The sequence below is a fragment of the Adiantum capillus-veneris genome, chromosome 26 (genome assembly GCF_014529385.1).
Source record: "Adiantum capillus-veneris isolate H3 chromosome 26, ASM1452938v2, whole genome shotgun sequence".
Taxonomy (NCBI): Eukaryota; Viridiplantae; Streptophyta; class Polypodiopsida; order Polypodiales; family Pteridaceae; genus Adiantum; species Adiantum capillus-veneris.
This window is the reverse complement of record NC_140956.1, coordinates 27,953,846-28,098,024: the sequence shown is the minus strand read 5'-3', so window position 1 is coordinate 28,098,024 and position 144,179 is coordinate 27,953,846. Positions and strand designations below refer to the sequence as shown.

The 144,179-nt window shown below is 41.0% G+C and overlaps 1 protein-coding gene and 1 pseudogene across 1 annotated transcript; one reads left to right on the top strand and one right to left on the bottom strand.

Moving 5' to 3' along the window:
* Nucleotides 1-24,339: 24,339 nt before the first annotated feature.
* Nucleotides 24,340-25,467, bottom strand: LOC147423174 (uncharacterized). The gene has a single exon (XM_086501378.1). The coding sequence runs from the start codon at nt 25,463-25,465 to the stop codon at nt 24,866-24,868; it is 600 nt and encodes a 199-aa protein (XP_086357504.1). The 5' UTR covers nt 25,466-25,467; the 3' UTR covers nt 24,340-24,865.
* A 34,509-nt stretch (nt 25,468-59,976) lies between these two features.
* LOC147423173 (uncharacterized) lies at nt 59,977-126,634 on the top strand (annotated as a pseudogene).
* The last annotated feature ends 17,545 nt before the right edge of the window (nt 126,635-144,179 follow it).

Below are 144,179 nucleotides of genomic sequence, written 5' to 3'. Positions count from 1 at the left end.
TCCTCTTCCTTTGTTGTTAAAGAGCACCTACACAAAATTATTTCTGCTTGCATAGAGGGGTCTTCTTCAATTTCCTTCTCTTCCATAATTAGTAAGGACACCAAATCTATAAACCAAAGGTGAGAATATTTTCTCAAAGATGGATATTAGTCTTAAATTGTTTGTCTTTTGGACCCAAATCTCGTAGATATACTTTCAATTTGCCATCGTCCTCAATTGTAATACTAGTTGATTCAAGAGACTCACATATGTTCTTTATCTTCAATGAATAGTCATTCATAGGCAGGTTTTTCTTCTACATTATATTTAGGTCGGTCTTCAGTTGCAATTTTCTTCTTTTGTGTTGGTAAGATGCAATGAATGTAAAGTGACCCAAGCCTCCTTAGGGGTGTGGGTATCTTGTACGTTCCCAATCATAGTGTCCTACACACTCACAAAAAGTAATTACATGACCTTTTGATCTCCTTGGTTCCAATCTTTGATCATTATATGTGTAGTAGTTGCACGTTCCTCTGGTAACATTGGTGCTATGTCATGCTCTCCATCAATATACTCCCATTAACTTTTATACATACGAAATTGGTCATTTTGAACTTCCAAGCATGTAAGTTATTCTTGTCTAACGTCTCGCTAACAATGCCCATCATTGTTGAACAACATGTTTCCAACACTTCGTTAAGTCTCTAAGTATCCTGCTAAAAATAGTTAGTTATCACCTATAACCACAATATGCATATATACAACTATTTCACAAAACAATATTTGTGAGCACTGCAGCCTAAACAAAACTCTCAACACCACCAAAATGTAGATCTTTAGAATCTCAAACCTTAGCATTTTTGCATGCAAAACACACTCTAACTCCAAAATAAGGGACGAAACACATCTTCACTTACTCAAGATAAGAGGTCTAGAAAACTTAAAAGGAAATTTAATATAAAATAAGGGGATGCTAGTGAGTGAATTGGGTGAGTAAGAGTGTTATCACTCCCGGTAGGTAGACCATTCGGTCTAGTCCAACTATAATATCATTGGTGAAGATATGTGTATCATCCAAGACCCACGAGTGATGACGACTATTGATGGTAGTCATCCAGGAGTAGTACATGTTGAGCTTCACATCTCAAAATTCCCACATAGAAGGCCAACCTCGTCCGCCCTTTATGTTGAGGCGTTCTATGGCGGGCAACAAGAAGAGCAGCCTCTAGACACCCTTCATAGCTTTTGAACAAGCACGCACGAGATAGAGGAGAGAGAGACGACACCACAATTGCAAACCCCAAAGTGTGTAGAATACTCACACAGATGATGTATATATAGAGGGGACCCAAGTGCTATATATGGAGCTCGTGCTATATATAGAGCTCAACACCCCCACTCAAATAAGGGTCCCTAACTGTGGATGAAAAAACCCTTGGGGGACTCAAGGGAAAAACCCACAGCTCTATATAGACCCACCGTTATATTAAAAATATCATTGAATTTACAAAGAATGCTTATAAGGAGCTACATAACTCCTAACAAGTACAGCAATGGCCTTAAAAGGCTCAAGAGAGAGATATCTTTGTGTAGACTGCCGACATCTGCTCACCAAAAATGTCTTCATAAACTTTTTTATTCTGCCATAATCTCTTCACCAAAAAAATTTTTGATAAACTTTAACTTTTGGTGATACCTGCAAATATCATAAACTCAAGAAATACAATCGAGAAAATCTTAGCAATGTTAATGAAAATAATCACAGTCAAAATATCATAAGAGACGGTTTGCAATGTGGCCCTTTTGATAACATAACAATGGATAGTACATAAATACATGACATGAAATTATGTCCATACAATATTCAAGAAAATGGCCATAACAATGATGACATGACGATAAGATGGCACATATGCATGTATAACAAAACAGGAGTATATGTGTGCACATATGTATATATAACGAGATGATCCCCATACGATATTCAAGACAATGGCCACAACAATGATGACATGATGATTGATAATGTCCGCGACGATATTCATAACAATGACCATAGTAATGATGACATGAGGATGACGATGTCCGAGATTATATTGAAGGCAATGGCCATAACAATGATGGCATGATGATCAGATAGCACATATGTATGTATAAAAAAATAAGAATGTATGTGTGCACATAAATACATGACACAAGATGATGTCCGAGCAGGTATTCATAACAATGACCTTAGTAATGACGACATGTTGATGACGATGTCCAAGACGATATTCATAACAATGGCCATAACAATGATGGCATGCCGATTGATAATGTCCACGACGATATTCAAGAAAATGGCCACAACAATGACCATAGTAATGACGGCATGACGATGACGATGTCCGAGACAATATTCATAACAATGGCCATTACAATGATGGCATGACGATTGATAATGTCTGTGACGCTATTCATAATAGTGACCATAGTAATGATGACATGAGGACGACGATGTCGGAGATGATATTCAAGACAATGGCCATAACAATGATGGCGTGACGATCAGATAGCACATATGTATGTATAACAAAATAAGAATGTATGTGTGCACATAAATAAATGACAGAAGATGATGTCCGAGAAGATATTCATAACAATCACCATAGTAATGATGGCATGCCGATGATGATGTTTGAGACGATATTCATAACAATGGGCACAACAATGATGGCATGACGATGACGATGTTCGAGATGATATTCATAAGTGATTTCCATGAAAATAAGTTTTCAAGTGGCAAGATGACGCATTCAACTCTATAGAATGATCATCAAGGCACAAAATCGAGTAAATTACTCCATCAAGAATTTTAGTAATAATTCATTGTAAATTATATGAATTTCTTTATGAGTGATAGAGCATCAAACTCTCCAATATTGGTCATGTCACTACATGAGCATCATAAAATTGAAGTTAAAATATTCAACACAATGTCTAGTAGACCATCATACAAAGCACTAATGCTCAAATCCTTGGAGCATCATAAATTGAAGTTAAAATATTCAACACATCATCTAGCAATTCATGATATGAAGCACTAATATTAAAATCCATGGGCATTCCATGGGATCAAAGTCAGTTGGTATAAAATTCGTCTCTGTTGAATGAATTCAGTAATTAAATATGACACGAAGTCTACTTAAAAACATAAGCCTCACGTACGCCAGAAGAGCTCTAAGAACATAACCCGGTCCAACAATTTTGTCCACATGATTTTTAAGGGCCTATTTAGTCAATCTAATTCTACAATGTCAATCAAAGATATGATTAAAGAAAATCTATGGTTTACAAATTCATAAAGTCTAGCTAGAAACATAAGCCTCACATATGACACAAGAGCTTTAAGAACGTAACCCCCACAATTTTCTGTCTACATGATTTTCAAGGGCCTGTTCAATCAATCTCAGTCTATAATCTCAATCAAAATATAATGAAAGAAACTATATGATTTGCAAATTGCAACCTCTTCTTACAAACTAATCGCAGAGCCTACAGTCAGCACCAAGACCAACTTACTCATGAATAAACCAAATATGACATTCCTCGTCACCATTGAAGTCAAAGCCATGGAAGCTAGAGGTTACTCTCGTGAGAGTAGAGACCAACTTACTCAATAAACCATGGGCTGAAATCACCTAAACAGACACTAACATCGTGCAAACATGCTCTTTGATTATCCATATACACAATGCTACCACCATAGATCATGCATCACATCACTCAAAGACCACATTGGTCAATGTCCTAGATGCCTTTGGGTCTCTAATCTTATATTGATCTTAGTCCCCATCAAGACCTTAGACATAAACTATCCGCAATGATGTCTTCAGCCATCACATCCAGGCTACGACCTAATGAGTCAAGGACCTCTAATGAGTCAAGGACCTTACATAAAATAGTGTATACTTGAGAGTGTCTGCATGTAAATACTGTAGCACAAATTGAAACTCATAAAACGAAGCAAATTTCTAGGACCCTGTCCATAAGACACAACTCTACAATCCATACCTTAGTAAGGTCCTTCGTGGTTTTTGTTTTTCTAGTGCCTGCAGGCCCTTGAGGTGCACGTCCAAGGTTCAAATGAATTGCACCCATCAATGTTCTATAACACCTATTTGTCAAGGGAACGATATGGTTCTACCTCAATATGGATGCCTTGCTTGCAGATACGCACAAGCATATCCATAAAAGTCCACTCGATCATCAACACTAGTTACAATAATGTGATGTTTCTTTTAATAAAGCATGCAAGTTAAAACAGATCATGATAAAAATAGCATTCCTCACCCCATTGTTGATTGGGGCCGGTGGATGTAGCCCTTTGGAGGCACTTGTTAAGCCGGGACTTGGAGATCTTAGAGAAGGTCATAGCCATCGTGAGGCACTGCCAAAGCTGCGATGGTTGACAGTGTAAAAATTTCCTGGTTGACAGTGCGCTTTCTTGAGAGAGTTTGCATGGCAGAAAACAGTACACAACAAGCCAATCGTGGCAGTCATGGGCAGTAGCCATAAGACGTTAAATAAAGCAAGGTGTTGGCTCCTTGTTGCTAAAAACTCAGCGCGATGCCAACAGAAACTGACTTCGTTAGCATGGGAGGTGGAAGAGAAACTTCGTCAGCATGCCCTCGGTAGTATATAACGACAGGGCGAGGTCGATTGTGTATGAAGGAAATGATGGCTTGATAGCTTGAACTATAAACTAAGCTTCATGAGGAGCCGCGAGGTCTGCATATTAGTGCTAGCGCAGATTAAAACAGAAGCCTGTCTCTCAACAAAAGGTTGCGATGTCTGCACATTAGTGCTATTCTGTGCTGACCCAATGCTCCCCATCATTAAAATAGCACCACAGCTAAAAAGCACTAGCCTTGACATAGAGAGAGCTCAAACATGCCGCCTCTCTCAAGCAGACCAATCAAGCCCGAAGTAGCTCAGCTTAAGTAACAAAATTAGGCTCTGAAGGCCAAATACGAACTTGCCTGGTGTGTGTTTAATCTTCCTCTCTCAGGCAGACCAATCAAGCCCGAAGTAGCTCAGCTTAAGTAACAAAATTAGGCTCTAAAGGCCAAATATGAACTTGCTTGGTGTGTGTTTAATCTGCGCCCGGCTTGTGTTTAATCTGCGCTAACTTGTAGTTTTATAATTACCAACATATACTGAGAGCGCTAAATCTAGCTAGAAAGCATTCTATTTTTAAACATGCAAACTAATAAATAGTGCTGTATAGCGTGGTTGCAGACCCATCGTGTTACCAATTGCAGTGATATAGTTGCGCTTGAATCCGCTGCCATCAACGCTAAGCATTGCTGCTAGTAGACATCACATCACATCACCTCTTCCTCTAAATTTGGTCATCCTTTAAAATTTAGAAGAAAAACTAAAGGTAAAAAAATGAATAGTCTTTAAAAAAAATTAAAACTTAATGTAACTCTGATCATGGATCATTAGTTCTTTTTGGGACTGAACTGATTCTTGAAAGGAGGTAGAAAGGTGAATCTTTGGGTCGGTATCTCTACATTTGGGATGGACTAATCTCATGTTTGGTTCACCGTTATATTTGCTCAATTGATTGCTATATTGATTAGAACTTCTATCATGGGTCATTAGTTCTTTTTTGGACTGAACTGATTCTTGAAAAGAGATAGAAAGGTGAATCTTTGGGTCGATATATATCTCTACTTTTGGGATGGACTGATCACATGTTTGATTCACCGTTGTATTTTCTTGCTATTCCGATTAGAGCTCCAATCATGGGTCATTAGTTCTTTTTTGGACTGGACTGATTCATGAAAGGAGGTAGAAAGGTGAATCTTTGGGTCGATATCTCTACTTTTGGGATGGACTGATCACATGTTTGATTCACTGCCGTATTTGCTTGCTATTCCGATTAGAGCTCCAATCATGGGTCATTAGTTCTTTTTTGGATTGGACTAATTCATGAAAGGAGGTAGGAAGGTGAATCTTTGGGTCGATATCTCTACTTTTGGGATGGATTGATCACATGTTTGATTCACCGCTGTATTTGCTTGCTATTTCGATTAGAGCTCCAATCATGGGTCATTAGTTCTTTTTTGGACTGGACTGATTCATGAAAGGGGTACGAAGGTGAATCTTTGGGTCGATATCTCTACTTTTGGGATGGACTGATCACATATTTGATTCACCGTTGTATTTGCTTGCTCATGTTTGAGTAGATTGAGGTTTATTCCCTTCAGGCTTCACTACTACGCTTGTGTGTGATATTGATTATAACACTAATGTTTGGTTTGAATAATACTTGAAAGAAGAGATAGCATATTGAGCTATGTTTATTGGTATTGCAGGCATCCAATAAGTATGTCTTCCACCGAGAATGTGAGCGGTGATGTTGGTGTCTCAAGCCTGGCTTCCTTGAGGAGACCTCCTACCTCGATGCCAGGTCCTGCTTTGCAGGGCACCACTTCGCAGGGCAAGCGAAAGGCAAGTGGAAAAAGTCCAGGACCCGAGTGGAATTTTGCCACAAATTTAAATAAGTATCAAGATTGGAAATGTAACTTTTGTGGCGAAGAGAAATCTGGAGGAGCACCAAGAATAAGGGATCATTTGCTAGGTGGCAATACCAGAATCCAAGGAGGAAAGTGCAAGGGCTTAGGTGCAGAAGAAGCAGCTATGCACTTAAAAGATTTAATTGGTAAGCTAATTTCCAAGAGCAAAAGATCAAAACTCTCTACTTTCGACCATCACACCCCAGTATCGATAAGATCAAACCAGTATGAGGGATCATTGGGTGTAACGCCCACCAATGGAAGCACGGAACCAACTTCTCATATCGATGGAACTACACCCCCAAACCATGGATCTCCTGACTTTCAGGTAGGATTGTCAAAAAGTAGATAGGTTAGCTTACAGACGAGCTTCAAAACGCTTGCCTTAGAAGAAGCACAACTTGCACTAGCTAAAGCCGTCTATTTCACTGGGGGATCATTGGCCATTGTCACCTGTGATGCATGGAAGTCAGCTTGGAAACGCATTGGGGAGTATGGTGCTGGATTTACCCCTCCAACATATCACCATATGAGAAACCATCTGTTGGATAAATGTTACACAAGCACACAACAGGATATTCAAAGGGTAATATTAAATGTAACAGAACAATCTGGATACACCGTAGTTAGTGATGGTTGGTCCAATGTTCAAAGGCGGCCATTGATCAACATCATGCTTGTATGTCCTCGTGGTGAATGTTTTATCAAAGCTGTGGATAGCTCTGGTAAAATAAAGTCTGGCAGTTTTATAGCTGACATCATTGGCGACGCAGTTGAGGAACTTGGAAAAGAAAATGTTGTCCAAGTAATCATGGACAATGCCAAAAATTGCAGGGCTGCAGGTAGGATAATTGAAAGTCGCTTCTCTCACGTATATAGTGTTGGTTGCAGTACACACAGCTTGAACTTGGTATTGCAAGATTGGTACAAGAGGGAGGACACAGAGTGGTTCAAATGGATAGTAGATAATGCTCGCTTAATAGTCAAGTTTGTTTTGAAGCGTCAGAGGGTTCTTGGCATGTACCGTCGGAGGATGTCTACTATGTTAAAACTATCGTGCGAAACTAGATTTTGCACCAACTACTATACGGTAGAATCACTAATAAAAAATAAGAATGCTGTGATGGAGACATTTGTTTGTGCCACTTTTTCAGAATGGGAGGCCACTCAAAGGGAGAAGATAAAAAGAAAAATAGGGGTGATCAGAGATCTACTAGCTGATCACCACTTCTGGGATGATGTGGTGGATGTGCACAATGTCATGATGCCAATTATGCTCGCATTACGCCAACTGGATTCTGCCTTGCCTAACATAGGTAAGGTGTGGATGGCTTGGTGGACTGTTCAAGAAAGCCTTGCAAATCCAGAGGAGTCCCAGGAGCCAATTTTGAAGCCTTGGAAGACACCATTCACTCAAAAGAGGAGAGAAATTTTGAGAAAGTATGTACATGGTCGATGGGTTGGAGCACATAGTCCACTACACAGCGTAGCTTTCTTATTGGATCCAGATTATTGGGCAATGGAAATAGACAAACTTGATGAGGAGGTGCTGGAAGACTTTTATGATGTGATAGGCAGGTTTTATGATGATCCTGATGAGCATGCATTAGCTGTTACTGATCTTACGAAGTTTAAACTCAAAGAGGGTAAGTTTGGTACAGAATTTGTGCAGAAACTTGCCACGGAGCAACCAGCGTGGAATTGGTGGAGATGAATGGTGGTAGTGCACCCACCCTTAAACGCCTAGCTGTTAGAATCCTAGCCCAATGTGCATCCAATTCAAGTTCTGAGAGAAATTGGAGTACATATAAATATGTACATTCCACCATCAGAAACCGCCTTCTAAATTCCCGGTCAATCCTAGTGTTCACCTCTTTCCATTGTGTACCCACTGGGTTGGCCCACTGGGAGCAACGAGCTGCAATTCGAGCGGTGTCGTTCACTCCACCGCCTTGACACATGGATCTGAGACGCTCAAAAGCGCGCTTAGCCCTTTGATTATCATTATCCATATCCTGATTAAACACTATACTTCAGTTACGGCATAAAAACTTAATGATAATCAATTGCTATAAAAATAACCACCATTTTACGACAATCAATTGCTATAATTTTAACCACCATTTTACGACAATCAATTGATATTAGAATAACCACCATCTTGCGACAATCAATTGATATAAGAGTAACCACCATTTTTTAAATCAATGAATGACAATCAGTGATTCCACGTGGCTTATTTCTTGAAACTTAAGAGAAAAAACAAAACTCATAGAAAATTTGTTGTCTATTGAGATATAACAAAGTGTTTTTATTACTCAAACATCATCCATGGCACATAAAACCCAATTTTTAAAAGTGCTTTTATAAGTCAAAAGTCTCAGAAAACCCTGCTTCATAAAGTACATCATATATCCATCAAAAAAAGGCTACACTCATTTCAGAGGGAGGGCGTAAGCATCGTTCTGGCTGGGCTTCAAATCTTTCTAATTCTTCGTCCAAAAGTGCCAAGGTATTTCTGTCTGTGGATTTCTTCCTCACCCAACCTTCCACAACAATCCTAGATATGGCTTGTACCTCCACTGAAACCTTATGTTTGAACCAATCTGTGCTGTAGTAGTCAGAGAACTCTCCACAAAACTTACAAAATTGCCATATCACCCATCCTATGGCGTACACATCTGTGGCCTTGGTCCATGGGCACCGGTGATTGTCATCTAGTAACTCAGGAGCTCGCCAAGGATGAAGCTTTTGCCAGTTTTCATCGGTATTGTTGGCCTTTTGTGTCTCTAAGCCAACACGCAGAGCCAATCTCCAATCAATTATTCCAATACGGGGAGTGAGATCCTTGGTAAAGTCCAACATGATGTTGCATGGATGGAGATCATTGTGGATCACTCCCTCGTCATGTGCGAATCGCAATGCCTTCACCAAGGCATGGATCAATGAGGGAGCATGATTTCACAGGCTCTTGATACGTGTTTTCTGGTCTTCAGAGGGCTGCTCCCATTTAAAGTCTTCAGGGATCTTTCCTTTCCCCTCTTGATGCGCTACAAGCGTCGTGAAAGATCCATGTGGAAGGGGCACTGTCTCCATAAGATCACCTAAAGTTCCCCCATTGAATTAGGGGAATATCAGAAACCATGGCAACGTTACAGAGTGGGAAATACTCCTCACAATCCCTCTATGGTTGAGATCTACCCCACTTTCTGATGCAAAGCTTTTCCACTGATGCTTGGCCTATCCTTTGAACTCCTTGGCACAATAAGTATTCATTGCAGGAAGGAAAGTGATCCCTTTGATGTGAACTTGCCACCCTGTGCCATAAGCCCCTGACCCAAGTTTCTTGATCTTCTTAATGGACTTATTTGGAATGCCCAGAGTCATACTACATTCAGAATTGTATATACTGCTCTCCAGCTGACGGGCAGAAGCAGTAGAACCCGATGTTCCATCAATGACAGCCTCCTCAATAAAGGGTTCTCCAACTTGGCTGCTCCCCATAACTCTGGTGATAGCCATTCTCATTTTCTTGCTTAGGCCAAACTATGTGTCTATGTGGGATACTCGCCTTGAACTCTCCTTTTCAGCTCGCCATCTAGTGTTCCAATGCTCTAACTTACCCTTGTCTACTTCTTGAGGGCATTCCTCTTTCAAATCAGAGGCCACCTTGGGCAAATTGCCCACCCAACTGCTCAGTAATGAGATTATTGATTCGGTTGTTTTGTCTGGATATAACAACAACATTTTGCGGGAAATCTCATTGTATAATGATTGCAATCTAGACTCATCTGCAACAATCTACTCTATATCGTCGGGATCTAGTGCACTGACGATTGTAATCAACAATTGTCTAATTTTCTTTTTGAACTCTATCATTGAAGTAGCAGAAGGATCCATTTTGCCTGCAATGGTATTATTGCAAACAACACATTGTGAAATATAACTATGTGCCACTACATTTGGATCTTTTCTACGTGAAAGAAAAAGTACAGTATAGACCATAGATCTCGTACGCTTTTGCAGTGACACACCTAATCGCAATTGCAACCATGTGCCAATGCCTCACCGTACGACAACTTACAAACAAATGCTCCTGTCATTCTAGCAGCAACACACCTAGTCGCAATTGCAACCATGTGCTGAAGCATGAATGACTGGGAGCAACATAAAACATAGTCACCCTACGCTTTTGCAATGACACACCTAGCCACAATTGCAACCATGTGACAGTGCATCCACGCACGTTGACTTCTTTCAAACAGATGCTCCTATCATTCTAGTAGCAACACACCTAGTTGCAATTGCAACCATGTGCCGAAGCATGCATGACTGGGAGCAACATAAAACATAGTCACCCTACGCTTTTGCAATGACACACCTAGCCGCAATTGCAACCATGTGCCAGTGCATCCACACACGGTGACTTCTTTCAAACAGATACTCCTGTCATTCTAGCAGCAACACACCTAGTCGCAATTGCAACCATGTGCCGAAGCATGAATGACTGGGAGCAACATAAAACATAGTCACCCTACGCTTTTGCAATGACACACCTAGCCGCAATTGCAACCATGTGCCAGTGCATCCACACACGGTGACTTCTTTCAAACAGATGCTCCTGTCATTCTAGCAGCAACACACTTAGTCACAATTGCAACCATGTGCGAAAGCATGAATGACTGGGAGCAACATAAAACATAGTCATCCTACGCTTTTGCAATGACACACCTAGTCGCAATTACAACCATGTGCCAGTGCATCCACGCACGATGTCTTCTTTCAAGATTCAAGCATATGAAGCATTATGAAATTATTTGAGCACACATTCATGCATTAGATGCTACCGTCAATCTAGCAGCAACACACCTAGTCGCAATTGCAACCATGTGCTGAAGCATGAATGACGGGAAGCAACATAAAACATAGTCATCTTGCATTTTTGCAATGACACACCTAGCTGCAATTGCAACCACGTGCCAGTGCATCCACGCACGTTGACTTCTTTCAAACATATGCTCCTGTCATTCTAGCAGCAACACACCTAGTCGCAATTGCAACCATGTACCGAAGCACGAATGACTGGGAGCAACATAAAATATAATCACCCTAAGCTTTTGCAATGACACACCTAGCCACAATTGCAACCATGTGCCAATGCATTCACACACGGTTACTTCTTTCAAACAAATGCTCCTGTCATTCTAGCAACAACACACCTAGTCGCAATTGCAACCATGTGCCGAAGCATGAATGACTGGGAGCAATATAAAACATAATCATCATACGCTTTTGCAATGACACACCTAGCCACAATTGCAACCATGTGCCAGTGCATCCACGTACTATGATTTGATAAAAGAAATTTTATACCTTTAAGTTTTAACGCAAAAAACTCAAAAAAACATCAATAAAATAAGGAAGGGTTTAAAAAATTATTGCTACACTGCTTTGAGAATGTGGAAACGTTGCTGGATCATTTGTCAAACCAAATGGCATGACTCTAAAAGCATAACAACCCCAAGGGGTGATGAAAGTTGTTTTTAATTGATCCCCCAATGCAATACCTATTTGAAAGCATCCAGAGAAGCCATCCCATACCGTGTACTTTTCTTTACCTGCTACCTCATTAAGAATCTCATCTTGAAATGGGAGGTGAAAGTGATCCCTTTTTGTTGCCTCGTTGACTGGACGATAATTGACACACGCCTGTCAAAGATTTGAGGTGATGTGTATGCCGCAATTTCTCGTTTGAGCTTGTGAGATTAAGTGTTTTGGGTGCTTTTTATTGCCTAATACTAGTTCATTGTAAGAGGTTCGAGTGGTGAGAGGTCTCCCACAACCTAAGACGATGAGTGTGTTGGCAAAGTATTGAGCACGTGTTGGTGTAGTCTCCATGCAGGCTCTTTGATAGTGTAGTAAGGTGTTCTTTCACCTCTCAAATTGCAAGGCAATTGTTTGAGCAACCTCACTCTCCATCTCTCTCCGTTCTCTCAATGGCTCCTTCTCTCTTCCTTCTATAGAAAATTGTTGCTTGTTTGTGTGTGTTTTGCGTGTCTCTCTTAAGTCTGAGGACACTCTCTTCCGTCCTAGTTGGCATCCATAACTAGGTGGTGCCCTTTTCAAGTTGGGTTTGGCTAGGGTTTTTTCTTGGTTGTGTTTGTGTTGTGTCCTAGCTTCATTGAGCAGCACGGGAGCCATGAAGGGTGTCTAGAGGCCGCTCTTCTTGTTTTCCACCCTCGACCGCCTCAATTTGGTGGCCCCACTGAGGATGAGTGATTATGTTATCATATACAGGTTAAGTCTCCAAAATCTAGTTGTTTTTACATGAACAATCCGCCACCTCCTAATCCTTCTCATGCAATTCAATTTCATCAGTTTCATTGGGTGCAAGGGATTAGGATAAATGTTCGCATTGATAGGAAAATCTTTTTTCAACAACGTATTGTATTCCTCTTTGGTGTTGAAGCATTAGGAGATATTCTACAATCCTCAAATCCTATTATACTCCCAATTGTAGACTATGATGTCTCTTTTGATGTGCATGTTTTTATCTTGTTTTAGCTAGGTTAATGAATCAAAAGGATTTGTATCGTACATTCATTCCTTTGGCTAGACAAGACGTGCATGTAATAGTTGGCACAAAGCTACAATTTCAACGTGTTTTCCGTCGTATGTTTGAACCTAGGCAAGTAGCAGCTATCAATGCCTCAGTCAATTCGTTCATTTTGCCATTGATTTGCTACGATCTAAGCTTTGATGTTTACATTTTCATTCTACTTTGAAATTTGATTTTGCAAAAGAAAAAAAATAAAAAAAGAATTTTTTTTGAGTAAAACCAGCAACATGGATACAACTAGGCAAATGAGTGGCTACTCCTTGTTCTTTGGAGAGCCTAGGGAGGATGCAGAATTACTCTTAGCAAATTTCAAAATTTCTTGCCGCCATCAAGAGGATAGTAACTGATCAAGAACGTGTAGAAATGTTTGAGGTAGTCCTTGGGAAAGATGCTAGCACTTGGTTTGACTCTTTGCCTGAGGAAGTTAAGGGAAATTATACGAAAGTTGTGACTTTCAAGGGATACTTCTTTGATCCACAAAACACTCAAAAAGTATGGCAAGACATTGTCTCTCATAAACAAAAATACTTAGATGACTACTACTTGTATAAGCAAGAATTTCTATATCTTTGGGCTTTATGGGTACGAAATGTTGCTAACCTAGGTGATGGTGCATATTTTATAAAGAAGGAAAGGTTCATAGCTAGTCGCTTCCCTGATCTTCAGGTAAAGGTGGAGGCGGGTGCGCCCGCTACCTATGATGCAGCTGAAACCAGAGCTTCCAAGAAGTATACGAAACTCAAGTGCCTATGGGGAGAGGTTCCAATAGAGGGCCTTAGACCCAAAGGTAAGTTACAAAAATCAATGTCTAGGGAGCTTCCTGAGGTAACAGCTGAAGTCATCGAGAAGTTAAATGAATCTTTGTGCAACCTTTCAATTCACCTTGCACAAGTTGTAGGTCCAAAGGGACAAGCAAAGAAGCAAGAAGAGCGAGAGCCACGACCTAGGACAGTCTTGCAATGTTGGAATTTTGGAAAGTCTGGGATGTATAATTGTCCTTGGCCTTAGGGGGAGCCAGGGAGACCTAACTTGAATTACCCAGTGATGAATGCAGGTGAAGGCACTAGTCAACGACCGGTGCTTTTGCAGAGACCAAATGCTACTCGACCTCCACAACGGCAAGTAGAGGGAATACCACCTTTGCCTAATCCAAATGTCAATGCTGTAGAAGTCACAAAATCCAAAGAGGGTGACATTGAAGCAAATGGCATCAAACGTGGTTGGGGAAAAGGTAAGGAAAAGGAAGGAGTAACATCATATAGTGACCATGGACGAGGAAAGAAAGCAAAGGAAACCAAGGAAGCCAAGAGGACCCGGCACCGCATCAACCTTCAAGACTTCCCTCTTGGACATGGTATGGCTTCCTACAACCTCATGGAGGACATGAGAGGTAAGGGTCCAAGCATATCATCGCCTCAATTTATTGCATTGTGCCCACAAGTTAGAAGGGAGCTAACAAAGGCAGTTAGCATTAGGAGAAGGACGAAAGAAAATGTTCCTGTTGTTAAAATTGCACATGCCCAAATGAATGAGCATATTACACCTGTGCTAGATTGCTATATCAAGGGAAAACTAGTTAGGAATGTTAGGGTCGAGGCTATGGGGGATGCCGCCTGAGCATAGCCATGGCGAGGAGGTCCAATGCAGCAGACGAGGAAGAGAGAGAGAGAGAGAGAGAGAGGACAAAAATTGCACGCTATTCTTTTATTGATTGTTAAAAAAATCTTAGAATGTATATAAAGCCATAAAAAAGCCATGCAAACTTAACTTGCAACTAGACTATCTTGCATGTTTGTGCCCACGAGCTAGACAAACCTGGGCTTGCATACCCAACAACCCCCCCCCCCCCCCCCCCCCCCCCCCCCCCCCTCAAGCCCAAACCACTGACAATGGACTTGAGAAAGACCATGGCAGAGTTCATTCACCTGAAACCATGAGTAGAAGTCCCCCCCCCCCCCCCCCCCCCCCCCCCCTCAAGCCCAAACCACTGACAATGGACTTGAGAAAGACCATGGCAGAGTTCATTCACCTGAAACCATGAGTAGAAGTCCCCCCCCCCCCCTTGACAATAGCATAGGTGTGTGTGTGTACTTCCCTCAAACAACCATCAGCGTGAGACATACCAGAACCCGATCAAACAACAAAGGGTGGTCTTACCACTTTTTATGTGGCAGTGTCTATAACCCGTACAATTTGGACATGATGACAACTGACAAGCATGACTGACAACAAATACTGTAAAAGGAGGCTTTGACTGAAAGTTTATGATGGCTTTGACAATAGACAAAAACTGACAAAATTATGACACTAAACTGGCAAAAATAGTTGGTGAAAAACTTGTATTGTAGGCTCAAAGCAGATGCTTCTTTGTTCTTGCAATTGTTGATGTTTTTGAGCATGTCGTAAAGCTTATTTAGCACTTGGAACATGCCTATGCACCGCATGTATTGCAACTGCAGGTCTACACCTATCATACGTAACTTTCTTATTACGTGAGTTATGGTGTTGTATGAGTGTTGTTTCTCTTCTCCGGCATTACTTTTATTAGGCATAATTACCATCGTCGAGCCGATGACAGTGCCACAAGATGCTTTCACTTCCAAAATACGTCCGGCTCTGTGAGATGATGCTAATATGGTCACCAGAACACCGTTCTCTTAAAACCAAATCTTTTAAAGAGAAGCTACAGTCTTGAGATGTCGTAAAAACCTTGGTCGAGTCACACACTGACTTGAGAAGCCCGGCAAGACTATGTGTTGATGAAGCCTAGCTATGGCGGGTTATGCCGGTGTGACAGTGTGAATGGGCTCTCACTTAAATCCAAAGACTTTAAATAAGGTAGACAGTTTAATAAGCAGAAAATAATAAAAAACCAGAAATGGAAAATTATCTGTAGCAGCAAATAGCGCCGATGAAAGATGCGGTTGCAATAGGCTACGAGGGCGAGTTGGGAGTCGCTCAAGAGACGGGATCGCATCAGCAAGACAGGGTGAATCTACTGATGCTGAGTTTGCTCGCTTTAATGCAGTTCGACAGGCGTCCTTCCTCTCTGCAGGCGACTGCTCCCATGAGAAATCGAGCCGAAAGCCTTGTTTAGGCGGCCCACCTGGGCTCTGATACCATCTGCTAGGGTCGAGGCTATGGGGGATGCCGCTTGAGCATAGCCATGGCGAGGAGGTCCAGTGCAGCATACGAGGAAGAGAGAGAGAGGACAAAAATTGCACGCTATTCTTTTATTGATTGTTAAAAAAACCTTACAATGTATATAAATCCATAAAAAATCCATGCAAAGTTAACTTGCAATTGGACTATCCTGCATGCTTTAGGAGACTGTGCCCAAGAGCTAGATAAACCTGGGCTTGCATACCCAACAAGGAAAGGTCTAGTGGATGGGGGCGCACAAATTTGCATCATGACAGAGGACTTTATGCAGAGACTATGCATGCACATTCATGAGACGCCTGAAATCAAAGTGAAAATGGCAAATAATAGCAAGGCTAGGTGTTTGGGAGTTTGTAAGAATGTTTCTGTGGAAGCTTTCGGCATTAAGAAGGCTGTTGATTTCTATGTTATGTCTACAAGGGGAAATGGCTATCCATTTATCCTAGGTAGACCGTGGCTAATGAGAATGCAAGCTTTGCAAGATTGAGAAAGTGTAAAGTTGATTTGCAGGAATGACAATCACAAGAAGGTTGTCTTTGACATGAAGGAGCAATGTCAAGAGGAGCTCCATGAGGAATCTTCTCAAAGTGAAAGCGGGGATCATTGGACCGATGACACCTCGGAAGAAGAAAGCAGTGGTAGCACTACGGAGGAGGAGTCATCCATTAAAGTCATGGGTGTAAGTTTTAGGCCAAACTAACAAAGAGACATCTTGCCAAGGTTTAGAAGAGGTAGGGCCCCAGGAGAACCGAAGTTTGCATGATGAAGAAATGCTAGATGGTATGTTGTCAAAGACTCTTACTTGGGAGGAAGGAGAGGAGTTCAAAAGTGTGCTAAGAAAGTTTCCTAGGATTTTTGCTAAAGATACACAGATGTACGTGGAGTGGATGCCATTCAACACAAGATCGAGCTAAAGCCAGAAGCCAAACCTAAAGCACAAAAGCTACAAAGGTTAGGAGTCATCAAAGAGCAAGCACTACTCAAAGAGGTCCAGATAGAATATGAATTGGAGACAAAATCACACCTTTGGAGCACCCAGACCTCAAATTTATGGATGACTGTAAGGATAGGTACAATGGTGTCTTGAGATGTGAAACTCTCACACTCTCTCACTTGAAAAATATAGCATCAATGCTATAGCGCACTAAAGTGTGAATCTCACACTATAGTGTCTACAACCAAGTCTCTCCTCACGCCTCTAGTGCTAGAAGGCTATCTATGTGTGTTTACAATGAAGGGAAGGGGTCTATTTATAGGGTGGAGATCACTTAGTTGGATTATTGCTAATTTGAATTACAAGCTAGCAAATTAAGCTTAGCATTTTTTGCATTTTCAAAATGGACTGGGCCTTTCTTATCTCCTTGAGTCACATGCATGTGGGCTCAAGAGAGAGAGCATTATTGATGATGGTGAATGAAAAAGGAGAGGAAAAAAACAAGGGAGAAAGAGAGTTCTACCACTACTTATCCTTTTGTCATTAGGGTTAGTGTTAGTAGGTTAGTGATTATGATTACAATGAGGTGCACACAAGGTGCATGACAATGGTAAAATTCCTTAAGAAGGTATTGAAAATTAGGGGGATAGATGGAATCGGAGAGGAAATTCACCTAGTGACACCGGTGGATGAAGCGTCAATGTGACAGAGTCGCGGTTGATGGTGACGTTGCGTCGATTTAAAGACTTCAAGGTCCTCTTGCTGAAAATCCTTCATTGGCAGAGATAAATCATATCCAATTTTCTTTTTTTTTGTAATTTTCATGATGGTGAAGAGGGAATGTGAATATGGGAGTAGGTGTAGAGATATATGAGAGTATGTGTGTATATCATGGAAGCTATGGTGAAGAGAGGGAATGAGGATGGTGAAGAAGGTGATAAGAGTCATGGAATGTACAGGTTTGGGTGTGGACAGGAGAGGGAGGAGTGTGTAAGAGTGAGTAGGTGTGTGGAAGGGTGAGAAAAAATAGGAATACTTTTGGGTGTATGAGGTGGCAGTTTTGAAGTCGGTCATAAAATTTATGTAAAATCTCCCTTGACTCCAAAAATTTTGAAAAGATTATGAAAAATACTTCAGCTTACGAGCTACATTTTCTCTTGTAGACATGTCCTCAGATTCGGAGCAGAAGAGGGCGCCAAAATTCGAACAAAAAGCTGTCCCTACAACACCTCATAAGGCTTGAAGTGGGCCACTACTTGATTCTTTTTCTTTTGTAGCTTCCAACTGAGCCCCCCATACATCAACCATGACCTAATATTGGCAAGGATCTTGCACACATGTATGGTATAAGATAAGTATCAAATATGATATATACCTGTGGGTCGAGAAGATAGGTTAGCTAATCATGGATCTTATGAAGAAATGGACACATGGGATGCATGGTGGCAACTAAAAATATATATGTGAAAAAATAAAAGAAGGAGAATCATGAGGGAAGCTCAATTATTATCTAGTTTGAGTGATTTATGGAATTTATTTGAAGATGAAACCTATGTACTTGTGAATATTTATCTGGGAGGAATGGAAAAAATATGACGGAGCCGATAATATGATTGGTGAATTTTTACGGTGAAGTCACACAAAGTTTCTTCAAAGCTTGTGTGAGTAGAGCTTAAGGGATAGAATGATAGTAAAACATGTATAAGGAATGTTACGCGATGGAAGCTAGCATACTTAAGCCTGATAACGCACACCTAGGAATATATATTTGAGTCCTATCCCTGAGTGAAAGAAGAAGTAACACTTCCAATGAGTTATTTTTAACAAAGAACTTGAAAAGTTTTGAAACATGATAGTATTCGGGAGTTGTGGGTTGCTTGTTGGATGTGTGTGTGAGTGTGTGTTTGAGAGAGAGAGAGAGAGAGAGAGAGAGAGAGAGAGAGAGAGAGAGAGTTGTGAGTGTGCGAATGCAGTGCACGTGCGGAGAGTGAGAAGGGGGGAGAGAGAGAGAGAGAGAGTACAGAGGATGTTGGCGGAGCTCCTAAATCTCACTGTATGAGCACAATGTGAGAATGAGTGTGAGCCCCTTATTCTTTGTCTATATAAAGAATAAGGAGATAAATGTGGGCGCGGTCATGGACACTGGTCGGTAGACACGCACAAAGCACGGTGAGGCACACTATCTTTACCTAACATTCTCCCACTAAAGTCTGTGTGCCGATAAATGGCAAGAAGATTAGCCTACAACTAGTATATACAAGAGGTGAGAGAAGACAGCTCTCAACCTATGTCCACTGGCTCACTGTGCAATCGCTCTAGTATAGATGCAACATGCATACCACTAGGGCTAGAGCTACGATGACACCCCTGCTAAGAATGACTGCAAAATCGAAAGATCAGCACCACTGCAATCACACACAGCTGCCTGAAGGACATTGTCGCCCTCAAACGTATCAGACCCATCATAGAACAATGCATCAGTCTTTGGCTCAACTGATGTCACCTAAACTGATGACTGACAAAGTTGTGCATCCCAAGGGATACCACTGTATGTGTGAACGTCACCACAAGACAAATGCACAACCTGCTCTCCATGCAACACATCTGCAAAAGAGACACGCCTCGTCTCTCGCTCCAAGTATGGCTGCAAATACACATAGACTACACTGCCTCGTGTGTCAGAAATATACAAAAGGTATACCAGATCACTCCTAGCACATCTGGCTATCACCAGTGATCCCCTATGCATCTAAAATGATCGCTCTCCAAGCAGTACACAATGTCCACTACTCTACAACTGACGCACTGAAATGAGACTTTGGTTGAGTTCTGGTACATAACGTACATCTCGTAGCGTAAGCAATATACCGTAATTAGGTAAAGACATGCATACATCTCCAACACCCTCTGTATCATATGTTGAACCATCAACAAACTGCACACAACCAAGTCTCCCACTAGAGAAAGAGTAAAACAAATCACGACATGGTGTCACGTGAAAAACTACATGCTTGTCTAGTAGAAAACGCATAGACAATGTGTTATCCCAAGACACAAAGTAGTCTTAAGGCAAGCTCGACTCAAAAGCGACATGTCCGTCACATGCATACTCTCTAGCATCTGTCCTCGTAGTAGCTCCATGCATCTACCTCATACGCCTGAAGCAACAATATCTAATGTGCCATGTGTGACCACAATGCCAATAACGCAAGTATCGGCAAGAACGAGATCGTCGTCCCTCAAAAGTCATTGTAGTGGACTAACGATCACACATACCTGCAACCATAAGTGGATGGCCTAAGAACCAAAGTATGGCGAGAAAACCTGTAACTAGTGACTAGCAAAGTCTGTAGCCACACAAGCATACGTAATCCTCACTCCTATGAAAGTGGGTACAAGAACACCAAATTGTGTCCAAACTGACAAAACCTGTCAATGTGAGAGCCAAGCTCGATCACAAACTATGGCAAAAGCTCAAGACAGCTGATGTGTCGAAATCGGTATGCAAGCCAAAACGCTGCAGAAGATGTCCTCAACTGCAAATGGCAACACCTGTGGGAGTACTAGACTCAACATGTAGCCGGGAGTCAAAACTGGAAGCTGCAAATGGCCAAGCATTCACAGCTCAAGACCAAAAATGCAGAGTGAAACACGCTTGCGATGCAACATCCAAAAGAGAAAACATTGCATGCAAATCCTGAGTGCTACAAGCAATCATAATCTCAATCATACCAACGATGCACATAAAACTGGTATGCAAGCCAAAACGCTGCAGAAGATGTCGAAACCGGTATGCAAGACAAAACGCTGCAGAAGATGTCCTCAACTGCAAATGGCAACACCTGTGGGAGTACTAGACTCAACCTGTAGCCGGGAGTCAAAACTGGAAGCTCCAAATGGCCAAGCATTCACAGCTCAAGACCAAAAATGCAGAGTGAAACACGCTTGCGATGCAACACCCAAAAGAGAAAACATTGCATGCAAATCCTGAGTGCTACAAGCAATCATAATCTCGATCGTACCAACGATGCGCATAAAACTACTGAGAAAATTTCGCCAGAGTTTCATCAGCAAAACGACTACAAAACCAGTAACCAAAGTGACTACACGCTCAAAACCATGAGCAACCAAAGAGCATCAAACCGCACTCCAAATGCATGCACCAATCTCCACACTTTGCATACATTATTGCAAATACCTATGCAAATCTAGTACACAAATACTTGCTCTACTTGTGACTGTAAAAAAAGATGCTCGAGACATACATTGCCGAGCTCAAACTGCAATTACATGAGTCTCCCTGAGTATCAAACCACATAAGGCATACATCGTATCCTCAACTTTTCGAACACCCTATAGTCGGTCAGTCCATATCTTCCAAACCGTTCAAAATTTGCAGAAACTTCCTTCTATAAAGTTGTAGACCATGCAAAGACGGTGTAGTGAGAAGGAAATGGACCTAAATTTTGTTTTTTTTATAAGTCAAAACAGATGTGCAAAAATTTGCAGTTGTGTATCTTAAACGTGTAGGCACTCTAAGTGACGTATCTCAAAATTGGTAAAGATTTTGAGAAAACTTTCTTTTGCAAAGTTGAAGAGGACATAAAACCAATCATAAGTAGAGGAAATCGGCTTGAATGAAAGCGTTTTGATAGGCCAAAACCGACCTACAAAAAACGTGCTGCAGTTTTTACTGCTTCTCCGCCTGCTTCCCCGTTGAGCTCCAATGGTGCTCCCAATCCCTAACTGTGATACCAATTGTGAGTGCGTGAATGTGGTGCATGTCCAGAGAGAGGGAGAGAGTACATAGGATGTGAGTAGAGCTCCCAAAATCTCACTGTATGAGCACAATGTGAGAATGAGTGAGAGCTCCTTACTCTTTGTATGTATAAAGAATAAGGAGATAAATGTGGACGGCCGAACACTAGCCAACACAAACGAGCAAAGCACAATGAGGCACACCGCCTTTACCTAACAAGAGTTGTCTCAGAGTTGCAAATAAACGCCATTATTTTTTATGCTAGCTCCTCTAAGATATGGATCAACAAAAGGGTAAACCAAAAGATCATTTGAATCTTTCAAGCTTCTACAAAGTTTTCAAAGATAAAAACAAGAGGAGAGCAACTTGCACAAAAACAAGTAGTTCAGGTGATAGAAGATATATTTGGAGATTGGCCTACAATAGTCCAAGATGACGATGACGACATCCAAGAAAATCAAGAGGCAATGAGTTGAAAATCAATTTCTAAAGGGAAGAAGCAAAGAAGATGCAGGCCGGCATAAAAGTATGATCATAAATGGGTGTATCATATGGAGATTGAAGGAAAGCTAAGAATAACATGTGACTAATGCATTAATGCCAAACGTCAAAATAAGCATGTGCCCACAATGCAAATTCATGCTTTGAACGAGCATAAAATGTCATCCTTAAAGTGGGCCAACAAGATTAGCAAAGCGTGCATCCGGCTTTAAGATTATGTAACCACTTGTGAGGATAGAGAAAAATGTGAGTAATCACAGTTAGCGGCATATGTATTTTTTAGTGTGGTGTGGTGGGCCTATGGAGCCCTTTGAGAAGCTTTGTCTTCATCAAATCGAGCAAGGGTTGCCCAATATGCCCATTCATGGCTCATGTGGATTATGGAACGTATTTAAATAGGAAGTTCGGTATGGAATTTGTTCGTTATGGAGCCAAACTCATGTAAGTTACTTGCGATGCTTATTTGAACTACTTCATTCCATGTCAATAGAGGTATTTTTAATTAGACCAAGCGTAGAAGGTGGTTCAGGTGGTTCTTGCTGATAAAAAAGTAACATTTGCTTTAATTGGGAGAAGGGATATTTTCACTTCCTTCATAGAAGCAAGCAAATTAGGGGGACACTAGCAAATTAGGAGGCACTAGTTGGTGATTTTTGCCTTGCACAACGAAGGGCAAAGTGTATGATGGCCCTTCCTCCGAAGGCCAACTAAGGGAATTTCCTTTCCTTGGGAAGGACAAGGGCACCCTTCAGTTTCCGAGCCTAAGGAATTTTTACAAAAACATGTGAGGAACAAGCACCCTACAAACTACCTATATTCTTTTTTCATTTCAAATATCTTATTAAGGCTTTTAACTGTATTTGTTGTTGTCGGATAGCAACATAGTGAGCAAGAATAAGTAGCATAAATAATACCAAATCATTTATTTACAACATCTTCAGACACAACTGTGACGTTTGTAAGTTGCACAGCTACTCCATATTTGAAACAACAGAGGTAAATTGACAAAATTTGAAGGTTTTTAAATTACACTAAATTTTTCAAAATTTTGTAGGTTTTCTCACCTTCAAATATAAAATTTAGAGGTAAATTTCAAAATTTGTAGGTGGGATTACACTAAACCTAGGTTTTTTTCGAGCACTAGAAAGGGCCACCTCTCTCATTAGATAGGCCCTTAAGGTCTCATGGGATTGTTCCTGTGAATCTGTTTAAAAAAACCTTCTTCTCTATCTGTAATCAATAGCAAATCACTCGTGTCTTTTCAAAATGTGCAGCACTCTGCCTTTTCCTTGGACCGGGGTAAAATCTCCTTTTTTTTTTTTTTTGAGAAAACTGATTAGATTAAAGGAAAAAAAAAAGGAAGGTACAAATGCCCCTAAGGAAGGATAGGGGCTATCCTGGCCATAAGTAGAATGACCTGAGTGCATGGGAATTTTCCAAGGTGGCTCACATTTTACTGTGAAATACGGGCAAAATACCAAAAAAGGGGGTAAAATGCCCATCAGAAATCAACCCTGAAATTGGGAAACGCATTATAAGACTACATGACATTTATCTTTCACAAAAAGCCAAGAGTAGACTATGATTGCTACTGCAACGGCGTCATAAATGCATATAAATGCACCATCTCAACCATTACATGTCATTTTCGACACAATTGCACTAAGAAATAGACATACTCGTCAATACAAACTCATTGGAAGGTGTAAAGATCATAAACAGACATTGCACTAGACATGCTGGTCAATACAATTGCATTACAAGGTGTAAGGAAAGACAATCATCACTTCTTACAGACAGACTTTCAATGCACATAATCATCAATAGACTACTTTTCTCATTTCATATTACGCTTGTCAGTTGCTGAATTGCTACCCACAAATATGCTAGGAAGATTTCTGAATGTCGTATGTTAGTGCTTGATAGTGGCAAAGTGCGCCGCACATTAACTGGCTCAACCTCAAAATAAAGCAGGGCAAAGTTTGCATCTTTACACACTCTTACAGAGTTGCACATGACAAAAGTCTTTTTCTAGCTAGGATACTCTGTGAAGGTTGCAGAAGATGAGTTTTCGTTCCAACCAGGGGTCCAGACGGAAAAACCAGGACAACCCACCATATAAACCTATGAATATCTGACCTTCACGTTTTCACAGCAGCAGTACATAAAGCACCCAAAATCTTGTCCACAGCACATAATACAGGATATCAATTGCTGGTCAATTGCGACGTTTCTTCCAACCTCATCTTCTTCGCTCACACTACAGAGTTTGATTAACCCATCCCAAAAAGGTTGCCTCAAAACTGAGAGATTAAAAACTTCTTCAAAGCAATATGCCTTACCTCTTATGGAGATGCACCATGCGTTGACATGCAAATTCCTCGAATGGGTCCATTGCATTTTGGGCATGTGTCACGGTTGATAGCACGATGCCGGAGCAAACACTCAGAGCAGTATTCCAAGTGCATGCAAGGAATGACGACAGCATCCCTAGGCCTTTTGTTGCAAGCAGGGCAGAACACCTGCTGTCTCTCCTTCTCAATCTGCTTTACATGCTTCTCAAGTAATGCTTTCCACGACTCTTTCTCCTGCCTGTGAGAAATTTCGAGGGCCTCTTTTTCTCTCTCAAACAAAGCACTCTGTTTGGAGCTCTGAACTGTTGCTTGTCTCAAGAGAGATGCTTGCCTTTCAGATTCTGCAAGTGCACGTTTTCGATGATTTGCAAGCTTCTTCTTGAGCTTCCTGCATTTGACATGTTCTTTAGCAAGCTTGTCTCGAGCCTGCTGCATTTCCATCTGCTTTTCCTCAAGTTCCTGCTTTTGCATGTCGTGTTCATTATCAATAGCAGCCTCTATATGCTCCAGGAGGGTCATGGTGGCCTTGCGAAACTGTCGAAGCTCGGGGTGGGTGGGTCTACGCGCATGGATAGGATTGAGGGAGAGCATGCGGACAGAGAATTGAATGTTTGTGAGGGCTCTAGAGAGCCATGAGGAGTGGCATGCATGCGAGGTACTGCTGGGGCTCTTCTATACTCTTCAGAACGGAGTCCGAGCACTGAAAGCTTCTCTTTCTCTCCTCTGTAGAGAACTGTAGGCAAAGATCAGCGGAGATGGCGCTGGCAATGGCCTGGTGGAAGCAGCAGTCAATGTTACGCAGAGCATCTTCGTCGTCAAGAGGAGAGTCCTGACTATATTCGTCTGTGCTGCTCTCTTCTTCATTATGCTCCTCTGGTTTGAAGCTGGGGTCATTGATGCGGTCGTCGAAGGCTTCTGTCGAGTCTGCTTCTTCTTCCTCTTCTTGGTCCTCCAGCTCGACAAGATGCCTTGGCCTCTTGCTGCTTTCTTTCTGCCACATTCTCCTGTAAGCTGTACCAAAAAAGAATACATTGAAAGCAGAATTATCCGTTTCATCGAGGCAAATACAATGCAGTCACGGCCGATATCACACATGTGGACAGTGGAATCGTGGATTGATGTCTAGGGGTCACCAGGGCTAGAAAAATACATTTTTCCTAACCTATCAAAATAAGGGGAAACTTGAAATTCTCCCGGTTTTTAGGTCAAAATTTGAAGGTTTTGCCGGTAATTACACTAAAAGTTGTGTAAATTTTCCGGTTTTCTTAAAGGCACGCTCAAAATCTAACCGGGATTTTTTAATTTCAGCCGGTTAAAATACACTAGACCCCGGTTTTTTTCTAACACTGGGGTCACCTCAAATTCCTCATTAATCAATAATTAAGTAAGTTCATTAAAGGCCTAAGTACAGCTTAGAGGAGTTCCACACCCTTTGCCTTGCACGCATTGCCCACAACCCCCCTCATGACTCCATGGCACTAAGTGCCACACAAAAAGGGGGGGGGGGGGGGGGGGGGGGGGGGGGGTTTAAGGGGATCGACGGCTAGGAAGTGGACGAGGGAAGGTCGAGGAGGATTAAACCCAAACGCGCGAGAATCAAGGCAAAACGAGGACAGGCCAGCGCGAAAAAATGGGCCGATCGTCGACCCAATTAGAACCCAAGGCCTTGCTGCCCAGATTGAGATGCATGGGCTAACCATCTCACCCGCGCGCACATGCTATTATCTTGGGCCGTTTTTATTGGGTTTTATTATTAAAACATAGGCACTGCCCAGGTTTAATATGTGGTCGGGTTTAATTCGTGGCCGGGTTTAGTTTTCAAGTTTATATCTACGGCTGCGATCTCCCTGATTTCTGCGCGCGAACTTCTCTCTCCCCGATCCCCTTAACCCCCCCTCTTTAATGCTATGTGTTACTTAGTCCTGAGGCTCATGACTAAATGGCACGGGGCTTTTAATGAAGACTTCATCACGGGATCAACGGCGAACAGTTCAGCGTGTGGATCTCCAAGAGAGATCCGACGACAAACAAAAAATTGGCAGCGAGTCCCCGCCCCCCCAAGTTTCGAACTCGCACAGGTATTGTGCCAACCCAATGCTAACCGGGCGCGCACGTGTATTTCGTTGAAAAGTGGGTGTGTTTACATTTACTTGTGCTTGTTTAAGTTTACTCTCTGGATGTCCGATTTTACAAATTTTTGTCCGAGTTTACTTTTCCCAAATCGGACAAAGCTGCATGTCTTTGCTTTTGTGCCTAGACTTCTGTTTCGTGGATCCCATCACCGGGGGTCATTTAAGACCCCGTGTTCTTTGGTCCTTAGGCACAACCGCCCATCACCTCCGCCAATTTTGGCAAGTTTGTGATATCTCCCTTTCCTCAAGAATTAAATAAGCACAGTGCACACTACAAGAAGCACTTCTAACTTACGACGGTAACAAGAACGCATGAACACGGGCAATAATTTCCCAAACGTTGCATATTCAATGAAAAATTTGTCAATAGATGAAGATTCTATCTTGAAATGTTAAGGGGGTATCATGCCCCACCAAATCTAAAAAAATCAAGTAGTGGATGCTAGGCAACCCGGTGGACATCTATGCCCTGCAAGAAATCAAAGTTGAGGGAGATGATCTCGCTAGGAGGCCGAAGGAAGTTAACCCTGAGTTTGTATGGATCACCTCTTCCCATGCTAGAGGTTCAGGTGACACAGCCATTGGTCTCAAGAAAGAACTCTAGCATGGGAAGAGGTGATCCATACAAACTCAGGGTATGGAAGTAAAGAAGTCTTAAAAACAATTTCTCATCAAAACCAGAAAAGTAGTCACCTTAGCAAGAAAGAAGAGGAAGGACCAAATGTACTCTGTGCATGCTAGAATCTTCCCCTACATTGGATACATAAATACAAAGCAAAATCTCAATCCTAAGATTGCAATTGAGGGCTGAAGAAGATGTTTTCCTTTAACACTCTATCCTCTTTTTCAAGGAACGGTGGGCTGGCAAAGCAGATAGACCATCCAAGGAAATGTTGAGAAGTTTAAGGAAGAAAAACACCAGAGAGCTAGTCATTATGAAAAATATGAACCCTCTAGGGGCCCTTTGGGATTAAAGTTAATTAGAGGCCAGCCAATAGGAAGAGGGTGGTGGACATACCTTATACCCTCAAAAAAGTAGGGGGACAAGCCTTGTACCTCTTTATGGCCTTTTACCTAGTGAGAAGGTAAGGGAGGTGGCTAGGGGAAACGGGGGGGGACCACTTTGACCTTTTTTCCCCCACTTTTTGGTCCGGATTTAAAAATACACTAAAAAATTCAACTTTTCAAAAAAATTCAAATTTCAAAATTTCCCTCTTTAAAAGGTCCCCAAACTTATTTCATGGTCAAAAAAGTATTTTTGACCTCCAAAAGTAAAAAACGTGCACTAAAAAATACAAAAATTTGATTTTTTTCAAAAAAGTTCAAAACATCATTTTCCACCCTCCAAAGTCTTTCCAAACCTATTCTATAGCTAAAAAGTGATTTTCTCTCTCTACAAACTCTTTTCTAAGCTCTCCATTGCTGCAACAACCACATGCACCCCCTATAGTGTAACACTATCTCTCTACTAGCTTTCTTCCACCTCCATTGTAGCACCAAGCAAGCTCCTCCCCCATCTCTTCCCCTTGGCCACCACATAGTTTCACACCAATCTAGCTCCTCTTCCTTCTCTCACCTCCATTACACCATGAAACAAGATTCTACTCCTTCTAATTTTATTCACTCACACTACATGGAAACCTCTACTCCCGAAGATGGAAAAAATATGAGCTCACATGACTTGAATACCACAACAATAGGAGGTGTGAATAGTGTGTGGGCTTTGCAAAGGTTCATCTCCAACATAAAGATAAAATGGTAAGAAAACTACCCTTGTAGCTTACATGCAGATCTTAACATCATCTCCATCTTTATGCTTATCATGCTGGAGAGAATAAACCTCTTTATGGATTTCAATGTTTAAGCTTCATACCTCATAACACTGGGTGGTGCTATTTTGTTGATGGCTTTGGCGCGCCATCTATAGTTGTGTAGCATGTGATTGAGTTTCACAATGCAAGTAAGTTGTGTTATCTATGGAGAGTCATCAAAGATTTTTCTTATAATTTATTCTTTGTATAGTTGTCATTAGATTATCATTTTCTACTTTATAACTTTGTGCTCACATAATATGTTGTTTACTTACAGAGTCAACTTCTTTTCAGAGGACATGAGCAAGCAAACATGTGCAGAGATGGAAATCACTCTATTTTTGTTCCATGAGGAACCTTCACTACGATGTTAAAGGATTTTGATAAGAATAGTAGAATTTGTAGAATCTTGAACCAATAGGTACTCTCTAGGAGCTCTTAGAAAAGCCATCCATATAATACTACTATCTTCCCTAGTGTCATAGACACACAAATACTCAAGTGTATATGAATCTCTAGATGAGGAAGAAAAATACTTGTAAGAGAAGCCTGATAACAACAACATTGTCTCCGTTTGTAATTATTTTCATGAGGCTGGATTCTTCTGTAGATGCAATATAAATGTGTTTTTTTGTTAAATGGTGTCGCATTGAGTGAGAGTATTTAATTTAGATTACTGGAGTTTCATACAGATTTGAGAATTATTGTTGAACTTTATGGATATTTTTATTTGTCTGTAAGATGTTTCAAAGTCTCAAGTCTTAATAAAAAATTCAAGCAATATTTTGATTTCAATTTAATCATTAATGGTTATTCTTATTAAAGTGGATCATAACCTTTGTCAAGATGTCCTCATTTGGGGATGCTGAATATATATCATTAACAACGTTTCACAAGTTGAGAAAGCTAAATTCTTGTTTCCCAACATGTTATTGTTTCCAAACTATGCCTATGCCAAGCTTGACTTAGAGAAATGACAACTTGAGATGAAAGTGTCTATGTATAAGGGTGACTTATTATTGACTCATATTTCATCATACATATATTGTAAAGCCTTTGATTTTCCACCTTTTTGAGTAGCGTTGACAAGTTTTTGGTATCAAATCTTCTTAAATATCCCTATTCATGAGCTATTGGTAGCTATTTCTTTGGTATTGCTAAAGATGATACCAATAGTTATTACCTTGTGAACTTAAGTGTTAAATTGTGGATTTGATTTTTACTATGTAGCTCATTTGGATAGAGAAAGTGTAACATAAATTATATTAACATAGAAGATATGTACCAATCGAGCCTATGTAAAGTGCTAATCAAGAAACCTTTGGTTGGATACTATAACAATAGGGGTCACATGTGGTTTCAAATACCAAAGAAATGGCTTAACCGAAACATTTCCAAGAACACGAGGTGGACACAAGGAAGTAAAAATTGGCTCCTTGTTTGGTCAATTTCTAGTGTGAATGTTTAGTGCACAGGATTTGTGAGGCCTTTGACCTGAGGAGTTCACTAAAGTATATGTAACATAGCACACGTGTTTAACATAAGGAATTTTGTATTCTTGTAAAGTTACAGAAACATGTGTAGATAAGGTCTATAAGGGGTACTTTTAATCCATTCTGGTGAACGCACATGATATAGGAAAATTTTACATAGTGAATGTTCCAGACCTTTGAACACATAGAAAAAGGGACCGGGGGGGGGGGGGGGGGGGGGGGCGGGGGGGTTGCTCTGATTACATCAAATGCTACACCTCTAACTCATGTCCATGCATTAAAAAAGCCTTTATTTGTCATTATAAGACCCCAAGGGGGGAGCTCTTGCTCTCTGTGCGTCTATCTTACATCCTTTTCTCATACTTATACACAATAGTGTTACAAAATTTTCCCATGTAAAGACTCCCAGGGCCCTCAACAAGAGTGGCCACAAGGGCGCGCAAAATGGCCATTTCACGCGCCCTTGCGGCCACTTTTTTTTTTTTTTTTGAACTTGTAGATTTGATGCAAAAAAAGACATACCTTGCTCGGATTCTCTAAAAAACAACGTGCAAGTTGGCAATCTCTTAAAAACTAATGTAAAACATACATTTCTTACTTTTTCCTTAATCTGCGGGCTCCAACAAGCATTAAAACCATGGAATCTAAAAATACTCAAAGAACTAATGTTTTTTATTGTGTTAAGGACTGTATTTTCACATACAATACTTTCCCAAAATCTTGCTCTAACACCTTCAAAGGCCCCAGGGGGTGAGCTCTTGCTCTTTGTACATCTAACTTATAGCTTTATCTCAGACTTATACACAATAATTTTATAAATTTTTGCCATGTAAAAGCTTCCAGGGCCCTCAACAAGAGTGGCCACAAGGGCGCACAAAATGGCCACCCAAAAGTCTCAGATGGCCATTTCGTGCGCCCTTGCAGCCACGTTTTTTTTTTCTTTTTTTTTTAGTGTTGAACTTGTAGACTTTGATGCAAAAAAAAACATATCTTGCTCGGATTCTCTAAAAAACAACGTGCAAGTTGGCAATCTCTTAAAAACTAATGTAAAACAGACATTTCTTACTTTTTCCTTAATCTGCGGGCTCCAATGAGCATTAAAACCATGGAATCTAAAAATACTCAAACAACCAATGTTTCTTATTGTGTTAAGGACTGTATTTCCTACATACAAAACTTTCCCAAAATCCCGTCCTAACACCTTCAAAAGTGGCTTCCAAGGACTGCCCTCGGTCAAAATTTGAAACTGAAGGAAAATAATCATAATGAACTCCTAAACTCTATACAAACTTTAAAATAACCAAAATTTCTTTCAAAAAAAGTTATTACTAAAAATTTGAAATAGACTTCCCTTGAACTTCCCACGACGATAGAAATCAAAGGGTTTAAGGAGAGATGTGGCATCGAGGTTTATTCCGTCAAGATCTCTTCTACTTTATCATGTCTCCTCATGTACAATCTTACCAAACAAAAACAAATTTACACTTTAAATGACTACAAATCTTATTTAACTTATCAAACAATCTAAAATATAGTAGACCTAGAGTGCACTTTCACATTAACAAACAAAAAAGTCCAAATTTCTTCTCATTAACTTTGATAAACTGTAAGATCCCCGTCCTAAAAGATCGGGGCGACTTGGAAGATAGCCTTCTTTATCCTCTAAATCCGTTGACGACACCCTACTCCAATAATGTGAAGCAAGGGTACGAGCAACGAAAGAGAAGAAGACTTCCTCCAGATGTGTTCGTATTTACAGGACCTACACCACAAGCCAGGTCGATAAGAATAAAGGTTCTATGGACTCTAGATCCTACATTATAAGAGAAGAAAATCCCCTTCACATATTAAGGATTCAAAAACAACGCCTTTTTCCCCGCTTTTAAGAGGCACGGCCGCCATCCTTAAATCTGAAATATGACAAGAGATAAATCTCTAACTAACGAAGACAAAGTGAAAAGTACTCGACTAATCGAGTCCACCCATCCTTGACTGGTAACCTGAGCAAATCCCCACTTTCCACACCGCACTCACCCGTTCTTTTAATGTTATCTAATTACTACCACGACATATACAACAATGTTCCTTAATTAATTCTTAATACAAGTTCTTTAGTACAATCCCTTTAAACATCATCAAACAATTCTTTCATAACCAGAGTTAAAGAATTCTATAATCCTCAAAAAAAGTCTTTAGTTTCTATACAACTTTTGCCGCTAACCACGACTTTCTCTGTCTAACCGACAGAGCCTTTGCAAAGGTTTTTCCTAATCGCTAACCGCGAGATGCGCATACTTCCCTTTTGCTAACTGCAAGGGATATCTTGCTACCCGCAAGGCATCTTGCTAACCGCAAGGTAAAAAAAGAAAGTTGATGACCTCAACTTTAATTTCTGCTAACCGCGGATTCCTCTCGATAACCGCGAGTTCCATCTGGAAACAAGATTTTCTTTCAGTATTTCATATTCTAAATGTTTCTTTCAACAAGATCAATCAAAATCATATTCTCAAACCATAATTACTTATCAACAATATTTCTTTATCAAACAATAACAGTTTATAAAAACAATACTTTTACTACTTTATGAAACATATGCTTGTTTCATGTGATTGAACAATCACGTTTCCGGTCGGGTTAAGGTAAGGTTAAGTCTAAGTTCATCTTACCGGTCAACATGAATACTATGCATAATTATAAATTTGTTTTACCGGATTTGGAGCGCGTGCGGCTAACTCCTGTGCTGGTAGTTGGACGGCTTCAACTTCTTCATCGATTGATGCTTCCGCATGAGGTATGTTCGGAGTTGACATCCTTCTTCCCACCTTCCTTGGTGGTGCAACGGCAGGGGCGTCCTTGGAACTTCGCGTTACACGCTTCGGAGCCATAGCTTCGGAATGGAGAAAAGAAAAGTGCGTTGATGGAGAGAGAGAGAGAGAGAGAGAGAGAGAGAGAGAGAGAGAGAGAGTGTTCGCAAATCGGGAGACAACACGTCGAAGATTGGAGATGGAGATGGCTTGAAGGTGAGAGGTTAAGGTAGAGAGGCTTCCTCCGGCGCATCATTGCGAGAGAGCTTCCGCTTTTGTAGATGTGTGTGTTCAAAGTGAGAGGAGAAGGGTCCTTTATATAGGCCTTAGGGAGGTGCTAAAAATACTGAGAGGTTTCAAGAATAGGAGAAGGAAAAGCTCGCAAGTCGTCGCGGCTCGTTTTTTTTTTTTTTAATTAAAGCGTTCGCAAATCCTATGCGCGATTTTAAAAAGCTCTATACTTACAAGTTCCCATTCTATTTTGAAAGAGATAAGAAAGAAGTATCCTAATTTTGACTCACCTCTCTTTCTCTCCTAAAAATACTATCTCTAAGCTTTTTCTTCACACATAGGTTGGGTTCCCACATAAACCTATCGTTCCACATAAAGAAAGATCATAAATAAATGGATTCTGAACCCGATTTTCAATCCGATTGCTCTGATAAACTCATGATGACTCACAAAATTGAGAATCTCAATTGTTTTGCAAAATAACTGAACTGGCTTATATGAATAAATGTTGGGTATATTACAATCTCCCCAACTTAGGGATTCGAGATGTCCTCATCTCGAGAAAAAGTGAGGATAATCCTTCTCTAAGGTAGCTTCATCTTTCCATGTTGCATCTTCTTCAGGGTAGTCCTGTCATTGAACAAGGTGTTCTCTGACGATTCTATTCCAAAGAATCTTCTCTCGGGACTCCAGAATCCTGGATGGTTGGAGTTCTAAGATACTTTGGTTAGGCATGACAATCTGTTCATCATTTAGGAGTTGATCATCACAGGGGATATAGGGCTTCAATAAGCTCACATGAAATACGTCATGAACTTTAATATGTTCTGGTAACTTCAACTTGTAAGCTTGAGTACCAATACACTTTATCACTTCATAAGGACCACAATAACGTGGGCTAAGCTTCTTGTACTTTCCAAGCGATAAAGTACTTCTCTTTGGATGAATCCGAAGAAAAACCTTGTCGCCTTCTTTGAATCTTTGCTCGGACCTCTTTCCATCTGCATACTGTTTATGGCGATCTTGAGCCACTTGAATATCCCTCCAAATGGCTTTCGTTTGGCTTTCCATTTCTTCAAGCATCTTCTTAGACGCTTCTACTCTTATGGTAGGATCTGAAAAATTAAGCGGAGAGATACAATCCTGCCCATATAAGGCACAAAATGGGGTCATACCAATGCTTTGGTGATAAGAAGCATTGTAGGCATACTCCACTAGAGGTAAAAATTGAATCCATCGCTTAGGTTCCCTACTGCAATAAGCTCTGAGAATATCTTCAATGACTTGGTTGACTCGCTCGGTTTGTCCATCTGATTAAGGATGGTATGCGGTACTAAAGTTCAATTCTGTCCCAATTGCCTTGAAGAGCGAAGTCCAAAAATTTGAAGTAAACTTTGCATCTTGATCGCTTACAATTCGCTTGGGTAATCCATGCAATCTGAAAACCTCTTTAACAAATAGTTGTGCAATATCAGAGGCGGTAAATGTTGTCTTGACTGGGATGAGGTGTGTAACCTTCGTGAGTAGATCAACGACCGCCATAAGTGAGTTGTACCCACTTTGTACCGTAGGTAATCCTGTGACAAAGTCCATGCTTATACATTCCCACTTCATTTGTGGAATGTCCAGAGGTTGAAGTTTATCGGGAAGTTTAACCCTTTTAGCCTTAATCCTTTGGCATGATAAGCACTGGCGAACATAGCGTAGTACATCTACCTTCTGTCCAATCCAATAGAAGCTTTTACGTACTGCATTGAGAGTCTTTGCATAACCTGGGTGTCCTGAAGTAGGGCTATCGTGGGCCTTGAACAAAATAGCCTTCTTTAAGTTAGGGTCCCTCGGTACACATAACCTATCTCTGTGGTAGAGACAAAGTCTATCTTCTGAGAAGTGTATCATTGAAGGTATAGTCTTTGACTCTCCATATCGAACAAGGTTAAGCTGCCTTTGATACTCTGGATCAGATGATGCAACTTCCTTATCCTTTTAATGATCGGGTTGTTAGGTATGGATATGAGTCCCACAAAAGGTTTCCGACTCAACGAATCTGCAACCGTGTTTTCTTTCCCAGGGCGGTAGAGAATATCAAAGTCATACTCCTGTAAAAGTTCCACCCATCGCCTTTGTCGCATATTCAAGGTTGCTTGGGTAAAGATCCACTTTAAGCTCTTATGGTCGGCGAAACTTTCTTCCCAATAAATAGTGTCTCCATAGCTTTAAAGCATGAATGACTGCCAACAGTTCGAGATCATGGGTCGGATAGTTCTTTTCATGAACCTTAAGCTTACGTGAGGTGAAAGCTATTGGTTTGCCTTCTTGAGTTAACACTCCTCCAACCGCTATTCCACTAGCATCAGTGACAACTTCAAAGGCTTGATTGAAATCTGGTAGCTTTAGACATGGGGCCGTAATCACATATTGCTTAAGTTGGTCGAACCTTTCTTGATGTACTGGTTCCCAATTGATCCTTGCTCCTTTCTTCAAGAGGTATGTTAAGGGTGCGGTGATCACCGCATAATTCTTTATAAAGATTCTGTACCAGCCTGTGATTCCCAAGAATCCTCTAAGCTCACTTACATTAGTTGGCCAAGGCCATTCAACAATGTCTTGAACTTTAGCGGGGTCTACTGAAATTCCTTCTTGCGAAACAATAAATCCCAAGTATTCAATCCTTGGAGAGAAAAATGAACACTTGCTCATATTTTCATATAGCCTATGCTGGCGAAGAATGTCTAACACCTTCCTTAGGTGAGCTTCATGTTCTTGTTCATCTTTTGAGTAGATTAGAATATCATCAAAGAAGACAAGGACAAAATCGTCTAGGTAAGGCCTGAAGATATCCTGCATCAATCTATTGAATGTAGCTGGAGCATTGGTTAGACCAAATGACATTACTATAAATTCAAAATGGCCATAACGGGTGTTGAAAGCTGTTTTTGGAATATCTGATTCCTTTATTCTGATTTGATAGTAACCAGATCTTAGATCTATCTCTGAGAAGACCTTAGAACCATGTAGCCTGTCCAGCAATTCATCGATTCGGGGTATAGGATACTTGTTCTTAATTGCTACCTGGTTTAGTCCTCTATAATCAATGCAGAGTCTTAAAGTCCCATCTTTTTGTTTCTGAAAAAGTACCGGTGCTCTCCAACTAGATTTGTTTGGTCTAATAAATCCCTATTCGAGAAGTTGACGAAGCTGCTCCTTCAGTTCAATTGCCTCCCGTAAGGCCATTTTGTAAGGTCTCTTTGACATGGGTTCACTTCCTGGGAGAATCTCTATCTCATGGTCAATTTCTCGAGTTGGAGGAAGGGAGGTAAGGTCTTCAGGAAAAATATCTGAATATTCATGAAGCCACGAGGGTTTTGTATCACTTAAATTTGGATCGATCTTATTCAACTTGACCACAAATACCTGTTGACCAGCTCTCATACCAATTGTAAGGTCCCCGTCCTAAAAGATCGGGGCGACTTGGAAGATAGCCTTCTTTATCCTCTAAATCCGTTGACAACACCCTACTTCGATAATGCGAAGCAAGGGTACGAGCAACGAAAGAGAAGAAGACTTCCTCCAGATGTGTTCGTAGTTACAGGACCTACGCCACAAGCCAGGTCGATAAGAATAAAGGTTCTATGGACTCTAAATCCTACATTATAAGCGAATAAAATCCCCTTTACATATTAAGGATTCAAAAACAACGCCTTTTTCCCCGCTTTTAAGAGGCACGGCCGCCATCCTTAAATCCGAAATATGACAAGAGATAAATCTCTAACTAACGAAGACAAAGTGAAAAGTACTCGACTAATCGAGTCCACCCATACTTGACTGGCAACCTGAGCCAGTCCCCACTTTCCACACCGCACTCACCCGTTCTTTTAATGTTATCTAATTACTACCACGACATATACAACAATGTTCCTTAATTAATTCTTAATACAAGTTCTTTAGTACAATCCCTTCAAACATCATCAAATAATTCTTTCATAACAAGAGTTAAAGAATTCTATAATCCGCAAAAAAAAAGTCTTTAGTTTCTATACAAGTTTTTCTGCTAACCACGGACTTTCTCTGTCTAACCGACAGAGCCTTTGCAAAGGTTTTTCCTAATCGCTAACCGCGAGATGCGCATACTTCCCTTTTGCTAACTGCAAGGGACATCTTGCTACTCGCAAGGCATCTTGCTAACCGCAAGGTAAACAAAAGAAAGTTGATGACCTCAACTTTAATTTCCGCTAACCGCGGATTCCTCCCGCTAACCGCGAGTTCCATCTGGAAACAAGATTTTCTTTCAGTATTTCATATTCTAAATGTTTCTTTCAACAAGATCAATCAAAATCATATTCTCAAACCATAATTACTTATCAACAATATTTCTTTATCAAACAATAACAGTTTATAAAAACAATACTTTTACTACTTTATGAAACATATGCTTGTTTCATGTGATTGAACAATCACGTTTCCGGTCGGGTTAAGGTAAGGTTAAGTCTAAGTTCATCTTACCGGTCAACATGAATACTATGCATAATTATAAATTTGTTTTACCGGATTTGGAGCGTGTGTGGCTAACTCCTGTGCTGGCGGTTGGACGGCTTCGACTTCTTCATCGATTGATGCTTCTGCATGAGGTATGTTCGGAGTTGACATCCTTCTTCCCACCTTCCTTGGTGGTGCAATGGCAGGGGCGTCCTTGGAACTTCGCGTTACACGCTTCGGAGCCATAGCTTCGGAATGGAGAAAAGAAAAGTGCGTTGATGGAGAGAGAGAGAGAGAGAGAGAGAGAGAGAGAGAGTGTTCGCAAATCGGGAGACGGCATGTCGACGATTGGAGATGGAGATGGCTTGAAGGTGAGAGGTTAAGGGAGAGAGGATTCCTCCGGCGCGTCGTTGCGAGAGAGCTTCCGCTTTTGTAGATGTATGTGTTCAAAGTGAGAGGAGAAGGGTCCTTTATATAGGCCTTAGGGGGGTGCTAAAAATACTGAGAGGTTTCAAGAATAGAAGAAGGAAAAGCTCGCGCGTCGTCGCGGCTCTATTTTTTTTTTTTTTAAAGCGTTCGCGAATCCTATGCGCGATTTTAAAAAGCTCTATACTTACAAGTTCCCATTCTATTTTGAAAGAGATAAGAAAGAAGTATCCTAATTTTGACTCACCTCTCTTTCTCTCCTAAAAATACTATCTCTAAGCTTTTTCTTCACACATAAGTTAGGTTCCCACATAAAGCTATCGTTGCACATAAAGAAAGATCATAAATAAATGGATTCTGAACCCGATTTTCAATCCGATTGCTCTGATAAACTCATGATCAGTCACAAAATTGAGAATCTCAATTGTTTTGCAAAATAACTGAACTGGCTTATATGAATAAATGTTGGGTACATTACATAAACATACATTTGTGAACAACTTCCAAGGAGTAGTGCGGTCATAGTTCTTACATCCATTCCATGATATGGCATGGTATGGGGTGACCTATCATATAAAAATATATTTGGTAGGAGTGCCCTCATGTTAGGAAAGGGTGTGTTGCTGCTGATGAAAAGATGTTGCATTGTCCTACTAGGGATCTCTTCATGTTAGCATAATGATTTTTGGTGTAGTGGGAGCCACATTGCGGTTGAGGAGAGCTTTGTGCCACCGTAAAAGCTTCATGTTATGCCAGTTTCTTGAGACATTCTTGGAAACAACACCACTCAACTAGCATATTAAGAGGTCACCTTGTAACAAAAACATGTATGAATTCAACATTTGCAAGCTGTATAATAAAGACACTTGTTAAGTATAAGTTGTACAAATGTGCAAGTATTTCCATCCAACTGGGAACAAACAATCCTAAAATATACATTATGATGAGATTACCCACCTCTAATAATCATGGATTTGAAGCACCTACCTGCAAGATGTAATAAAGAAGACTGTTTTAGAGGAAAAGTGGTGACACTTGGCCTCTCTAACCTGCAGCTTTTCCCTATTTGTGAACAAAAGCAACCTTTGTGCCAAGCAAAACAAGTAGAGGCAACACATTATACTTCAAAGTTTATGATAAGAAGAACACAACCAAAAGAAAGAAGTATATTGTTACCTTGCAGAAATATGTGATGGTATTGGCAAGATATTGAAGAACCATCAACATTCATCTCACCGACGGTATGACGTTCTTGGGATGACCTCTGCTCACCCTCAAGTGTGGCCTTCGGTGCAAACGCCACGGACAAGAAAACATGTATGCATACGATTTCTAATGTCCGTGAGCACCATGGAAGCTGTTGCGTGAGGAAGCAAAAGATGAAAAGAGAGAGGGGGGAGGGAGAGGAAGGAACATGGGAGGAGAGAAGGAGGCAGTGGGAAAGAGGGAGGAACATGGGAGGAGAGAAGGGGGCAGTGGGGGAGAGGGGGAGAGAGAGGGGAGGAGGAGGAGAGAAAGGAGCAGGGACGGAGAGGAGAGGGAGAAAGGAGGGAGGAGGAAGAGAGAACAAAGGTTTTTTCTTTTTGGGGGGGCTTTTTTTTTGAAAAATTGGACTTTTAGTGCTTGTAGGTTTTAAAAAAGGTCAAAAAATGATTTTTTGATATGCATATATGTTGGGGGAAAGTTTTAAGTAAAAAAGAAGTAAAAATAATTTTTTTGAAAAAAAATCAAATTTTGGCTCTTAGTGACCCACGTTTTTGCTGATGTGGCCACACCTCTTTACTCCCTTCACTTTCAAAACGCTAGAGAGAGAAGGTGACCTCTTAGGTCCACATCCTACATGTGTCTTAAAAAAAGGCTAGAAAAGCCTACTCAAAACTAGCTTCTTGAATGCCTTTGTCCCCGTAACCCTACACAACATTAGCCTTAATCCCTAAAAATTAGGATTCCTTACGAAGCCCATGCAAGGTCCATATTTCTCAGAATCGTCATAGAATGTGGAACAGCATGTTCTGAAGAACATAACCTCCAGTTTGTCCAACAAAATTTTCAAAAACTCTTCATGACCAAAGAGATCATCACTAAGGAAGTTTCATCAAATAGATCCATCATTTGGGCTTAAGGAAGAAGGTCATCCCAGAGGAAGACACTCCTCTCATAGAATCCCCCATTAGTGAAGCAGACTCTTAAACAACAAAACCCCTAGGTTGGATGGATTGCCCCTAGATTTTTTTCATTGCTTTAAAGATGTTCTAGCCCCCTGTCTGTTGCAAGTCTGGGAGGAAGCAGTTAAGTTCAAAGCCTTGCCTAACCTTATCAACACACGAGTCATTAAATTACTTCATAAAAGAGGACCTAAGGAGGACTTGGGGAATTGGAGGACTTTGGCCATGCTAAACATTGCATACAACATATTTGCCAAAGCATTAGCAAACATGATTTCTATCCACTTGACCAAAAGTATCAATGAAGATCAAAAAGGTTTCAGTAAAGGTAGAAGAAGCTTAGAAGTTGCCATCTCCTTGTGGAAAGGTATGAGTAGGCAATGAAGATCAGAAAGGTTTCAGTAAAGGTAGAAGAAGCTTAGAAGTTGCCATCTCCTTGTGGAAAGGTATGAGTAGGCAATGAAGATCAGAAAGGTTTCAGTAAAGGTAGAAGAAGCTTAGAAGTTGCCATCTCCTTGTGGAAAGGTATTGAGTAGGTTGAATAATCTAACCAGAATTATGTTTTTTTGTGAAAGTGGACTACGACAAATCTTATGACCGATTAGAATGGTCATTCATCCTGGTTAACCTTTCTCACACGAGGAATCCTAATCCTCGAGTGAGGACTTTCGAGCAGACAAAAACCGAGCGAGCACATACAATGAGAAAGATTAGATCAAGATCTCAATAGTTACTCTGTGTAGCAAAGTAAATATGTTGCCCCTCAAATAGTTTCAAACAAAAGAACCATATTCTTACTTTAATATGTACACACACACATTGATACATAAGCACAAACGCATATGCAAGATGTACTAGAAATGAGAGCATTAACACTAAATCCAAGAACCTCTTAATAAAACTAGCTCCAAAAACATATGCTTACACAATTAAACACTTCACGCCACATCGTAGGCCGGCCATAGCTGGCAACAAAATACCTACAATGCAAAACTATTACAACCCAACACACTTAAAGTACTACTATACATGTGGCTGTGCTCCACCCAATGCTTGAAAGAGCTCCACCGTGGTCAAGGGTGCTTGGTGCATGACCTCACGGGCTTGAGAGTCCATATGCTTGCATGACACATATGTTACCCTCTTGGATTGTCTCTCTCTTTTGAAAGTCTTCATAGGTAAATCGTGAAAATCAAACAAAATCACAACGTATGTACTCCGTTTGCCCTTGATCTCTCTATGCCAACATAAAAAACATGTGTCTCATTGCACACAATAATAACCTCTTTAACTAGTCATGTAGCTTCCCAAATCAACTCTTGTCTAAAATTATTTTGTTAGCTTTGATTGCCCTTAACAATCTTTGCATCTCTATATTTTGGCCAAACGGCACTAGAAACTCTTTTTGTTTCTCTAATGCCCCTATTCAAATCTGTACCCCTAGTTCCATGTTGATGAAATCCAAATCCATTAGCTTCAAGCTATTACACCTTAGATTGTAGTAGGTTTTTGCCCTCAATAACCCCCAAACACCTTGTGCAAGCTTATGTGTATATTCTATTTCATTAGTTTTTTTCAAATCTGTACCCCTAGTTCCATGTTGATGAAACCCAAATCCATTAGCTTCAAGCTATTACACCTAGATTGTAGTAGGGTTTTGCCCTCAATAACCCCCAAACACCTTGTGCAAGCTTATGTGTATATTCTATTTCTTTAGTTTTTGGATCACTTGGTCTGTGTGAAAGTGAAGAGTACTTTGAGAGTGGGCAAGGTTTGTGAGAGGGCTTCGTTTTGCGCAAGGCGTAAGGTGCTTCATTTACAGTCACCGCTAAAAAAACCTAGGTTTATTGTAGTCCCACCTACAAATGTTTAGATTTACCTCTAAATTTTAAATGTGAGGGTGAAAAAGCCTACAAATTTGGGAGAAATCTAGTGTAATTTAGAGTACAACCTTCAAATTTAGTCAATTTACCTCTATATGTGCATACAATTTTCAAAACAGCGTGCATTATATTGAATCTGGAAAGATGTTGTCCTTAACATTTGCACTAAACTATTTCAAATGGCAAAATAGAGTTCAAATTCCATACCTTCCGTGTGCCACGTGAGACCAAGAGGAATATTGCCGAGATGCTAACATAGAGGGCATGGTACAATGTGCACCTTCTTTGCTATCACACCTGGCTCATGCTCGAAGCTCTCTTGCCAATTGCCACATAGTGGAATGAGGGGAGAGATTTGTTTTTCTAAAACAAAAAAGGTTGGCCTCTAACGTCCAAGTCAAATGGGAGAGACAATAGTGCAGGAATCACGAGGCATGCATGCCTAAGTTCGAATCTAAGTAGGTATCGTTTTATTGTTGTGCGCCTCTCCCCAAAGATGTAGCCAAGGAATCAGGAAAGATGCCATGTAATAAAATATGAAAGCTATCAGGTATGAGACATTGATGTTCTATTAACTATTCTAACTATGTAATGTAAGAGACGTAAAAAAAAAAGCCAGGCCATGTGAACTTAGAGGACTGCCCAATTCATTTTCTCATAAGTATGTTTTTCAAGGTTTTGGAAAAAGGCTTTTCTTATAGCACTATTTAGAGTGGACTCTTGCGCATGCCGGTGTGTGGTCCTTGATGCAGGAGGAGTCTGACGCCATCCTTGTTGCACAGTTTTAGTGCAAGGAGTTTCATGGCTCAAGTTTCATGGTTCAGAGTTTCACAGGTTTGTTTTGTGCACAACGTAAGATCCCTTCTCTTGTTGAGGGTTGTTTGCATGCCGGTGTGCTTTCCTTTCGGCATGTAGTAAAGTACTCGTTCGCTGCAAAGTTACTCGGGCCGCCATGCCGTCCGTATTCCTCGCTGGAGAGTTTCCCTGTTTTGTTTCAGAGTTACTCTGTGCCCTTTCGCTACCGGCTACATATTTGGAGCTTTATAATTTATCTCAGTAGGTGTGACCCATTTTGAAAAAAATTTGAGAGAAGAATCTTCACAGGATTTCCTTAGCAAGCCGAGGAATGGTGATGCTGCAGGCAGTCTCACTAGGTGTTGGGCATGAGTAGACGACGGGCTCGAAATAAAGAAGGAATAAAATTGAGATGCTCTCTCTCTCTCTCTCTTTCTCTCTCTCCCTTCTATTTACAGATGTGGACGTGTCCCATAGTGATGTTTAAGATCTTTTGGGATAGTTTCCCACGACGTTAAAATACTCTTCTTCTTTTCTCTCTCTCTCTCTCTCTCTCTCTCTCTCTCTCTCGACCAGAAGTCTACGAATTTCTTTTGAGCAATTGCCAAGGAGGCTCTTCGCAAGGGGCTGTTTTCAACAATCTTCTGACGCTGCACCTTCATGCTTTTTTGAGGCAGGGGAGGAGCGTACTCACAGTACGCTCCTGGTAGGGTTCACGCTTGCAAGTGTTTATCAGGCTAGGAAAGGGAAGGGAAATAACTGCTTGTAGGTCTTCTAAAGCGCTGCAGAGAGGAAGCGACATAGGAGAGGGCAAAGCACGGGAGGAGGGTGAGCAAAGGAGGCAAAGCACGGGAGGTGCAGGAGGATGCAAGAGGAGAGGGAAGGAACATCGGCAATAATAGGTGATTTTATTTTTCGGAGAGCGAGTAGGAAAACGGGCTGGGGGTCGACCTCCTCAGAATTGCAGGCAGCTCGGCTCAATACGCGCACGCTGCAACGGGAGAGACTTCTCGACACATGGGAAAACGCCCTCGCGGTCTGCAGACCCGCCATCAACCATCGTCGCCTGCTTCCGTGCGCTGCAGACCCGCCATCGAGCATCCTTACTTACACATGGTGGGCGCCCTAAGGGTGCCCTAAGGTCACCCTAGGGACCTCGTCCCACAAAAATTCCTCGGATGTCGACAATTCTCTTACCTTGGATTGCATGCAAGGTCATAAGGGCAGTGACGGACAATCTTCTCAGCTTGGGTTGCCAGGATTTGCCAAATTTATGTTGTTGCAGCAGAACCACATAAAGGTTTCCATGTTGTGTTTGCATGTCAATTCGACATCGAAATTCAAGGAAATTTGAATGCACAAACTATGTGCCCGACAAGGTCGGGAAGCTACGAGACGAGAATGAGGCATCAAGTGACAAACTTGGGGCAGTTTTAGTAAATATGCTTGCAAACATCCTTCTACCTAAGCCATGGAGCTTGCCCGGAGCAAGACAGGAATGACACGATGTGCAACATTGGGATTTTACTCAAGATGACGGGAGTCACGAATGGTCAACAATAATTGGTATTCGACAGGGCCGACTCTGAGCAATAATTGGTCAGTTATTTAGTTGCAGTATGGCAAGTAATGGTCAAGCTTATGGCTTGTACAATAAATGTATTGGGTAGGGCCGACTTGTTATTACACTTCAAGAAGCCGACAGGCATTTTGAAGTGTCTGCACCCAATATTGCATAACTCAGGTACGCTTTGTTTGTGCAATAGTTTATTGGTGATTTTATGTTTTTAGTATAGTATCCTACTCGACAAGGTCGATTCTAAAAGGGCTATACAACCAAGGTTCCAGGGGCATGGATCCCTTCTCTTTCTGCATTGGATGCATACTCGTTTCCAAGCCATTGCAGCATGCTAGGGAGTAGACAACATAGGTACATGAAGCATAATGGACATCCATAGCTATGAGCTGAATTCCATGTCGACCACCACATGTATTTTCACTACGCCAACTTGTCAAGGAAACATTGCTTTGATCAAGCAGGTTTTGATAATAGTTGATATTTGATAGCTCAGCCGCCGTAGATGAGCATCGGGTAATGTTACGATTCTCAATCCGTAGCAAAATCTGGCAAGGCCATTTTCCTATGAAATTTTGACAAGGTCAATTTTTTTTTGGCTTGGACATATGTGTGTCACCAAGAGTAGCTATTAGCTATGAGCACTCATATTACATTCTTGTCTCATCCATTTGATGAACTTATGTGAAGCAAGGCTCCTATTTATGCATCTTGCATTGCAAATCCCCACGTTCGGCCTATGCTATGAGCATACAAACTTGGGACGGACTTTACAATATGTTGCAGGTTATATGATACAAGGTACGCATCTGTACATACGACAGCTCCCACTCGTGCAGCAAATATGGCTGTGTGCCATTTTTAAGCGAGTTTTCTTCCATGAAATATCGGGCTAAGTGGTTACAGCAATGACTAGGTTAGCCGATTTCACAATCTTCTTATTTTTCCTTGTTCATATCTTTGATTGAAAACTATTGCTTTTGTGCAAAGCAATGTGCTTTGACAATTTTACATAAAGCAAAGCTTCTTCCTTGTGCCAAGGTACTGCCCAATGACTTGGCATCACGGACAGCTGCACACAAGTTTGAAAAACTAGCAAAATAGGGAATATCACCTCACAGAATCCCTACCAGTTTAGACTGTGCAAGGCACTAATGGTTTTGGCTGTCACGTTTGAGGCCATCACTCTCGCCAAGGGCTTAAAAATCTGTATGCAAGGCATGCTAACCAGGTGGCATGAATTCCACCGCTTTAGGGATTACGCTTCCGCTATCACACTCGCAACTCTGTCAAGGACAGACTAAGTGATGGATTGTTTAATATGATTGTTGGTTGCTATCAACACACAACAACACTAAAAGGAACTTAAATCTAGGACTTATTTTACGGGAAAAGTGCCAATGCTAAGTCGTCCTCATACAAGCACGACCCTTGCATGGTAGGTGGGTCGGAATGACTTTTCTGTTTTTTTGTTACCTTTCTCGATGAGATAGTCATACTGAAAAACTGTGGAATGCTTATACGATAAGCTGCAATTTAGGCATAAGATGCGTAAGAGCACACAGCTTGGGTACACACTCTAAAAACTTAAGGAAAGTTCCTCAATCCAGCATGTTCTTATTCTCTCTCTCTCTTTAAGGGAATAATGAAAATCTTCTAAGAAGCTTTTGATACATGTTTTAATCGTGGGTCAGCCTGAGCCAAGGTGCTCTAACTCTCAGCTAACACGTGGCTAAAATGCTACTCAAATTAGTCTTCATCGGTTCGTCCATTGAACACTAATTTGCATAATGGCTATGAGCCACATTGGCAAGATCGAACAAATCTACCCCGAGAAGTACACATCAACGTCATTGGACAAGCAAGAGTCGTCATTACGGATGTCTAGGGTGTCATCTTTGCACTAGTGTTTTCAATTCGACACTCAAGTTGAGTTTTTGATAATCTTCAACTCACAACAGTTGATCTCTACAAGGAAGTATCAATGCAGCAATCAGTTGAGACAGCATGGCTGCCCATAAGAGCTAGGCATTTCACTTTTGTTGATTTCCTGCTCCTTCTATAGCACTAGACGGAGTGTCTATGGACATACTATTTTGGGGTACGATCCGACGGGTGATTGCTAAATCTTCCCATAGGCATTGAGGATCACATTTTGATCTATGCTCGTTATGCTTTCAAGGAAAGAATTCCTCAATTTACCATGTGGTAGCAGGCAAATTCAACTTTTCAAGTTGATTCCAATCATTCTGTACATGGTTGACTATGTTGATGACCGTTACCTGCTAGTTGAACAGTTCCTACAAAGGGTCAGGCCAAGGGGTTTGGCTACAGAGATTCTAACCAACAGGTTTGGATTGCCAAGAGAAATGACACGGTCATATAAGAGCCAAGCCATTTGGGTTCTACTGTCCAAAATTAGTTTGTGCATTGTGCAGTTATAGACCTACTTGTAGGGTTTTATTTGGCACATGTTGTCACATGGGATACAACATGGTCTAGGAACTCAAGGAGTTCGGTTTAGCCAGTGTGGAGTAAGGCTAATGAGGGTCCCTCTCACTCCCGTCGTAGAGTGTTTGCAGTTACCTCCACGCACAAGTACATCTTGTACTTGAAGAATGTTCTTTTTTTAGACATTCTTACATGAGACATATTCCACATGTGGAGGATATGAGTCTCTGGGACTGACACTAGCGCCCACTATTTCAAGTATGTGTCACGACAAAGTCCTTAGGTGCTAGTCCAATCTGTTTTCTAGACCATTTTCAGCACGACATATCAAGAGCAATTTTAGTGGCCAGAAATTGTCGGACACTTAGAATGACTTGTTAAGGTACAAGTGTTGCTAAACAACATTACAGATGGTTGTTTTTACATATAGAAAGGCTATGAGTTGTTAATGAAAAAGTTTCATTGTTTGTACCTAGAAGTGATCATTGTTTCATCTTCTACTATGGTTCAGACGTTTCAGCAAGGCTTGCAAATGATTGCAACTGAAAGTATTTAGTTTCTTTTCAGAACTATCTACATTCCTCTTTAATGTGTGCTAGGTGCATCACATTTGCCATAAGTATTGGCAAGGATCACCAAGGATATACAGGTTCGGATCTGTTTTTTGCTAAATGCATGTACACTAGGTGTTATGGGTCCTAGTGTTTAGCAAAGGATGATTTGCAATGTCATGCGTACTCGTCAAGTTGTTGCTTATGAAGTATTTTGCACTCTATGTGCGGTATCTCTATGAGATTACTTTTGGGTCTACTGATCACCAATAAAGGTCATGGCTCGGTTTGGGTGTTTGTGGATTTTTTTAAAGTTAACCACGATGGTTATTCTGGACATTGATGTTACATGATATTGTGATTCTCATTTACCAGTCATCTAGGAGGACTGTCTATAAACCGAGGGAAACACACCTCGGTACTGTCAGTTATCCAAGGGGATAGGCAGATTACAAAGTGTAATCTTGTGCTAAAGGATATGCAAAGTGCGTACATTAGCACCAAACGATCCAATTAATAAGCATTTATTGCTCTACTTGGTGATTGCTTATCATAAGTTAAAGCATGTTTGCGACTATGTGTGGTCTCTTCATGTATAAATCAAGTTCTCAACCTTGAATGGTGGGGTTGTTTACTGCTGAAATTGGAAAACAAGTCAAGGACTTAAACTTGGCTGATGAATTATGTTAGCAAGTTACTTTCATGGAAAGTGAAAAGAGGTACTCTTTAGGGTACATCTTTGTGTGATAACTCGTAATGTAAGACTAGGGGAACTAGTGCCTTAGAGTCTACCTCCCAACCTCTCACTATATAGCAAGCTCCTAGCCCTTTGCCCTAGTTGGACTCCCTTTCCACACTGCCTAGTCCGGGGCCTTGCCCTTGTCTAGTCCGGCCTTGCCCTTGTCCTGACATTACTCCTCTCTTAAGGAAGAGTTTTTGTCCTAAAAAACAAAAGTGGAAAACTTCTTCTTCAGAACACTAATGTTTTCCCAAGTGGCGCCTTCCTCAGGTCGATCTTTCCACTTGATTAAGGCTTGTTGACGTACATGATGACGCGTACGTAAATCATGATAGTCGAGAATTCGTTTAGGTTCATGCGGTAAGGTAGGAGGTTCAACGAAATTGACCAAAATCTGTTGGTCGATGACGTTGTCGTCCCCATGTAACCGCTTACGTAAACGGCTTACATGAAACACCGGATGAATACGAGAATGTGTAGGTAGTGATAATTTGTAGGCACGATCACTTACTCGCTTGAGTATTTTGAAAGGCCCACAATATCATGGAGATAATTTAGGTGTTGGCCCAATTTTTAGACTTTTTGAATGCTCTGGTATACGTAAAAATACTTCCTCCCGTTCTTCGAATGTAGCTTGCCGACGTCTCTCATCAGCGTACTTCTTATACCGATCTTGCGCTTGTCGGACATTCTGATGAGCGAGTTTCAGCATATCCATATGGTCTTGGAGAAAATCCTTAACCAGTTGGAGTTTTTCGGTTGCCAACCCCACCATAATAGGTGACCTAGGTTGAAAACCATACATGAGCATGAAAGGAGTAAATCCAGTCAGACATGCTTAGCACTATTGTAAGCAAACTCGAGAATAGGTAAATATTCTTCCTAGTCTGACTGTTTCTTGCTAACGTAGGCACGTAGTATATCCTCTAGCACTTGGTTAACTCGTTCAGTCTGACCATCTGTTTCTGGATGATCGGCTGTACTGAGGTTTAGTTGTGTACCCAATCGTTTGAACATAGCCCTCCAAAAATGACTGTTAAACTTGGGATCACGATCACTAACAATGTTACTTGGCAAACCATACAACTTGTATAGGTTGTCCACAAATAACTTGGCTAGTTCTGGAGTCTTAATCATTGATTTGGTTGGAATAAACTTACATAGTTTAGTCAACCGGTCTACGACCACCCATACCGAATCATGACCTCGTACAGTGGTTGGTAAACCCACAATAAAATCCATAGAGATACTTTCCCATTTACCATTGGGAATCTCAAAGGATGTAAGAGTCCTCCTGCTTTCACACCTGGCTCATGCTCGAAGCTCTCTTGCCAGTTGCCACATAGTGGAACGAGCTGAGAGATTTGTTTTTCTAAAATAAAAAAGGTTGGCCTCTAACGTCCAAGTCAAATGGGAGAGACATAGTGCATGAGGAATCACGAGGCATGCATGCCTGAGTTCAAAGCTAAGTAGATATCGTTTTATTGTTGTGCGCCTCTCCCCAAAGATGTAGCCAAGGAATCGGGGATGCCGTGTAATAAAATATGAAAGCTATTAGGTATGAGACATTAATGTTCTATTAACTATTCAAACTATGTAATGTAAGGGACGTAAAAAAAAAAAAGCCAGGCCATGTGAACTTAGAGGACTGCCCAATTCATTTTCTCATAAGTATGTTTTTCAAGGTTTTGGAAAAAGGTTTTTCTTATAGCACTATTTAGAGTGGACTCTTGCGCATGCCGGCGTGCGGCCTTGATGTAGGAGTCGTTTGACGCCATCCTTGTTGCACAGTTTTAGTGCAAGGAGTTTCACGGCTCAAGTTTCATGGTTCAAAGTTTCACAGGTTTGTTTTGTGCACAACTTAAGATCCCTTCTCTTGTTGAGGGTTGTTTGCATGCCGGTGTGCGATCATTTTTGCATGTAGTAAAGTACTCGTTCGCTGCAGAGTTACTCTGGCCACCATGATATCCGTATTCCTTGTTGGAGAGTTTCCCTGTTTTGTTTTAGAGTTACTATGTGCCCTTTCGCTACCGGCTACATATTTGGAGCTTTATAATTTATCTCAGTAGGTGTGGCCCATTTTGAAAAAAAATTCAGAGAAGAATCTTCACCACTATAACATATGCGCGGTATTATCGCTCACATTACCGCAAAAAAACAAACAAATTTGGAATATGAAAATTCCTGTATGCGGAAAAGACTGCGGCAACCTTTGCTGTAATGGTCTAGCGGCAAAGTCCGCGGTAATGTCTACGGCTATATTTCCACGTCCATTACCGCGTCTTTTACAGCAAGAATACTCGCAACAGTTACCGCGTAGATGTTATCGCAAGCATTACCGCGGGCGGGTTTATTATAAAAAAACAGATGTCCGTTTGGATTGTCCTTTGCAGGACCATCCAAAAGGTCATCAATTTTTTCATTTATTTAAGATATTTTAAAAAATTATTATTAATTACAACAAAATATCACAATTGGACAATACATTTTTTCATTTATTTAAGATATTTTAAAAAATTATTATTAATTACAACAAAATATCACAATTGGACAATACATTGAGCCCAAAAAAGATTGATAATTTCATTTCATTTACATAAGTGGAATTACAATTGGGGGAGTTATTGACCCAAAAAATGATAGGTATTGCATTTACATAAAGGGCAAAAAAAGCCCGCGTGTACAAAATAGAGTATGGTTATGTGGGATAGGGCAAACGGGGCCTGCATATACAAAATAGAGGATGCTCATGTGGGAGATGGTGGCATTTCGCGTGGAACTCCTTGACTCTGCAAAACCAGAAAAAGAAACAATTAACACTTTGTTATTTAATATTTGATATAAAATCAACAATTTGATTATTTAAATAAGATTAAACTTACATGTTGCAGACTTTTGCACGCATTTTCGAACTCCTCTCGAGAGATCATTTGATTTCAAACAACCAACACCAAGGTTTGATACTCGGTATGTTCTCTCTATATCTCTGCACATCTCTGGTCGGGCGACTCATGGTAATGTTATACTGACAAAAAATAGCAACCAATTAATTAAATGAAAAACATTAGATTTTTTACAATAAAACAAATATTTTTACTTACATATTTGTCTTTCCAAGCCGTTTTTCCTCTCGAACCATAATACGTAGGAGTCTGATGGGATCTGGCCTTTTGTCCTCTTTCTCGTCCATAGCTGTCTCCCACTCCACATCATGGACATTTCCTGGCCGATAGCTATGCTCTGGAGACTCCATTGTCTTCTTTGCAGCTCTCCTCACACTAGATTTTTTGTTCTTGAGAAATGTTTTGACATGCTCTTGCAACCATTGCCTTGAGAATTGTTGCCCCTCAGGGTTGGGGAAACGCATGTGCATGGTTGTCTCTATATATGTGAGGTTGTAGGGATCTTGCTGATCAAATTTGAGAAAACAATTGATATATGTGGAGTGGATTAATTGGTTGACGTGTGTGCGGAATCTCCTGCCCTGTGCTGTTCCGAGATCCACCATACCTCCTCTATGAACCTGGTAGTATAACCCGCGAGCATCTGGTGAAGGCATGTCATGGTCCTCATCTTCTGCTGGAGCAGGGAGTGGTGACTGTGGAGGAGAATCTGTAGTACTTTCCCCCCTCCCCCCCAAAACAACAACTAGCTCTGCTCCCTCGTCCAGATCGACCGGCGCTAGCACGCGAGCTGCCCTGACGCTGACTGCCAGAAGAGCGCCGATGTGAATCTGGGACAGAAGGTGGGATAGGTGGACGCCCGTGGCGTCGGACCCTGTGGCAGCGTACCCAACGGCGTCGGACCCTGGGGTGTCGTACCCTGTGAAGGAAAAGTTGAACCTGGAGCTGTAGCTGGAAAACTCTACAGGTATGAAGTGCCACCAGTCGGAGTAGAGACCTCTGATAATCTAAAAGCTGCTAGCTGCGCCGTGAATAGCGCTACGTAAGGGTCTGCTGCGAACCTAACCACTCAGCCCGAAGAAGCAATGCCCTCTCCACATCTGGATTGGTCACACAGGTACGACAGCGGACCCACCAAGAGCGTCCTGAAACCAGCCGAACCCTGATGATGATTACTGAGGTGATGGCTGTGAATGATAGGCACAGAGAGCGTCGGGATATGACATCCCGTCTGCCATGAAATACTCAATGCTGCGAAAGTGTGGTGTGGAAGAAGAAGACAGGGTCTGCATTTATTACGACAAAGATTAAACTAGGGTATAAAAATCGAATATATGATTAAAAATTTACACATTCTCTATAGTATCCAATGTTGAAAGAATCCAATGTGGAAAGAATCCAAGGTGTGTCTACAACCTATAAAAGAGTCTTGCAAAGCCTTGAGTGCTAATAAGACATTAGTGTGTGTATTGACTAATAAGAGATTATTGTGTTTATGATTAGTGTGACCGATTGCGCGATCACTTGGACGGCCATTGGGGCCTAATACGTCACCTACGACTTAATCATGGAGGTATGTTTATGTTTTTGTGTTGATTACTGTTTAATTTAACATAATTAGTGTTGGCTTGTGTAATTGGCATGTGCACACACTAATTAGTGTGTGCATTAGATTGTGCACACACTAATTAGTGTGTGTTAACATACACTAATTAGTGTGTGCATTGCCTTGTGTACACACTAATTAGTGTGTGTTAACATACACTAATTAGTGTGTGCATTGGGTTGGGTAATTGGCTTGTGCACACACTAATTAGTGTGTGTTAAAATACACTAATTAGTGTGCGTTAACACAAACTGATTAGTGTGTGCATTGACCAATGCACACACTAATTACACACTAATTAGTGTCATGATTGGCCAATCACATTGGTCAATGCACACACTATTTAGTGTGTGATTAGTGTGTGCATTGGTCCATCCAAATTGGCCAATGCACACACTAATCACACACAAATTAGTGTGTGTTAACACACACTAATTAGTGTGTGCCATTGACCAATGCACACACTAATCCCAAACTAATTAGTGTGTGCATTGACCAATCACATTGGCCAATGCACACACTAATCCCAAACTAATTAGTGTGTGCATTGACCAATCACATTGGCCAATGCACACACTAATCACAAACTAATTAGTGCATGTGTTCTTTACACACACTAATTAGTGTGTGCATTGACCAATCACATTGGCCAATGCACACACTAATCACAAACTAATTAGTGTGTGCATTGACCAATCACATTGGCCAATGCACACACTAATCACACACTAATTAGTGTGTGTTAACACACACTAATTAATGTGTGCATGGACAAACCCAAATTTAACGTATTAGGTTTTACAAGTAATAAATTTAACAAGTTTAAATATTGCAAGTAACTAATAATTAACAAATTTAGGTTTTGGTGTGTCTTTACTTACACTAATTAGTGTGTGCATTAGAATAATGCACACACTAATTAGTGTGTGTAAAGAACACATGCACTAATTAGTGTGTGTGTATGCATGTGTATGCATGTGTGTGCATGCGTGTGTATGAGTGTATGCATGTGTATATGCGTGTGTGTGTGTGTATACATGTGTGTGTATGCATGTGTGTGTATGCGTGTGAAAAAATCAAAAAACATAACAACAAAACTTACATGGAATTGAAGAGCTTGTTGGGAGAGGGTAGGAGAGGGTAGGAGAGTGGAAGAGTAGAGATGGTGGAGAGTAGAAGTGTAGAGATGGAGGTAGAGCTCAAGGTTGTGAGGTTCGCGCTCTCGGCTTCTGTGGAGAAGACGATGAAATTCGAATTTTAGGGCTTTGAACTTCGCGGGGCACGCGGGTGCCCCTATTTATAAAAAAATTTGAAAATTGAATTTCCGCGCATATTACCGCGAGGTCTACCGTCTGCATTACCGCGTTCATTTTCGCAGCTATTACCGCGACGCAATTTCGGGCCATACACACAGATAGCCACGTTCTGACATTATTACTATTGATCCTCAAAATCTATTGGTACTATGTTTTTTATAAAATATATATAAAATGAAAGTATTCTTAGTACTTTGAAAATGATATTTTTACCTAAAAGTTTAATTTTTACTTTTTACTGATATTTTGTGCCCCTATTTTTTGGTAATTTGATTTTAATTAGTGTATGTAATTTATTAATGTAGGTTTCTTGGGATGAGTTTGTCCCGTCCACTGAACTAGATAGATCACGGTGGTTGGCCGAGCGATTACCATGCCCATGCGTGCGGTGCAAATGGGCCATTGCTCGACTTCGACGGATATGCTTGAGCCATGTAGAAGATTATGGACTATGGGACGATCCTCGCAAGCGTGCACGGATGGAAACAAACGATCCGCGAATTGTAGCGGCTATTGACGTTACCCCTCATTGGCGTGTGGTTGGTGGAGGAGGGGAAAGGAGGGTGGAAGAGCGCATGCGCCAGGAATCCATTAGAGAGGGAGGAAGCACATCAAATCAGCCAATTGATGCTCCCTCTATGAGTGACCACATCCCATCTCCTTACGTGGATGCAGAAGACGACCATTTGCATAGAATGGTTGAGGATCTCCTTGCACGAGAGAAGGAGCATGAACCAGAGTGTGCATGCGAAGAAGCTTCCGAAAGAACGAGGAGTGAGCTACTCGATTTGGCACACACCGCACTATATGATAGATGCTCTTACTCCATTTTAAGGGCATCTCTCGAAGTCCTTAACCTTCAGGCAATGTTTGGATGGAGCAATGCTAGTGTCGACGCATTTTTGAGGTATGTATACAGATTGTAAAGGATGCTTGTGGAGTGCATAAATTAGCTTCTAATGTACTTTCTTCTTGTGATAGGTTGCTAGGAAAGATGCTGCCAGCTGGCAATCACATGCCAGAGAATAGACAAAAAGCACGCAATGTGGTGACTGCATTAGGGATGGATTATGATCGCATTCATGCTTGCGTGAACGATTGTGTGCTCTTTCATAATGAGCATGCCGATTGTGACACATGTCCATCGTGCGGGGAGCCTAGGTTCAAAGAAGGAATGCAGAGCAACAGAATTCCACATAAAGTTTTGAGGCATTTTCCACTCATCCCTCGTATCCAACACATGTTTAGATCGAAGGGTACGAGCGAGCTTTTGAGTTGGCATGCAAAAAATCGCTCCACAGATGGTATTATGAGAGTGCCAGCTGACTCACCAGCATGGAAGCACATAGAGGACACATGGCCAGAGTTTAGGGATGAGCCTCGTCACTTGAGGATTGGGTTAGCTAGTGATGGAGTGAATCCATTTGGGCACCGCTCTACTTCATGGAGCACTTGGCCGGTGGTGGTTGTAAACTACAATATTCCTCCTTGGGAGGCAACAAAAAAGGGAAACATTTTACTATCACTTCTCATTCCACGAAAGCATAAGGTAAAAAACATGGATGTATATTTGCAGCCTCTTATTGATGAGCTTCAAGAACTATGGAGAGGCATAGATGTCATTGACATTTCACGGCTACCACGAGACCGCAAAGCCGTCATCAAGTGCATCCTCATGTGACCATGCATGATTACCCAGGATTTAGAGAGGTATCTGGTAAGTATGCACATTTTAATTGTACTCTTTGCTTTAGGTTTATCATCTCATGTGTAACGTTTGTTTACCTCTTGGCAAGATTGGCAACATCTGGACATAGTGCGTGTCCCACTTGTGGCCCTTCCCTTGTGACAGAGAGACCTCCTCTTCTTGGGAAGGTGATCTATCCCAACAACCATCACTTCCTACCTCCTTCACATCATAGATATGCTCCCCCTATCAATGGAGTGTAACCGTTCCATTGGAACATGGCTGATTGGGCGAAGCATTGGGAGGAGCATCGTGGTACCTCACCGCCTCCCAATGGGTTTCCAAAGGGTATGTCGAGGTACTCAATCTTCTTGTCGCTCCCCTATTGGGCTTCGTTGAAAATTCAGCACTTATTGGACCCTATGCATCTATTCAAAAATGTTGGGCAAGCTATATGGGATCACACAATTGGCAAGAAGGATTCATTGGGTGCTAGGGAAGATTTAAGATCCATGAGACGTCTCCCCCCTTCAGCCACGCCCCGCATGGGGGAGCGGGGAAAGATGATTCTCCCAAAAGCACCGTGGATAATGTCAAAGGTAGACCAAGAGCGGACAAAGCAAGTTATTGCATCTATCAAAACTCCAACGGGATATATGCGGTCACTCAAAAGTGCTTTCACAAAAACCAAAAAGGGTGGCTCCGCTCAATTGTATGGATTGAAATCCCATGATTGGCATAAAATCCTTCAGGTAAGAGTAGAACACTTTGTGGTGTCTATGTGTCCTTATATATAGGTTGACATTCACTAAGATGTTTTATTGTTTGTAGTTTGTACTTCCCATAACTATTAGTGGTTATGGGGACACTAAGGTGAAGGCTGCAATATTCAAAGTGGGTGAGATTGTGAGGTAATGGGTTTTTTTCAAGTACTATATCATGTTGTGCATGCATGAACAATGGAATTTTTTTTCATCTACTATATTATTTGTGCACTGTAGATTTGTGAGCTCCAAGGAGATAGAAGTAGAAGCCATACCAGTAGCCCATCAGCTGGCAGTAGAGGCAGTGTGTGATATAGAGGATGCATTCCCACGTACAATCCTTGTTAGCCAAATACACCTATTGCTTCACCTTGTTGAGGAGATTGCCATTTGTGGGGTGGTTCACTCTAGATGGATGTTCTTCTTGGAGAGATTCTTGAAGACTTTAAAGGATTTTGTTAGATTGAGGTCACAACCGGAGGTATGCAAAATCAATACAATATAGATAGCATTTATACGCTATGGAGTTACTAATAAAAATATGTGGTTTTAATGTTTTCAGGCGAGCATGGTAGAAGGTTGGGTGGAGCAAGAGGCATTTGTGTATGTCTCACAGTATCTCATCACAGTGGATCCATCATTGCCTCGTCTATGGAGTGAAGAAGAGGATCCTAGGAAGCACTCAACCATTCCTAGTGGAAAAGGCTCACTCATGGTCATGGATAGAGAGTTTCATGCCATAGTCAACAACTACTCTTTACTCAATGTCACTATCATGACCAAATGGGTCAATATGTACTTGGAAGCCCGCGCAACTAGAGAAAGGGATAGAGATGCATGGAAGAGGTCCCATGGAGGTAGACGTGCACCTCCTTTTCCTAAAGAGCTTGCAAAATATCCTGATTTGATTCAAGTAGAGTGGATCCATAATGCCATGACCAATGCCAAAGCACAAGGAGAACAAATAAGCCCTAAAGAATGGGAGTATGCGCGAGGATGCTTGCGCAAGGTGAGTGTGTATATGTTATGTATGCATGTATGCAAATCACTTAATGAAATGCGATGTAACCTCTTATGCATTGTGATTGTAGGGTCTCATTTTCAACTCCATTTGGTCCGAAGGCCGACATTTTCGCACCCGCAAGATAGATGAGCGTCGAACCACTAATGATTGTGGCGTGATGGGAAACTTTGACACAACAACAAATGAGGTCAGATATTGTGGTACTATAGAGAGAATTATCAAAGTGGATTTCAGATCTTTTCACAAATTCCTCTTTGAGTGCCGATGGTTTGCGGGTGAGGTCAAAAGACATGAAAATGGGCTCATTATGGTGGATTCCACCCAATTCCATCGGGGAAAAACTGACAACTTGGTGTATCCTAGTAGTTGCGAGCAGTTAATTTAGGCTATGTGTAATTAACTTAAATTAAAAATTTAATATATGTATACCAGCTTATTCTTTGTGTGTGACGTACAGGTCTTTTATGTGCCATGTATATATCAAAGAAGACTTTGGTATGTCATTCTAGTCACGCCGCGGGGTAGATCTATCTTTGCGGAGATGGACATTGAGCCAGTAATTGATCCCATCATACCATCACCACAAGATGCAGAGGACGATGTAGTAGAAGTTGAAGAAGGTCAGCCAAGCCTTGCAAATAGTCATCTTGAGGAGGAGGAAGAGGGAGAAAGCGATGATGATTCTACAGGAGGTGATGGAGAGGAGGAAGAATCTCTAAACTTGTTTATTGATTTGAATACTATGGGTCTAAATATGGATCCTAGTGCTTGTAGAGATCTTATACAAGATGAGAATTAATAAAACTCTCCATTCTTTCACTTGGTGTAGTATATAATTAATTTGCAAATGTTTCGTTATGTGCTTATGAATAGTATTTGTAATGGTTTTGTTGTGAGTTCAATGATTTATGTATAGAATTTTTAGAGTGAAAGAGAGATTAAGTGAAGTGAGCAAGCATTCTAGAGAGTGTAGGAGTTGTAGTGTGTAAATATATTTTGAGTTGTATTGGATTTAAATGGAAACCCGCGAAAGAGGGAGGGGGGGGGGGGGGGGGTCTATAGCCGTAATGAACGTTGCAATATTCGCGGAAATGCATGCGGTAATACCTGTGGTAAAATCCCGCTTGAACATCAAAAGGGTTTCTCTCTCCTTATTTTGAATTCCTCTCTCTTGTTTTGCGGTAATGGCCCGCGGTAAACACCACGATCTCTCATAGTGTGCACAGGATTCCCTTAGCAAGCCGGGAATGGTGATGCCGCAGGCAGTCTCACTAGGTGTCGGGCATGAGTAGGAGAGAGGCTGGAAATAAAGAAGGAATAAAATTGAGATGCTCTCTCTCTCTCTCTCTCTCTCTCTTCCTTCTATTTACAGAAGTGGACGTGTCCCGCAGTGATCTTTAAGATCTTTTGGGATAGTTTCCCACGACGTTAAAATACTCTTCTTCTTCTTCTTCTTCTCTCTCTCTCTCTCTCTCTCTCTCTCTCTCTCTCCCAGAAGTTTGCGACTTTCTTTTGAGCAATTGCCAAGGAGGCTCTTCGCAAGGGGCTGTTTTCAACAGTCTTCTGACGCTGCACCTTCATGTTTTGTTGAGGTATGGGAGGAGCAGTACGCTCCTAGTAGGGTTCACGCTTGCAAGTGTTTATGAGGCTAGGAAAGGGAAGGGAAATAACTGCTTGTAGGTCTTCTGAGGCGCTGCAGAGAGGAAGCGACATAGGAGAGGGCAAAGCACGGGAGGAGGGTGAGCAAAGGAGGCAAAGCACAGGAGGATGCAAGGAATATCCGCCAATAATAGGTGATTTTATTTTTTGGAGAGCGAGTAGTAGTAGGAGCAATAGTTAGAAGTTGCCTATTAATCTTGCAATTGCACGCAAACACAATGCAAGTTCTATGAAAGGATATTGCACGTAGCTGGCGCATGCAGGTCCTGAGGTGTTCACAATAGTCTGACAATCACCCATGAACGACCGTCGATCACACTTGTTCGTGCATGACGAATACAAAGCGATAGCGATGCCCTGTCAGTCTTGCTTAGCGTAGTAGAGAGAGAACAGTGCTTACACAATGGCAGAAGAATAAGAATAAGAAGAAGGAAGAGAGAGAGAGAGAGAGAGAGAGAGAGAGAGAGAGAGAGAGAGAGAGAGAGAGAGAGAGAGAGAGAGGTTCAATTTTTTTCGAAGATTTGAGGGTTTTGGCGGGGTTTGACCAATATTTCACATGCCTGTTGTGACTGTTTCATGCCTTTCAACGGCCTCCTCATCTGCTCGAGCCATGGCTACGTCCCTGGCCAACTGCGCTGCAACCTCTCATCTGGCTACCAAAGAGAAACTGGCAAGCTCATCTACAAAGTTGACCTTTTTGGGACTACAGATTCACGGAGATGACCAGAATGTTGTACGCATGGTCAACAAGGTGTCCAAGAGTCATATTGCTGTAGCCACCCCCATAAGAGCTAATGCAGCGGCTACTCCAGTTGAGACTCTAAATCCAGCTGATGGCAAGAAAAACATGATCAATAAAGTCGTATTGTATTACTTCCTCTGGCCTTGGACTTGCACCACAACAAAGTTTTGATAGAGTCAGGGCATGTTATCATGGCCTGCCTAGACTTTTTGAAGGGCAAAAAAGGCTGCCAGATCAGTTGGTCTACCTGAAGGGAGCTACATTGTCATTCATTTGGACTTAGCATCATTGGAGAGTGTGCGTTAGTTTCTCACCAATTTCAGGAACTTTGGCATGCGTTTGGACGTCATTGTTTGCATTGCTGCTATTTAATTTACTTCCCTACTCCAAAGGAGCCTACTTTCTCTGCTGAAGGATTTGAATTAAGCATGGCCACCAACCACCAGGGGAACCAACTACTCAGGCCATCGCAGAGTATTACCATAACAATTAAAAGCGTGGTGTAATGGAGGCTAACTAAGGCTTTGTTTTATTTCAAGTTGTATAAGTAAATAATTTCAATTAGGTACACTACAACATAACATGAAGATATCGACGCATCATATATCGATGGCCATGCCTTTCCACGCGTATATCGATGTAATTAGAGCATGTCGATATATGCGTCGATATACGGGTCGCAATGCGCGTCGATGTATGCGTGGAAAGGCATTATTTGTCATGTGTATATCAACGCAAATTCCCATGAGTATATCAACGTAGTTTGCGACGCAAAAAAAATTGGGAAAAAAAAGGGAAACCCGTGCGCGCAGGGGCCATTTTCGCCTGCTCAAATCTTGGCCGAAACCTGCTGCGCAGGTATTATGTCACACTCCCCCCCCAACCCCTCTCTCTCTCTCTACATCGTGTGTGTGTGTGTGTGTGTAGGAGAGAGAGAGAGAGAGAGAGAGAGAGAGAGAGAGAGAGAGAGAGAGAGAGAGAGAGAGAGAGAGAATTAATGTATGCGTAGAAAATTAAAATTAAAGAAAGAAAAATTAAAGAGAGAAATGAAATGAAATGTTATATTAATGTCTTCGAGAGGCCAAAGTGACCTATGAGACAAGAAAGTTACAATGTGGTGGATCTGATACAAAGTTAGAGTAAAAAGATGACAAAATGACAAAATAAAATATTATGGAATCCTAAATTGCTGGGTGTGGACTAAACGGCTAAAAAAGCTAGCTGGGATAGGTACATCATAGGAGATCCAGCATCTGTCGTTGGCGGATCTCATCAATCTCCTCCATGGTCAGTAGTCTGACCGAGCGTTGTGTATGTCGAGCCAAAGTGACCTGGATCCTCTGATGCAGCCTCTGTCGATGTTGTGTAGTCCTCCACAGTTGTGGGCATCTAGATCTCCCTAGCTCAGTCGCTTGTTTGATCAATAGAGAGAGAGAGAGAGAGAGAGAGAGAGAGAGAGAGAGAGAGAGAGAGGAAAATAGAGAGAGAGAAAGAGAGTTCTATATATATATCTATATATATATATATATATATATATATATATATATATATAGAGAGAGAGAGAGAGAGAGAGAGAGAGAGAGAGAGAGAGAGAGAGAGAGAGAGAGATAGGGAAGTGGAGAGCAATAGAGAGAGAGAGAGATAGGGAAATAGAGAGAGAAAGAGAGAGAGAGAGAGAGAGAGAGAGAGAGAGAGAGAGAGAGAGAGATAGGGTACGTAGACAGAGAGAGAGAAATAGAGAGATAGAGAGTGATATATATATATATATAGAGAGAGAGAGAGACACTACTAGAGATCACTTGAATACCGACGCCAACTTACCGACGTCATTGACGGACGTCGATATGTGCATCGACAATACTGGAGGGAGCTCAGATTTTAAAAAAAAAATCAAATTTCAATTTTCGTCGCGTATACCGACGCAGATACTGACGCGTATACAACAGCGTATATCGACGCGTATACAGCAATGTATGCCGACGCGTATACAACAGCGTATACCGACGCCGACTGGTAAAAACAAAACCGCGGGCTTATTTTCTGCGCGTTTCCAAAAACTCATTCTCTCTCTCTCTTCGCTCAACTCGCGGCCAGATCTGCACCTTTGGACTACTACGGGCTTGGGCAAACACCATCACATCTTCTCTACTTGCTCTGCAGGTAGGCCTTTTGTCCTTGTTTTTTGGTTATTTTTGTGTGTGTGTGTGTGTTCTTTTTTGCAGATGTGGAAGCTACTCCGGAAGCTTTGTGCACACATACGAGTGTATGTGAGTGCACAATCTCATTGCTCTCACACACACACACACATTAATTTTAATTTTGGTTTAATTTTATATTTAAATTTGTTATTTAATTTTAAAATTCAAATTGTTATTGTTATTTAATTTTATATTCAAATTTGTTATTGGTAATTGTATTTTAGGGTTTCTTGAAATTAATTTTAGGATTAAAGTTAATTAGTTTTAGGGTTTTGTATATCCAGAAATAGAATAAAAAAGCTTTAAATACATTAACAAAAAGTTTGCATATCCCTGCATGACCAACGAAAACGTTTGCATCTTATTGTCATCATTCGGCATTCTTAGTGACAGCATGTAAAGCACACACAATATCTCTCTCTCTCTCTCTCTCTCTCTCTCTCTCTTAGTGACAACATATAAAGCACACACAATCTCTCTCTCTCTCTCTCTCTCTCTCTCTCTTTGTGTGTGTGTGTGTGTGCAAAGAACCAGCGGCCCGGGCGAACACACGCCCCTTCGACGCCGCGGCTAGTACGAGAGCATAATAGAAGAAGAAAAGGGGAAGGGAGGAGCGACAAAACACAAAAGGCAAAGATGGTGGCTCATTGCTTGCTCAAAAAACCATCACAGCGCTCCACAGAGCTTCTCTCTCACTCTCCTCTAGCATTTTTAATAACCGGCCGACATGTGACACTCCTGTTGAGCTTCTTTGACTTCATTTGACCAGCTCAAAATACATTCGAAGCTCAACTCTCACCTTTACACATGAAAGTCCTTTACGGAGCAACAACAGCGCCGTCGTTGCTCTTAGAGACAAGCTTCCTCCTCAAAAAAGGTTGGGCAGGGGCATATAACAAGCCGTAGGTCAAACGGATAGAAGAAACGCCCAAAATACAAGCCGTTTTTTAAGTCCGGTTGGGTTTTTCTATGGAAAACGCAAACGGACTTCATAAACAACTTCTACGCCGTAGGTCAAATCTGGTTGCGTTTTTCTATGGAAAAACGCAAACGGACTTCGGAAATGGCTTCTATGCCCACCGAAACCATCCGTAGTCCATTAGGTAGTCTTAAGGTAATGTCAAGAGCGTGTATGGCAAGCTGTAGGTCAAACGGACAGAAGAAACATCAAATACAGAAGCCGTAGGTCAAATCCGGTTGCGTTTTTCTACGAAAAAACGCAGACGGTCTTCGGAAACTGATTCTATGCCTACCTAAACCATCCGTAGTCCATTAGGTAGTCTTTAGGCAATGTCAAGAGCGCATATGGCAAGCCGTAGGTCAAACGGATAGAAGAAACGCCAAATACACAAGCCGTAGGTCAAATCCGATTGCGTTTTTCTACGGAAAAACGCAGATGGACTTTGGAAACTAATTCTACGCCTATCGAAACCATCCGTAGTATATTAAGTAGTCTTAAGGCAATGTCAAGACTGTGTATGGTAAGCCGTAGGTTAAACGGACAGAAGAAACGTCAAATACACAAGCCGTAGATCAAATCTGGTTGAGTTTTTCTACGGAAAAACGCAAACGGACTTCGAAAATGGCTTCTATGCCTACTGAAACCATCCGTAGACTATTAGGTAGTCTTTAGGCAATGTCAAGAGCGCGTATGGCAAGCCGTAGGTCAAACGGATAGAAGAAACGCCAAATACACAAGCCGTAGGTCAATTCCGGTTGCGTTTTTCTACGGAAAAACGCAAACGGACTTCGAAAATGGCTTCTATGCCTACTGAAACTATCCGTAGTCCATTAAGTAGTCTTAAAGAAATTTCAAGAGCGTGTATGGCAAGCCGTAGGTCAATGGGTTTGAATTAACGCCAAATACACAAGCCGTAGATCAAATTCGATTGCGTTTTTCTACGGAAAAACGCAAACGGATTTCGGAAATGACTTCTATGCCTATTGAAACCATCCGTAGTCCATTAGGTAGTCTTAAAGCAATGTCAAGAGCGTGTATGGCAAGCCGTAGGTCAAACGGACAGAAGAAACGTCAAATACACAAGGGATTGATTAGATACGATTATGTTTTTCTGCGAAAACATGCAAATGGACTTCGAAAACTGATTCTACGGTTACCGAAACCATCCGTAGTCGATTAGGTAGTCTTTAGGCAATGTCAAGAGCGCGTATGGCAAGCCGTAGGTCAAACGGACAAAAAAAACGCCAAATACACAAGTCGTAGGTCAAATCCGGATCCCATGATAAAACGAGAACCCTTGAGACCGTTTACATGGATTGTCTGAAGAGCACGTCTGTGTGTGTGTACGTATGTTGCACCCACAAATATAGGCTTTAATTTAACCGTGCACCTCTAGACAAGGTGGAGATTTTAACCCACCCGACATGAAGAGATTGTCTATTTTTCACGAACTGCCGTACAGGATTGATTTGCTTATTAATCATGCTCGACCCAATGCACATTTTTAAGAATGTGGGAGAGATTATATGGAAGAACATTATTGGAAAAAGGGAGAGAAAAGCTCAGAGAGATAACCTACAGGCTGTGGGTCGAATGCCATAGATGTGGCCTCGACTAAAGTCCAATATAGCGTATGCTATTCCAAAAGGTCCATGGGTTTTGAGTCGTGCTAAAGAGCAACAAGTGAAGAAGACCATATCTTCTTTCCAGACTCCTACTGGGTGCATGCGATGTTTGAAAACGGCCTTTACTAGAGATGAAAATCTTAGTGGTCTTAAGTTGCATGATTGGCACAAATTTTTACAGTTTATCTTACCAATTTCCATAAAAGATTGTCTGATAGATGACATCAGATGTACCATTTATAAAATTAGTGAGCTAGTGCATTGGATCTCATCAAAAGAGATAAGAAAAGACAACATAGATGCATCTCACTTGAATGCAATCAAAGCAGTGTATGGTGGAGAAGTATTATCCAATGAACATTCTTACCATCCAAATGCATTTGCTTCTGCTTGTGGTCGATGAAGTTGCGGTTGCTGAAACCGTCAAAACAGCAGATGGATGTTCTTCTTGGAGAGATTCATGAAGACTTTAAAGGGGTTCGTTCGTCAAAGAGCTCCGTCCTGAGGGTAGCATGGCTGAAGGATGGCTTGTTTATGGTTATGTTTAACTTTCTGGTTATGATTATGGTTATTTTTTTGTTTGTGGTTATGGTTATCTGCATTATGGTTTTGATCAATATGGTTACAGCCGGTTATGGTTTTAATTTGGCTATGGTTTTGCACAAATTAAGTTCGTTATGGTTATGGTTATGGTTTTAAGTTGGTACGATCATGGTTTTGCACAAAGTTCATTTCATTTCTTTCATTGGCCTTAAATCTCATGTGAGATCCTACATGGATAGCATGTAGGAGGCGTATACATGATATGGTTTTTTTTGAAAAGTTTATGTAAAAACAAACAAAAGTCTGCCGAAATTTTTGTGCGTGGGAGCACGGTTGATTTTGGTGTTGCTCGCTTTCTTGGGCAGAGGGCAGGATGTCTGATTGTGGCTGTGTCCATCTTTTCACTGGGCACAGGCCAGGCTACCTGCCCTCTTCCCAAGAATTTTTTTTTCTGTTATGGTCGTCGATTTATGCGTCTATATATCCGTCCATATCTGCATCGCTATCTGCGTCTCTAACTGCGTCCATATCTGCGTCGCTATCTGTGTCCATATATGCATCGCAAATAAAGACTTTCCACGCAGATATCGACGCAAATAGTGGCAGTTTTACAGGGACGCAGATATCGACGCAATGCGTCTGCGTCGATGACACCTTTTTTTGTTGTAGTGGTAATTACGAAAAATTGGATTTGTGGTTTAGAGAGTTTGCCTGTATCAAACACACTTCAAAAATTCCTAATAAATGCTTGCAATAGTGAATCTCCAAAATGGTCACACGCAGTGATGTTCAGTTGCATGATCGGCACCTGGAGCTGGAGACCATATCATTAAACGTTGTGAGCGGGATGAAAACACACACAGCGCCTCTATAACGACCCGACACACACTCTTGGAATGATACACACACACACTATGGGGCACCACTCGGCTTAGACAACACACCTGGCCGAGACAGGGAACACACCTCTGGAGTGAGAGGAGAGAGACTATCCACTTGCCCACTCCACACACACACACACACACACACACACACACACACACACACACACCAAAAAAACTCAGCTCAAAAGAGGAGAATTTCTGATGTTTAGATACAATTGAGCTTGGGCCAACACCAATGGGGCAAATAGCTCACACAATATGGGTAAAATAAGCCAGATATAATCACAAACTAGAGCAGAAACTTCGCTCATAGGAGAAACTTACACAAAAAAATAGCAGAAAAAGAGTGAGGAATTTGGCAAAATGGACAGCGCCATTGCGTTCGGAACGGCCCAAAACCCCAGTCTACAATGTCAAAGTGCTCAAATCCGACCTCGGATGAGCAGTTTACGGCCAAAACAAGCTCCAAAATGAGCAAAAACACACCTGCGGCTGTTCCTCCTCTCTTCTCCACGTTTTTTCTGTTCTTCTCTCAGTTTTTTCAGTTCCCACACTTAGCTTTATTAGTTGGGCACCCTTGGCCTTTTAGATGACCTCAAACGGACCCCGAACAGGCCAAAAACTGACCTCGCAGTGCATAGTTGTCACCTTTTTGCATCATCCGCACACCTGGCACTCAGCTTTTTTCCAATAATGCATCTCGCCACCACATGAAGTGGCCCCAAAAAAAGGTCCTCATGATGACCTTTCTGCATAATTCTCACAAGCAAACACCCACGTTGTGTCTGTACTCATCCACGTGCAAATATTGACCCCATTCGGCCTCCTGACGCCACTAGATGCCATCTGACGCACTCGCTTACCTCATGTCGTCGGCCCGCGGATAGCTTCCTCGAGAATTTTTACGTGCTACCAACTCCTCCTTATTGTAGAAAAAATACACTGGTACTGGTAATAGTGAAAATCGATGCACTATGTACATGCTGTCCTACCTGTACACATGTGGGCCCCACGTAACCACCTGGCTCTGGAAAATGGGCAATTCCTTATTTGATGCACCATGCATGTGTATGTACATATGCGCAATCTCTTACTCCAAAAAACTCCTGACAACGTGGAGGACCATTAGAGAGAAACAATGCAACAACAATGCCTGTGAAGCCTAGACCTTGCGCAACATTGAGACAGAGCCACATTGCAAAGTGCAATAACAATGATTGTGAGGCTCACACATTGACAGTTGTGGCATAAGCAACCTCCCTACATAAGGTGTTTGCATCTCCTCCCTAAACAAAAGAAAATAGAGACACACGATGGGTAAACTTGATATTTCTTCCGGTTCATAAGTCAAATATGAAGCATTTGATGGTATTTATACTAAAAAAAATTCATGGTATTTATACTAAAATTTTGAAGCATTTGATGGTACTAAGTTTTTTTAAGTTTTACTGGTTTTCTTCAAGACAAGCTCCAAGCTAGAGATTTCTTTTTCTCATGTTTGTGCAAGGGGCTAGAGACAGCTCTTAGCTCCCCTTTTTTGTCAACATTTCTCTCTCAATCTGTCCATTACTTTAGAGTTTCACCCAACATTGCATTATCGCAGTGTTGCACATAAAACACATAACATGAGATAGCCCAAGTTTTAAATGAAGAGCCCAAGTTCCTAAGTTTAGGTTCTTTTGGCAACACAAATCTAGAGGCCTCTAATATCCTTACAAGTTACTTGCCATATAGTGCCACACTTCATGATCTATCTTATCTTTCCATTGCATACTAAGTAATACACTCTTTGTTGTGTTCCTTGAGCTTCCTTCGTCTTCTCCAAGCTGTGTGTGTTCTCCTGCAACCCTAATTTCAAAAATTGGTATTAGAGCAGGTTGCATCCTCCCAGGCTTAGTCACCAGCAGCTCCGACACACGCCTGCTCACTTTCTCCGATTTCTATGAGCTTTGGCGAGCTTTCTCAAGTCAACAAATATTTAGGGAGAGCTTGAAGATCTCAGTTTGCTCAGATTTTTGATTTGGGATCATTTTAGCCTCTATTTCCACTACAGACAGTATTGTGCAAGCTATTTTATCATTTTGTACAAAATTTTTACCAGTTTTGTTTTTTGCATAACAGGTCCCTTACAGTCTTCTACGGTTTGTGTTATATAGCACGTGATGTTCTCGCTTCCTTTCTCCTCTTTTCGGGCAGTTTTCACATCAGGTGCATGCTTCATCATGGCCGACAACAACACAGATGTGTTCAAGATGTTTACTGCTTTTAGGACAGATTGGATGGAGACAATTACCCTATGTGGGCTTACATGATACAACATGTACTTGTGTCAAAGGGTGTCTAAAATATTGTGCAGGGCATTGATGTACGTCCTGGTTCTGAGGATGTAGGCAATGTTGAGAGTGTTGCAGGTCTTGCTGCAAGGATTGCTGCTGTTATAGTTGTTTTGCCTATGATAGAACAAGCTCGTTGGGATGTAAAAGATGCATAGGCTCATGCATTGATTGCATTGTCTATAAAGTGCACTATTACTCCTCACATTCGTTCAACAAAATCGGCAAAACACGCTTGGGATATTCTAGCTGGTCTTTATGCAAGTCGCAATGAGACAGAAATTGCATTGTTGCGTAAAGAGCTGGAATCAAAGATTATGCATGAGGAAGATGATATAGCACTTTCCTTGCTGGTGTCAAAGATATCAACCAGAAACTTATTTTTGCAAGTGAAGTCATTTTAGACAGTCTATTGTGCAGACTGTTCTCGATGCCTTGCCAGATTCTTACCAGACTTTTTCTAGTACTTCAAGACTTATGACCCAAGGAAATCCTGAAGTTGTCAAGTTTGATGCATTATGCACATTGTTGTTGCAAGAGTTGCTTTCCAGAAAAAACAGGGCTAGACAACATGCCTTTATTCTTGCTCAGAGAAAAGGTGGTAACAGTAATGCAACCACTTCTCAGGTTCTTCTACGAGTGGAAAATTACATGCTCCTAATGCTTTTGTTGGAAACAATTTGTCTGGAAATTCTGGTGAAAAGGGCAAAAAGAAGATACATTACCATTATTGTAAAGCTAATGATCACTTGATCAAGCAGTGTCATAAGTTGAAAACCATTAAAGAGGCTAAAAAGAAAGAGGTTGGTTCCACTACTAATGCTGGTTCCACTACAAATGCAGATATTGTTGAGTCTTCTGTGAAAGGAGGCTGTGATATGATGTTGATGCAAAATGGGCTTTCAGTGGAGAGTGTATGATGCATACATGTCAATTGCTGCAAATTCACATGTGTGGTATTTTCATAATGGTGCTACAAAGCACATTACCTCACATCGTGATTTGTTCACCTCTCTTGAGTCTGTCCCTCATTCAGTTACTTGTGCCAACAAAGCCTCTTATCCGGTTCGGGGAGTTGGAAAGATTGTGCTTACTGCTGCAAGTTCTTTCATGTACTTGTTGATGCACTTTATGTACCTAGGATCAAAAACAATCTTTTGTTTGTATCCGTACTTTCTAGACTTGGTCTTGTAGTCAAATTTGTGGATGACAGATGTAAAGTACATGATCTCAATTTTGGTGATGAAATTGTTGCATCTAGCATTTTATGTCATGGGCTGTATAAGCTCACTTTGTATGACAAGTGTGGGCATAATTTTGCAAATGCAGTTTTGGATTCAAAGGCTATTTCAGATGCAAAACTTTGGCATGCACGTTTTGGTCATCTGAATTTTGCCAGTTTGCTGCGTTTGTAAAAATCTGATATGGTTGCTTCTTTGCCGCCTCTTGAAGCACCTGCCAAACATGTTTGTGAAGGCTGTATTTTGGGTAAGATGCAGTGTTCTAAGTTTCCAAAGGATGGTTCAGTTAGGGCCACATGAAGGTTGCAGCTTGTGCATACTGATGTTTGTGGGCCCATGTAAACTCCATCCTTGGGCAATTACCTTTGCTTTGTGCCTTTAATTGATGATTATACTAGGCATGCATGGGTGTATCCGCTTAAAGCAAAGTCCAAAGTATTTATGTGCTTCAAACAATTTTTGGCTATGGTTGAAAATGTCTCAAAATGTACTATGGACACCCTCCATTCCGATCGAGGGGGGGAGTATATGTCTCATGAATTTAATGCATTTTTGGCTAGTCATGGGATAAAACACCAATGTATAGTGCCTTATACACCTCAGCAAAATGGTGTTGCCGAGGGGAAAAACAGGTCACTTACGAAAATGGCCTGATGTATGGTCAAAAGTCAAGCTTTGCCGCATTCGTTTTGGCTTGATGCCATCATGTGCACCACTTATGTACTTGAAAGGTGTCCTACAAAAGCTTTGCAGTCTATGCCTCCATATGAGCATGGCATGGTAGAAAGCCTTCTATTGAGCACCTGAGTGTTTTTGGTTGTTTGGCATATGCTTTGGTGCCACAAACACAGCACAGAAAATTAGATGATAAGGCTGTCAATTGTATTTTTGTTGGTTATAGTGCTGAAAGCAAAGGTTACAGGTTGTATCATCCACAAAAAAATTGTATTCTGGTTTCACAGGATATTGTGTTTGTGGAAGATTCTATTCTCCCTTACTGTTATGTACTAGAGATAATAATGTAAGCTCAGTGGACATTTATGACAGTTTGTTTCCTCTTTTCAGTGGTGGAAGCTCGAATGTAAGTTTCAATGAGGCAAGTGTACAACCTATGGGGGTTTCTAAAAATGTTACATATCAGCCTATTACTGATGCAGATGTACATGATGTGCTTGATGAGGAAAGGGCTGAAAATGAGGAGCAGGCCAGAGGTATGCCAAAATGGCTGATGCATACATTACGTGACAGTAAATTGGATGCACCTTTGTCTAGTCGTACTCATTCAGGATCTTGCCATGAATCTTATGCATCAGATTGTTATGCTTTGGCTGTGTCTAGATTACATGATGTTGAGGAACCTCTGTCTTTTGATGAAGTACATAATTCAAAAAATTGGATGGCTGCCATGCAATCAAAATATGATGCAGTTATAGAAAATGACACATGGACTTTATGTGATTAGGCACCTGGCGAAAAGCCATTGGTACAAAGTGGGTTTACAAGTTGAAACGCAAGCCGGATGGTGAGATTTATCGTTATAAGACTCGACTTGTTGCAAAGGGTTATGCACAACAAAAAGGCATAGATTATGAAGATACTTTTTCTCCCACTTGTTGTATGACTACTATGAATTTTCTATGTGCATTGGTAGCTCATTTTGATTGGGATGTACATAAAATAATATTGTTACTATTTTTTTGAATCACTACAAGAGGTACTTCACATGAGCGACGCTCGTAGTGCGACACTCAAAAGTGAAAACCCATGGTGTTGCTATGGTCGTCGCTATAGGCGTCGCTAGTTTACTTGTAACTTAACGACGCCCATAGCAACGCCGACAAGGGTAAAAGATAAACCGAAAGTGCTCGAAAACTCAGATCTCAGATCTGAGTTTTTGGCGCTCAAGCAAGCAAAGGTAACCCACACTCTCTTTCTCTCTCTCTTTCTTTTCCACACACACACACACACACACACACACACACACACACACACACACACACACACACACACACACACACACACACACACACACACACACACGAGGAGAGGAAGGAGAGCCAGGTATGCTCCTTCCCTCTCCTCTCTCTCATGTTTCCTTCCCCTCTTTCTCTCTCTCTCTCTCTCTCACACACACACACACACACACACACACACACACACACACACACACACACACACATTGTGTTTTTGAGAGAGAGAGAGAGAGAGAGAGAGAGAGAGAGAGAGAGAGAGAGAAGAGAGAAGAAGAAGAAGAGAGTTTTGACGTCATAGGAGACTATCCCAAGAGACCTTAAAGATCTAGCCGACGAGGAGTTGAACTCAAGACCTGTTATTCAAGAGGGAAATGGCATAAGCAATCTACCACACTTGGGTGATAGAAAGGTTATACCATTTTCCTCTTTTTATTGGCACATACACACACACCCACACACACACACACTCGAGAAGACGAGAGTTTTAACGTCGTAGGAAACTATCCCAAGAGACCTTAAAGATCTAGCCGACGAGGAGATTACATTTAAATTTATGTTTATGCTGAGTTTAAGATTAGGTTAGATTTAGATTTACGTTAGATTAGATATAAGTTTATTTAGGTTAGATTAGATTAGATTTATGTTTATTTTGAGTTAGATTTACGTTAGATTAGATTTAGGTTTATTTACGTTAGAATTAGATTTATGTTAGATTAGATTAAATTTAGGTTTATTTTGAGTTTAAGATTAAATTAGATCTAGATTTATGTTCGATGGACCATGCGGACCAGCAATTCCACCTGCATGTTCAACTGCTAGAGAGAGAGAGAGAGAGAGAGAGAGAGAGAGAGAGAGAGAGAGAGAGAGAGAGAGAGAGAGAGAGAGAGAGCGCACACACGAGAGCAAACAACAAATTTGAAATTTAAAATCGTGTTATGAAGTGAGGCCCCTTCACATCTACGCAGCTAGTAGCCCCATTACTATGTCTTTTACCCTTCAATGGAGCAAATCACCACATGTTCAATTAGGTTAGATTTAAGATTAGATTTTGGATTGAGTTTTTATATTAGATTACGATAAAAAAAAATTAGAGTTAGATGAACAGTGATCCCTCTCTTCCTCTCTACGGATGCGACCTTAAGCTGGAAAGCTTTCAACGGCATGATACTCAAATTGGAGGCCAACATGTAATGTGTTAAGTAATCCTTCGAACAAAGATCTAATGTGAAAAGATGTTACGATGCTGTGAAATGCTACAGCTAGAGAAGAGGCAAAGGGGTTTTATCCACTACATGCACTATCATGTAGACGTGGGCGTGTAGATTTCTTGTACCCACAAATATAGGCATTGACCAATAAAGACGAGATTATAACCCGGTGTTCTGATCACCGTGCACCTCTAGACCGAGGTGTGCGGGGATTGGACATGACTAGAGAATGTGAGGTAGTTTACAGTGTGAATAGAGAGAGAGAGAGAGAGAGAGAGAGAGAGAGAGAGAGAGAGAGAGAGAGAGAGAGAGAGAGAGAGAGAGAGAGAGAGAGGACGGAGAATGCCAATAGAAGATTAAATTTGTTATCTAGGTTATAAGGTTTTTACCCTCATTATGAGTAGTGACGAGGATGTGGGGCCGTCCAACCGAAACACCTATCTCTCAATGAGGATCTTATGTCCTTGTAATCAATGCAAGCATGCTGTGCGACGGACAAGATGCGTTTCTTTGCAGCACGTTCGCGAATTTGGCGAGTTCGATCCATCTATTATAGATCAAGTTGTTGCCAATTATAACTCATCGGACTCTAACATTGGCCAACAGGCAGCAATCTTGCAACCCAATAGACATGTTCGCAGGCGCTTTGGTCAAGCAGCATATGAGAGGCCACAAGATGTAGCCTCTGACAGCTCGGGGGATGATCATGCAGACCACATTCCCAACGAGGCAATGTTTGAACCCGAGATCAATGAAATGATCGAGACGATCATGGATTCAGAATGACTCATCTATGATGATATGAAAAGTGAAGCCGATACACCATTGTATGATGGAGCACGTGTGTCTAGATTGAAGGCGCTCCTAGTTCTTCTCAACATGCAATTTTTTTTTGATGGAGTGACACTAGCATCACAACGCTAGTTAGGTGATCTATTACAATGTGTTTACTTTAATAAAAAACTCTAGATGTATAATGGTATGATAGATTTTTACACAATTGTACCGTATATTTTTCATTGTGTAGATTTCTCAAAGAGCACATACTGCCAGCTGATAATGTGATGCCAGATCCAGAGAGGAAGCAAGAAAGATCTTGTGAAACTTGGAGATGTATTACAATTTGATCCACGCTTGTCCTAACGACTGCATTCTTTTCAGAGGGGAATACATAGACATGGAGAAGTGTCCGAAATGTGATTCCGAGAGATATCGAGTAGATCTCCACGAAATAAAAATTCCACAAAAGGTTTTGCGACATTTTCCTCCTTCCTTGCATCAAGAATTTCTTTGAATGTAAGTCCATGGCCACCCTAGCATCATGGCATGAGGAGAATAAATCTTTGGATGTGTGCTACGGATTCCTGTAGATTGCGCAGCTTGGAAACAATATAGATGAAACATGGCCGGATTTTGCCAGGAAAGCTCAAAATTTGCACCTAGGCCTGGTTATGGATGGTGTAAATCCATTTGGTCAAAGGTCAACATCTTATAGTGTATGGCCCGTTGTCATCGTCAACTACAACATTCCCCCGTGGTTGACTACGAAGAAGAGGCACCTATGGCTAAGCTTGATTATGCCGTGGCGGTATAAAGTGAAGAATATGGATGTGTATGTTCGTTCACTATTGAGCTACAACAATTGTGGATTGTCATAGAAGTGGTGGATATGAGCCGACACACAGGTCGACGGAATGCTTTGATCAGAGGCATTCTAATATGGACCATGCATGACTATCCCGGACTAACAGAATGCTCAGGTGATTTACACTTAAACTCAAACACTGTAAATCTTGTTTTTTCTCAAGCTTATCTATTATCATGTGTATACATGCAGGGCTTCAAACAAGCGGATACAGGGCATGTGTCACATGTGGACCTAGATTGAATGCACGTCGGGCGTCATCATTGAAGAAGCAAATCTACAAAGGTCTGCTCAATATAGATGCTGCTCGTCCCACCGCTAGATCTAGTTGATATGGTGAAAGAGACACTGAGAAGCACTACTACTGCTTCTCAACTTCTCTTTCACCCGATCAATTAGATTTAGTGGTGGGGCAAGCAACTTCTATGAGCAGACCTTCGTGATGCAGCTTCAGTCTGCATCGTACCCAGAGCGCAGTGCTTTTACAAGTTCACAAAAATTCAATGAAATCTCTCTACACAGGAATCCCTCCCCCTTTATGAGTCCCCCCTCTCTCTTCTCTCTCTCTCTCTCTCTCTCTCTCTCTCTCTCTCTCTCTCTCTCTCTCTCTCTCTCTCTACTTGTCCATGTCTTCATCCCCATTCATTCAATATTAAGTTTAACTGTTCGTGTGTTTAATGCAAGTATGGATGATGAGCAGTTTCTTTCTTCTTTGTCACCCGATCAAAGATAGTGGTACGTGGAGTGTCATCGCTCTGGCGCACCATCGCGCATTCCTACTCCTTTAGCGTCTCCCTCTGTTTCGGAGCATTCAGCACACTCCAAAGCTTTGGTCTCGATGAGATGATCTTCACACTCATCTAGGCACCGACGCTCTAGTGGTGGCGGCGGCGGTTGTTGTGGGAATGCCGTCGCCGATGCCTCAACACCGCCTCGTATTCGACGATTCTCTTTACCCTCCCCTTCTTTGCCCGCCCCCACACCAGCCACGACATCGCCATCTACACCAGGTTTTGCACTAGCTACTCCTCCAAGAGTCACTACAGTCGACACTCCCCGCTTCGGGGCCCAGACTCCAGTGAAGACACCTGACGTTTGTACCCTCATCGACACGCCGCTAGAGATCCCTGCCGGGACACCCAGGTTCACGCGTCACCGGCGAGAGGGCTTGCCTCACTCCGTCGACTTCAGCGGCGGCATCATCTTGGATGATGAAGGCAAGAAGGTGATCTTGCGCATGCGTGGTCTTTTCTCTCAGGTGCTTAGACACTACATACTAAATACCTAGAGTGAAGTACCAAGTGATTTAAAAGACAGAGTCATCAGCATGCTGCATGACGAGTTTCCCATTCCAACGCGGGATGACCGCTTCAATGAAGACGTGATGAAGGTTCGAATGCGGGAATACTGCAAGCACAAGCGTTTCGAAGTGCAAAAAGCAATTAAGCATGGGTGGAATAGACCAGATTGGTTGGCCAAAGAAGATTGGAAGAATGCGAAGATCTCCGAAGTCTGCCCCTCATGGGAATTTAGTCACTTGTGCCAACAACGCCTCTTATCCAGTTCAAGGAGTTGGAAAGATTGTGCTCACATCTGCTAATGGCAGTTCCTTCACACTTGTTGATGCACTTTATGTACCTGGGATCAAGAAGAATCTCTTGTCTGTATCCGCACTTGCTAGACTTGGACTTGTAGTCAAATTTGTAAATGACAGATGTACAATTCATGATCTCAGTTTTGGTGATGAAATTGTTGCATCTGGGCTTTTGTGCCGTGGGCTGTATAAGCTCACTTTGTATGACAAGTGTGGACAAAATTTTGCAAATGCTGTTGCAGATTCAAGGGTTATTTCAGATGCAAAACTTTGGCATGCACGTTTTGGTCATCTGAATTTCGCCAGTTTGCTGCGTTTGCAGAAATCTGATATGGTTGTTTCTTTGCCGCCTCTTGAAGCACCCGTCAAACATGTTTGTGAAGGCTGTATTTTGGGTAAGATGCAGCGTTCTAAATTTCCAAAGGATGGTTCGGTTCAGGCCACATGCAGGTTGCAGCTTGTGCATAGTGATGTTTGTGGGCCCATGCAAACTCCGTCCTTGGGCAATTACCTGTACTTCGTGACTTTCATTGATGATTACTCCAGGCATGCATGGGTATTTCTGCTTAAAGAGAAGTCCGAAGTTTTTATGTGCTTCAAACAATTTCTGGCTATGGCTAAAAATGTCTCGAAATGTACTATGGGCACTCTCCTTTCAGATCGAGGGGGGGAGTATATGTCTCATGAATTTAATGCATTTTTGGCTAGTCGTGGGATAAAACACCAATGTACAGCGCCTTATACACCTCAGCAAAATGGTGTTGCTGAGAGGAAAAACAGGTCACTTACGGAAATGACACGATGTATGGTCAAAAGTCAAGCTTTGCCGCATTCTTTTTGGCTTGAGGCCATCATGTGTGCCACTTATGTACTTAAAACAGGTGTCCTACAAAATCTTTGCAGTCTATTACTCCATATGAAGCATGGCATGATAGAAATCCTTCTATTGAGCACATGCGTGTTTTTGGATGGTTGGCATATGCTTTGGTGCCACAAGTGCAACGCAGAAAATTGGATGATAAGGCTGTCAAATGTTTTTTTTTTCCGACACACCATAGGGCCCATAGGGGGAGGTGCTTATCCCTTCCAAATATTAGCCATGTTACATGGTCGGGCAAGGGCCTCGTACCATCGGGCAAGAGCCACGCGTAGGCATCACCATGGCCACCTAATTGATGCACCACATGCTGGGAACGACGGAGAGAACTCGTAGCAACCAGCTAGGAACCTCCTCCTCGGGTGACCCACCCCAGGAGGAGGATGCACTCGAGTGTCCAAGGGCAAGAGCCCTAGCAACGTGAACACCAGGTGAGCACAAGGTATCCTTCTAGAGTGTGAGCCAATGGGGGATTTGAACCCACAACCCATAGGTTGAGAGTCCAAAGCCTTACCGTTAGACCAACTCTTTGGGGACCTGTCAAATGTATTTTTGTTGGTTATAGTGCTGAAAGAAAAGGTTATAGGTTGTATCATCCGCAAACAAAACGTATTCTGGTTTCTCGGGATGTAGTGTTTGTGGAAGATTCTGTTCAGCCCTTGCTGTCATGTACTAGAGACAGTAATGTAAGCTCACAGGACATTTATGACACTTTGTTGCCTCTTTTTAGTGGTGGAAATACGAATGTAATTTCTAATGAGGCAAATGTATAGCCTATGGGGGTTTCTGAAAATGTTCTAGATCAGCCTCATACTAATGCAGATGTACATGATGTACTTGATGAGAAAAGGGTTGAAAATGAGCAGGCTAGAGGTATGCCAAAATGGCTGGTGCACACTTTGCGTGATAGTAAATTGGATGCACCTTTGACTAGTCGTACTCCTTCATGCTCTCGTCATGCATCTTATGCATCAGATTGTTATGCTTTGGCTGTGTCTAGCTTACATGATGTTGAGGAGCCTCTGTCTTTTGATGAAGCACAAAATTCAGAAAATTGGATGGTTGCCATGCAATTAGAATATGATGCACTTATAGAAAATGACACATGGACTTTATGTGATTTTCCTCCTGGCAAAAAGGCCATGGTACGAAGTGGGTTTACAAGTTGAAACGCAAGCCGGATGGTGAGATTGATCACCATAAGGCTCGACTTGTTGCAAAGGGTTATGCATAGCAAAAAGGCATAGATTATGAAGAGACTTTTGCTCCCACTTGTCGTATGACTAATGTGCGTTTTCTATGTGCATTGGCAGCTCATTTTGGTTGGGATGTACATCAATCAGACATTGTTACTTCTTTCTTGAATGGTGACATATTTGAGGAAGTTTATGTAACACAGCCTCGCGGTTTTGTCATAAAAGGACAAGAGGACAAAGTGTGCAGATGTAAGAAGGCTTTGTATGGGTTGAAGCAATCTCCTCGTGCTTCGTATGAGAAAGCTGACACTCATTTGGTTAAACGAGGCTTTCGTAACAGTCCAATAGAAAGCACATTGTATGTAAAGTGTGAGGGTGATGTACTTCTCATTGTGGTTCTTTATGTTGATGATTTGCTGATCACTGGACCAAATGATAGACATATTGCTGAATTTAAGGCTGATTTGAATGCTACTTTCAAGATGAAAGATTTGGGGCTGTTGCATCATTATTTGGGCATACAGTTTAAGTAGTGTGATGGTGGTATTGCCTTGTGTCAGAAAAGTTACATAGAGACATTGCTATGTAAATTTGGACTTGAGGATTGCAAACCTATTGCCACTCCCATGGAAACAAGTTTGAAGTTGAGTCTACATGATGCTGGCGATCCTGCTGATGTCACTCTTTACCAAACTGCTGTTGGCTGCCTCATTTATGTATGCAACACGAGGTCGGATATTCAGTTTGCAGTCTCACATGTCAGCAGATTTATGCATAGCCCAGGGTCTAAGCATTGGCAGGCTGTCAAGAGGATTTTCCGCTACCTTAGTGGCACTTTACATCTTGGCTTGTTTTATCCCAAGGGGGGATCATTGCCGCCAGACTTACATGATTTTTCGGACTCAGATTACGCTGGTTGTTTTGACACGCGAGTGTCCACAAGTGGCTTTTGTTTCATGCTTGGCAGTTCATGTATATCATGGTTGAGCAAGAAGCAACCTACTGTGGCCACTTTGAGTTGTGAGGCTGAGTACAGGGCAGTCTTCACAGCTACGGTTGAGTGTGTATGGCTCAGACGCCTTATGGTTGATTTGGGTGTTGGACAAGACATTGCCAACACTATCTACACTGACAGTCAGAGCGCATTGGCAGTTGCGAGGAACCCAATTTTTCATGCTCGCACAAAGCACAGGCTCTCAGCAGGAGAGATCAGCTTGGCTTATGTGCCAACACAGGACAACCTTGCATATCTTTTCACAAAGGCATTGTCTCGTGAGAAGCTTGAAGCTTTCCGCAAAGCTTTGGGCTTACTCCCCTTTGTGGACTGATCCTGTCCTCAGGGCATGGCACTTCCCTTTACTCAAGTGCCAACTCTCGTTCACCACATCACTCCAGGGGGGATTTGTTACCATATACATGTGGTAGTGATGTGTGTGAACACACTAGGACTGCTGAGGCATTTTTTCCCTCTTTAGGAGGTTTTTCCCCCGTGCATTGTATATACGCCCATCACTCTAGGGCTATCCATCTTTCTATTGCACACTAAGTAACACAGTCTCTATTGTGTGCCTTGAGATTCCTTCGTCTTCTCCAAGCTGTGTGCGTTTCTCTGCAACCCTAATTCCAACAAATAGAAGGTTGGTGCATGGTCCAAGGCAAATAGCTCTTGCAAATGGACCCTTTGAAAAGTGGGGCATTCATGCTATGGGTCTTCTATCTAGAACAAAAATGATAAACTCTACATTCCAATGGATGTAGATTACATGACTAGGTGGGTAGATATTCAAAGTGTGGCAAGGGTAAATGGGAAAACAATGAGCAAGTTTGTCTACACTATTATTTGTGATGTAATCTACATTCTAGTGGATGCAGATTACATGACTAAAGGGGTAGAGGCTCAAAGTGTGGAAAGGGTAAATGGGAAAACAATGAGCAGGTTTGTCTACACTATTATTTGTTGTAGATTTGACACACCTTTGGAGATTGTTTGTGATAATGGTCTAGGGTTCAGAAAGGGTTTATTTATGACATTTTATGAAGAGCTTCACATTCTACATCGTCATAGTAGACCCTACTACACACAGCCAAATGGTTTGGTGGAGAATTCTAATGGTGTCATTGCAAGAATCATTAGAAAGATGGTGCAAACCAAGACAAAGTTGTGGGACGACTTCTTCGATGGGGTATTATGGGCGTATCGAACCACATATAGGGAGGAAACATATTTCACACCATTTCACTTGGTGTATGGTCAAGAGGCTTCGCAGCCTATTGAGCTCAACATTACAACAATGCAGCTTTATAGCAAAGAGGCACAAGATGACCAAGAAACATAGGCAAATTGATTGCGTACTTTAGTCAAACTTGAGTGGAAGAGAGAAGCTTCTTATGAGTGCTATAAGAGGAAAGCTATACAAGCCAAAGAAAAACTCAACAAGAAACTAAAAGACAAGGTCATGAAGGAAGGAGATCTTGTGCTAAGGTATGACAATTGACTTGATAATTGTTTTGATGCCAAGTTTGAGACTAGATGGTAGGGGCCATACATTGTCAAGAAGGCTTTCAATTCAAGTTATTACCATCTCATGGACTTGAATGGTAGAGAGCACTCTAGGAAGGTATGTACCATCATATCCTGGGGGAGGGCTAATGATAGCAGTTTTTTGGCTATAGAGAATTTCCATAGTGAGCTACCTCACCCTACCAAGATCACCCAAACATTGTGGCTATCCATACTTTTCATTGTACACAGGTGTGTGTGAGTTAGGGGACTTTCCCCATATCTCCTTAAAAACCCTCTGCTAGCTAGTCACTAGGCTAGTTGAGCCTAAAAAATAAATAAAAATAAAAATAAAAAATATATTATGGCACATTTGCATGTAAATATTTCATTGTATATAGGGCCTAAATATAGGGGTTTCTTAATTGCAATTATTTTGGTATTTATTTAAATTTTTTTACTTAGGTATGCGTTATTTGTCTAAGTATGCTAAGTACATTGACTCACCCTTACCATGATTTTTCTTTCCGTTGTGAATACTCTTTACTATATTAATACATCATTTCATCAAAGCCTCTCCAAATCTTGGTGTGAACCCACTCCGAATTTTTTTTCACAAAAATACCTTTCACCTAGTTATTGCCTTTTACTAAATTACCATTTTCCTACATGCATTCTTCCTTACTTCTTGTAAATAGTCCTAAATCAATAAATTAAATGAAGGCCCTCTCATTTGATTCTCTATATTTTCATATATTTTGTTTTTTCATTTTATATTTATATACAGCTGACAGTATTTTAGATTCCACGAATTGTTTATATACTAACCTATTTTTTCATCGTATCCATTTATCATATTTGTAAAATAATCCTAATCTATGTATATTTTCAAACCCTTAAGAATCTATTAGGTAATGCTATCATGCAAGGAGGGGCTCACTGTTGGAGGATTATGCAAATTCAACAAAAAGGGGACCACTGAAGACTTTTGTGGGAGGACAAAACAGGCATTTTGGTGGGATTTTTGGCGTCCACCTCTACTCCGAATTTGAGGAAGTGCCAAAAATAAAAAATTTAGCTCACAAGCCTAATAATCGCCTCAAAAGGTTTAATATTTTTTGGAGTTTCCACCGTTGAGATATGATTTTTTTGGTGGACCCTAATCTGCCCACTTTTTCTCACAAGTCACCCTTCACCCTAGTCTTTTCTCACCTCTATTCACTTACACACACACACACACACACACACACACACACACACACACACACACACACACACACACACACACACACACACATACACACACACACACACATATTCCTCTCCACCCCTTACTCAAACCTGCACCTTCCATGGTTTCTCGATCTCACCCTCTTCACCATTAACCTCCCCTCTTACCTCCAAAGCTCTCATATGAACTCTACATGTACATAGATCATCTCTATTCCTCTCTACTACCTTGAAATTACAATTCCTTCTTACGTCTTCTCTATATATAAAATTTAGCATGTAAAACCATGCTTAATCTCTGCTAATTGGGGATTCTCATAAGCCAACATTGGCATTTTTATTGTGGTGATTCAACATTGGTGATGACAACGTAAGAAGAGAAGAACTACAAGAGGTTATGTGCACTTGTGACGCTTTTAGCGAAGGAAATACATTGGGTTTTTTAACTCTCCGATGTCGCTAATATCGTCACTATGGGAACGTCGCTATAAGTGTCGCTATAGGTGTTGCTATATAGCGATGCATATAGCAATGCCTATAGCGACGGTTGCAGTCCTTCTAAAGCGACGCTTATAGCGACGTGAAGAACCTTATATAGAGATGCTTATAGCGACACCCGAGAGTAAAAAATTTTGGGTGGCAGGGCCCTGCTACCCATCAACCATATTGAATGTTTCCAGAATAAATTATACCTAAATGAATCTTAGATAAGCACAGATTCACCTTTTGAAAGAAAGTGCAAGGTATAGACCCAAAGTAGTCACCCACAAGACAATATAACCATTAACTCCATCATGCATAGTATTGTTTGTAGAATAAAGATACAAAACTGACAAAATTAATTGGACAAAATTGAATTGACGAAAGTAAATCAATGACAATTATACATATCATAGGCAAAATCACTTGATTGTTAAGCTTTGCAAATGTAATAGTTAATAGTTACAACACAATTGTCATTATTGAGAAAATACATCGTTTTTCAATAGTTACAAAAAGACGTACACACGCCATCTCATTATACATGCTATGACAAAAGAAAACTAATGCTATCTGGCTACGGCTAGACGACGTCGTCTAATCAGACGTCTCATCGCATCCAAACGGCGTATCTTTCGGATTCTGTAGAAAAAACAATAAGACTTTCTGTAAGTATAAACATATAATTACAAAACAATCTATTTTCTTAGCTTATCATTAAAATACAACAAATGTAAAAGAGTAAAGTGAAATACTAACCATGCCGCCGCGAGAACTGAGAATGTCCATCATGACGTTTAAGCCCTTTCTGCCTACGTACTCACACTCGTACAATGTGGGGTCACGTCCTGCCATTGACCACTGGTTCAAATATATAAAAAGAATACATTATGTTAGAATTTAAAAGTACAAATAGACGTAAATACCAAACCTAAAGAGCAATGCAAAAACACTTACAAAATCGACCTCAAATAATGCCCACCCGCTGCTCCCCAAGTGGTACGAGCTCCCTGCCTATAGTCGCGCTTTGGCTGCCTACTTTTGTTGCTTCCACTTGTTAGGATTCTTGCGCGCTGCTCGCTTTGCATTCTTCCAATCTTCTTTGGCCAGTCAATCTGCTCTGTTCCACCCATGCTTTATTGATTTTTGTACTTCAAAACGCTTGTGCTTACAGTATTCGCGCATTCGAACCTTCATCAGGTCTTCATTGAAGCGCTCATCCTAACTTTACACAAGAAACTCGTCATCTAGCATGCTAATGACTCTATCTTTTAATTCATTTGGTACTTCACTCTAGGTGTTAAGTATGTAGTGTCAAAACACCTGAGAGCAAAGACCGCGCATACGCGAGGTCACCTTCTTGCCTTCGTCATCGAAGATGATGCTGCCACTTATGTCGACTGAGTATGGCAAGCCCTCTCGCCTGTGACGTGTGAAACTGGTTGTCTCTGCAAGGGTCTCGAGTGGTGTCTCGATGGGGGTACGAATGTCAGGTTTCTGCACTGGAGTCTGGGCCCCGAAGCGAAGAGTGTCAAGTGAGGTGACTCTCGGAGGAGTAGCTAGTGCTATGTAGCCAGGAAAGGCCGATAGCCTCACAAAACCTAGCGTAGATGGCAATGCCATGGGTGGTGTGGGGGCGGGCAAAGAAGGGGAAGGTAAGGAGCCTTGTCGAACACGAGGCGGTGTTGAGGCATCAGCGGCGGCATCCCGACAGAAACCACCATCGCCACCACTAGAGCGTCAGTACCTAGAAGAGTGTGAATATCGTCTCGTCAACACCGAAGCTTCGGAGGGCACTGAATGCTCCAAAACAGAGGGAGACGTTGAAGGAGTGGAACGACGTGATGGTGCTCTAGAGCGCTGACGCTCCTTGAACCACCTCCTCTGCTAGGGTGACAAAGAAGAAAGAAACTCATCATCCTCCATACTTGCATTAAACATGCGAACATTTAATCTTAATATTGAACATTTAATCTTAGTATTAAATGGAGAATAATATTAAACTCTACTAGGCTTGGAGTGGAAGCAATGACGATTAAACACAATTTGAATTTCTCAAGTATAGCATATAGACAAGAATGGACAAAAAGCCACGTGAATACAATATATATTATAAAATAGAGCAAAATTATCCAAATACAATGTTTAAGGCTTTAAGAGGTTTCTCTCTCATCCTCACATAGCCCATCATAACTTTCTATGTCTATATAGAGCTCTCCGTTTAGGCAGATGACCTCTGTTTCATTTTGTAGATCCTCTGCATGCACCCCATAGAGAGTAGTAGCTTGATGCTCATTTGCACCACCTCAACGGATTCTGACTGAGCATCCTCTCCGATCTCCACCGTTTATGCCACAGTGATTGGCATATGTTAGCCCTCATACATCCGTGCACTACGAGGGGCTACCTCTATGACGTACCACCAGTTTGATGCAGACTTTGTAGGATGAAATATCACCCGCCAGAGCCACATAACTTACATGAGAGCTTCCAAGCACATAACTTCTAAAATTGGATGTTAACTATTTACATGCTTACTTGTTCACAATGCTCGGGTAGTACGAAAGTGTCTCTTAGGTCGCTCCATTTTTTAGTTGAATCCACCTGAAGGAAACCAGACTCTCGTCTGCGCACAGTAGCATTGCGACCATCCATGTTTATCTTGAACCATTGCACGTCGAACAAGTCGACAAAATATACTCTATAATTGATCTTCAAAATCTCTTGTAGCGTGCCAAAGTAAGTGAGTTCCGCCACCACAGGATATGTATCAGAGGACCGTCGTCGACTAGACTGTTCAAATTTTACCATGATTCCACAATCGTCAGTAAAATGCTTTTTGTCGATTTGTTCCACCCTAAAATATCGACCTTTATACCATGCTGTTGTGTATGACTTATACTACAACCAACATAGATTATGAGTGGCCGTTCAAACATCTAGAAAGTCACTAGTCGTACATTGCAAACTTACCTTGGTCGCGTAACCTCGCGAGTACTCTCACTCCTTCTCAGTCACTTCTTCACCGCACTATTGTGCACTTTTCAGTTGGTTGTGCAACCATCTTAATCTCATGAATGTTGGTAGGCTCTCCAGACCCGCCGGATAATGCATCCGTGGTCATCTTCCCCGTCTCCACTCGATCTGTGCCCTTTGTCGCTCTTGCTTTGAATCCTCGTAATGTGAAATCCACTTTTGCATCACTAGATTGTGAAGAATGCAAAATCAATTGATTTTAGCCTCTAGATCTTCCTTCATCTTCTTCTCAATACCAAGATTGCACATGAAAATCCCATATATGCGCTCATCATCTATGGTTCGCCATAGCGTGTCCCGGACTCTATCAAATCCATCTAGCCACTCTCCAATGTAAACTAGGGACTCTAATACCAGTCAACCTTCTGCCATGCTACCCTCCAGACGTGCCTTCTGACGCACATATCCCTTAAGTGTTTTCATGAAACGTTCTAAAAAGAACATCCATCTGGAATGTACTGTGCCAGCTATTTCCACTTCATCAACTATGTGAAGAAGAAGATAAACCTGAATGGTTAGCATGGTAGCAGGAAAGTGTTTCTCAAACATGCACACAACCTCCGCAGCGTTTAGTTTGGAAAATGGTATGGTGTCTACATTGATCTCCTTTTGTGAGATCCATTGCACCAACTTTGCAAGTTTGTAGATTGTGTTATGAACATCAGGAGACAAATATCCCTCAATGGCCACCGGTAAAATAAGGTGCAAAACACGTCTAGCAATGATATTAAAGTCCACACACAAATTTGTTACACAAATATGTGCATTGGATCGAGCAACTGATTGATCATGAGTCTGGGCCAATATGGTAACTCCTACCATAGAGAGAGTCTCTTCATCCTTGGGGACAAACCGTCATCACACATCTCCTTCTGCTCTCACCATGCTTGTGCAGACATCCTCGGTGGATCTCTTCCCAAAAAGCCATCACATAATACATGATTCTCTGGAAGATACGTTTGATGACCTTCGGGGATTTGCTTCTTCAATGAGGGCGCCCGATGTGCAAAGAAACATGTCTTATTTATCACACAACATGCTTGCATTGATTACAAAGACATAAGATCCTTGTTGGAGAGATAGGTGTTTTGGTTGGATGGCCCCACATCCTCGTCACTACTCATAATGAAGGTAAAAACCTTATAACCTAGACAAAAGTTTAGTCTTCTATTGGCATCCTCTGTCTTATATCTCTTTCTCTCTCTCTTTCTCTCTCTCTCTCTCTATCTCTGTCTCTCTCTCTCTCTCTCTCTCTCTCTCTCTCTCTCTCTTTGTTCACACTATAAACTACCTCACATTCTCTAGTCATGTCCAATCTCCTTTGTGCACAATAGCGTTGCGACCCTCCATGTTTATCTTGAACCATTGCATGTCGAACAAGTCCACAAAAAATCCTCTATAATCGATCCTCAAAATCTCTTGTAGCGTGCTGAAGTAAGTGAGTTCCGCCACCATAGGATCTGCATCAGAGGACCGTCGTTGACTAGACTGTTCAATTTTTCCATGATTCCACAATCTTGTGTAGAACGCTTTTTGTCGACCGTTCCACCCTAAAAGGTCAACCTCTACACCATGCTGCGTATGACTTATACTACAACCAACAAAGATTATGAGTGGCCGTTCAAACATATAGAAAGTCGCGAGTTGTACATTTCTTACCTTGGTCGTGCAACCCCAATAGTACTCCTACTCCTCCTCAGACACTTCTTCACCACACTGTTCTGCGCTTTTCAATTGGTTGTGCAACCATCTTAAGCTCATGAATATTGGTAGGCTCTCTAGACTCGCCGGATAATGCATTGGTGGTTGTCTTCCTTGTCTCCACTCAATCCGTGCCCTTTTTTGCTCTTGCTTTGCATCCTCATATTGTGAAATCCACTTTTGTATCATTGGATTGTGAAGCATGCAAAATCAGTTGATTTTAGCCTCTAGATCTTCTGCCACCTTCTTCTCAACACCGAGATTGCACATGACAATCCCAGATATGTGCTCATCATCTATTGTTCTCCATAGCGTGTCTTGGGCTTTATCAAATCCATCTAGCCACTCTCCAATGTAAAGTAGGGACTCTGATACCAGCCAATCTTCTGCCATGCTACTCTCCGGACGTGCCTTCTGACGCTAGCTATTTCCACCTCATGAAATATGTGAACAAGAAGATGCACTTAAAACGTTAGCATGGTAGTAGGAAAGTGTTTCTCAAACATGCACACAACCTCCACCACGTTTAGTTTGGCGAATGGTACGGAGTCCACATTGATGTCCTTTTGTGAGATCCATTGCACCAACTTTGCAAGTTTGTAGATTATGGTACGGATGTAAGGAGACAAATATCTCTCAACGACCACCAGTAAATAAACTACAAAACACGTCTAGCAATGATATGAAAGTCCACACATAAATTTGTTACAAAATTTCCACTATGATATATTCCACTCCAAACATACCTGACATATTTTATGCTAGTTGTGTGACTTCAAACCAGTAAGCTTCCCTTATTTAGTGAAACACGTTCGGAGTGAGTGCATTACACCAGTGGGGGTCTGAACAGATCAACTGGTCTCTTTTACTTTGCGTCTTGGGCTCATGTTAAAATCCATGGCGCTTAAGGTATTTTTATCGATCCATCGGGTGCTGTCTGCAGCCAATATTGCTCCATACGATCCACATTTCTAAGGTCAACTCTGGCTCCCAAAGTATCTTTCTTGCCGATCAAATGATCCCAGAGCAGATTACTCACATTCTTGAATATGTGCATTGGATCGAGCAAGTGGTGATTGATCATGAGTCTGGGCCAATATGGTAACTTGTACCATAGAGAGAGTCTCTTCATCCCTGGGGGCAAACCATCAACACACACTTCAATATGCTCTAACCATGCTTGTGCAGACATCCTCAGTAGCTCTCTTCCCAAAAAACCATCGCGTAACACATGATTCTTTGGAAGATATGCTTGATGACCTTTGTAGGTTTGCTTCTTCAGTGAGGGCGCCCGACGTGCATTAAGTCTAGGTCCACATGTGACACATGCTTTGTATCTGCTTGTTTGAAGCCCTGCATGTATACACATGACAATAGATAAGCTTGAGAAAAACCAATATTTATAGTGTTTGAGTTTGAGTATAAATCAGCTGAGCATTCTGTTAGTCTAGGATAGTCATGCATGGTCCACATTAGAATGCCTCTGATCAAAGAATTCCATTGATCTGTGTGTTGGATCATATCCACCAATTCTATGCAAATCCACAATTGTTGTAGCTCTTCCAATAGTGAACAAAGATACACATCCATATTCTTCACTTTATACCACCCCGACACATTCAAGCTTAGAAACAGGTGCCCCTTCTTTGTAGGCAACCACGAGGGAATGTTGTAGTTGACGATGACAAGGGGCCATAGACGGTAAGATGTTGACCTCTGACCAAATGGATTTACACCATCCATAGCCAGGCCAATGTGCAAATTTCTAGCTACCCTAGCAAAACCTGCCCATGTATCGTCTATATGTTTCTAGGTTACGCAATCTGCAGGAATCCATAGCACACCATCCGAAGATCTATTCTCCTCGTGCCATGATACTAGGGTGGCCATGGACTTACATTCAAAGAAATGCTTGATGCGAGGAAGTAGAGGAAAATATCGTAAAATCTTTTGTGGGATTTTTTTCCATGAAGATCTACTTGATTTCTCTCGGAATCACATTTTCGGACACTTCTCTCCATGTCTATGTATTCTCCTTTGAAAAGAATGCAGTCGTTAGGAAAAGCGTGAATCGAATTGTAGCCCATCTCCAAATTTTGCAAGATCTTTCTTGCTTCCTCTCTGGAATCTGGCATCACATTATCAGCTGGCAGTATGTGCTCTTTGAGCAATCTACACAGCGAAAAAAATGCGATACACTTGTGTAAGTGATCTATTAGATCATTATACATCTAGAGTTTTTTATTGAAGTACACACATTGTAATAGATCACCTGAAAAGCGTTGTGATGCTAGTGTCGCTCCATCCAAACTTTGCCTGCATGTTGAGATGTTGAGAAGAACTAGGAGCGCCTGAATCTAGACACACATGCTCCATCATACAATGGCATATCGGCTTCACTTTTCATATCATCATAGATAAGCCTTTCTGAATCCATGATCGTCTCGATCATTTCATCGATCGCGGGCTCAAACATAGCCTTGTTGGGAATGTGGTCTGCATGATCATCCTCCGAGCTGCCAGAGGCTACATCTTGTGGCCTCATGTATGCTGCTTGACCAAAGCGCATGCGAACACGTTGTGAGCGGGATGAAAACACACACAGCGCCTCTATAACGACCCGTCACACACTCTTGGGAAGATACACACACACACACTATGGGGCACCACTCGGCTTACACAACACACCTGGCCGAGACAGGGAACACACCTCTGGAGTGAGAGGAGAGAGACTATCCACTTGCCCACTCCACACAGAGACACACACACACACACACACACACACACAAAAACTCAGCTCAAAAGAGAAGAAATTCTGATGTTTAGATACAAATGAGCTTGGGCCAACACCAATGGGGCAAACAGCTCACACAATATGGGTAAAAGATACCAGATACAATCACAAATTGGAGAAGAAGCTTCACTCACCGGAGAAGATTACACAGAAAAACAGCAGAAAAAGAGTGAGGAATTTGGCAAAATGGACAGCGCCATCGCGTCCGGAACGGCCCAAAACCCCAGTCTACAATGTCAAAGTGCTCAAATCCGACCTCGGATGAGCAGTTTACGGCCAAAACAGGCTCCAAAATGAGCAAAAACACACCTGCGGCTGTTCCTCCTCTCTTCTCCACGTTTTTTCTGGTCTTCTCTCTGTTTTTTCAGTTCCCACACTTAGCCTTATTAGTTGGGCACCCTTGGCCTTTTAGATGACCTCAAACGGACCCCGAACAGGCCAAAAACTGACCTCGCAGTGCATAGTTGTCACCTTTTTGCATCATTCGCACACCTGGCACTCAGCTTTTTTCCAATAATGCATCTCGCCACCACGTGAAGTGGCCCCAAAAAAAGGTCCTCATGATGACCTTTCTGCATAATTCTCACAAGCAAACACCCACGTTGTGTCCGTCCTCATCTGCGTGCAAATATTGACCTCGTTCGCCCTCCTGACGCCACTAGATGCCATCTGACGCACCTGCTGACCTCACGTCGTCGGCCCGCGGATAGCTTCCTCGAGAAGTTTTACGCGCTACCAACTCCTCATTATTGTATAAAAAACACACTGGTACTGGTAATAGTGAAAATCGCTGCACTATGTACATGTTGTCCTACCTGTACACATGTGGGCCCCACATAACCACCTAGCTAAGGAAAATGGGCAATCCTTTATTTGATGCACCATGCATGTATATGTACATATGCGCAATCCCTTGCTCCAAAAAACTCCTGACATAATTTGCCCATCCCCTAGCCTGCTAGATCATTCATGATCAGCAGCAGCAAAGAGAGATATGAGACTCGCCGCATCACAGGTCTCCTCATACCTCACCAACACAGCTTGATCCACAGACAGCTCATCTTGCTCCACCATCATCAACCTGGCATGATACAACTTAAGACGCAATCCATTTACCCTTGACGTATGTAGAACACCATCCAGGTTAGCCAGCTGATATGTGCCATTTGGAAAACACTCCACTACCTTGAAAGGGCCTTCCCACTTAATCTGAAACTTCTTTTGGAAGGTGTTGTCCAGCTTACTATTGTAGCGCAAAACCAAGTCATGTTTCTTGATACCCTTACTTTTGACCTTTTCATTTAGCTTTGTCAAAGCCTTATCCTGCCTCTGCCCATAATGCTCCAAAGCGCTCATCCTATCCAACTGGACCTCTTGTAACTGCAAGAGCCTCTCTTTGAATGCATCACTAGGCGGCCCAAGCAACTTCTCTAACATCTTGACCGCAGGCAACTCTACCTCCACAGGCAATAGTGCTTCCTTTCCATACACCAAATGAAATGGAGTAAACCCTGTACCTGTCTTCACCGAAGTACGGTAAGCCCATAATGCACTAGGCAATTCCAAATCCCAATTCTTTCCTTGGTGCTCTGTCACTTTAGAAAGAATTTGTACCAACTCACCATTGAACCTTTTATTTAAGCCATTACACTGCGGGTAATAAGGAGTGGTATGCTGGTGCCTAATCTTCATCTTTGTGCATAAGAAGTCTAGCAGTTTAGCTCTAAAGCCTGGCCCCTTATCTGAAAGTAGCTCTAATGGCACCCCAAACTTGCAACATATTTCATCATACACAAATTTTGCCACATCCTTTGCAGTGATCTGTTTTACTGCTGTAGCCTCTGCCCATCTAGAAAGATAGTCCACTGCCGTCAAGATATAGCTTTTGCCCCTGCTTGTGATAGGTAACGGGCCTATTGCATCAATCCCCCACTTTTCAAACACATCAAACGCCATAATGGTTTTTCGTAGCTCTGGCTTCAACACTCTCTTCCCAAATGCTTGACACCTATTGCAAGACCTACACCAATGGTGAACATCCTTGTGCAAACTAGGCCATACATACCCCTCTTGCAAAATCTTATGCAAGGTGATCTTTAGAGCAAAATGGCCACCACATGCGCCTTCGTGATTCTCTTCCAACACTCTGTAAAGCTCCTCCCGCCAAGGTACACGTCTCAACACGAGATCAGCCCCTTTCATGTATAAGACATCACCAATCAATTTGTACCTGTATGCTCTACGCACAAAGCCATACTTCTTAGACTTCTGAATCTCCTTTGGAATGATTCCTGTTAGCAAAAACTCCTCTTCTTGAGCCAAACTTTCCCGGCCATGATAAAGAGGTAAAGTGGTCCTCAACACAAATAGCTCCCCAATCATGCCTTGAGCTGCTTCATGTGCCTCTCCATTTAGAGCACGTTCAATGTGTCTGATACTCCATGCTTCAAACTTTTTTAACAGGCCTTTAATTCTGAAGCACATTTCCTTCAATGAGGTGTTCTTGCTCTTCCACACACCCAACACTTGCTTCACCACTAACAAGGCATCACCTTTTATGCTCAACCTTCGAACCCCATGCTTCAAACAAATGTGTAATCCGGCTTCCAATGTAGCATATTCAGCCTCATTGTTACTATGAGCATCCAATTTGAACCCTCTCTTGCATACTAGCTTCCCCTCTGGATCATAAAGTGCTATACCCCCTGAAGCTGCATCATGGCTCTTTCTGTATGAACCATCAAAGAACAACACATGTGCATTGCTGATCTGTGGCACTTCTTCAACTACCTTTCTCACCACCTCTTCCTTAACAATAAGGGGATTCTCCTTGTAGGTCAACAAATCAGCTAGGGTAGCCCTTGTACTATCTTCCACTAGAAAAGAGAACTCAAACTCTTGCAGCTCAATTACCCATTTCTTCACCACATTTGACATGTTAATACCATTAATTAACTGTGGCAAAAAGGCATAACTCGTCAAGAAAACAAAAGGCCGTGGTAGCAAGTAATGACGAAATCGTCGACAAGCAAATATTACACTAGCCATCACTAGCTCTACTTCCGATAACTTTCTCTCCGCTACCAACTTCACTCGGCTTGCACAATACACTGGCCTCATATAATGGCTGCCCTTCCCCTTTTGCAATAGCATGGCTCCAATGGCATCATCCCCCACTGATGGATTTACATAAAAAACTTTCTCCCAATCAGGAGCCTGCATGGCTGACAACCCCCCTAACACCTCTTTCACCTCTTGAAACACTTCTTCACACTTGTCATCCCATTGCAATGGATCATGCTTTGCCACTTGCTGTAATGGATAAAGAAGCTGCGAAGACAATGGAATAAACCGTGCCATGTACTTCACTTTGTGTATAAAGGTTGCCAATTGCTTCGTACTCATAGGTGATGGAAGAAGAATAATAGACTTCACCTTATCTGGATCAGCCTCAATGCCATTTTCTGACACCATATGGCCCAATAACTTCACCCTTGGCTGTGCTAGATGACATTTCTTTGGATTTAGTTGTCCTCCACATTCATCATATCGAGCCAATACCATCTGCAGCTTCTCATGGTGTTCAGCCCTACTGCTATAAACACAGAAGTCATCCATAAAAGCCTTAACACAACTACCAATGAATGGTTCCAGCACCCAATTTGCTCTTTCTTGATAGAAAGATGGTCCATTTGACAACCCAAACGGCAACAATGTGTAGCAATAGCAGCCCCATGGCGTAATAAATGTTGTTTTTGTGCGGTCTTTAAGAGCAATCTTCAATTGAAAATAGCCTGAAAAACCATCACACACACTGTACCTCTCATAACCTGCCACTGAATCCAAGATCTGATCGATGAATGGAAGAGGATATGGGTTCTTCTTAGTGGCTGCGTTTAAGGGTTTAAAATCTACACAAATTCTCCACTTCCCATCCTTCTTTGGACTGACTACTACTGGACTCACCCATTCTGTGGTCTCCACTGGAACTATGAACCCTGCCTTCAATAACTTGTCCACCTCTACCCGCAAGGCTTCCATTTGCTCTTGACCCATCCTTCTTAGCCTTTGCCGTACTGGCTTAGCACCTTCTTTCAGCTCTATATGCATCTCTTCACCCTTGAACCCTCTGATCTCTTCATATGAAGTAATGAACAAATCAGAAAAACTAGCCAGCATATGCAAAAATATATCCTTCTCCATAGCTGAGAGGTCTCCACTAATCATTTGCGTCATTAATTCCTGCTTCTTTGACAACTCAACCTTGGTTTGCATCAGCCCTTCAATCACTTCATAAGGCCCTTCACTTTCATCTTCAACTTCATTCGCAAATGCGACTAAACCACACTCCTGGATTTCTTTATCCATCAAAATAAATGCAACATCAGCATCCTCATCACTGCTGGTAGTGCTATCACTATCCTCATCTGTCACCGTGGAAGAGTCTTCATCACTAGACTCATCCTCATCTTCATAAAGCTCCTCTAATCGTTTCCTTGTGTCCATATTATAAAGCTTCTTGGTACCTGTCTTTCCATAGAGGCTAATTGTACCATGTCGCCAATCTTGAACAGCTCCCACTGCACGTAACCATGGTCTGCCCAGTATAATAGGATATGCTCCCAACCCTGCTGGCATCACATGAAAATCAACCACTGCCTTTGCATCATATGCCTCCACTTCTAAGCTCTTTACAACACCCAAGCATTTTACTTTTTGATGGTTTGCCAATCTGATCCGAAAACCTGACACCCCAGCCACTGTGAGACCCATCTTCTCAACGCATGAGTGTGTTATGACGCATATTTGGGCTCCGCCATCCACATAACCTTGTCCCAAATTTTTCCTTTTATGCCACACATCTACTATTGGACAAATGTCTGGTAGCTCGTCCATTGCCAACACCTTCACTGAACCTCTCTCTGGCTCTTTCTCCATTGGGTTAACCATCCTCTTCCACTGTCGCTTTAGCTTAGGCACCATCTCTATAAGCTGCCCAAAAGTAACATCTGCCTTCCTGCTCGTCAGATCCTCCTTCAAGTCATAGCTTAATTGCCCATCCCCTAGTGGAAAATCTGAAACATGAAACTTTCGACGAGCTCTCCTTTTCCTCTTGGCCTTGACATCCTCGCCTTCATGGCTCTTTCCTTTCTTCTTACTAGGACCTGGGGCACTTCTTCCTTCCTTATCCTCTGTGGTCCTCTTCGCAATAGGCATCACTAATGTATCCTCTAGCTTTGATGCCTTCTCCAAGGTGACTACACTTAGCACTTTTGTCTTTCCCTTTTCCTCCTGGGTCAGTCCACTGGTTCCTTCGTCTCCCTTAATTTCGATGCCATAATCATTTGATCTAGTTAGCACCTGTCTTGGCAATGGATACATGTCTCCCCCCATCCTTGGTGGCTTATCACATTGCGGGCTGATGTGACCCAACTCTCCACAATTATAACATGTGGGCGTCTGCCTCCAAAACCTACTATTACTTTGTCCAGCACCATTCCTAGGTCTTTCTTCACCTCCTGGCTGATTTGCAAACCGCCCTCGACCTCGATTATTTCCCACTTGACCTAGCATGTTTAGGCTGAGATTCTTCATCAGATCAACCACTTGCCTCATGTCTTGCCTTAGGCCATCATCTTGCACTGCTGTAGTGACCACTGCTGGCATAACCTGAGTAGTAACAGGAACCACTGGTTCATGATGAACCCCTGACATGCGCCCTTGTAAAGACTCTATAGGCTGAAATTCAGACCTCATTGGCAAAGACTCCACCCCTAACTGGCTCATTTTCCTCAGCTTCCACTCTTTGTTCCTTGCTACCTCTAGTGCATCTTCATATGTCCTAGGCTTCTTTAGCTCTACTCTCCAACGTATATTCTCCCAAAGACCAGCCAAGAACCTGTCCTTCTTCATCATGTCAGGCGGGGGTACCTGTGGTGCTAAAGCCTTGCACATTCGCTCCCATGCCAATGAAAACTTACGTATGTACGCATCTACTGGCTCACCTTCCTTTTGCAACAAAGCCTGTACTTCTTGCCACACTTTGTCAGGGTCTTCTATCTTCACAAACTCCACTTCCAATCCATGCCTTAGATTGTCCCAACTCAATCTTATAGGTGGATCAGCCATACGCAACTCCTCTTCAAATGCTTTGGACCAAGCTCGTGCATCACTCTTCAAACAAATTTGGAGAAGGCGTAACATTTGCGTAGGGTCATGAATCTGGTTGCTAATGCAGGCAACCTCCATCTTTTCCAAAAATTCTTCCACATCTTCATCACTTCTTCCATGAAACTCGGGATAAGAGAAAGCCATGGCTACCCAAATTATGATGCTTTGAGAACCCCTTCGAACACACGTGCAAGAACCCAAAACTTTTCACTTCCCAATCCCTAGAAACTTCAATGGAGCTCAACTTTAGATAAGGACAAACACATGCACATCAAATGAGTTTTCATAGTTGATCATCGGAATGACAACAGGCAAAGGACATTCCAGGATCTCTCTCAATCTTCTTGGCCCAAACATAAAGACTATGCGCTGCTGGAAAAAGATCTTCCTGGACACATGAACATTAATCTGAATTCTTTGCGTTAAATGAAAAGGAGTGAACTGAGGGCCATTTTGATCATCCATTAAAGCCAACCATGAAGCTCCCAAGAAGGCACACCTGACTCAACCTCTGATTTTGCCAAAATTTCAGCAGCATAACAGCATAAATGGCTCAAAATACCAAAAAACCAGCCATCATAACTTGGGAAAATTTCGACAGAGTTTCCCCAGAAGTAGAGCAGTAGGAACCCAAAATATAGACTGTCTATGTATGCATAAACTGTCAACAATAGAACCCGAGCATCAAGTAGGACTCACTAGTACATAGCCTATGGCGAGGTCACGAAAAGGGTGCTCCAGCTACCTGTATCACCGAAAGGATCTCCACATTTGAGAATCCCCCAGCTCAATAAAAACCTCACGCTATCGACCCTCACACGAAAGCTAATGCAAATCGCGTATAGTCAAGTCTCAGAAATGACTATCTTCCAGACCAAGTCTCAGAAATGGCTGGGACTGCCAAATAAAACCATATATGGCTCCACAAAGGCGTACAATGGCAGTTTCCACAAGTAACGTACAATCCAACAGACAATGCGCTCAAATAGGCGCCAAGTGATGCATTCCCACAACAACTGCAAGTGACATCACTGTACTCCAACTACCTGTACCTGTGTGAATCACCTGTACCTGTCCCTGTCCCTGTTCCTGTAACCTGTAACCTGTAACCTGTAATCTGCAACCTGCAACCTGCAACCTGTAATCCCGAAGCTCGAAGCTCGAAGCTCGAAGCTGAAGGTACTCGAAGAAGATCCTCCGTGGGGGCGCCAAAAGAATGTGAGCGGGATGAAAACACACACAGCGCCTCTATAACGACCCGTCACACACTCTTGGGAAGATACACACACACACTATGGGGCACCACTCGGCTTACACAACACACCTGGCCGAGACAGGGAACACACCTCTGGAGTGAGAGGAGAGAGACTATCCACTTGCCCACTCCACACAGAGACACACACACACACACACACACACACACACACACACACACAAAAACTCAGCTCAAAAGAGAAGAAATTCTGATGTTTAGATACAAATGAGCTTGGGCCAACACCAATGGGGCAAACAGCTCACACAATATGGGTAAAAGATACCAGATACAATCACAAATTGGAGAAGAAGCTTCACTCACCGGAGAAGATTACACAGAAAAATAGCAGAAAAAGAGTGAGGAATTTGGCAAAATGGACAGCGCCATCGCGTCCGGAACGGCCCAAAACCCCAGTCTACAATGTCAAAGTGCTCAAATCCGACCTCGGATGAGCAGTTTACGGCCAAAACAGGCTCCAAAATGAGCAAAAACACACCTACGGCTGTTCCTCCTCTCTTCTCCACGTTTTTTCTGGTCTTCTCTCTGTTTTTTCAGTTCCCACACTTAGCCTTATTAGTTGGGCACCCTTGGCCTTTTAGATGACCTCAAACGGACCCCGAACAGGCCAAAAACTGACCTCGCAATGCATAGTTGTCACCTTTTTGCATCATTCGCACACCTGGCACTCAGCTTTTTTCCAATAATGCATCTCGCCACCACGTGAAGTGGCCCCAAAAAAAGGTCCTCATGATGACCTTTCTGCATAATTCTCACAAGCAAACACCCACGTTGTGTCCGTCCTCATCTGCGTGCAAATATTGACCTCGTTCGCCCTCCTGACGCCACTAGATGCCATCTGACGCACCTGCTGACCTCACGTCGTCGGCCCGCGGATAGCTTCCTCGAGAAGTTTTACGCGCTACCAACTCCTCATTATTGTATAAAAAACACACTGGTACTGGTAATAGTGAAAATCGCTGCACTATGTACATGTTGTCCTACCTGTACACATGTGGGCCCCACATAACCACCTAGCTAAGGAAAATGGGCAATCCTTTATTTGATGCACCATGCATGTATATGTACATATGCGCAATCCCTTGCTCCAAAAAACTCCTGACAACGTCTAAGGGTTGCAAGATTGCTACCTGTTGGCCATCGTCAGAGTCTAATGAGTTATAATTGGCAACAACTTGATCTATAATAGATGAATCAAACTCCCAGAATTTTGCAAACGTGCTGCAAAGAAACGCATCTTGTCAGTGGCACAACATGTTTGCATTGATTACAAGGACATAAGATCCTTGTTGAGAGATAAATGTTTCTGTTGGACGGCCCCATATCGTCGTCACTACTCATAATGAATGTAAAAACCTTATAACCGCATCCTCCATCTTTCATCTCTCTCTCTCTCTATCTCTCTCTCTCTCTCTCTCTCTCTCTCTCTTTGATCACACTGTAAACTACCTCACATCCTCTAGTCATGTCCGATCCCCGCACACCTCGGTCTAGAGGTGCACGGAGATCAGAACCACTGGTTTATAATCTTGTCTTTATTGGTCAATGCCTATATTTGTGGGTACAAGAAATCTACACACCCACATCTATATGATAGTGCATGTAGTGGACAAAACCCCTTTGCCTCTTCTCTAGCTGTAGCATTTCACATCATCTTAACATCTCTTCATAGCAGATCCTTGTTCGAGGGATTACTTAACACATTACATGTTGGCGTCCAATCTGAGTATCATGCCGTTGAAAGCTTTCTAACTTAAGGTCGCATCCATAGAGAGGAAGAAGGGGATCACCATTCGCCTAACTCTAATTTTTTAATGTAGTCCCGAAGGTAGACTTTAGTATAAAAACTAAATCCAAAATCTAACCTAATTGAACATATGGTGATTCTGAGATAATTGAACATGGTTAGTGGGTGAGTTAGTAGGTGTCAGATTCTAATGAGAATATACATATTGTTGTGTACCTAGTGTTTGCTCTTTGGGACAATCCTTGAGCTTAACTGGAACTCCCCCTTCATTGACATACCCTAAAATCTAACCTAAATCTAAATCTAATCTAATCTAATCTTAAATCTAACCTAGCTAACCTTAAATCTTGCCCTAATTTTAAATCTAACATAAATCTAAATCTAATATAATCTTAAACTCAACATAAACCTAAATCTAATCTAATCTTAAACCTAACCTAAATCTAGATCTAATCTAATCTTACATCTAACCTAGCTAATCTTAAATCTTGTCCTAATCTTAAATCTAATATAAACCTAAATCTAATCTAATCTTAAACTCAACATAAACTTAAATATAATCTAATCTTAAATCTAACCTAAACCTAAATGTAATGTAACTTAAATATAATCTAACTTAATCTTAAGTCTAATTTAAATCTGAACGTAATCTTAAGTCTAACCTAATTTTACATTTAGCATAAATTTTAAATATAAGTTAAATGTAATCTAACTTAATCTCACTACAAAAAGTACTTCACATTAGTGACGCTCGCAGTGCGACGCTCAAAAGTGAAATCCACGGCGTCGCTATGAGCGTCGATATTCTATTTGTTGTATAATCTAGAGCGTCAAAAACTCAGATCTCAGATCTGAGTTTTTGACGCTCAAGCGAAAAAGGTAACCCGCGCTCTCCCTCTCTCTCTCTCTCTCTCTCTCTCTCTCTCTCTCTCTCTCTCTCTTCCTCCCCCCCCCCCCCCCCCCCCCCCCCCCCCCCCCCCCCCACACACACACACACACACACACACACACACACACACACACACACACACACACGAGGAGAGGAAGAAGAGCCAGGTATTCTCCTTCCCTCTCCTCTCTCTCATGTTCCCTTCCCCTCTTTGTGTCTCTCTCCCTCTCTCTCTCTCACACACACACACATTGTGTCTTTGAGAGAGAGAGAGAGAGAGAGAGAGAGAGAGAGAGAGCACATGCATAAGCAAAAAAAAACATACACACACATGCATAAACAAAGAATGCATACACACACATTGAGAGAGAGAGAGAGAGAGAGAGAGAGAGAGAGAGAGTTAAAGTAAACAAAGAAAATGAGAGAGAGAAAGAGATAAAACAAAGAGAGAGAGAGAGAGAGAGAGAGAGAGAGAGAGAGAGAAAGAGAGAGAGAGAGAGAAAACAAAGAGAAACAGAAAGAGGGAGAAAGAGAGAGAGAATAAAAAACTAAAGAGAGAGAGAGGGGAAGAAGATGAAAGAGAAAGGTAAGGGGAGAAAACAAGAGAGAGATTAGGATAAGATTTAAATTAGATTTAATATTAGATTAGATTACATTTAGATTTATGTTTATGTTGAGTTTAAGATTTTGTTAGATTTAGATATACGTTATATTAAGATTAGGTTAGGTTTAAAATTAGGACAAGATTTAAAATTAGCTAGCTATGTTAGATTACATTTAGGTTTACGATTTAAGATTGGATTAGATTTAGATTTATGTTGATTTTAAAATTAAATTAGATTTAGATTTAAGATTAAGACAAGATTTAAGATTAACAAGATTAAATTTAGATTTAAGTTAGATTACATTTAGGTTTAGGCTAGATTTAAGTTTATTTTGAGTTTAAGATTAGATTAGATTTAGGCTAGAATCTTTAATTCTTGCTGGTAATGACCTTAAGTTACCAAAAGTTTATGAGATGTGGATGCTGCACTATGCTTTAGGTGAAGCTCTAGTATATTGCAGAGCCCATCATGCTATGTGATCTTAATGGTATTTGATCCAGGTGATTTGACAGATCTTCAAAAGCAGGTTCACTATGGATGGGTATTTTTGGGTATATATTGTGGTTTCTTTCTGCTAGCTCTAGGAATAGCATATTTGGAGCAGAAATGCTTGAAGTTGATTGATACAGGATATGCATGCTCATGTGGATATTATGATGCACCACTATTGGGGCAATTTCTTATTATCCCACTTGACCCTTGGAGCTATTGAAGAGCAACTTGCAGATTTAAGGATATCATTTATTTTCCTGTAGACTTGACAATAGAATTGTCTTTGGATGTATGCTAAGACAAAAGTGTTTTTGGTTATATGATCAATAAGCTTACATGGCTAGCTTCCAGTTGACATCTTTGGATAATTTTTGTAGTATCTTCACATCTTTTGAGATGGTTCTGCTACCAAAACTTGAAGTAAAGGACTTTACGACCATTTCGTCTGCGGACAGAGTAAGACATACTTGAGCTTGACAGAGTTCCCTAAAGCGAGTTGATGGTCAAACCGTGTGCATAATTAATTGGAGCACTTGAGTCTGTCGGGGTTCACTAAACAGGTTTTTCATAATTAAATGCTTTGGAGATACAACCACTACGGTTCAAAGATTTGTGATGGGACAGCTACCAGATAATTGAGCTAGACTATTGATGATATGATTTAAGCCTTATTTTTTTTTACATGTCTTTACCAACTACGTGACCTTGATGACAAGTAACTTAAGGTATTTATAGAAGATGCAGCTTGAAGACCGCTTGGCACAGACCGGAGGTTGTGCAGGTTCAGAGGGGGTGGATGTCGTGCCGCTCCGCTTCTGTGACAAGAAAATGAGCAAAGGAATGCCAATCAGGTTTATTTGAATCTTATAGGATTATTCAGCAGTAATAAGGTCTTGCTAATAATCCAACTTAAAGATAAAAGTATGCCAGATGCGGCTCTAAGGGCCAAAAGATGTCTTGGTAATGCGAAACAGTGAGTATGCTTGAAGTGGTCATAGCTGGGATTTTATTGGACAAAGTTGAAGTACTTGACGGGTTCTACAGGCCTGTCTTTACGGCTCGTCAATCGGAGCCGTCAGAGCAGAATTGGTGGTAACTAAGGCCGTCTCTATCACCAATGTATTTTTGAGTTGGTCAATATACATGCTTAATGCATTGTCCGATATGTATGCCAAATATGGGCCGATATGAAAACATTTTATATATATCTACTGCCTTGCCTTGACGGACACTTATACTTGCATCTTGAAAGCTATGGTGGCATCCAATGCACTAGAGTGGGCAACAAATTCAAGGTGATATTGCTAGTCGCGGATGTTGAAAAATGAAGTCATGCGAGGCATTGCCTTGGTCGATATGTATACCAAATGTGGTACCCTTAAAAAAGCTAAGGCCACCCGCAACCTATGGCCGCCCAAGGGCCACAACCTTGGCTGCCCAAAAGAAGAAATTAAGGGCTTAGTGTGTGGATGGGGAAAGAAAAAGAAAAGCCTTCATGGCGAGCAGCGTGCAGAGGGCGCAGGGGAGAGAAAACCCACTCCCGCAGGTCGCAAGGGAGATCGGACGAGGTCGCGCTAGTGGAGACAAACGCTCAGCAGCCCATGGTGAGCAAATTTGGAGCCACTCTAGCCCAATTTGGAAAAGGTTGGCATTCGCGCTGCCACGTCATATGGTGGCTACCCATTAGCGACATCGCTAATGGGTTGGACAATTTTAGAAAGGTGCATGCAACCTATAAGGAAAGGGGACAACTCTCTTTTGAGGGATCTCTCTCTTCTTTTCATTTGGGATTCTTCTCTCCGGAGGAGAATAGCAAACTTAAACCAAAATCTGTCGCTCTCATTAACCAAGCCTAAGCCCGGATTATCAAAAACTCTAAGCGAAGCTTTCATACGAGCTCTAAGCCAAAGCTCCAATCTCATTAAGACAAAATTAGCCTTGATAACCATATTCCTAAGCTCTCTAAGCTTAATCTCGAATATCATTAACCTTGATAACCATATTCCTAAGCTCTCTAAGCTTAATCTCGGATATCATTAACTAAGTTGTCTAAGCTTAATTTCGGATATCATTAACCTTGATAACCATATTCCTAAGCTCTCTAAGACTAATCTCGGATATCATCAACCTTGATAACCATAAGCTCTCCAAGCCAATTTTTCTCTCGACATCATTGAGCAATCCTAATTGTAAGCTCTTAGCCAAGCTTCTCAAACTCATTAGCCGTCAACCTAAGCTCTAAACCAAATCCTTAACACTAGGTTGGTAACCTAACAGGACATAAAAGTGTCCTTTCAGGGTTTTGAAAAAAACCTCCAAAACCATAGTAGATCCACTCATTTTGTAAAATCCTTTCATGAGGTTATAGTTCAAGGCCTACTACACATGGAAAAAATAAGAGACTTGTAAAATTTCTCATCTTTTGGTCACACCAAGCCTCCAAAGTTGATGGACTAGTACATTTTCATCAAAATAGTCATTTCTTACGTTTTTTTGTATAAAAATAAGATTAGGAACTTTTGTAGGACTTGAGATAAATTCCCTTGTTAACTTCAATGGGTTGGTGATCAGAACATATGATTGCTTCTCACTCACTATTTTTTGTTTTACCAAAAGAAATAGGTACAAAAAAGTTTACTTTTTACCATTCTGCAAACCTATCATCAAAGTTTCTATAGCCACGCTGAATACAAATAATATATGCATGTTTTCTTAGTTCCCTATTGTCCTTTAGGTTCATAAGGAGCCATGGAGCATGTCAAAAGAATAATAGATCTCTTACCAAGGGGAATGTTGGGGACAAAGTTGAAGTGCTAAATACAGTAAACATGAAAAAACTGGGTTCAACATTATGAGTTGTAGAATCCCATAGAAACTATTCAATATCTAGCCAAATTTGATCCTTATGACTAGATATGGTTACTACCTACAAAATGCATGTAGTTGTCACAAGAAACTAACAATATGGAAAAAGCTATACTTGATATACTAGAATGTTTCGTTTTCTTCTATAATTGAAAAAATCAACCATCGTTGTTTACTATGCAAAATAGGGTATTAGGTGCCCCAAAACTCAGGGAATATTAGCTTTATGTTACAATATGCGACATAGAAAATCAACACTGTATTTGGATATCATGAAAGCCACCAAAAAAATCATAGAAGAGCTAAAATTGGCTAAAAAACAGGATTTGACAATTTTTGTAATTTGGTCATAACTTACAACTTTAACATTTATTTCTCCCTCGAAGCATCAGGACATCTTGAGGACTACTAAAGATAGTTCTCTAGCATTATAGACCTCACAAACATGAATTCTAGAGTGGTATAGTTGCAAAAAGTTGAAAAAAGCCAAAAAAAGGACCCGTTTTTTCACACAGTTTAGGTTGTGAAATGTTGTGGAAGGACAAGGTTAAAGACAATTGATATTCCAAAAAAATGTCAAGTTTTTTTCAGCTCATGAGACAAATTTCTAGATAGATAGCACCTCAAAATCCATTTTGAAACTCTTCACATAATTCAAGGAAAATGGTCACTTAACAGGACATAAAAGTGTCCCAGGACATAAAAGTGTCCCATTACCAACCTAGTGTTAAGCCCCTTAACCCGGAGTTAAGCCATAAATCTTAAGCCAAATCAAACCACCTAAGGCCATTGGAAGTCGAAGTTCCTAAGCCATAGCGGGAAGAAGTAGAAGGCATTACAAGGTAGTTCATTATTGATTTTCTTGATTAGCACCTGGATTAAGGCATGATAATCCTTGTAAGGAGCATAAACTCTTCCATTAATATTTGATTAAAACAGGGGTACTTTTCAATATCCCATTTGAGTTATCAAGTTTCAATTTGTCTGTTTTAAGCTCTATCTTCATTATTTGCATATGTTGCGGCTCTTTCCCTCACACCTCTCATAGCCAAGGGCCTCGTACCTTCCCGGCTCACCTTTCGAATACAAATAACCCGACAACGCATCGCTATATGTGTCGCTACAGACATCGCTATATAGTGATGCCTATAGCAACGATCATAGCAACGTTTACACGCCACCTATAGCGATGTTCATAGCGACGCTGCAGAGCCTTATATAGAGATGCTTATAGAGACTCCGAGAGAATTTTCTTTTGGTGGTAGGGCATTGAATGTCTTGCCACCCATCAACCATATTAAATGTTTCAATAATAGAGTAAACATAAATGAATCCAAGATAAGCCCAGATTCACCTTTGAAAGAAAGTGCAAGCTTAGATATAGACCCAAAGTAGCCACCCACAAGACAATATAACCATTAACTCCATCATCCATAGTATTGTTTGTAGAATAAAGATACAAAACTGACAAAAGTAAATTGATGAAAGTAAATCAATGACAATTGTACACATCATAGGTAAAATCACTTGATTGTTAGACTTTTCAAATGTAATAGTTACAACACCATTTTCATTATTGAGAAAATATACATGGTTTTTCAATAGTTACAAAAAGACGTATAAACATCATCTCATGATACATATGCTATGACAAAAGGAAACTAATGCTATCTAGCTATGGCTAGATTGATGTCGTCTAATCAGACATCTCATCGCATCCAAGCAGCGTATCTGTCGGATTCTGCAAAAAAAACAATAAGACAGCTTTTTGTAAGTATAAACAGATAATTTATAAAACAATACAACAAATAGAAAAGAGTAAACTCTAATACTAACCATGCCGCCATGACGACTCTGAACGTCTAGCAAGGCGTTTAAGCCCTTCTTGCCTGCGTACGCGTGCTCGTACTGTGTGGGGTCACGTCCTATCATCGACCACTGTCAAAACATACAAAGAATCCATTATGTTAGAATTAAAAAGCCCCTAAACCCTAAACTATCAAACCTAAAGAGCAATGCAAAAACACTTACAAAATCGGCCTCAAATGATGCCCACCCGCCGCTCCCCAAGTGGTGCAAGCTCCCCGCCTCTCCTCGCGCTTTGGCTGCCTCCTTCTGTTGCTTCCACTTGTCGGGATTCGCGTGCACTACTTTCTTCGCATTCTTCCAGTTTTCTCTGGCCAGCCAATCATGGTCTGTTCCACTCATGCTTAATGTCTTTTTGCACTTTGGAACGCTTGTGCTTGCAGTATTCACACATTCAAACCTTCATCAGGTCTTCATTGAAGCGGTCATCCCGTGTTGAAACGGAAAACTCGTCATGCAGCATGCTGATGAATCTGTCTTTTAAATCACTTGGTACTTCACTCCAGGTGTTTAGTATGTAGTGTCTAAACACTTGAGAGCAAAGACCGCACATAAACGAGATCACCTTCTTGCCTTCATCATCCAAGATGATGCCATCGTTGAAGTCGACAGAGTAAGGCAAGCCCTCTCGTCGGTGACGCGTGAACCTGGGTGTCCTGGCAGGGGTCTCTAGCTGCGTGTGGGTGGGGGTACGGACGTCAGGTGTCTCCATTGGAGTCTGGGTCCCAAAGCGAGGAGTGTCAACTGGAGTGACTCCTGGAGGAGTAGGCAGTGGTGTGTAGCTGCTAGGAACGACCGTCAGCCGCGCAAAACGTGGCGTAGATAGCGATGCCGTGGTTGGTGTGGGGGCGGGCAAAGAAGGGGAGGGTAAAGAGCCTCGTCGAACATGAGGCGGTGTCGAGGCATCGACGGTGGCATCCCCATAACAACCGTCGCCGCCACCACTAGAGCGTCGGTGCCTAGACGAGTATGAAGATCGTCTCGTCAACACGGAAGCTTTGGAGCGCGCCGAATGCTCCAAAACACAGGGAGACGCTAAAGAAGTAGGAATGGGTGATGGTGCTCCAGAACGATGACGCTCCACGTACCACTACCTCTGTCGGGGTGACAAAGAAGAAAGAAACTCATCATCATCCATACCTACATTAAACACACAAATATTTAATCTTAATTTGAATGAATGGAGAAGAAAACATGGACAAGTAGAGAGAGAGAGAGAGAGAGAGAGAGAGAGAGAGAGAGAGAGAGAGAGAGAGAGAGAGAGAGAGAGGACTCATAAAGGGGGAGGGATTCATGTGTAAAGAGATTTTGTTGAAGTTCTATGAATTTGTAAAAGCACTGCGCTTTGGGTGCGATGGAGACTGAAATTGCAATTGCGAAGGTGATTCATCTCTGCTCATAGATGCTGCTTGCCCCACCACTAAATCTAGTTGATCGGGTGAAAGAGACGCTAAGAAGCAGTAGTAGTGCTTCTTAGCATCTCTTTCACCGGATCAACCAGATCTAGCGGTGGGACGAGCAACATCTATGGGCAGAGATAGATCACTTCGTTCATGATTGCAGCTTCAGTCTCCATCGCACCCGGAGCGCAGTGCTGGTCGTCTCTGCTTGTGAGAACATACCTAGAGCATACATACCTGGAGTGGACGCAAAGACCATTAAATACAATGATGCAATGACACATATAGATAGGAATGGATAAAAAGCCACGTGAATACAATATATATTATAAAATGCAGCAAAATTATTTAAATACAATATTTATGGATTTAAGAGATCTCTCTCTCATCCTCGCAAAGCTCAGCATAACTTCTTATATCTATATAGAGCTCTCCGTTTAAAAGATGTCCTCCGTTTCATTTTTTAGATCCTCTGCATGAATCCCATAGAGAGTAGCAGCTTGATGCTCGTCTGGCACCACCTCAGCAGCTTCTGACTGAGCATCTTCTCCGATCTCCTCCATTGATGCCGCTGTGATTGGCACATGGTAGCCTTCATACGTCCGTGCACTACGAGGGGCTACCTCTATGACGTACCACCAGTTTGATGAAAACTTTGTAGGATGAAATATCACCTTCCAGAGCCACATAACTTACATGAGAGTTTCCAAGCACATAACTTCTAAAATTGGATGTTAACTATTTACATACTTACTTGTTCACAATGCTCGGGTAGTACGAAAGTGTCTCTTAGGTCAGTCCATTTCTTAGTTGAATCCACCTCAAGAAAACCAGACTCTCCTCTACGCACAGTAGCATTGCAACCCTCCATGATTATCTTTAACCATTGCATGTCGAACAAGTCGACAAAAAATCCTCTATAATCGATCCTTAAAATCTCTTGTAGCATGCCACCACAGGATCTGCATCAGAGGACCGTCGTCAACTAGACTGTTCAAAGTTTACCATGATTCCACAATCTTGAGTAAAACGCTTTTTGTCAATCCATTCCACCCTAAAATGTCGACCTTTACACCATCGTGTTGTGTATGACTTATACTACAACCAACAAAGATTATGAGTGGCCGTTCAAACATCTAGAAAGTCACTAGTTGTACATTGCAAACTTACCTTGGTCGCGCAGCCCCGAGAGTACGCCCACTCGTCCTCAGTCACTTCTTCACCGCACTCTTGTGAGCTTTTCAATCCGTTGTGCAACAACTTAAGCTCATGAATGTTGGTAGGCTCTCCAGACCCGCCGGATAGTACATCGGTGGTCGTCTTTCCCATCTCCACTCGATTTGTGCCCTTTGTCGCTCTTGCTTTCCATCCTCATATTGTGAAATCCACTTTTGCATCACTCGATTGTGAAGCATACAAAATCGGTTGATTTTAGCCTCTAGATCTTCCATCATCTTCTTCTCAACACCGAGATTGCACATGACAATCCCAGATATGCGCTCATGATCTATGGTTCACCATAGCGTGTCCCGGGATTTGTAAAATCCGTCTAGCCACTCTCCAATGTACACTAGGGACTCTGATACCAGCCAACCTTCTGCCATGCTACCCTCCGGACGTGCCTTCTGACGCACATATCCCTTGAGCATTTTCATGAAACGTTCTAAAAACAACATCCATCTAGAATATACTGTGCCAGCTATTTCCACCTCATCAACTATGTGAACAAGAAGATGCACCTGAATGGTTAGCATGATAGTAGGAAAGTGTTTCTCAAACATGCACACAACCTGCGCAGCGTTTAGTTTGGCGAATGGTATGCAATCTACGTTGATCTCCTTTTGTAAAGCCTTTTGTGGGATTTTTGTGCGTGAAGATCTACTCGATATCTCTCGGAATCACATTTCGGACACTTCTCCATGTCTATGTATTCCCCTCTGAAAAGAATGCAGTTGTTAGGACAAGCGTGGATCAAATTGTAATCCATCCCCAAGTTTTGCAAGATCTTTCTTGCTTCCTCTCTGGAATCTTGCATCACATTATCAGCTGGCAGTATGTGCTCTTTGAGCAATCTACACAGCGAAAAAAATGCGGTACAAAGATTGGGAAAAAAAGGAGTACTTATCTTCTCCACAAACTATAAAACCGATAAAGCAATGGAGAGCTAAGTCTCAAAACACTCGACCACAACATTTCATTGAAGAAAAACCAAGATACCAATGGCAGGTAAAAGCTCGACAACAATCACTGTTGATATCGACAGCTCAAGAAATTAGCGTCCCAAAGCATCCTGATGGTACAATCAAGCAAAGAGCACACAAGCTACAAGACTTGCTCTTTGGAAGACAGCAAAAGAAAACCTCGACATCAGAAACCCTTGAGTTAACTACTCAAGACCCAACTCTTGCATAGCATAATGGTTTAAATTGCATTGATCTTCAAAGCATGGTAGAGCCAACTAAGGCTATGCATAGACACGATTGTTCAACCCATGCACACAGTTGTCCCGGACTACGCCATCTAAGAGGGGTGGAAGGGAACTAAGTAATCAAGGGCAATGTTTGAAAAGGGAGGAAATTTTTTTGATATTAACGTGTGATTTTTTGTAAAATTACCTAATAATGCCCTTAACAAATCATCAAGAGGGGAAATTTAACAGATAACATCTTTCTGATGAGTGTAAATAGTGTATATACTATCAGAAATCATCAAAAATTGGTCTTTTTTGGTTTTTTTTAAAAATCATTTTCACTTGATATTGGGACTTAAAAATGGAGAAATCCAACCAAAAACAATAAAGCTGTGTTTTTTAATGGATTTTCTTAATTATTGGATTTTCACTTTGCTTTTTTAGCGCATTTTGTTATTTTCTTTCATTTTTTTAATAACAGGTCAAAAATTAATAATAAGTAGCAAATGAGCCCAGATGGAGAAACTAAAGATATGATGATGATCAAAAGGACAAGGTGGACAGACATAAAAAATCTCAATCGAATCGACAGATGGAAGCAGAAAGCCTAAATTAGGCTGCCAAGGCCTACTTTCGCAAATTCTTGCAGAATGAGCTACCGGAATCTGATTGGATTTTTTTTTTATAGTCTAACATAGATTTCACAGCCTAGTAGGACTAACAGGGGAAATTGGGAAATAATGGTTTGGAAACTCTGAGTATAGATATCCAGGGTAGTCTACAATCACCTCATTTTCACTAGTCGCCCTTGGAGAAGAGAGCTCTCGACCTTCTTCGTGCGCGATTTTTGGAGTCCACAGTTGCTCTTTACAGCGCCATCTCACACGAGACATGAGGGGTAAGTTCTATGCTTATCAATGATCGCTTCTATATGGCCGATAGCAAGTCTAAAGGAAAAAACCCTAGAAACCGAGCGATGCACGAAGTCTTACGACCAAAAATTGACCAAAGCAGCCTGTCAGCTCAAACAAATAGGACGATACTTGTCCCTAAGTAATAAAACACTTCTATATCACCAGATGACCATTCGACAAGGGTTGAGGGAGGTCCCAAGTAGAAAAGCTAGGGTTTTTGACAGATGCTAGAATTGGATTCTGACTTCACAGACAGCTTGTAGACGGGGTCTATATACAATGTACATGGATGGTTTCATGCAAAAGGTAAAGGCAAGCTCTTGAAAAGCAAAAAAGAGCTCGAAGGCTACAAAGCGTCAAATTTGACAAATGAAGTCAAACTGACTCCAAATGGGCCAAAACTGGATGGGTAGCTTCGTGACTATGTAGCGGACAAGTCCATATCTTCAAAAGTGACTAACAAACTCCACAGGCCATTTAGTCATAAAGATCAATTAATTCAGAGTCGACAAAGCACGAAGTGATGCCGACACAACAAAACTTTACCAAATTCAATTCAGAACTTGTTTTAGGTGTACTGAATATGTTTGTCAAAAAATTGTCAAGTTTAGCAAAAAGGTTGACTGCTATAAATAATCGTGATTATTTACTATAGTACTTTTTTGGCTTGAATATGGTAGCTTCACTAAATTTATCACTTGTACACATCTATTACATGCCACATTTCAAGTATGAGTCAAAATGATCAACAAAAACTTGGAAATTGTCAAAAAATGCAAAGAAGTCTTTCTAATCCAAATTTGGAGTTATCTGTAATATTTTAAATCACCTCTTACCTCATACATAGAGTCTACATCATGCTTAGAACCAATTTGCAACAAAAAATGTGCATTTTGATGAAAAAGTTAATAATTGTGATTGTTTACTTTTTTGCCAAAATGGGGGAAAATTGCAACTTTGACCCTATGGGACCAAAGCACATGATGTCCCAAGCCCGCTGACCAAGTTTGAGCAAAATTTGATCTCAAAATCTCAAAATTCCTTTATATCTACTGTTTCAGAATCTGGCACCATTTCCACCCAGAGCACTCAAATGAGCCCACACTTCACTCAAAGCACCCAAATGCTATATATTTCAAGTCTATGATGTCAAAAATGCAAAAAGTTCTTAGCTATAAATAATCGTGATTATTTACTTTTGTTGCAAATTTTTGCTTGAATTATGATTTTGATCTTTACATGTTTTTATGCATCTATGCATGCTGGAGTCGTGGATGTGGGATTAAAAGAGAGAATTATTGATGGTAGATAAGATAAAAGTAGAGTTTTAAGGAAGGGGAGAGAGAGAGAGAGAGAGAGAGAGAGAGAGAGAGAGAGAGAGAGAGAGAGAGAGAGAGAGAGAGAGAGTTTTTACTATGCACAGGTCTTGAGGTGAGGTGCCTTTTATGGTTAGGTCAATGGCTATTTTGTGTTAGTAAATTAGTGGTCAGTGTTAGTAATCACTAAAAGGTTAAAGATATATTTACAATGGATAGAATGAGGTGGATGGTTGAAGTAATATGGTTGAAGGAACTGACGGAATCCTTGTCATGGTGAATCTTTGAAGAAGTTTTGAACTTACTTCTGTAGGTTCTCAAAAATGACTGCCGGTCCTCTTCTTATTCTTCTCTTCTTACGTCGTCACTACGAAGGTTGAACACCATGATGAAAATGCTTATGTTGGTTGATGAGAATCCCCAATTAGCAGAGATTAAGCATGTATTTACATGCTCAATTTTATGTATATAGAGAAGAGGAAAAAGGAATTGTGATTTAGAGGTAATATAGCTCTAGAGGCATAGAGATGGTGTATGTACATGTACAATTCATATGAGAGCTATGGAAGTGAGAGGGGAGGTTAATGGTGAAGAGGGTGAGAGAAACCATGGAAGTGCACGTTTGAGGGAGGTATGGGGTGGCCAAACTAGGGTCCACCAATAACATCATATCTCACCAGTGGCAGCTCCAAAAACTACGAAAAAATTTGAGGTATTTTTCAACTTGTGAAATTTGAAGTAGAGGTGGATGCCAAAATTCCATCAGAATGCCTATTTTTCCTCCTACAAAAGTCTTCAGGCCCCCCCCTTTTGTTGAATTTTCATAATCCTTCAAGAGTGAGCCCCTCCTTGCATGAGAGCATGAGCTAATAGATTCTTGAGGGTTTATAAATATGCATGGATTAGGATTATTCACAATACGATAGGAAAAAACAAATTAGTATATAAATAATTCATGGAATCTAGAATAGTGTCAACTGTATATAGCTATAAAATGGAAAATATATATATATGAAAATATAGTGAATCAAAAGAGGGGGCCCTCATTTGTTTTATTGATTGATGACTATTTACAAGAAGTAATTTAGTAAAAGAGAATAACTGGGTGAAAGGTATTTTCGTGATTTTTTCTTGAAGTGGTTCACACCAAGATTTATAGGGGCTTGCATGAAAATATTTATGTATAAAATAAAGAGTATGCAAAATGGAAAGAAAAATTGTGGTAATGGTGAGTCAATGTACATAGCATAGTTAGACAAATAACGCACACATAGGTAGAAATATTTAAATAAATACCAAAATAATTATAATAAAAAATATGTATAATTAGGCCCTATATACAATGAAATATTTACACGCAAACGGGTCATAATATATTTTTCTTTTTCTTTTTTATTTTTATTTTTTTGGCTCAACTAGCCAATGACTATCTAGCTAAGGGTTTTAAGAAGATATGGGAAAGTCCCCTAACTCACACACATTTATGTACAGTGAAAGGGTAAGGATAGCCACAATGTTTGAGTGATTTTGATAGGGTGAGGTAGCTTACTATGGTGATTTTGGATAGTCAAAAAACGGCTACTAATAGGAAAGTGTCGAAGGATCTTTCCTTGTGTGTCCTCTCTATAGCTGGTTGATCCACAATTGGAACATTGATCCAAATTCTCATACTCATTGTGAAAGAGTATACAATCGTTAGGTCATGCACGTGTTTTGTGATAATCCAAGCCCAAGTTAGTAAGAAGATTTTTAGCATCTGGATGGGTAAGGGGCATGTGATTGCCTTCCGACAATATTTGCTTGTTGAGCAACATGTCATTACATCAGCAAGTGTACACAATGATCATATTAGTGAACTTTAAAATGGACTTTTGCATGCATAAGATATAATATATTTACCTGAAAAGCTCAATGACACTAGACTGTAGATTAAGCATTGCCATGCATCAACGCCAAGCATTCCTCACAGAACGGAGCACACATGCTAATGCATCTAAAAGCTATTTTCGGTAGTAAGTATATCAGAAGATGAATGTTTTTTTTGTGCAAGTATCATCAAAATTGTGGTGGCATAAGCTATGCATAGGTACTCATAGGTTCAATTTTGGGCACTTCAAAATTTTGGCTCTGCCTTCATACATGTTTTCTGTAGATGGGTATAGAGTGAAGGTTATGACTGTAGAGGCTTTGCAACAGGTGTATCCTAGTGGGGGGATGGTGTTCCTTGAGTTTCACACGATTCTGGTAAGGTTTAGTGAGTTTTCTTCCATTTGTGTGTATGTGGGTTGAGTGGTGTAGTTGAGAGAAGTGAGATTCTAGATTGCGGTTTAGTTAGTATACGTGGGGTGGTTTCAACCTGAAAACCTAAAGAGATTTCCTTGTGCACCTATCGTGTCATCTGTGTCCTTGATTCACATTGTGTTGATCTAGGTTGTGTTGCATGGACTTTATAGTTGTTGTGATTTTCTCTTACAACATTGGCACTGCTACCATGGACACAAGGACTTGAGTAGGCAATCCTACACTAACACTTGTGTAATGACTTCTTGATCTAGTTTAAGCTAAAGAAATCATTTTCCTTAACTAGATCCGAAAGAGGTTAATTGGAAATCAAAAGTGGATAGCCAAGAAGCATGTATCTTGCCGGGGGACTGTGACTAGGTAGATTTTGCTAGGATTTGTAGTATTATTTGTAGATTAGGGTAGTTTTTGGCGAGTGATTTGTGAGGTGATATCCAATTGAATTTTTAACCACATAGAGGGTTGGGGAATGATGAGTTAAGCTTGCTTGCACATTTTCATCTCATTCAGACACATACTTTTGCATTTAAGGAGATTTTTGCAATTACAAGAAGGCAAAGGTGAAAAATTAGTGATTCAGAACAATTTTGGCATCCAAAATTTGCTGTATGATCACATGTTCTTGTTGTATGCATCAAGGAGAACCTTGGGTAGAAATATAAGTGAAATGTGGGCCAAAAGATATCATACACACATGATGTCTTAGAGGCCAGATTTGGGTCAGATCAAACATTTGAGTATACCAAAGAAGTCCTTAGCCAAAATTCCGTTGCATTTGGAGCACATTTGGGCTAGTAAAGGCAAAAAGACAAAAATTGGGGAAGATTCATGCTTTTACTGACCATAAATTTCACAAAAAGTGTTCAAATTGAATTCTAAAAGTTGTTGATAGTTGCTTGAGTGATAAAGAGTGTTTGGGACAAAAGTCACTTCATTTGGTCATAGAAGACATCATATGCATATGATGTCTAAAGTGCCAAATTAGAGGTCAAAACTTACATCTGAGCTCACAGAAGTGTTTGCCAACATAATTTAAGCCTAGAGACCAAGTTCCATTCAATTTGGATCATTTTTGTCTTAGCAAACCTCCCCAGGAAGTTGCAGGCAACCAAACCAATAAAGGACTGATAGACCTGACTAAATCACAAACTAAGACTTATAGTGATTAGAGTACATCAAGAAGAGTCTATAATTGAAGTTTGGAGCAATTCTTAGTTAGTAGACATCATATGCGTATAAAGTTTCCATAGATTGACTGTTTTGGCCATAACTTGAGCTACCAATAACGGATTCAAAAATGTTTTTCTATCAAAAGGAAGCTCTAGAGTATCTCTACAAGATTCAATGTCAGTGTCCGAAAAAACGTCGTTTAAGGTTTCAAAATTCATTCGGAAGTTAGGGGTGTCTAAAACTGACAATTTGAGAGAATTGTGAGAAAATCGTTGCGGTTTTGGACATAGTTTTGACTTTTATCTAACCAAAGCACTTGAACGCTTTGGAATAATCCTTCTTACATCAAGCTAGAGCTATTAAGCCTAGAGATCATGTTCTTTCTAGAGTCAAACTCAACTTAAATACAAGCTTCGAAATCCTAGCGATAGAGGAGCATCCGTCCACAATGGATCTTCCAAACTTGCAATTGATAGAGACCAATTTTGTTGAGAGAGTTTGGATAGCAGATATGAGAGTGAAGGATTGTATAGATACATTGATGGCAATGAGGTCAACCTTTCTAGGTGCTTAGAGCCATACCAAGAAGAGCTAATGGATTACAAGCTCTTATATGTCTATACATATGGAGTCAACTACCAATGGAAAAAGATACTTGTTGACAAGTATAGACGAGAATGCAGAGCTGTAGAAAGCACAAACGAACACACTGCATTAGAAATGAGTGGATATTTGGTCAATGAAGGACGAAAATTTCTTTGAGAATTCGAAAGAGGGATCCACCCAGATTCCCTTCTAGGGCGATAATGAGAGATGAAATGATCACACAGATGGAAGACATGCCTTCTCAAGGACCATCTCCAAGAGAATGATAAATCCCTGCGAGAAAGAACCTAGGCATAGTAGAAGGTCTGAAGCAAGAGAAGGATTGGGAAAGTCTATGGTTAGACTTCTAGACAATTGAGGAGCTAGACCATCCTAGATCCAAAAATGGGTAAACAAGAAATGTGCTAGAGATAAAGATCCAAGAGATCGCATAGCCACTTTCAAAAGAGTAATTAGAGGAGAGGAAGTTTTGGATTTTGAAACACAGGTTGTGGGGTTTGGACAGACTCTGGAAGATGAAGTGGCTACTTGATTCGACTCAATGGAAAGGTGTGATTTTGAGACTCTAGACGATCTATTTGAGGAATTCATTGAAGAATTCTCACAGAAAGGCATAGCTCACAATCCGGTCTTCCAAATTCATAGATTCAAACAGAAAGAGGATGAATCAGTATGCAAAGCTGCATCACGGCTCAAAATATATGTGAAGTTGTATCCAAGAGCTGAACTACCTATGCAAGTATGGTTGATGATGATCTTTATATAGGTAATGAGACATGCCTGTCTTCAAAAGGATTTTCATATGATAAGGAGCTTGACGCTAAACAAATTGATCAAAGAATCTCTTTATTTGGTGGATAATTGTGAGAAATATAAAGAAAATGATTGTAAGAGTCAAGAAACAGGCCATCCTCTCAACACAATGATTCATAGATGAGTGAGTCTGCAAAACCAGTGGCACCTATCGATCAAGAAATATTTATTAACAAAATGGTCAAGAGGTTACCTCCTCTTGTGAATGTTGATTTGAGGGAGCTTAAGTGGTGTCAAATTGAGAGAAAATGGACAAACCATACGAGGGATGAGTGTTACTATGGCATGGAATATGCTAGGGAGAGGTATGTACAAGCTATTCCAATAGCACCTACTCCACCTAGATAGGCTATGGGAAACGTGTCAAGACTAGTAGGAGTTTCAAGGCCACAGCTTGTTGTCTTAGGACAACAACCTCCACTCTCAGGTGCCAGAATGCCTATAGACATGAGATACACGTCGATGATGGAGGCATCTAATAAACAAGTGCTAGTACCAACTACATTGTATTATAATAACCAAAGTGGGTACTCCCCTTCGAAGCAATCAAAGATGAGAGAAACCATGGAATGGTGAGGCCGGTACAACCTCCACCTCCTGTGTTTTGACCTAAAGAAAGAAGACATGAGATACATTGCGGTTCATTGTGGATAGAGGCTTAGCTAGTTTAGAGCCTATTTACAGCCAAGAGGAGTTTCAAGAAGAAGCTCCTCAACCAGAGATAGATTATCACAAAAGCCGTAATAACCACTTGTCCTCAGACAAATATCACACAAGAAAATTCCTATTGTCTTGATTGTGGCATCATTCACTTGATCTCAAACTCTTCCAAAAAACCAAAATTGAGTCATAAAGATCACAACAAATGTCGCAAGAATTGTCCAGTTGCCCAATAGTTTGAAAAATTTTAGACGTCTTATCAGTCCAAGTAGTTACAAGAGTGCAAGCTCAAAAGGAAGATGATGAGAACCAAGAGATAAAGAAACCAGAAATTGATGTGAGTTCCTAAGAGGGGTGAACCAAAGATCGATGCACCTAGTCAAAAAAACCAAGAGCAAATGGAATAGTTGGAAAGCTAGAAAGGCTAGGATGAAAGCACGTAGGGTATGAGAGAAAAATCCCTAGCTGAGGAGTTTACCCAAGCTGAAGAGAAGATAAGACAACATGAGAAAATGAGTGCACCTTCTCTTACACAGATGTCTCAACCTCTAGAAGAACCATCCACAAATGAGAAATCGAGAAGTGCTAGTTTGAGAGGATCAGTATTGGTCGAGAAGGTTGATGATCCATTAGATGCCCTCGTAAAAGCCTATGAAACATGGCTCAAAATAACCAAACTCTAGAAAAAATGTGGATGACATATTTATATGCGTAACTAGAAAAGGATAGGCTTGAAATGTACAAGAAAATGGTTCAAATAGCCCAAGCTTTACTAGAACCACCAGTTGAAAAATCTAAGGAGGTGATCCTTGTCCCAAGCCAGGAAAAAAAAGAGTCAGATTCCAATTACAAGAATGAACCAAAGCTCAAGGACTCAACATTAGAACCAAGGATAGCGTTGAATACCACGGATAAATCTTTTGAGGGATTTAACATAGCTATGGTCTTGATGAATTGTGGAAACAAGTTAGAGGGACCAATGAAGAAAGTGAGATAAGAAGATGAGTAAACCAGACGAGTGATGGAAGAGGAGTGTCTCTTCCACCAATAGAGGAATTTGAGGCTGGATCTCAAATGAATCTGAGTGGAATCATATTGGAAATACAAAGGATCTGTATAGTCTATGGACATCCAACCCCATTTGCTATGAACACTACCGTTATGGGGGAGTGCAAGGCCCACCATAGATGTTGTTTCATTCCCATCACAGAAATTGTCTTTCAACGAGTTCATAGGCTCAAAAGGGGTGATAAACATTTTGTCAACATCAACCACTTCTACGATAACGTTAGCCGAGTTGCTTAGAATACGAACAAACATGTGGGCTATTTCGGGAAATTGCCTAGAGAAATTTGGTGTTAAAAAACCAATGACTCAAATCAAGGAAGGTTGTCACTAGGCTATGAATAGAGAATACAAGCTAAGGGTTTTTTAAAAAGGAAGAAGTTTAACCCCTAGCTAGAGATGCAATTTTTTAGATTGTACATACAAATCCATTTTACCCCTTGAAGTCTATTTTAGGTTTAACACTAGGTTGGTAACCTAATAGGACATAAAAGTGTCCTTTCAGGGTTTTGAAAAAAACCTCCAAAACCATAGTAGATCCACTCATTTTGTAAAATCCTTTCATGAGGTTATAGTTCAAGGCCTACTACACATGGAAAAAATAATAAACTTGTAAAATTTCTCATCTTTTGGTCACACCAAGCCTCCAAAGTTGATGGAACAGTGCATTTTCATCAAAACAGTCATTTCTTACGTTTTGTTGCATAAAAATAAGATTAGGGATTTTTGTAGGACTTGATATAAATTCCCTAGTTAACTTCAATGGGTTGGTGACCAGAACATATGATTGCTTCTCACTCACTATTTTTTGTTTTGCCAAAATAAATAGGTACAAAAAAGTTGAATTTTTACCATTCTACAAACCTATCATCAAAGTTTCTATAGCCACGCTCAATACAAATAATATATGCATGTTTTATTAGTTCCCTATTGTCCTTTATGTTCATAAGGAGCCATGGAGCATGTCAAAATAATAATACATCTCTTACCAAGGGGAATCTTGGTGACAAAGATGAAGTGCTAAATACAACAAACATGAAAAAACTGGGTTCAACATTATGAGTTGTAGAATCCCATAGAAACTATTCAATATCTAGCCAAATTTGATCCTTATGACTAGATATGGTTACTACCTACAAAATGCATGTAGTTGTCACAAGAAACTAACAATATTGAAAAAGCTATACTTGATATACTAGAATGTTTCGTTTCTTCTATAATTGAAAAAATCAACCATCGTTGTGTACTATGCAAAATAGGGTATTAGGTGCCCCAAAACTCAAGGAATATTAGATTTAATATGCGGAATAGAGAATAAAAAATGCATTTGGATATCATGAAATCCACGAAAAAAATCATAGAAGAGCTAAAATTGGCTAAAAAACAGGATTTGACAATTTTTGTAATTTGGTCATAACTTACAACTTTAATATTTATTTCTCTCTAGAAGCATCAGGATATGTTGAGGACTACTAAAGATAGTTCTCTAGCATTATAGACCTCACAAAAATGAATTCTACAGTGGTATAGTTGCAAAAAGTTGAAAAAAGGCAAAAACAGGACCCGTTTTTTTACACAGTTTAGGTTGTGAAATGTTGTGCAAGGACAAGGTTAAAGATGGAATTGATATTCCAAAAAACTGTCGAGTTTTTTTCAGCTCATGAGACAACTTTCTAGATAGATAGCACCTCAAAATACATTTTGAAACTCTTGACATAATTCAAGAAAAATGGTCACTTAACAGGACATAAAAGTGTCCCAGGACATAAAAGTGAACAATACTCTTATCATAATCAATTTTTAAAGCTACCATCGACTATGCATGAGGGAGGAAAAGAGAGTGTGAGCCTCATCTTGGTGATACTCCCCGCTCGTTCATCACATTGGAGATTCAACTGCACCACCACGATAGGCTTGGTGAGAGCTATGCATCAACACCAAGCATTTCTTGTGGAATAGAGCACATGTGCGAAAAAATCTACTAGCTATTTGTGACTATAACTATATCAAAGGATGAATAATTTTTTTGTGTGAGTAGTCTTCAGAATTGTGGTGTCGTACGACTTCAGTTTTGAGCACTTCAAAATTTTGGCCCTGTCTTCATACACGTTTTTTGCAAATGGGTATAGAGTGAAGGTTCTAAGTGTAGAGACTTTGGGACAGGTGTATCCTAGTGAGGGGATGGTGTTCCTTACGTTTTGTATGATTCGGTTATGGTTTAGTGAGTTTCCTTCCATTTGTGTGTACGTGGGTTGAGTGGTGTAGTTGAGAGCAGTGAGATTCTAGATTGTGGTTTAATTAGCCTTCTAGATGTTGTATATGTGGGATGGTCTCAGCTTGTGACAATTTAAAGAGATTTCCTCTATGCGCCTCTTGTGTCATCTGTGTCCTCAATTGATATTATGTTGATCTATGTTGTGTTGCATGCACTTTATAGGTGTTGTGATTTTCTCCCACAACATTTTGGCTAAGCCAAGCAGGCACAAGTGAACAAGAGGTGGGGGTGTTGATGTTGCATGAGCTAGGTGGTACCCTCTCTCTTTACAAACTAGGAAAGATAACCTATCAAACTGCTACAAAAAACAAACAGCTCTTCCTTGCACACCGCCTCTTCCCTACACATCACGTTTTGAAATGCCATCTGGAAATTCTTGTCCATTGATAGGACTTTGCAAAATTTCCTCCACTGTGGGTTGTTTTTAGGTACATCATGAAACACCTCCAGAGGCTAGGTGATAGTGAACCACATGAAACCTGTTGATGAAACATCCTATAAGCGGCAAATGATAAGCGTGTATAGCTTCACAAAACACTGCCTTGCAAAGACCATGGCCGACACTCCTTATAGCATTTCAATATGCTAGCCCCTTGGTGTCCTAGGTGATTTGGATGTCAACCCTACTCAGCAAAGAGTATCAAAGCACTACAAAGACAATTGTTTGCAAAGATTCTTGTTTCACGGTAAGGATGTTGAAGCTAAATTTAATCTACTAGTTAGCAACTTGGTTTTGGATAGTGATGTCAAAGAAGAGAAAAAAGGTGAATCCAAATTCATAGCTCATGTGATAATTAAGCCATCGATGACTTTTTCAACACTTTGCTTCAAGCATTTGATACATCAATAGATACAAAACATAAAGATCTACTTCAAGATTGCACTACAAGACTTCACAAAATATTTTTTACGAAGGTCAATGTCATTGATTTTTTTTATCTCTTTTCTGTTTTCAAAATAGTCATATATTTTCATCACACCTTTGTTTTAGCTTAAGTTATTATCATGCCAAACGTTTGTATGGGTTATAGACATTGCCACAAAACCAAAGTGGTAAGACCTCCCATTTTTCTGTTTGGTCAAGTTCTTGTTGTCTTACTTTGACAGTTGTCTAAGGAAAGTGCACACACACACACACACACACACACACACACACACACACACACACACCTATGTTGTTCTCAAGGGGGGAGCTTCTACTCGTAGTTTCAAGTGATTGAACTCTACCATGGTCTACACCAAGTCCATTGTCAATGGTTTGGGCTTGTGGGGGGGTTGTTGGGTTTCCAAGCCCATGTTTGCTCTAATAACCATGGGAACATCTCTCTTGTAGCATGTAGTTGCAGTCTAGTTCGCATGGCAATTTCATGGGGCAAGTGCTCAATCTATATATGTGTAGTAGCCTTTCAAGTAATTCACATAGTGTTTATTTTCAAATAGTCAACCTAATCTCTCTCTCCTCTCTCTCTCTTTCTTTTATACTGCTCTCCACGGACCTATTGCAGGCCATGGCTTCACCTCAATTGCATCCACCATAGCCTGAGTCCCTTCAGATAGTATCCAATTAAATAAGATAGATTGTTCTCCAATAGTATAGATCTTTGATTAGCTAACATTAATAATGTTTTCACTCATCTTCTTTCTAATAAGCTACATACTTGAGTCATTACATAAGATAGAACTTGAAAAATAAAAATTGATTAACCAAGATAGACAAAGCACCAAGGTGCATTTACACATCTAGTAAAGAATACACACACACACACACACACACACATAGAGATAGAGAGAGAGATAGTAACTCCATTGAGCAGGAAAGACTTAATTTTAACAAATCTATCTTTCCATAAAAAACTGCGACAAAATACTACCTAATTTTTAACTCTAGATGTGAATAAAACATAATATTCTTGCTAACATACAAAGGACTATAGAAGTGTTAACATCTCTTTACAAAAGGTCACTCAAATCAGCTCTCTCATTTTGACCAAAACAACTTACCTAGATCTTTTCAAAGTCTCTTTGGGTATTGGGGTACATGAAGAGCTACCTTCAATCCTGAGCTCCTCTTGAGCTTCATCACCACTTTGGTTATGAAAAATCTTCTCCTTTCCTTTTGAGCTCTCTTCAATTCTCAACCATTTCGTAAGTCGCTTAGACTATATCACAATACTCTCTAGCTATACTACCACCTAGGTCACTTGGAGTGGTGAACAAACAACAATTACTAGATTTATTTCATTAGGAGTGCTTGCTTACTGACAATAAACCTGGAGAAAATATCAATGACAACTTCACTTTCTCTACAAAACATAGATAGAGTCACGTCCACAAATCACTTCATGATGGTTGTATTTATGGTCCCTTGAAATTCTTCAACATCTTATTATATGTCCACACTGTCTGAAGTAGATTCTTGATTGTCAATGTTCACCAATGTCTCCCCTATTGTCTCTCCATTTATCAATGATGAATATCGATCTTAATTATAAAACTCCATGGAATTCGTGTACGAAGCTATCAACACATAACTTTCGACAATCAAGAATTGGGAGTCTATCTTATGTGAGCTATAATCAATAGATCCCACATTTATATGGATCCATTTAGCAATAGATTGCACTGCTTCCTTCAACATACCAATGTGCTCTTCATTGATAAATGCAATCAACACGTGACTACTTGTGTGGGGTCTATAGACATGTCCATAAGCCCTTCAATAACATTAGTAAAAAATATTAAATCCCATTTAATGTCTTGATCAAAACCAAAGAGTAGGTCTAAAAATAAAATTTCAGTACCTTCTACTTCAGTGACTCATACATATATTGAACACTTGTTGCATTTTGTCCGACGTTGTAAATGCTCCATGGCAGTGCACCTGAGACAGAAGAGACTTCTCGTTTTTTATCAATAAGCCAATACCTTGCAGCTGTTCATAAAGAGTGTCAAAGATTTCAAAATATTTACTGCACTCATCCCAATTGGAAAATTTATCTTGAGAATACTCTTTATTAAAAAATTGTAGGAGTTCTTCTTGGAGTGCTCTATTCTCTTTAATAATTCTGCCACATTTTTGTATATCCATACATTTGGAATGGGCTTTATCTCGTACCATGACAAATTTGTTTTCCTCCAACTCTATTGAACCTACTCAATACCTTGTAGACATCTAAAAATTGATATTGTTGGTGGGTGTCCAAAACCATCATTTACCTGCGCTGATATGATTTTCAACCACCTATCCTAAATTTTCTTTGGTGAGCACACAATGTGGGTGTCAAGATTGGCAAACTCTTTTGCAATTATAACAACTCCAATTTCCACAAACTCCTCCAAACCATGAAACAAATCAAATCAAGCTCTAGCACCCACAAAAATCAATGAAAAGCACTTTATAAACTTTTTGTTCATGAATGTCTATGTAGAGTGAGAAACAATCAATTAGGGAGATAGAGTGAAGGTCCTATTTTCAAATTGAGTGTTGAGGCTTAGATGGTTACCGAGAACTCATAATGGTATAGGATACTTTATCTATTAGGAATGTAAGAGTCAATAATCTTTCGATGACAAGTGAATGAGATTTGGATAATTGTCTAGATCTCATGTTTAAGCAGCATTCAAGACTTAAGACATTTATCCCACTCTCATCCTTTAAACTAGCAATCATGTGAAGGATATTAGTGTGTTAGAAACAATGAACAAGGGCCTTTGATTTGAGATAATGGTGATAAGAGTTAATCGGCCAATACTTATGAAAATCAACATATAAAGTTGAAGATGATACAATTTAATATCTATCCGTAGGAAACCCATGAGAAATATGGTCCTACCAAGTTTGAAAATTTGATGGTTGTCCAAATCAAGGTGGTAGTTCAGGTTTAGACGCTTGTCCAAATCTCATTATCACTTAAGCTCTGATAGTTCTTGGAGAGGTGAAAATTCCTAAATATGTGTATGAAAAGTCTTGTAGATACTTGATCTTGTTTGGGTTGATATTTAGCAATTGCTATGAGTATGCATGAGAATGTATTGTATCATTTTATATATAGCATTAAGTGCATATGAGAAACAAAATATATAAAAAATCATAACTATTAAAGAATAATATACAAAAGAAAAAAATATAGGTACTTCATCCCCATTTCTACAAACAGCTTGATTTGTAGTCCCTTATGATGGTTTCTTGGGTGATCCAAAACTCTTGCATTGCCTCCTTACTTGCTTTAATTGTTCTAGATTTGATTGTTTCTTTAACACATGTTGATTTTCTAGACTTTCCATTAAAGAGATCTTGACACAAGACTATGGTGGACAATCAACCTCAAATCTTGCCAAATGTGTCTAATAAAATGATTTTTGTGATTCATACTTAGGATTGTTTATGCTTATGAAGATCTTTGCAGCCATGATTGAGTGTTGACTTTGAAGAATCCAATACCTATATTTTTTCAAATTCTCCTTCCTGGATTCTTTCAACTTAATTGGCTACTTTGTCTCTGAATTATAGCATAAGATCTACTACAAAGGAGCATGGCTTTGGCATTGTCCCAACTCCTCTAAAAGCTCAATCATTACATTCTCTGATAATGGTCGGCATTTGTAAGCGATGCCAAATTACATAATGTAACTGGGATTTCCTTGGTGTATGAGAGACCCAATGGGTAATACTTCTCATCTACAACTAGTCCAGCTAACCCAATACAACTTTTTTCATCAAAAATCTTATTGATCTTTGCCGCATTTCATCATTAGGAGAGGATTTCAAAAAAATCTCCTGAATACATTCTTGATGTGCAACATTTAAAAGAGGACGTCTCTTGGGTTCTTCTTCATCTTTGATTTGGATTGAACTCTTAGTAGAAATTGGCTCTATAGCTTGAGCATCATCTATAACCCGTTCTTCAATGGTAATCAACGACAAATAACCCTCTCCTTCCTAGAAAATTCCATGCTCTGGGTGGCCACAATCTCTATCTGCTGCATTGATTGTTGCCTAAAAAGACTAGTCATCAACTTGATCTTGACTTCGGCCTTTGACTAGCCATCCAAATCTCAACAATATTAGTGTTAAAGGGAGATATTAGACATTTAGCTTATAACACCCAATGGATGTGTCACTATTTGATAGTCCTAAACACACTCAAACAATATGAGTGTTATCACTATGGAGTAAAGTATAAGTACAAGATTAAACCATTGACCAAATCTCATTTGACTAGTTACTCTTTAATTTGTACTGTGATGAAATTGATATGTTATCTCTTTTTTATGTATCTTTTGTATTGCATCATCCAAAAATGGTTCTTTCTATAGATTCAAGGGTGGAACTCATTGTTTATAAGAAAGTGGTTGCCCAAGGGTTTGTGGTTGGAATTGACCCCAATGGATTTTTCAATGGAGTTACCATTGGTCATGAAAATGTCATTTTTGCTATAGAGGATTGTGTTGGTCATGAAATTCAATTTCCCTTTATAGCCATGGATGCATCTACCATAGGTGATGCAATTGATAGTGTAGTGAAGTGGAGTCAAGAATCAGTACATGTCATTGACATGGAGATTGAGCCAATTAACAACCCCATGAGTCCTATTGTTGATGTTGAACATGAAAGTGAACAGGATCATCTAGTATCTATGCAAGATAGCATGTTCGTCACAGAGTCATGAAAATATAAGAGACTTCAACTATGGGATGAAGGTAGCAACAAGTGTATGGGTGAAGGGATTTTCCTTTGTGTCATGCCATTTGATGCGATTAACTTTGAATTTCTTGGGGACAACAATGTTGGTGTGGTGGTACAGAGGATGTGTGATTTTGCAACAATCACTCAGTTAATGTAGACAATATTTGCCTTGTTGCATGGCCAATTACAAATGTCACTTTTTTGGATGGCACACCATTGTGTAATCATAATGCTATGAAGCATGAGTTGGGTGGGGATAGTTAGGGTGCTATGGATGATGACCCAAAACTTGTGACACCTTTATCCAACAAGCAAAAATATAATATGAGCAACCAAAAACCAAAAAAAGTGATTAGAGAATCAACAACATCTAGAAATATGTCTATTGAATCTGTGCAACAAGTGTCAACTATTGATTGTTGTGGAAAGAAATGTTGTTAATTAGCAGACCATGGAATGTTAATGTCTCATGGAATTTTGGGGCCAATTCAACAAGCTTGCACTAACTATGTGTATGATTTTCTTGGGATAGCTCAACGTATTGATCCACATGGGAAGATTCAATACAATTTCTCATTCAATGGAAATGAAATCAATAACAAGGGATGGTATGAGATGCATGGGATTCCAAAGACATCATTTTATAGGTACAAGAAACAATTTGAAGCAAGAGCATGGGTATTCTTGCATGGGAGAACTATCCATGTGGGAAGGTCAAGGGATCATGTTGGAATGGGAAAAGCTAATATGCAAGATTTTTTCAAAAAAAAAACACCATATTAGAGAGTTTGAGGTTTTAGAACCAATTTGGGAATCATCAATTTCTTGAAGATTTTGCCAAATGGACAAATCTCAAACTATTTTTTAAGGTCAAATATTTCAACAAGGTAGTACTTGAAAAGCTCTTCTAGTCCATGCTCTCAAAATTTGGCTAGGTGGGAAAATATTAAGCTCACTTCAAAGTGGGAATTGACACACTAATATGGTGTAAAATTTCAAAACAAATGCCTCACAATAGTCGAGCAATAGCAAATGGTACCAAGGAGACCTTACTTGTAATACTAGAGATGTACAAACATGTTTCCATACTTGGAGAGGTCAATGCTAGGTCTGTAGCCACATGATATAAGATCTTATCATCATCTACATTCAATAGGGTATGGAACAATGAGTTCAAGCATGTGTCATTGTCAAAGTCAAGTGAGTTCCCCAAGTGTAGCTTGTGTTGTGGAATTAAATCACGATTGTGTGCTACAAAAGTCTCAGGAAGAGTGTAACATGATCATGTGGGAGCAAAGAAAACACATGAGACAATAGGAGAGTTGTAAAACAGTGTACTATGAGTGGCAAAAGTACTTAGTGATGTCTTCCAATTAGTATGTATGCATCATCCTTGACAATTTGGACTTTAAAAAACAACAATTTCTCGATTGAAGACTAAGCCAAAAGATGTGGACAACTCATGGCAGCTACAAGTGTCCTTAACCGGCATGATAACTCATGGACATGGCCATGGAAGATATGGTCAATTTCCATTGACAGGTTTGTGGCCCTCTGATCTAGATGCAACAATTGGATATCTTTGTCTTTGCTTGCATAACCTATAAAGGAGAGGTCAACATGACTTTGGTGACTTGGGAGAACAAAATTTTGGACAAGCTGGTGGCAATAGCTTGTTTGATGCTTTGCTTCAAAGGAATGTCTCAATGCTTTGAGAGACTTAGTCAATGAGAACATCCAAAAAATGCCCCATGCAACGATGTCACCCTAATCAAGGTATAAAACCAACCCAGTGTGAAGGTCATGTATAAACCCAAAGAGCTTTCAAAACACTACCTGAGAACTTGCTATTGCAGCTAGATAATTGTGCAGCTAAAAATGAGAACATATATATACATATTCATATCTCTCTTTGCTTGTAGCTTGTGGTGTCTTCAAGACTATGCAGTTGGGGTTCTTAATGGTGGGACACACACATGAAGACATAGATGCCATTTTTAACAAATTCTTAGGAAGATTGAGGAATAACAGTGCCTTCACGTTCCCTCATTTGATGGATATTTTTCATCAATGTGAGAAGTCATCACCAGCTTGCTTAGGAAAGTGCCCGACTTCAAGAGTTTTGTAAATGGATATCTATGTGATGGTCTAGAAGCTCTAGTGGGGCACTCAAAACCATTCCAACTTAATTTTTTTATGTAAGATGATGTACCTGTCATGCAGTACAATGTGCACCCAAAGATTCTTGATTGGAAATCAACAAAGGGAGGGATAGAGATATGGAAGAGGGATGATATAGGGAAGGTCATGCTTCTTGAAGGGTCACCAATGCTTTTGCAATTAGCAAATTTTGTCAAGGACAATATCCAAGTGGTTTGAGCGATTAAATGACCACATAAGATATTGGGAGAAAAGGGTGTGAATCAAGGGTTCTACATCAAATTATGAAAAATTATATCAGTCCTATAATTGAGTATTGGAATAAAATGGTCATTGAATTGCAAAAATCTTCTTTGCCAAATCCACGTGCGTATGAAAGATTTTGGCCGCTATAGAAGGAACTCATTATGTGGTGCCTTTGGAGATGGAAGAGGATTCTAAGTTTGAGGGCTATGAGGAGTACAATGACCATTATTATGGTCCACAAAACCAAAGGCCCAAGGACTCCTTTGCACCAATGATTGATATCAAGAAAGGGTACTTCATATTGGTACGACCTTATGATGTAGTATACCCAATATGGCTAGGTTTTTCTCAGTTAGACATTGATGATGATCCTAATTCAACTAACTTGAGGAAGGTTCTCATTCAATATTGGGCACCATTGTGCAAGAAGAAGGGTGTGAGTGATGCTGAAGTTTATGAAAATTGTTGGGATAAGCAATTGGGACCTAATGTAAGAGATCCACAAGTATGGGAGGATGTCAATGTAGTTGTCCTCGTGGGCATTAGAAAAGTTTTGGATTAAAAAATGGGCCTTGTAAGAATTGTTGATGTGGCATAGCTTTCAAAAAGTGGGGATCAGTAAGTTTTTTGCAAATAAGATCCAAACTTGTCGGAGGTTAGATATTTAGAATCTACTCTTCAAATGCTATCTATTGATATATAGCATGCATTTATCGGACATTGCCTTCATGTAGATCTAGAAAAAGGTGATTTTAGATTACCGTAACGGTAACAAAACCTGGCTGATTGAAAAAAAAATGGCATAACTTTCATAGAAGTCATCCAAACTTTTCGGACCTTGGCTCTTTAGAATCCATTTTTCAAGAACTTTCCAATGATAGGTCATATCATGGGGTTCTAAGAAATATTTAGAGGGGTCTACTGGGTTGCTTTGTTTTGTACAACTTTGATGATGTGGCACTCTTAAAAGGCCCAAAAATGAGTTCAAACTTTTCCTAACGTGAGAAGGGGGCAACCAAAGAATCCGAATAGGGTAAAGATCCCAAAGCACGTTTTTGAAAAGGCTCAACACAGCACTCAAATAAGAATAAGATTATTATCATGGATTTCTTTGAGTTGTTGAGAAGTACGCACCCATTAATCATTTCTTTAAAGTTGAACGAGCTTATGTAATGGTATAATCCATTTTTAGTTTATTTTTAACAAATTTTGTCTACCCTATGAGTGAAGACTTTTATTATGATGTTTGTGCTAATTAAGGTGTTTATCAACACCACATACCTTATGAGATGTGGGCTCTTTTCTAAATTGAAAAGCATTGTACAAGTAATTGAAACACGCATTGAACACTCATTTTCCCATTTTAAGTGGGATGGGTCAAAGTTTAAGATTCCCAATTTATTGATAATTTCCCATTTCATCTGATATGGTGTTAGATATAGAGTGGAAGAGAGCAAGAGAGCATGTGCAGATGCACCTCCTAAAACGGAGTGCTACACCAGCACGACGAGAGACAAGAGAGGAGAGGAGAGAAGAATAGATACAGACACTAGGTACAGTCTCCCCCCATGCAAGAGGGAGCATTTTCCTCTTTCACATATTTATTTATAGATTTCTGGAATGATCAAAGTTAATACATATTGGCCGATTGTACATAAATGGCCATTTCTCATAAAGAGCACTTGAAAAATAAAATATGCATAGTTGCGATGTCCTTTTGGATAATCTTTAACTTTTTCCACCTATCACTTGCAATAAATAAATAATTTTTCATTCTCATTACATACCTCTCTGTTATAAAGCAAATGTCCTCAATTGCAAAAATAATAATTTGCAAACCATAATTGTCGTTACCATTTTGTGTCAAAAACATAATATATTGAAAGAAAAATTCATAAACTTAAATAGTTTCCTACTGCCTGCCGTCATCCACATACTACATAATCTAGTGTCCCATACCACTAGAATAATTAGTATAAGTCATACCCTGATGAACTCCTGATGAATCAGTATATCATTGCTCACACTCATTGCTTAGTAAATAAATTTTCATAAATCTCAAGTCCAATCTCATAAACATTGTCAAAACAAAAGATCATCATATACCAATTCCAATTCCAAATCCAATTATAATTCCAAATATGAGTCCAAATCCAACATATTTTTCACTTTATATAGCCAGGTTACAAAATCATACTAAGGACAGCGGTGGCCAGCCACTGCAGCATGATTTTGTCATTGGCCTTGCCTCAACCGGCAAATCTACACCAAAGAGATGTGTTGTCTAAATTGGTCAATCTACACTAATGCTGCCCACTAATTGATAGATCTACATTTAGTATTGTTTAAAATAGTGACTTCATGAAACTTGATTTGTGACTTGATCAAGGTGTAAACATCTATGACAAACCAAAAAAGTTGAAAAATTTCTTACCTTGGAGGTTATAAGCATGCTTAATATCTCTTGCCCTAAAAATTCAACTTTTGCAAGTTTTTTCAAAGGGGATTGGGTCTAGGGTAAAGTGCTTGGAAAAAGTTCCAAGTAATTTGGACATTATCTGATTTGCATGACCACTTGATTTGCAATTGAGACTTGCAAATAAAAAAACTATTGGGAAATTTGACCAAATTGACCAAAATTTGCAAACAATTTAAATCAGAGCTTATTGGATACATACTTGACAAATGTGGACCAACAAAAGCTAGAAATGATCAATTTTTGCCTCAATAGATAATAAGCATGTTGATTATTCATTGCTAGCCATAGAGTCCATTTTTTGACATTTGTTGGCTCACAGAGACTGACAGACACCTTATACAATTAGCCTAGCAAGTTTGAAGTCATTTGGAAACTATTTGCAACTTGAAATAAAGTTTTCTAGATGTGAAGGTTGTAGATTGACCTTGTGGCTACTTTGATAGGATTAAAGCCAAAATCTATAATGAAGAGTCCTTGTATATACTTTCTAATTAGTAGAAGGCAATGCAGACCGAGGAAACCACCTCAATGATGAGAATTGGGGAAGAGGTACGTAAACCACCCTTAAACATAGGAGAACGAGCGACACCAGGAAAAGAAGAGGTCCACACGAGTCACACCCACCAAGGAACTGGTTTGAAGGCTTAGTTAGAGAGGCACCAACTAGGAGAATGGGTGATGAACACAGTCCTAGGGTCAGACCAACTAACTTTCAAAATTGGGTCCAAAAGTATAAAGACCATATTACGTAAAGTGGGAAAATCTCAATTCATAGGTTGGACAACTTTTAATGTGTCATGTTTGTAGCAATGAGATCTTGTCCAAAATATCAATTCTACTAAGATCTCATTCCACTTTATGCACGTTGGAGAGGGGGGAAGGGGAACACACCCATCACACAACACAATGCCTCACTATAGCCCAGGGTATACACAGCGCCCCAATCCACTAGAGTTCACCTTCAAAACTCAACACTACCCGCAAGCAAACCACCGCTTTCACACAACCATACGCACATATGCTTTTCAATGCACCAGATAGACTCAATCACTCCAGTCCACTCAATTCCCAGCCTTCCACACTCAGACAACCTCTCTCTTTGCACGACAAACCACGGGGGGGCACACATGCCTACACACGCCCAGAAACACATGCACACAAGTAGAAAAGAGAAGGGGGAAGGGGGAATGACGCCCAGAGACAGTAGAGAATAGTCTTCTAGCATAGGCAATATCATGTACAACCAACACACTGCCGGCCTCAACCTTGGCAACCAAAAACAATGGCTCCAAAGCCTTGGCAAAAAAACCTCAAGCAAAACAACTCACCTTGGCCCAAAAGACCCAAAAAATCAGCATAGGCCCCCTTTTATAAGGGTGTGTCTAGGAGACTTAAAAAAGAAATAAGCGGTGATCTTCCATGTCGTGCACTCCATTTGGAGCTCCATTTAGAATTTACTTGCATTGCCACCACTTGGCACATTTGATTTTTGGAAACATTTGCATGCTACAGTTCTTGACTACTTGTCCATTCCATCTGGCCGCCCGGCTTGCCCTTTTTGGACCTTTGAATTCTCTCTCTCCCACTTTGCTCTTACCTAACCCTTTAGGGGGATTGGACCCTTTCTGGCCCGCTTCCTCTGCTTGTGTGACCACTTTCTTCCACAAGGGGGGGAGGCAATAGCGAGGTCACTATTGCCCTCCCGGGTTACCTTCAAAAGTGTGGTGCTCCAAGGAGCTGCAGGAACCACCGCCAGGGCATGTCATCACCATCTCTACGCGGGCGCACCGCCTCTGCACCACCAACACGGTCCCAAAACCGCCGCCAAACACCACCGTGCGTCGCGTGCAGCGACTGGCAGGGCAGACGCTCACACGCCATGGCCCATGGCCAAGAGCTCACGAGCTCTCCACTTCCCTCTTGCATACACTAATGAGCTCATGCTCTTGTATATATACCACACCAGTTTAGCCGATGAATGCGCCTATGGGTTTAATAATCAGCCACATGGCAGCTCCAGCCTCAAAGGCTCCAAACAAAAAAACCCCATTTTATCTCTTAAAAAAAACTCTTTTTGGCCTTCCTTTACCTGGCTCTCTCACACTGCTCCAATGTCACACTGTCAAGCCACAAAGCCTGGATGAAAGTTTGCATTGCCGGATTGCTGCAACATAATCCTTGTTGCTTCGTGACTTTTCCAGGCCCACAACCTGAGGCCACCAAAATTGGAAAAAACATTTGCAAACACTTCATTTTCATCTGCCCAAAGTTTTCCTAGGCCATAACTCGATGCTCGAGAATTAGAACCACGTGCCGTGACTTCATGCTAACTCCACATGATGTACACTATCATCAGGAACTTTGGCGAGACCCAAAAGATGCCAGATGGCACATCCTCCAATGCAACCAAGTGGGCTCAGACCCGACCCCCGAAAAAAATTCAATTGATCATATTCGATCCGCAATTCGAAAAGACAGGTAGGCCCCATGGATCGAGCTCTTCACACCTGTATCTAGACTTCCACTTGGATCGCCTGTCTCCAGCTACCCTATCCGGCAAGAATTTGCAATCACCTAAAACTTCAACCTTCAATAACTTGGGTTCCGTAGCTCGGTTTGATGAGTCATCTGGACCTGCTCCTTCATCACTTCAAGCTCTTCATTCCTGGACCCAAAAGCTGCACTTTGCATCTCTTTCATCTGTTCACCAAACTAGCCCATCATGGAGCCTTCCTTGGCCTATAAGGCTAAAAGCATGCTTTGGTGGTACAAAAAGGATTGTCCTTGACAACACCTTTGACAAATCTTCAAGTTACAATTTCTACATGTCACATGGAAAACTACCTATCATACTATATATCAATGGATAGATCTTGAAAAGGAGAATCTAAAAACACAAGGTCCGAAAAGTTTTGACCTAAACTGCAAAAATTTTACCAGTCCCCACTTTTTCATTGGTAGAAGTAAAATAGGTCCTTTTTTTGTACCACCAAACCACGCTTTCACCCATAAGCCGCATCAGGAATACAATTCCGCTGCTACCTGTCATTCGAGGATTCTCCTAGCTGCTCCAGTCCCTTGCCATGCTTCTGCTTGCCAGCATACATCTACCCATGCCACCTTCTAGAGTCGACACACTTTGGATGCACCATCATTTCCCACCCCCTAGTTGACCATTTATGCTCAGCCACATAAGAGCTTTTATTCCACTACTGACTGCAAAACCTGGCACACACTATGAGAAAACTAACACTATATTTACATAGTTTTTATTGCATCCTATTGCCAAACCTTTAAGTGGGTTTCCCCGTCCCCTACATCAAATAGCTTCCACCTGGATCGAACACCTGCCTTTGGTATCTTCCACCCATCTGTATCTATAACTGTTCACCAGAGTGCCGTACCCCAGCACCTAGACCACCATGTGTGTAGGCTGCCCATAGCCTACTACCTTCTGCACTCCATGCATTCCTCTACAACATGTGTACCCCGTACCAAGAAGCACCAAGCATATCATCATCAAAAAAACATGTACCTGACCCCAAGCTCCAACACATGTCTGACCTTTCCTCCCAACCAAATAAAGTGGAGGCCTTGAGCATATACCCTGCGCCTATTGAACCAGCCTCCATAGAGTTGTATCTACCATCATATGCATCACCCATAGCTTACATACCTTTAATGGAAGAAAAGTCACTATGTGGGATTCTTCTTTCTCCACCCTTGGACATGTCAACCGCATCGGAATCTCCTCCGTCTTTGGCATCACAACCTCCTCTTTGGCAACACACTCCATTCCAGCATCATCGAGCCCTTCCTCATCGATCAACACCATCTGCTCATCAACTTCAACCACCTGCTCTTCAATCACCTCTTCTACTGTTGTATCATGCTCCTCCATGAAAGAGAGAAACTCGTTCTCTACTGCATCCATCTCAACTTCCTCCATAGACACTACTGCTTTATCTCCCTTGACAAAATGGTGCATCTGTTGCACCACCATGGCACATTCTATCGCTACTTTCATCAGCACAGCCATTAGCATGGCACCACGCACCACTTCACTTGCATATCATCATCTGTAGGTCTAGACCGCATCACTTGGCTTTCATCAAGCATCTTGGCTTGCTTTGTTCCCTGCTCTTTTTGCACATGGGCTATTACCATATCATCAAACATATAAGAGGGCAGCTTTACCTTTACCAGTTCAAGTTCATCAGATTTCATCTCTTCGTCATAGGATGTGGACTCATCCGAACTATTCTCCTCGCTTGTCTCCCAGCTAATCAAGCTTGTATCATCATCGGCATCGCCATCATATACTGACTCCATATCAGCATCTGCATCCACTTGGTGCTCCACAAAAGCTTGACCATCTTCACCGCTTTTCCAACCTTCTTCATCAGCTTCTGAACCCTCGGTATCTGCATCTGTATTGCATTCTGCCACCTTTTCATGCAAACTCTCCACAAGAACATGCTTTACCTCTTCAATCCATATCGGAACCTCCACATCTGCTACCACTTTTTCATCTTGGTTCACCTTGACATGGAGCTTCTCCTCGTTGACAAGCTCTTCTACCCTCGGTACATGCACATCACATACTGGAAATCTCCAAGGAACATAGCCACTGGTAGGTCTTACCTCAATAGGCTCTGCATTTTGAACAATCAGAATCACCTTGGTCGGACCACCGAACAATATGCCGCCGTAACAGGCACATAATCCATAGGCTTCAGCAAACCCAACTCTAGCTTCCACTTCACCTTTCTGCTCTTTATCTTTGCCAGATAGACCATGTCTTCATATGTTTCTACACCATCTTCGACCTTTTCTCTAACCTTCCGATGCAAGCACTCTAACAGCTTTGACAGCTTCAAAGATTGATTGCTTTTGACCCCAGTAGCAATCTCCAACTTCTTCAAACAGACTTCAAATTGTTTAATGAAAATGGAGAAATCTTTACTTACATCCTGGTGTACCGCCTTCAGCCTTCCACCGGCTTTTTCTTCCGTAAACACCTCTCGAAACCGCTCCAGAAACTAACTCTGCAACCTTTGCCATGATTCTCGATCACTGCTCTTTAAGCCATTGAACCACACCTTGGCTCGTCCTTGCATCAATAGAGGCACCGTCTGTAACCTTTTTGCATCCATTGACATACGCATCGATAGCAGCCATAACTCCAAATCTACTAACCAATCCTCAGGATCTTCGTAGCCCGTAAATATGGGGCCAAAACCTGGCTCCACCATCTCTGTCAGCTTCGAACGCGACCATCAAACATCTGGACCATCATCCAACCGCTTTGTCGCGGCTAAAAAACACCACTTTCAACCGCAAATTGGAGCATCAGATAGCTCCTTAGTAAGGGCACCAGAAGATGGAGAGGGGGAAAGGGGAACACATCCAGCACACAACACAATGCCTCACTATAGCCCAGGGTATACATAGCACCCCAATCCACTAGAGTTCACCTTCAAAACTCAACACTACCCGCAAGCAAAACACCGCTTTCACACAACCATATGCACATATGCTTTGCAATGCACCAGAAAGATTCAATCACTCCACTCCACTCAATTCACAGCCTTCCACACTCACACAACCTCTCTCTATCTCTCTTTGCACGACAAACCTCGGGCGGACACACACGCCCGGAAACACACGCACACAAGTAGAAAAGAGAAGGGAGAATGACGCCCAGAAACAGTAGAGAATAGTCTTCTAGCATAGGCAATATCATGCACAACCAACACACTGCTAGCATGAACCTCAGCAACCAAAAACAATGGCTCCAAACCCTTGGAAAGAAAACCTCAAGCAAAAAAGCTCACCTTGGCCCAAATACCCCAAAAAATGAACATAGGCCCCCTTTTATAAGGCTGTGTCTAGGAGACTTAAAAAAGAAATAAGAGGTGATCTTCCATGTCGTGCACTCCATTTGGAGCTCCACTTAGAATTTACTTGCATTTCCACCACTTGGCACATTTGATTTTTGGAAACATTTGCATGCTACAGTTCTTGACTACTTGTTCATTCCATTTGGCCGGCCGGATTGCCATTTTTGGACCTTTGAATTCTCTCTCTCCCACTTTGCTCTTCCCTTACCCTTTGGGGGGATTGGACCCTTTCTGGTCCGCTTCCTCTACTTGTGTGACCACTTCCTTCCACAAGGGGGGGAGGCAATAGCGAGGTCACTATTGACCTTCCAAGTTACCTTCAAAAGTGTGGGGCTCCAAGGAGCCGCAGGAACCACCGCCAGGGCATAACTGCCATGTCATCACCATCTCTACGCGGGCGCACTGTCTTTGCACCACCAACACGGGCCCAAAACCACCGCCAAACACCATCGTGCACCGCGCGCAGTGCTCGGCACGGCCGATGCCCACACGCCATGGCCAAGAGCTCACGAGCTCTCCACTTCCCTCTTGCATACACTAATGAGGTCACACTCTTGTATATATACCACACCAGTTTAGCCGTTGAATGCGCCTATGGGTTTAATACCCAGCCACGTGGTAGCTCCAGTACAAGGGCCTCAAAGGCTCCAAACAAAAAAAACCCATTTTATCTCTTTAAAAAAACTCCTTTGGGCCTTCCTTTACCTGGCTCTCTCACGCTGCTCCAATGTCACACTGTCAAGCCACAAAGCCTGGATGAAAGCTTGCATTGACGGCTTGCTTCAACATAATCCTCGTTGCTTCTCAACTTTCCCAGGCCTGCAACCCGAGGCCACCAAAATTGGAAAAAACATGTGCAAACACTTCATTTTCATCTGCCCAAAGTTTTTCCAGGCCATAACTCAGTGCTCGAGAATCGGAATCACGTGCTGTGACTTTGTGCTAACTCCACATGATGTACACTATCATTGGGAACTTTGGCAAGACCCAAAAGATGACAGATGGCACATCCTCCAATGCAGCCAAGTGGGCTCAAAACCGACCCCCGGAAAAAATTCAATTGATCATATCTTGCAAACCATGGCTCCGATCCGCAATCCGAAAGGACAAGTAGGTCCGGTGGATCGAGCTCTACAAACCTGTATCTTGACTTCCACTTGGATCACCTGTCTCCAGCTGCCCTATCCGACAAGAATTTGCAATCACCTGAAACTTCAACCTTCAATAACTTGGGTTTCGTAGCTCGGTTTGATGAGCCGTATGGACCTACTCCTTCAGCACTTCAAGCTCTTCATTACCGGACCCAAAAACTGCACTTTTCATCTCTTTCATCTGTTCACCAAACTAGCCCATCATGGAGCTTTCCTTGGCCTATAAGCCGCATCAGGCATACAATTCCGCTTCTACCCGTCATTCCAGGATTCTCCTAGCTGCTCCAGTCCCTTGCCATGCTTCTACTTTCCTGCATACATCTGCCCATGCCACCTTCTAGAGTTGACACATTTTGGATGCACCAACGTATAGTACACATTGAGAGAAACATTGGACATGAAATTCCATGGTTTTAGCCAATTGCACCATTAGAAGACTAGTACAATGCATCCCTTGTCATTTGTATATGCTCTATTTGTCCTACCTACAATCTAGCTTAACATGGAGAACTTTGATTGAAGGCCAAACACTTGTCCACGCCAAGGTCAAAGTGAGTTCCTATCATTTGTGTTCAAGGTCCACCACTTGTCCAAGATACGACCCATTGAGCATTAGAACCAACTTGTGCATGAAATTGAATTAATCTCCACCTCTAGTCTAGAACTTATTCACTTGAGACAAGATTCATATAGAGAATGTCTAGCATATGCTGGAGCTTGATTGATCATAGCTCCACCACATGGCCAAGCTAGGCTCCACTAAAACTGAGACAGAAGCAAGCTTTACCATATGCCCAAAGCAGGCTCCAGTAAAACATGAAAATACATGCTTTGTGGTACATATGTTTCTTGTTTCAAGGTCCATCACATGTCCAAGCAGTAGTTCATAGACATTAGATGGTTTATTCTAATATTTCATCCATGCCTAGTCTTAGAGATGCAAGGTATACCATTTGTTTAACACTAGAATGGTAACAGGACACTTTTATGTCCTTGGACACTTTTGTGTCCTGTTAAGTGACCATTTTGCTTGAATTAATTGAAGAGTATGAAAATGAATTTCTAGGTGCTATATATCCACAAAGTTGCCTTATGAGCTGAAAAAAACTTAACATTTTTTTTGGAGTATCGATCTCACCATTAACCTTACTCTTGCACAACATTTTTGAACCTAAACTATGTGAAAAAACGGGTCCTGTTTTTGGCTTTTTTTCAATTTTTGGCAACTATACCACATTAACTTCATGTTCGTAAGGTTTAGATGGCTAGAGGTTAGGCCTTCATAGTTCTCAACATGTTTTGATGCTTGTAGGGAGAGCTAAGTGTTAAAATTGAAAGTTATGACCAATTTACAAGAATTGCATAATCCTGTTTTTTGGGCAAAATTAGCACTTTTATGATTTTTTTGGTGGCTTTCTTGATATCCAAATTCAATTTTGATTGTGTAAGTGTTATGTATAACATAAAGCTAATCTTCCTTGAGTTTTGGGGGACCTAATATGCTATATAGCATAGTATATGATGATGGTTGAGTTTTTTGATTGCTAAAGAATACGATACATTTTAGAGTAGCAAGTATAACTTTCTCAATATTGCTAGTTTCTTAGGCTAATTGTCTGTATTTTGTAGGTAGTAACCATATCTAATCATAGACTACAAACTTGGTTGGATATTGAGTAGTTTCTATGGGTTTCTAGAGGTCATAATGCTAAACCCAGTTTTTTCATGTTTGCTGTATTTAGCACTTTATCATTGCCCCCAAGGTTCCAATTGTAAGAGATCCATTATCCTTTTGACATGATCCATGGCTCCTTTTGAATCCAAAGGCCCAAAGGGAACTATTAAAACATGTCTATAGTATCTGTATTGAGCATGACTATAGAAACTTTGATGATAGGTCCGCAGAATGGCAAAAATGCAACTTTTTTGTACCTATTTTTTTGCCCAAAAAAAACTTAGTGAGGTAAAAAAACCATATGTTTTGGTCACCAACCCATTGAAGCTAACGGGGCATTTTATCTCATGTCCTACAAAAATCCCCACTCTTATTTATATGCAATCAACCGTAAGAAATTGCTGTTTTGGGCAAAATGCACTGGTCCGTCAACTTTGGAGGCTTGTAGTGACCAAGGGATGAGAAAAACTACAAGTTTCTCATTTGTTCCATATGTAGTAGTTATTGAACTATAAGCTCATGAAAGGATTTTTCAAAATGAGTGGATCTACTATGGTTTTGGAATTTTTTTCCTAAACCCTGAAAGGACACTTTTATGTCCTGTTAGGTTACCATTCTAGTGTTAAGATGTCCATGAATAATAATATAAGGTCCACCACTTGTCCATCCTAGTATGTAGGTGCAAGGTCCAGCCTTCGAGGCTATATCTTGAATGGTTTTTCTTTTTCACCACCTAGATAACCCATGATATATTGTCCATGAGGGATTTCGTTTGAAGGTCCACCACTTCTCCAAGCTAGCTCCATTGGAACATGGATAGAAGCAAAGCCCCACCATCTATCCCATCTAAGATTCTTTGAATCATGGAGAGAAGCAAGGTCAACCACTTGGACAACAATCTAGGCTCCATTGACTAGGCTCCAATAAAACATTGAAAACCCTGATATGTTGTACGTTGAGTTTCTTTTTTTGAGGTCCGTCTCTTGTCCAAGCCACACCTTATAGACAATAAATGATTTAGTCTAATAGTCCACAGCTTGCCCAATCTTAGAGATGCAAGGTTTAACTTTGGTCTAATATGGGCATGGAAAAAGAATATAAGGTCCACCACTTGTCCATCCTTGCATCTATGTGCAAGGTGCACCACTTGTCCAACTTGTAAGTCTATATCTTGCAAAGTCCACCACTTGTCTATCCTTGTATCTGTGTACAAGTCCACCACCACTTTTCAAACCTATAAGCCTATACCTTGAATCATTTTTCTTTTTTACCACTTGTATAACCCATGATATATTGTCCATGAGGTACTTTGCTTGAAAGGTCCACCATTTTCCAAACTAGATTCATTGGAGTAAGGATAGAAACAAAGCTCCACCTCCTATTCCATTTATGCTTCTTTAAGACATCGAGGGAAGGAAGATCTACCACTTGGCCAAGCTAAGATCCATTCAAATTGGGATGGACACAAGCATGGATCCTAGCTAGGATATACTAAGTCTAGTAGTCCACAATGTGTGTAGCCTTAGGAAAACAATGTATACCACTTGTCTAAGATGGACATGGGGAAATGATAATAGGTACACCACTTGTCCATCCTAGGTTCCAAGTCCACACCTAGTCTCTAAGGCTATATCTTGAATGGTGTTTTATCACCATTTGGATACCCATGATATGTTGTCAATAAGGGGTTTTGTTTGAAGGTCCAGCACTTGTCCAAGCTAGCTCTATTGGAACATGAATAGAAGCAAAGCTCCACCACGTATCCAAGCTAGCTCTATTGGACCTACCATAGAAGAAAAACTTCATCACCTATTCTATATGTGCTTCTTTGGAACATGGAAAGAAGCAAGCTCCATCACTTGGCCAAGATCAAATAAATTGAGATTGGGACAAAATTAAGCTTTACCATATGTCCAAATTGGGCTCCATTAAAACATGGAGAATCTAAGATATGCTATACATTGAGTTTTTTTCCTAAAGGTCCACCACTTGTTCAAGCTACACTTCATAGTAGGCAGTTAACTCTAGCAGTCCAAATTGTCAACTGTTATTCCTTATAAATACAAGGTATACCGCTTGTCTAAGATGGGCATGGAGAAATGATATAAGGTCCATGACTTATTTGTTCTCAGGATCTAAGCGCATGGTCCACCACTTGTCTATCTTGTAAAGATAAATCTTCAATGGTTTTTCTTTGTCAACTTTTACAGCGGGTTTTATTTCAAGGTCCACCACTTGTCCAATCTAAGATCATCACAACATGGAGGGAAGCAAAGATCTATAACTTGTCCAAGCTAGACAGATCAAAACATGGACAGAAGCAAATCTCTACCACTTGTCTAATCTTAGATACGTAGATAGTAGATGGTTTAGTATAAAGATCCACCAATTGTCCAACCTTCAATAGCATAGTCCACCTTGTAATGCTTGAAGGGCCACCACTTGTCCAAGCTAGCTCCATTGAAGCATGCATAGAAGAAAAGATCCACTACCTATCTCATCTATGCTTCTTTGAAGCATGGAGAGATACAAGCTTCACCACTTGGACGAGGTAGGATCCAATGAATCTAGGACAAATGCAAGCTTTACCATACATTTAGGCTTGGCTCCATCAAAACATAAGGAACCCATGCTATGTTGTACATTGAGTTTTTGGTCTGAAGGTCCACCACTTGTCCAAGCTACACTTCATAGATAGTAGTCGGTTTAGTGTAGTAGTCCACAATGAGCCTATCCTTAGAAATACAAGGTATACCACTTTTCTAAGATGAACTTGGAGAAATAGTAATAGGTTCACCACTTGTCCATCCTAGGTGAAACGTCCACACCCGTTTTCTAAGGCTTTAGCTTGAATGATTTTTTTTCACCATTTGGATAGCCTATGATATGTTGTCAATGAGGGGTTTTGTTTGAAGGTTCACCACTTGTCCAAGCTAGCACTATTAGAACATGAATATAAGCGAAGCTCCACCACTTGTCGAAGCTAGCTCTATTGGAGCTAGCATAGAAGATAAACTCCACCACGTATTCCATCTATGCTTCTTTGAAACATGGAGAGAAGCAAGCTTCACCACTTGGAAAAGATTCAATCCATTGAGACTAAGACAAGAGAAAGATTTGCCATCTTTCCAAAGTGGGATCTATTAAAAAAAGGAGAACATGAGTTTTTGGTTTGAAGGTCCACCACTCGTTCAAGCTATACACGTTATAAATAGTAGACAATTTATTCTAGTAGTCCACAATGTGCATGGCCTTAGGAAAACAATGTATACCACTTGTCTAAGATGGACGTGGGGAAATGATAATAGGTTCATCACTTGTCCATCCTAGGTTCCAAGTCCACACCCAACCTCTAAGGATATATCTTGAATGGTGTTTTCTCACCATTTGGATAACCCATGATATGTTGTCAATAAGGGGTTTTGTTTGAAGGTCCACCACTTGTCCAAGCTAGCTCTATTGGAACATGAATAGAATCAAAGCTCCACCACTTGTCCAAGCTATCTCTATTGGACCTAGCATAGAAGAAAAGCTCCATTGCCTATTCTATATGTGCTTCTTTGAAACATGGAAAGAAGCAAGCTCCACCACTTGGCAAAGCTCAAATAAATTGAGATTGGGACAAAAGTAAGCTTTACCATATGTCCAAATTGGACTTTATTAAAACATGGAGAATCTTAGATGTATTGAACATTGAGTTTTTTGCATGAATGTCCACCACTTGGCCAAGCTACACTTCATAGATAGTAGACGGTCTATTCTAGGAGTCCACAATGTCAACATGCTTAGCCCTAGAAATACAATGTATACCGCTTGTCTAAGATGGACATGGAGAAATGATAAAAGGTGCTTGACATATTCATTCTTAGGATCTAAGTGCAAGGTCCACCACTTATCTATCTTGTAAAGCTAAA

Bases quoted from the DNA above. Each gene is read 5' to 3' on its own strand.
- LOC147423174 (XM_086501378.1), bottom strand. From the start codon at position 25,465: ATGCTCTCCCTCAATCCTATCCATGCGCGTAGACCCACCCACCCCGAG.